At 35.5% G+C, this 112,673-nt stretch overlaps 2 protein-coding genes across 2 annotated transcripts; one reads left to right on the forward strand and one right to left on the reverse strand.

Moving 5' to 3' along the window:
* The first annotated feature begins 13,912 nt into the window (after nucleotides 1-13,912).
* Nucleotides 13,913-16,048, forward strand: LOC126969167 (histone-lysine N-methyltransferase, H3 lysine-79 specific-like). Its single transcript, XM_050814486.1, has 2 exons — nucleotides 13,913-14,186; nucleotides 15,417-16,048. Exons 1-2 carry the CDS (start codon nucleotides 13,913-13,915, stop codon nucleotides 16,025-16,027), a joined length of 885 nt encoding a protein of 294 aa, XP_050670443.1. The 3' UTR covers nucleotides 16,028-16,048.
* A 7,532-nt stretch (nucleotides 16,049-23,580) lies between these two features.
* Nucleotides 23,581-86,573, reverse strand: LOC126969198 (myosin-VIIa). Its single transcript, XM_050814516.1, has 14 exons — nucleotides 86,337-86,573; nucleotides 67,926-67,975; nucleotides 48,150-48,410; nucleotides 47,074-47,352; nucleotides 46,175-46,459; nucleotides 43,941-45,536; nucleotides 43,386-43,613; nucleotides 41,321-41,560; nucleotides 38,697-38,861; nucleotides 35,684-35,968; nucleotides 31,821-34,289; nucleotides 31,083-31,282; nucleotides 27,219-27,486; nucleotides 23,581-26,433 (listed from the first exon to the last, which is right to left on the reverse strand). Exons 2-14 carry the CDS (start codon nucleotides 67,941-67,943, stop codon nucleotides 26,227-26,229), a joined length of 6,501 nt encoding a protein of 2,166 aa, XP_050670473.1. The 5' UTR covers nucleotides 67,944-67,975; nucleotides 86,337-86,573; the 3' UTR covers nucleotides 23,581-26,226.
* Nucleotides 86,574-112,673: the final 26,100 nt, after the last annotated feature.

The following is a 112,673-nucleotide window of genomic DNA, read 5'->3' on the forward strand; positions in this document are numbered from 1 at the left end:
TTTTTTTTGTGCAATAAATGCTTTTTGGATGTTTACGCCATTACCCCTTATTTATAAGACCGTATCTCAAGATAGATGCAACATGAGCATGGTAAGCTGACAGTGTGGTACCTAAATCTGTAATATTTGTAAGCGCTTCAGGGCATAAACAAATTTATTTACTCTACCACAGACTTTATTTATGTGTGATGTCCATTTAAGTACATTGTTTAAAATAATACCTAAAAATGAAGTTTGCTTTTTTTCATCCATAATGACGTCATTAATATAGTCTATTTTTAAATTATTACGTAGAGCATTTGAAAGTGTCATATAGTTCGATTTAGTTAGATTTATTTTAAGATTATTCACACCAAGCCATTTGATCATTTTGTCAATATTATTTATAATGTCTGATAATAAAATATTTTATTATTTATAATGCCTATAATGTCATTGAAATAAAACAAAAATAGAATTGGCCCCAAGTTATTCCTTGAGGTACACCACACTGGTTAAATGTATATTCAAACCCGAATTCTGATAGTAGGCATTAAGGAATGTGTTCTTTAAGAGCGGTGATACGACAAAATATGGGATTTATTTAGCGGTAAACGCGAGAACTTAAGTCTTCTAGGGGTTAAATTGGACAAGGTTCATTTTACCCCATTCCGCGACCTTCTCAACAGAGGTCTCGATAGATGACAGAGGTTTTATATGTATTTCCTCCTCTCCCATTTAAAAAGAACACAGTTAGGAGGTGACGATAGCAAGGCAACGTATAAGCTATAGAGGGAAGTGTCCACGCATCATTTAAATTTATCTGTTATAAGTATATAATAGTTACAGACTTTATTTTACTTATAGATAGGTAAAAACATAAAAAGATGCGATAGTTGAAGTAATAATAGTTTATGGATTGAGTTCATGACTCTAGACGACACAAATGACATGACAACTACAATGATTGTCTCCAGTAATTGTTACTAAACACGCAACATAGAAAAACGAACGAAATGTGTAACACAAGTTGTGAATGAAAATGGAGAACCCACATCCTGCTTCATTCATTAATTGTAATCAAGAAATTATAACTAATGATTCAATATTCATTCAATGAGCTCTACGCTTTAAATAGCTAATCATAGTACGCCCTGCCCATGACAACAATTCATTGTCGTTCAGGATTCTAGGAAATTCCAAATTCTGAGCGGCACCGCAATTGCTCGTGTCAGCTTGTGACAAAAGATGTTAAATCAAATCAAAATCACTCGTGGTAAAGGAAATGACACTATAAGACACAATATAACGACACGATAATTCTTATGAATGTTAAAAGTTTTCTTTTTACATTTACCACTACTTCAGAAAATGTTGAGCTTTAATGAGCAGGAGTGGCAAGAAATGAAAGAACAATGTCTTTATTTGATAGATGAGTTGCAAGTAACCTATTTGTAACTTTACTTGCATATTGTGAAACAGAGCATTATTGGCCCATTCATTTCACTAGCTACGGTGTAAAGCGGCTTTAGTACACAGTTCAGTACAGTTTCACTGGGACCAACGTAATCTATTGTGATAACCACTGTGACTATAGCTCACTGCTAAGATTGATTCTTTTCATGAATCTTGTTATATCTAACGTATCTCAAGTCGTTGAAGAATTGGACTTCCTAGGCTACGTTTACGCATTAAAGGACCACATTCAGAGATGATGTGTAACGGGGTTGCACTATTACAGAATCTACACGCTCTGCAATCTCTGAGGCTTAAGATTGAGAGGTATTTGTTTAATCTGCAGTGCCCCGTTAGTATCCTTATTAAAAGGCATAAAAAGGCTGTATTGAACTTGTCATTATAATTGTCCCCGATGTCTGCAGCAACCTTCAATATGCAAACGGTACTTTTGTTGGTGATTTGGAAGTGTCTGCCTGGTGTTGACCTTACAAAGATGGCGGCGTATCTATTATGCTTACAAAATTATTACTTATCTCCTGATCTCCAACGATCAGTGACAGTTATATTATGTACCTGACAACTACCTCCGTAACCGAAATCATAATCTTTTTGCTGTTCCTTGTTTTGCACTGTTGCACGAATATGTCATCAATTCCGCGCATCCTTTCCATGTTAAATGCATTCGGTAGGTACACGTTACTATCCTAACTGCGATTTGTTCGAAGTTAGGTGGTGGTGTTTTATTATATATTTTTATAGATTTCTGTGAGAATTATGTTGTATATTAGTTTCATTTGCATGCATATCTTTAATTAGTGTTATTGGACTGAGACATTGTAAGATAATAAATAAAATTTAAAAGTCCCATTAAACATTCACAAATTTGCCAAATCTGCCACTTTGTAGTGCATCCAAAATATTAAACCATATTTTTTGTCTTAATAATTGTTTTAATAAAAATTGGAAACTCGGCGAGTTTCTTAGAAGTGTTTATTTTAACCATATTTAGAGGTACGTTGGCGTCCGCACGTTGCCAGCGCCAATTAACCTACAAACACCCGTACGCTGAAAATCATCACTAATACTTATGATATTTAAAGTAAACTATAAGAATTGCTTCGCAGCAGAAGCTATGAACACGTAAAAAGCATGTTAAATTGTTAGTTCCCACGAGCGAAGATGACATGTAGGAAAACTCGAGCAACGCTGAACTTTTCCCACACTCTGCATATTATCTAGCTCTGGCATATATCAAGCTGCCATACTGTAAGAACCGAGACAATGATTCAATTGTGTGCACACATCTTTCTCACAGCACCGCTAAGATACTATCGTAACAATTAATAAGACCGGGTAAATGACCACTCATCCTGATACCTCCTCAGCGTAGCCGGAGAAACCAGTGCTTCCCTGGGGCATAAAAATAGTAGGGAAGTCCCAGGCAAAGGGGTTTCGTAAGAGGCGACAAAGGGCATTTACCAGTGGGGGGTTTCTTTGCACAGGATGCCGGCTAGATTATGGGTACCACAACGGCAGCCGTGAAGCAGTAATGTGTAATCAATATAGTGTTACGGTTTGAAGGGTGCCATAGCTAGTGAAATTACTGGGCAAAAGAGACTTAACATTTTATGTCTCAAGTTGACGAGCACAGTTGTAGAGCCGCTAAGAATTTTTTAAGTATTTTAAAGAATCCTGAGCGGCACTGCATTGTAATGGGCAGGCGTATCAATTACCATTAGCTGAACGTCCTGCTCGTCTCGTCCGTTATTGTCATAAAAAAAAATCAAGCGCATGAAAATCAAATCCTGTAAGATGAAAAATCCCTTTGCAAATTGGTAAAACCTAATTTATACTATGATACGGCTGCGTTTCTTAATAGCAGGATATAAATTTCCAACAAAAAGATTGAAGTAATTACTTTCATAGAACCGTCATTATTGTTACCTTAGACGTCATCGCTAGATAATGTGTCATCAGTCATTCAGTAAATGTTTTAATTAGCTCGTTAGTAATTTAGAACGTATCTCGATTCCGCATTTAAAATATTCTGAATTCGTAAAAAAATTCGTTTCCTATTGGGGAAAAAAATAGAGGGGACAAACGATAGGATGGGAAAATGATTTGACAAAATCAAATCAAAATCAAACAACTAGTTCAGCCTAGACCCGTTTAGGGTTTGTCCAAAGGCCGATAGGAAAAACTAGCTTAACCTAGTCTGTACCAGCTTATCCTATCGCCTAAAGGATGAACTGATTTAGCCTTGGAAAAACAAGTTTGTCCTTAATGGGGTTTGGCCGCTAATGTAAGTGTAGGTTTATTAGGTGAAATATAATTATAATCATTTAGTATCAGTTGTAGCATAAGTTCAGAATATTATGTTGTGAATATTCATTCGTAAAATCTGTCGGAATAGCTTCCCGTGTTTAGGAATAGGCTTTTAAGAAACAAAAATAACATACCTACACCTTTCTAAAAGTGTAAGCCGTGTAAGTGTTTCTTTTTGTGTTGCAGAAGAATGAGGGCAGCGGTGATCACTTTCTCATATTAAGTGATCACTTATACCAGTACGATTCTTTCATAAAAAATATGAAGATGACAATTTTACTAAGCAGTTGACGATTTTCTCCACTATCAGAAAACTATTCCTACGTTTATGTATGTCATTATTATTAAACAGCCAATGACATGTGTATAAATTCAGTCAAGAGTATTTTTTAGTCTAGAAATGTCAACTATTATGTAAGTATTTAAATAAAATACATTTTAAAGGTTTAAAACGTGTGTAACTGTATTTTTACGTTAGGTTTTTGCGTAAAGGTTACATTTTTATTATTATTTAATCCGACTGAGCTTAAATACAGTTAAAAATACACGCGTTTTATTTAAATATGTATCACTCGAATTAATCAAATAAAATAGTAAATATTACATTAGTATGGTATAGTAAGTGAAATGAGAAGGTTTTATGTATATTCTTAATTAATCCAATTTACGTGCAAACAAATGATAATTATGCAAGTACACAATTATGATATTAATTACTATGAGTCATAATTTCAAACAATTGAAGAGAAAAACAGATTGAAAGACGAATAAAAAGTTTTAAGTGCTGAAGTTTCGAGAACAGACAACAGCGGTTATTGGTTCAAAATTCAAGTCGTGGGAATCAACAATAAAACACACAATATTTTGTGAGCAATCTTTTTTCACAATTGATCTTTCGTAACTAACTCTACAGTATTAACACATAACATTTATTTCAAATCAACTTTATATATGTACGTAACGTTAACGAAAAAGTATCTAATATAATTATGAATTGTGGATCATTGTCAATAGTAGGATTTATAATTACTTAATGAACGTGATGAAGACCACAATCCATTCGAAATAGTATGACTTAAACTTGAAAAGATCGGGCGCATGAAACTCAGCGGGCTTTTATATAAATTTCGTTACAATAGGTATATGTACCGGTACCCTGTATCCGAGCTTAGCCTAATGCAATATAAAAATGATCTAGTTTTATCACAGATTTATGTAAAAACAATTGTGTTCGTATAATCTTTACGATCGATTGAAATAAACCTTCTACAGTGTCTTGCTTATAATACATATAACTGGAAAGATTTTAGCCATAAAAAGGGAGTAATCATTTATTTTCTCAAAATTGATTCCTTTAGAATTCTTTTTGATGTCAGTTCAAACACTACCAGCGCTTCGGAAACAAATGGCGCACTGAGAGAGAATAAACGGTGAATGAAACTTTCCTAGCATTCTTTTATTGCGCTCTTTTAAATAAAATATACAATATTGTGCTGTCATTTTTATTGTTATAAAATAATCATAATCTAGTCCCAGGTTATCGGATCGCATAGATATTCAGCAACATTTAATATCGTACAATAAAATTTATTATTAAATAGCCTGGGTAGGTCGCTTTATTCCCAGTCTGGAGTATCATTAAGAAAAACATTAATGTTATAGTAACTTTGAAAATGTAAATCTTGATTTAAAAGAGTGGCAATGAATTTCTTGCTATTTCTTATCATTAGCTCAACCCTTTACGAAGTAGCGGTAGATTCAATAAGAAAAAATATTTTTTCTGACATTCATAAGTGTCGTTTCCGTGACTACATGAATAAAGTGATTTTGATTTGATTTGATATAAACTTTGCCACACAAACGTTTTTTAACAATTCGTTTGAATTTGGTAACACATTTGTTTTGTAAATTTGCCAATTGTGTGATAAACAAGTAATGTATGGAGATAGAAAATATTATTCAGCTTATGTTAAAATTCGCCGTATCAAGAAAATTATAACTTGTTTAAAGTCGCAGAATTTTAGTACTTGCCTACATATTATTAAGATAGAATGGAATAGCTTTTTCTAGACTACCTACTTGTGAATGTTTTGGTCGCATTTCTGAGTTAAAAAGGCAGGTTTTTTTAGAGGATGTGGCGATTCGATCTAAACGGCCCTGTCCGCTAACTACTATGCAGTTTCGCTTAGGATAATGCTAATCTAAACTTCTATTTATTTAGATTACGTTAGTAAACAAAATTGAAGTACCAAATTATCACATGCACTTCGTAAGAAATAGCAATGTTGTTCATTGGGGCAGACATTCAAATACTTTTTTCCTCCAAGTATTCATTATTAGAATAGTAACTTTTTCAAAGAGGTTATGAATTTTATAATATTGATTTCGGTTTTTAATCTTCTGGTAACCTATTTTAAATTTTAATTGACATTGGGCTGGACCGGAACTGTGTAATGTTAATTTAGATTTAGTTTACAGAAGATTATTTTTATAGCGAGGTGTGTTGTGCCGTGGCGTGTCTATGATTTTGGTGAAAAGATTTGGGCGTTTCCTACAAAATTAAATATTTCGAGGATATATGGTATACTTATAAATGGTATACGTATAAAAGGTATCAAAACTTGTAACTGGAATTGATGGTTAAAGGTTTAAAAATTTTCTATCAAAATGTTAGAGGAATAAGAACAAAAACTAATGACATATATCTTGCAGTACTGAATTCGGACTTTGATATTATAGTGTTCACAGAAACATGGCTTAACAGCGGAGTATTGAATAATGAGTTTATTGATGATAGATATAATGTGTTTCGTAGAGATCGTGAATCTAGCGAGTCATGCAAATTGGATGGAGGGGGAGTATTAATTGCTATTTCTAGAAAATATAAATGCTACAGGGTAGATTTGTGGGAATCTGATCATGAAGACCTCTGGGTTAATATGGTCCTAAAATCAATAACTATATCGATATGTGCAGTATATATACCTTCACCGCTTAAATATGGAACTATTGAAGGTTTCATAAAGAATGTAGAACATACTATTATAAATGACCAATTACAAGTGATAGTGCTTGGTGATTTCAATATTCCATCCATAAAATGGAGTTATGAAGATACTCACGGCACAAGAATGACCCCATCCAATAGTGGTCCTGTAGTTACAATTATCAATGATTTTATGGCACTAACAAGTCTATCACAGTATAACTGCATATGTAACGCATACGGTAAAATATTAGATCTTGTTTTCTGCAACTTTAATAATATAAAAATAGTACAAAGTGACTTTTCTGCTTGCTCTATAGATAAGTATCATCCGCCTCTTGAAATAAACTTTAAAATAGATGATAAAGAAGCTTTGCTGTCTCCTAATGTGATCATAAAATATAATTTTGGAAACGCTGATTATGAAGGCATCAATGACAATCTTGAGGGCCTTAATTGGTCGTCTCTTTTCAGTGAGTGTCAAACTGTAAATCATATGACAATTATATTTTATGCAGAGCTGCGTAAAATAATTGAAAAATGTGTGCCTAAGAAAAAAATTAAAAATAAAAGTTGTTATCCTGTTTGGTATTCAAAAAACTTAATTAAAATATTTGCTGAGAAGAATAAATATAGAAAACTGTACTTAAAATATTGTAATCCTATGGATGAAATTGAATTTATGTTATTACGAGAAAGGTGTGAAAAAATTATTAATTAAGATTATAAAAACTATTTAGAAAGGGTAGAACATAATATTAAATTAAATCCTAATTTTTTTCATTCTTACTTAAAACAAAAGCGTAATAATAAATGTGACTATCTTGCTGACATCTTGACTATGTGCTCATTCTATGTGACATTTAATGGTTACTCATTCACTGATGGCTTGGATATTTGCAATCAATTCGCAAATCACTTTTCAAATATGTACATAATGTCAGACAAAATATTAAAAAGAGTCTATCAATCTATTAATACAAATTCCATACATAGCTCACAATTAGGCAGTATCAACATAACAAAAATGGATGTTATAAAACTATTAAAAGGCCTTGATGTTAATAAAGGGCCCGGACCAGACGATATACCACCCATATTTGCTAAACGTTGTTCTGTTTTCCTAGCAGAACCGTTATTGCTAATATTTAACAAATCTTTGTGTGACGGTGAATTCCCAAGTATTTGGAAAAGAGCCAGGGTAGTTCCCGTATTCAAAAGTGGGGATCGAAAAGACATAGCAAAGTACAGACCAATATGTATTTTATCAATATTTTCTAAAGTTTTTGAAAAATTAATTTGTCCGCTACTAGCATGGTACATGAAACCAGCGATGTCAGAAAACCAGCACGGGTTCATTAAAAAAAGATCAACTATGTCTAATTTAGCCTTCTTTGTGGATGACGTAACAATGGCTCTGGATAATACAGCTCAAGTAGATTGTGTTTACGCGGACCTATCAAAGGCGTTTGATGTAGTTGATCACTATATTTTGTTAGAGAAACTCCGGAGATACGGTATCTGCAGGATTCTACTTAGCTGGTTTGAGTCGTACTTAACGAATCGCAAAATGAATGTGGTTTTAGGAGGATATCAGTCCCACACATTTGTTGCGACGTCAGGGCACCAAACTTGGGCCCTTGTTATTTGGAATATTCATAAACGATATTATTGAATGTTTCAAGTACTGTCAGTTCCAAATATATGCTGATGACCTAAAGATATACAGTAAGATTAATGACATATGCGATTCAATTCATATTCAAAGTGACTTGGACAGACTTTCTGATTGGTGCGATCTCAATAATTTAAAATTAAATCACTTGAAATGCAAAAGCATAACCTTCAGCAGAAAAATTAAAAATGTTGAGTTCGATTATAGTATCAAAAACAACATTTTAGAAAAAGTAAATCAAATAAAAGATCTTGGCGTGATCGTAGATTATAAATTAAGCTTTATACCTCATATTGACAATATAGTTAAAAATTCACTAAAATTGTTGGGATTCATAATCAGGAATACAAAGGCATTTAGAAAGTCTTCTACTAAACTAGCACTTTTTAATTCGCTTGTTCGAAGCAGACTTGAATACTGTTCTATTGCATGGAACCCATATTATCAAATACATAAAAATAGGGTAGAGAGAGTCCAGAAGAAGTTCTTACGGCACCTAGCATACAAGGATAAAATACATAAAAAGGGTAACACCTACACTGATCTTTTAAAATTTTATAAAGCGTCGTCACTGTCTGATCGCAGGGACTTAATTGATCTCTCTTTCCTAAAAAATGTTATAGATGGAGGGGTCGATTGCCCAAATCTGTTGAGTAGGGTTCAATTGGCGGTACCAAAGCGTAATGCTAGGTCACATGTTCTCAAAAAACTAACGTTCAGGCCTAGATTAACTAGATCGAACCTAGGCAGATCCGCCCCTTTGTATAGAATAGTTGTCACCTACAACAACTTGGTTAAAAGAGCTGGTATAGATATTTTTCAGCACTCTGCCCCATGTTTCAAAAAAGAAATTAAAAAAATTATGAAAGTACTGCAAGATGGTTAGTCATTGTTCGTAGTTATTGTTTTATTCTTTAGTTTTTTCTTGGTTATTAAGTAAGAACATAGTTATTTTATTGTTTTATCAGCCTTTTGCTTGTGGCTTTAATTTGTAAAAATTTTATCAAAAATTGTTTTCAAAAGTTTTAGTTTAACAAAGGATGTATATAATACTATTAAGCATGTTGAGTTAGCCTGTAAGTGGAGTATACAACATTATAAAAGAATTTTTATATGTATCTATAGATTAAGATAGTTGTATGCACGTTGGCTTCCTTATAAATAAATACTTACTATGGCTTTGGTTTGTAAAGGGCTTTAGTACAATTCAGTTCAGCCCTGTTTCACTGTGACCAATGTGATCTATTGTGATAGCCACTGTTTACTATACTACCACTGTGTACTACCTCACTGCTAAGATTGATTCTTTTATGAATCTTATTATATATTTTGCAGTGAGCCGTCATATATCAAGTATTTGAAGAATTGGACTTCCCAAAGAGATGCTACGTTTACGCATTAAAATAAGTGTCCTGGTTAGAATGCGTAAGTTTTTCCTAAGCCCTAGTGCCTCGTGCAAGAGGAACGACTAACTCACTTCGAGATTTAAGATGTAGGTAATAACTCTCATTAGCTCCGTAATATCACAAGCTTAGATCATATATACATACATCTTGATAGGCTGTGACAGTCAAAAATGAGGTTAACAGTTAACCTCTATTTTGAGCCATGCACGCACTAACACAATTCGAGAGTGCAAAACGTAGCCTGCTACGTACACTAAAGTAATAAAACTGGCCTGTTTTCATTGGTTGTCTAACAGCAAGTGGTTATATCTAAACGTATAAATTACCTATGGTACGGCGCCCTCAAAAACTGAAACAAATTGTGCTTGCACTACTCACAATGTATTTTGAGGGCTTTGAAGAGTACATTTCAGCATCAGTAGGTATATGTCTCCGGTTCTCGAAATTAATATAAACTCGAACAGCTACACTGAAAACCCGTGGGAGGATTATGGGTACCACAACGGCGCCTATTTCTGCAGTAAATCAGTAATGTTTAAACATTACTGTGTTTCGGTCTGAAGGGCACCGTAGCTAGTGAAATTATTGCGCAAATGAGACTTGACATCTTATGTCCCAAGGTGACGAGCGCAATTGTAGTGCCGCTCAGAAGTTATGGATTTTTAATAATCCTGAGCGGCACTTCATTGTAATGGGCAGGGGGTATAAATTACCATCAGCTAAACGTCCTGCTCGTCTCGTCCCTTATTTTTATTAAAAAAAAAGTAATTTTACTATACCTACGGTCTAGAGCCTATGCTTGTTCGAAAATGTAAAAAAATAACAGTTTCTTTAACCCTTACGGCCATTCCCAATATTCAGTCTATCTCTTACTTGAGATAAAAATCGTAACTATCGTTGACTTTTCAGTCCCAACTTATCGACGGTAATGAGTTACCGTCGATAAGTTGGGACTTATCCGTTATTGACACGAATCAATAGGACGACGTATACGTAGCTTACCAGCGATATAAAGTTTATATGGAAATTGCATTTCACGCGTCCCAATATAAGGCGATAAGAATGACTTATCGGGTATATTGGGAAAGCGTCAGATTATTGATAGCTAATTACTGACAGTAGAAGGTAGTAATTTATCTCTATCTTTAGAAAGTATATTGGAAACGGCCGTTAGTCTGTAGGAATTTCCACTTATGACCTGTAGAGTGCAAATAAAGTTTTAGTACGTAATAATCTGTAATTGAGGATTACTTTAATAGATGTAAAGATATTAATAGACAATAATTATAATGTTATAATAGCCGTTGATAATTACTGTCTACGTCCGGCTGAAGTACCAACGTCCGAGGAAGTCAATTTTACGTCAACTTCATCAGATCACAATTATCTGAGCTGTTGCTGTTGTTTTTGTAGAAAACGTTGATTAATGGTTATGATATGATCTATTATTTGATATGATATATATATCTCTATTCTGGAGAAGAGCTCTATTTATAACCCAGTTGCAAAAGAATCATTCAGAGCAAAATTTTAACTTACTGTTATACAAATGATTTAAGTTTTCTTTAGTGTTAGTTCCGCCAATATTTGTCTCGTGACAGATTTTGGCGAGACACGTGTCGAATTGTTAAAAGACAAATATTGGCGGAATTAACACTAAAGAAAACTTAAATCATTTGTATAATTATGGATTTTCGCAAAGTAACGCCTACTTCAATAAATTAACTTAACTGTTGCCTCTCACTAATCACTATATTCTCTATAATGCGATGCCATCAAAATAGGACTTGTAAAAAAAGCGATAATAAAAATATGACTAGTAAAAAAAACTCATAAGACAGTCAGTGGGCTTTAAGAAAATCCTGTATTCAAGAAGTAGAAGGTAACCGGAAAAGAAAAAAGTTGAATTATGTACTTACATATAAAGAAATGAGATGCCATCATAAACATTACTTGTGAAAAAAGGCAAGTCTCGCAATTCAGTTCTTCTAGCGTAAAAACTTGTGAGATACAATTACGAAATTCAAAAGAATTATTAAAAAACGTTTTTGTGGTAAAGGTTACCTACTAAATAACATAAATGACTTAATGATTTCCAATAACACAGATTGGGAATGGAACGATCGCCCAATGGCTTTTAAATAATAAATATAATATGATATTAGACAATATTTTTTTTTTTTTGAAAAAAAAACTAGCCCGCTGAGTTTCTTGCGCCCGTTCTTCTCAGGTATGAGGCATTCTTTTTCGAATGGATGCTAGTTTTTGACTTTCAATAAGTAATTTCATATTTTATTTAAAATAAAAATATTTGAATTTGATATGATTGTAAATCCTGACGATAGTAACTCCTAACAAAATTATTGTATTGTAGAATCTTGTGAATCTTTTAAAGGTGACTTTATACCTTTTGATTGTATCTATGTAAAATTAAAAGAACTTATTCCAGAATTATTCAAATGGTTGTGTTATCGTGAATGAATAGTGAATAATGAAATAGTGAAGACATTATGTACAAAATTCTTGATTAATTGATTAAAGCGGACTAAAAAGTGGAAAAAGATCCATCAGTGTATTTAGTTGGCAAATTGTTTTTATAGATACAATGTTTTAAATTAGTCTAGAATTGAATCACGAGCATAGCAAGTGATTCTAATATAGACTACTGAGGTAGTGAGTGATTTAAAGGTACGAGACAAAAAAAATTTACTCTCGTGTGAAACATACAACTTTTCAGCGAGAAAAGTGTTATAGTAAGAGAAACAATTAAGATAATAATTTTTTGTGACAATGAGATAATACGCTAGGCTAAAATGAGTTTCGGAACGCACCGGATCGCATTGTTTATTTTTTTAACGCGGAGTAATTCCCGTATGTATGGTCGTACGTGGGGTTCGAAATTTAAATTACTTTGCCTCACGCTCGCAGCAAAAAGCGTTTCTGCTGCGAGTTTTCACGTAGCGATAACGCCCTTTTCGTGCTGGAGGGGTGAAAATATATGAAACGTATAGAATTCATAAGCTATGAAATCTCTCAGTATAAATTCTCCGTCAACAATTATTAAAATTCTAAATGATGGAAGTTCAAGCCAAAATTGCAAAGAAATCGGTCACAAAATAGTTCTAAACACTGATATTCTTGATGTTAGATAAATGACTTCCTGCTGTTGGTTACAATGGAGGCATCATTATTCTGAGTCTCTAGAATAGAGCACTGACTCGTGGGAGAATCTCACGACTTTATTGCGGATATATATTTTTTGTTTGTTCATATTAACAGTTTTTGTGATAACCTGCTTTTACCTTAATTGGTGGTAAGTGTAATTTTGCTCATTGAAATTATTTATTCATGAATGCTGTGTAACGGTTATATCATGGATATTTCTTCTTCGATGGCGCTTATTTATGTAGGTAAAGTTTGTGAGGTTGTAGGGGGTACCTGTCATCAATAAAAGCCTCATTATTTGTGAATATCATAAGGCTATATTATAAACCCGAAAAATTAAGATTTTTCATGGTAGTCGGATTTGCAAATTAAGTCGGAGAAAATCTTAGGAAAGCTGCTTTAACGATGAGAGATATATAGTTATTTTGTATATTATTATTATATTATGCATGTGTCAGCATTGAAACACCAATATGGTAACACATGTAATGCGCACGAAGTCGCGGGTAACACTAGTGTATGATATTTTAAATGACGGGTATTTTTATGAAGAAACAATGATTTAATGCAAATCTTATTAGTTATAAATTGCAGATTTAGTATGTCGTTTAGGTATATGCATGGACTGTGCCCTGTGCTTCCCCGGGGCATAAAAAGAAAGGTAAGTGCCAGGCCCAAGGGTGTCCTAATGTCAGCCCTAGATGATCAATTATATTGCACAATATTTCGAATTGTGCAATATAATTGACCGATTAGGCTTAATATTGAAGATTACGCAATGATTGAACAAAAGTTTGAGCGAGTTTAATTTTTATTGTACCATATTTTTCCATTGCGTCGTGTAGGGTCAGTATTGCGCAATATTTTTAGTCTGTGATTCGTCGGCAAGGAGGACACACGCGCGCACGCTTCCCTAAAATGGCAGAAAAAGATAATACGAAAGTTAAGGAAAGAGAGTTTATCGTTGAATGTATCCAATTGTACAGAGAATTGTCGTCTTTGTGGAATGTCAAGAGCAAAGAATATTATGACCGTGATAAAAAAAAAGCTGATTACGAAACATTGTTGTCCGAATATAAAGAGATGTTTCCTGAGGCAAGCAAAGATGACGTGAAGAAGAAATTCAATTCTTTGAGAACCAACTACCGGAAGGAATTCAAGAAACACCTTCAGTCGATGAAATCCGGATCTGGTACAGACTACATATACCAACCTACTTTATGGTATTTTAATGAAATGTCTTTTTTATAAGTTCATGAAACCGCATCGGATTCACAGTCTAGTATGGATATTCAGTCTACTATACGTAGTCCGGGAGGAGAGAGTGAACATTCTAATTTGGACAATAATTATACACAGGTAAATATTTATTTATTTTATTTAAATAAATACATAAAGTTGTTTTACGAAACCATTTTCTCTTGCCAGGGAACTGCACCTTCGTTATTACAAAATTCATTGTATTCGTCCCGTGCTTGTTTTGCGATGTTCAGTGAATATTTTTTATTGATTTTTTCCAATTCTGTCAACTGAAATATTATTCCTGTGGTGATGGTAATGGTGAGTGTATTATTCCTGACTCGTTATCTTCACAAAACATGAATGATGAAGATAAGTAGGAACGGGATTTCGCCAAAAAATAGTGTAGATAACAACAAGCCAAAACAATTTTCCTAATTTTTGTAGGATCAAAAGGAAATGCTCTTTGAAATACTCCAAAACGAGTAGCTAGTATACCGAAAACACTTTCAACCATCCTTCTAGCACGCGATATCCGATAGTTATATATTCTTTTCTCTTTTGTTAATCCAGTTTGGCTATACGGTTTCAGTAAATTTTGAGACATTGGAAAGGCATCATCCCCAACAAAAAAGTATGGGAGCTTTCGGGAACTTCCAGGCAACAATGCAGGTGGATATTTAAAGTTTTATTTTTTAATTGCTGTCCAAATGTTGTATTCTGCAGCACACCTCCATCTGATACACGTCCATTAGTCCCTACGTCAACCATAATGAACTCGTAGTTAGCATTTACAACCGCCATCAACACAATACTGAATGTTTTTTTGTAGTTATAGTAGTATGATCCAGAACCAGGAGGTTTCTTTATTTCCACATGTTTCCCATCTATAGCACCGATAACATGAGGAGCATTCCACTGTTTCTCAAAATCCTTGGCAACTTTTTTCCATTTCTCGGCAGTTTGTGGTAGCTGAAAACAAAATAACAAATTGTTTATCTTTTTCAAGAAAATAGTTCAACCACTGAAGCTGATCAAGTACCAACTACATCCTATGCAGTTCCGAAGACAAAAGATAAAAAATTAAAGAGGAAATCTGATGATGAACTCATGCAACTTGCAGTTAACCGTCTTAGACAGAAGCCAGATAAATATGAAAATTGGGCTTTGTCTTGTGCTGCAGATTTAAAGAAAATGGTACCAACACAACAAATCTTTGCTAAAAGTGCTATTGCTGCTATTATCATGGAGGGACAATTATGTCTTTTACATCGCAATTCGGTTAAAATAAATAGTCCAACAGTAACAATAACTCCATCTCCGACATATACCAGATCCACGCCAACTCCAACAAATTACAACAGCACGCCATCGCCTCGCAATTCTGAAGTTCCACGTGAGGAGCTGCCACATTACCAACAGACAAATACTTCAACAGTACCAATAAATCCATCTCAGATATATGCTAGATCCACGCCAACTCCAACAAATTACAACAGCACGCCATCGCCTCGCAATTCTGAAGTTCCACGTGAGGAGCTGCCACATTACCAACAGACAAATACTTCAACAGTACCAATAAATCCATCTCAGATATATGCTAGATCCACGCCAACTCCAACAAATTACAACAGCACGCCATCGCCTCGCAATTCTGAACTTCCACGTGAGGAGCTGCCACATTACCAACAGAACATGTACTACTCCCAACAGGATATACAGCAGAACATGGACAATTCTCAACAGGAAAATTATGCTAAAGACATGTCGCAATATATAAAGCTAAATAAATAAATGTTTATTAAAAAATAAATAAATAAATAAATGAAAAGATGTCTTTATTTACCTTGATTAATTTCTTCAAAACATGTATTATGGCTTCGCAGGTTTCCATAATTATTAACGAAAGACTTTGTGGGGAAATAGCACTATGAAACTTCAAATCTTCTAGAGTATTCCCAGTAGCTAGATACCGTTATTGAAAGCCGTTGAAAAGGTGGTATTGCTTCCCTCATGTTTGTATTTTTTTTCTCAATTATTGGTGTGACCAATTCTAGTAGCACTTGAAACTGTTCCAAGTCCAGTCGCACAAAATTTTTGAAGTCTTTTTCCTCAGTTAACATCAAGTCTTTTAAGAGATTTTCGTGAGTGTATTTTGGCCTTTTCGTGTACAAATCTTTCGACCAACGACGTGTTCGTTTACGTTAACGCTCAGCCACAAGCAATAACACTATAGCTGCAGCTGCAGCTAAATCTTGTGTGGACATGTTGCTCGGGATCAAACTATTCTCCGACTGAACAAGAAAACATTGCACAATTTGCACAGTTCTTATTATTGTGCAATATAATTGACCGTTTGGATTCAAAACGCATTTCAATCTCATTGCACAATTAAATATATTGTACAATGTTATTGTAGGTCTAGGGGCCGCCTAAGAGGCGACTAAGGGCGTTTACCAGTGGGAGACTTTGCACAGGTTGCCGGCTAGATTATGGGTACCACAACGGCACCTTTTCCTGCCGTAAAGTAGTAATGTGTACGTATTATTGGTTCGGCGCCGTAGCTAGTATAATTACTGGGCAAAAGAGACTTAACATCTTATGTCTCAAGGTGACCAGCGCAATTGTTGTGCTGCTCAGAATATTTGAGTCTTTCAAGAATACTGAGTGGCACTGCATTGTAATGGGCAGGACGTATCAATTACTATGCTCGTCTCGTCCCGCATTGACATAAAAAATGATACTAACCAAAAAAGGATCAATGGTGCAATTGGTAGAAACCGTTGACTGAACACGGTGCCTCTCCGGGTCGAACCTCGCCCGCCACGTAGGTACCAAATAGTTTTCGAATTCATCTGTACGTTAAGGTCACCAACGCTATTATGATTCCTCTGAATTAACACATTCACTGCTAACCTCAGAAAGGGAAATCACTGCTGCGAGGCATTTCATAATTGTCTTACCGGTAGTGCGGACACACGACTAGCGCGCAATTTTTGGCATCTATTCTATTATATAGGATGCTCTATTCGCGTGTTCTTTTTTTTTTATGGAATAGGAGGACAAACGAGCGTACGGGTCACCTGTTGTTAAGTGATCACCGCCGCCCACAATCTCTTGCAAAACCATCACAGGAGCGTTGCTGGTCTTTAAGGAAGGTGTACGCGCTTTTTTTGAAGGTACCCATGTCGTATCGTCCCGGAAACACCGCTCAAGGAAGGGTCTAGTGTTAGAGGCAATTATTTTCTTTAACAAGAGAGTTTAAATCACGGTGATCACATACCATCAGGTGACCCACATTATGATCTTTTGTCCTTTCTTGAAAAATGGGTTGAGATTAGGTTTATTTTATTGGACTAATCAATTTAATTAAGTATGGATTATTAGGTTTCCGTAGCCAAATGTCATAAAACGATGCTTTATAGAGTCGTCATGACTGTCTGTCCATTTATGTCGCAGCCACTTTTTCCCCAAAACTATAAGAAGGATAATATACTTCACATTATCTCTAGACCTCGCTGGGTCGTAAACCCCCTCCCGTTTCCCTTTCACCCCCTCGCCCTAGTCCAGCGGAGCTATTCTCGTAATTTCAAAATCGTTGACGTTTAGTTTCGATCCTATCCAAGTTTTGCTCTAGATTGGTTTTATCCTATCATTTCCCTAGAACGTTAACTGGATCGGAGGCGCGCGTTAATGACATTTGAACGAGAGGCTCACTCGAAGTTACCAATATTTTTCTAAGAAAACTAAAATATTACTACTTACTGCTATTAAAAGGGTTATCTATGATCTATAATATGATGATGACTATGATGTCAAGCAAATAATATAGTTTTTCTTAAATCGTAACTTCATCACAATCCGAACAGATCCGTCAATTTGTGTTACAAGATTACGAAATTGAACTTTTTGACACAAGGTCGCTTCGATTGCAGATTGATTCATACCGTGGTGCATGTGATATTTTTGTGCTATCAAAAAATCCTTAATTTTTGATTGTATTGTTGACGCATTGAATTTTCTTGTTAATAGTTCTGTAGTTTCTGTTATTCTGTGTTGATATAATAGTACTGCTGAAAAATAAATACCTTTTTTCTTAACTCAGACTCTTTTAATGATTTTTTATTATAATAATAATCACAACGCAACACCTATACATCAATCTATGGTTAAATAAATGGTTGTTTATTTATTAATAATAATATCTTAGTGATGCTTGTTTTGCACACCGTACCAAAGCGACGATGTGACGTCATCGACGTCCGGGCCAAAGATAATTTAAACGGGTAGTAACACCTGTATATTCTCTTGATTGCCAATTCAGCTAACGCCAACAACAACAACGCCGCATCTCCACTGCATTTATGGTTCCTCTGTCGTCTTCTAGTGATTTTAAAACTGACTGATAGCACAGTTAACATCATAGACTAAGGCTGGGCTGCACCAACTAAGTTTCTAAGATTTTAAACTACGAGTTAAGAATGTGAATGTTAAAAATGTGTTGCACCATATTAAATTTTTAAATGACGTCACCTTCCAGTCTTTGCCGATTAACGACCGTTCTCAATATACTATCTACAGATAGAGATAATTTACTACCTTCTACTGTCAGTAATTAGCTGTCAATAATCTGAAGCTGTCCCAATATAATCGATAAGTTATTCTTATCGCCTTATATTGGGACGCGTGAATTGCAATTTCCATACAAACTTTATATCGCTGGTAGGTAAGCTATATGTCGTCCCATTGACAGACAGCGTGTACGGATAAGGTGAGTTACCTTCGATAAGTTTATTGGGACAGAAAAGTCAACGATAGTTACGATTTTTATCTCAAGTAAGAAATAGACTGAATATTGGGAATGGCGGTAAAGCAAATTGAAAATTTATTGAAGTAGGCGTTACTTTGCGGAAATCATTTGAATACGTAAAACTATTGTTTAAGGGCCGTTTTCAATAACCTATCTATCCTTAGTTTAACTTACTAGAGGTAGACAAATCTATCCTTTAACGCTTACTTACATTTCAATAACATTTTTATTTTTACATAATGTATTAGAATATCATTACTTTTATATAATCTACCTATTAGAATATTACAACTTATTTGTTTCATAATATGTATACTGGGTAATTTTGCCTTTAATAAAAACTTATTATTATTATAATATCGACATAAAGCATAGGACTATAACTATATTGGACATAACTATGGATAGATATCTTGTCATTAAACGGTGACAGCAATGTATCCGTAACTAGAGATACGTTATTGAATATGGCCGTAAGTTAATTAGCGACCTGTCAAAAGTTCAAATAAATATTCGATATTGACTTTATATTTCACTTTTTGACATTTAACTATGACAAGGAATATGATGGTGAAACACATTCCGCAGTCAAAGTTATGTTAAAGTCAGTGTTACTGTTAACGTTAAATTTGACTTAAACCCTACTTATAATAGCTAATATGATGCAACCCTTACAATATACTATCGTATAGATTACCTGGCAGCCCAATAACGGGTTACCAATTTTGATGTGTCAATGTGTGCGTAAACTAGTGGTTTAACATTCTAATACGAGTGTATGACAAGTGTGGCTGACTGTTAACGAGTTATTCATCAAAATCTGTTACAGTAGGAATAGATTCGCATTGCTTTTCTATTTTGATGTCTCCGTTAGAGATGTTCTTGTCTATTGCAGGTTTTTTGTCTATACGCTAGTACAAGGTGGGCCAAAAGAAATCACCCTGTTGAAAAATGCTCTCATTTTTGCAAATGGCCGCCAATGTCAAATCTGTTTTGACATTTATGGACTAGACATATGCAGAATACAAGTGAACAAGCCATGGAGCAGTACACTCCCCAAAAAAGCGGAATAGTTGTGTCTATTTTCTTGCGTATTAATTCGTCTGTGGTGTTGGCGCAGCGCGAATTCGTTTGGTTTTTTGAAGTCCCGTGTTTATTTGAACAAGCCAGATACCTACTCCAGCAGCGCTCAAGGACAATATTCGACACGAGTGCGCCGGCAACCCTCAAGGACAATATTCGACACGAGTGCGAGAATCTGGCGCCCAAAGTTATTGCTGAAGTGATGAAAAATGCCATGAAACGAGCCCGTATGGCAATTAATTGCGACGGCGCCCATTTGGCCGATATCATCTTCTCGAATTGACCAATACAATTCTAAAGGCTCAAATAAACATACAAAAACAGAATCGAAGTTTTTCATTTAGAAAAAAAAGAGCCAAACAAGCTCGGATGACTTCTTTTGGCCCACCCTGTATATTGTAAATCTATGTTCATAACAGTTATGTTAAAGTCAATCGGGTAAGATATAGCTGGTATAATACCTAAGTTTGTGTAACCTACTATCATGACATACTCTTGGCGTGAATGAAGAAATTTTTTTTTTTATGAAAATAAGGGACAAGACGAGCAGGACGTTCAGCATGGTAATTGATACGCCCTGTCCATGTTAAGTAAAGGAGCCTCCCACTGGTAAGATAAGGTAATCTCTAATATTAGATAATTTATGCGTCTAGATAGAGCCTCTTACTGCTGAAAATAGGCCAGGTTTATTACTTATCCACCAGTGGGAGCCTCCTTTGCACAGGAAGCCGGATTATGGGTACCACAACGGCGTCTATTTCTGCCGTGAAGCAGTGTGTAAGCATTACTGTGTTTCGTTCTGAAGGGTGCCGTAGCTACTGAAATTACTGGGCAAATGAGACTTAACATCTTATGTCTCAAGGTTACGAGCGCAATAATTGTATTGCCGCTCAGAATTATTGGGTTTTTCAAGAATCCTGAGCGGCACTGCATTGTAATGGGTAGGGCGTATCAATTACCATCAGCTGAACGTCCTGCTCGTCACGTCCCCTATTTTCATAAAAAAAAATTGGTGTGCGTGACAAGCTACATCTTACACTCGCCATTTGTAGACCACTTTGTGATAGTGTACCTGAATTGCTCAAAATTTAAGGTTAACGGTTAACCTCAATTTTTTTCGACGTTTTTACAGCTGTCACAGTCTATCTAGACGTGTAAAGGGTATACAGTGAATCCGCAAAATAAAATACCTGTTGTACCTAGGAGAGATTTTTTTAGATATCTATTTTAATTTATATTTGACGAACTGTACTCAAACCATTTTTGTATAATGTGAAAGGTCCATTATTTCAGTATTCTCCACCAAAAAAGCAAAAATGTATATTTCATACTTTACATATGTGTTTTAGATAATCATTAAAACGAAAAATAGGATTTATAGCCAAGGTACAACATACCCTATGTACCTAGGTAGGCTAGTACTAGGTGTACCTAGGACACATTGAGGAATTGGGGGAAAATAATGTAAAATATTACTATTCTTATCTAAAACCGTTTTATTCGTTTAAATAACATATTTAACAAAAAAAACTTACAAATTATGAACAAAAAGATATTCAAAGTTTCTTTTTTGTAAGGAGACAAAATCTTTTATATTTAATTAGGAATATTGTATTACGTGAATGTGAAAATATTCTGACCCAAGTAAAACATCTAAATGTATCCTGCCGACTGACCAATGTACAATTGATTGACAGTAACCGAGGTACATCACTACTCCAACTTCAACAAAACGGTGGATTTCAAATAATTTGTGGTTACTTATCTCGTAACTTTATGGTTGTTTTAATACTAGTTAAAGAAAAGAACCAATGGCGTGTAAATGTTCAGTGACTATTAAAAACGTTTAAAACTATCAGACTTCAAAGCACATTAAATAGTAGATTGTTAACCGAGGGTCGAAGGAATCAATTCCCGAGGTATTTAGACGCCCGAGCGCAGCGAGGTCGGCTATAGTCCGAGTAGGAATTGATACTTTTAATCGATTTAAACACTCTACTTTTCATTTTGAATATGAGGAAAATAAAACTAGTTGTTTATCTAAGCACAGATTAGTATCCCGAAAATTTATGTCGACTTTCAAATTTCAAATATGGAACTTACCGCGTAATTGTTGCGGCTTATTCGGCTCAAAGAAGTTTGCGCTAAGTTCACACTGGCTGTTTAGAAAGTCACATGGCCGCAGTATTTTTTTTCTAATTAGTTCTTTTTTACATAAAACTCTTCACAGCAGTTCTATTTTTAATGTTCATTCCGGCCCTTAGGTTGGAAGTAATTTGTATGAGTTTTTCCCTCTCTATGGAGGGAAACAGCATTTTCCACCCAATAATCAGATCAAAACAACATTACTTTCCGAGTATGAGAAATGAAAAATACTTACTTTATTCCCCAAAAAACTTTTTAACGTCGATAGCACCAAACACCGGCTTAGTGGCAGTAAGTGACTACTTTCACATTGAATAGTCAGAAGTGACGTACAGAATACACTAGAAAATAGAATTTAACATTGTGGGAATATTTGAAACCAGCCAAATGGCCTTTATACACATAGTGCTAAGGTTCCCCTACTTATATGTAAATAGTATTGTATCCAGGCCAAATTGGTAGTTCGTATGACTCGACACTTCTTGGTAGACTTGCTCAATACTTACAAAAATGTTATTTGTTTCCGAGTCATCATCATTCAGACAAACAAAAAAAAAATATAATTTTCTACTGCAAGTAACATTTATTAGTAACGCAGTGTTTTAGTTTAATACATAAATATAAAATAATTTAAAATATGAAAAGCTTATCCGAAGTGGTGTTCATTGGCTGCAATACAGTCCTTTAAACGTTGAGGCCAGCTATCGCAAGCAACGCACTCTTTCCTTGGGAAAATTCTGTACTGGCAATCGTTCGGATTGTTTTTGGGACTCCAAATTATCATGGCGTTTACAACAAGCCGTACTCTCTGAAACTGACCGTAAATCATAAAGGACTAAGATCGGGACTAGATGTCGGCCAGTCTTCAGCTCTGATGAAGTCCGAAACGTTCGTTTCCAACCAAGACTGCGTAGACCGAGCTTTATGACCCGGCGCCGAGTCACTTGAGTGACCATTCTTGTTTATTGCACATGGTCCTGTTAAGGGCCTTCACTACCCTCTCAAGAATGTTATCTTGATACACTTGTGCTGATGTTTTGATACCTTTTTCACAAAAGTATGCTTCATAGCTAATACCCCACCAAACCATCACTGCAATCGGATAGTGCCCACGTTGTACTCTGTAACTAATTGGGAAGCTTCCTTAGAGCTTTGAGCATAAACACGCCTATAGGAGAGCGGGAGCAGATGTTCCCGCTCTTTACCTCAGGCCCGACTGCATTCAACTCACGCGAAAACTGTATATTATTAGGATAAAATATATAACATAAGGATAGGTAGGTAGGTGTTAAAATGAAAAACAACGAAATGTGACTCTTGTTAACAACCACTCACAAAAGGCTTTACTTAAGCGAAACAGCGAACATTATAACATACTGTATACAGATTGACACATGGCATTACAAAACCGCTTTATACAGCTAAATATAATATATTATACAACTCATTAAGGCTATAGCAAACATTAAATACCCTTCTATCTTATACCATGATAACATAATTTAATCAGATTATTTGTTGCGAAGCAATACTACTTTCTAGCGGCGCTTTTATGGGCTGAAGAGTTTTTGGTTAATATGACACGTTTAAATATATCCCTTCAAGAATAATGCCGATAATAAGTTTTAATGCTCTGGATTACTCTTGGTAAGCTTAAAAACTTAATAAACAAAAAACATAGTTACCACAACAAAGAAATACGAAACCGTAAGCATGTATGTCGTGTACAAAATAACTATCATTCATCATTACGAAACTTTGATGCGTTTGTAGACAATGGCAATAAAGACAGAGTACTATAGAATTAAATAATAGATGGTTGTAAGAAAAAATGTTAATCGAAAGGATTCTACAAAATGACCCAGATTTGATATAAATATTGAAAATAGGTATATTTAATAAAATAAGTCTAAATTACGAGAACATGAATGACGCCACGTCGTTCTGAAGCGCGACGTCATAATCGGCAGCCCATTTTCGCGCGTAATCGAAAGTAGATTGATAAAAAATACAGTTGTTTGCGTTACAGCTTATCATGCTAAGAAATAAAGTTTTTTTTTGTATAAGTAACATTGCAGAGCAGATAATTCTGCCTTAGATTTACTGTTACATTCCGTATAATATTGTGAGTATGAACTTAATCACGAAGTTACATTTTTAATTAGCTTTATGTAATATAAGCTTTATATAAAAGTTAAGACTTAATTCATATGCCGTTCATTAACAAAAATATGCGTTTAAATTTGTTGCAAAGCCTATTGTCCTATAAGACGTAAAATACTATTATTATAAACAGGGCAAAGCTACGCTATATATAATAATAGTTTATGCATTACACAATTATTATTATTATAATTTGTATTTTATAACTAGATTAACATAAACGTATTTTGCTTAACAAAATCCACGTTACCATACTCTCTCATAACATGCTACACCTTAACCAAATAAATATATTTAAATATTAACAGATCTTGATTGCATATGTTAAGTAGGTATTTATATAAAAATACAAAATATTACTGTATTGAATTAATTATTAAGCGAATTGTAGTCTGATCCATTACTCTGAGAAACGTTTAAATTTTTTTTTATTCGTACTTGCGAACAGACTAAAGCCCGGGGCCTTACTGCCTTGTCGTTATTTTTATTTAATTTGGTATTTATTTTAAGTATTTTGTTTTACAAAACAGTCCAATCAAGTTATCTCATGTCATCTTTCATCAATTCCATTTTCCTTTTCTAATAATAAAAATAGAAATAAAAAAAGTTTTTGATCTTTTAAGATTTTTTTTTTTCAATTTTTCCCGCTTTGTCGGGCAACGGTCGTAGATCATATAGGCTCAACTGTATTTTATTATTAAATTTCAATTCCAGACATTGATGTTTTTAATTATTTTTTTATCATTCAAATTTAATCTTTAGGCCTATGGTTATTTCTAAATCTCTTCCAACTTTATTTACATTAAGATTGATTTAGATAGAAGCTATAGCTAATATAGAGCTATATATAATGGAGTTCCAAAATGATTAAAAATAATTCTAGTATTACTATTTTGGAGTTTTACTTTGGGTTTTATTGTTACTGAAATTATAAAGTTTAATTATATGATAATGTTATATAAAATTTAATTATATATTAGGAATTAATCATTACAAAAGGCATGAGTAAATTTCACTCCAATTTTTTTATTAATGTGCAATTTTTTCCAGTTGGGTACAGCAGGTACCTAGTACAGTGATCACCTAGTACGGGTCACCTGAGTGACATGACAAGGGATAACCTTCGCCCTTACTCTATAGAAACCAGGAATCACAGGAGTGTAATTATTTAATACAGGACGACATAGGATAACAACTATTGCACAATTTTGATATATATTTTAACTTTGTCCTAGTATTAATACATATCATTTTTGTAGTTGATTATATCTAGATACCTACAGGATACCTATAGATACGCCATTTGTTGATGAGACTTAAAAAATATTTTTAAATAATTCTTGGACGGACATGTTTGTAAATTTTATAAAAACATTAAAATTATTGTAGAAATATTGGTCCCCATTTCAAGCTACAGCTCAATCTATAACTTAGTAAAAATATGAATTCAAGTTTTCTGTTTTAATAATATTATATTGATCCCCTTTTTAAATACCCTATATTCTATAAATTTGTGTAATTAATTTAAAAACTTCTTGAGATATATCACTTAATAGTTTATCTGTAGCATCATCAATAATATTTATAAGCGGACTTTGATTTAAATATTGATCATAAACATAAACAATACAAAACCATACACGAAAATTTTAAGCTGTTGACTGTCATTGCCTATTTCTTTAGAAAAAAAAAACAACTTGAACGGGGGCCTTACTTTTTAAAAAGATATCCGTTCAAAGAGTTTTTATTTCAATCCGTGAATACAAGACAATATTACGTTAGGATTCCCGCCTCATTTAACGCGCATAGAACGTTGTTTGTTCATATTGGTGAGCATGAGCGATATGTAGGAGGTAAGTAAGTCGTCCATCTTGTATCCCAGGGAGGTCTCGCACAGGAGTTTGGAGCCTCGCACGAGGTTGCCTATCGTCATATGGAAGTAGGTGTTACCTGATGACCAGTTCGAGATCCTTGTGAACGGGTGTGTCACCAAGATATCCTGAAAATAAGTGAATAACTAATTATGTGATTCGTATTACTCATTTGTCATCATTGACGTACAATACCAACTAGACTTCCAATCGCCTATATGAAGGTCATCAAAAAATTTCCGAGCGGCGTTGTATAAAGTGTACGTTAACATATATAGATAACATTAAAACCTTCATTCTAATTAACACCTAATTTCGTAGCAGTAATGTTCAAAGTCTATTTGTATAAGCTCATTAGAAGTAGTAACACTACCGTCACGCGCGAGATGGACGCGAACACGAGGCAAGAACATTTTTTTTAGCAATCGAAACTAATAATTTAGCAAAACGATTAAAAATGTCGAGTTGTTTAGAAAATTTTGTTAATTTAAATACTTACCTGAAATACAACACAACATCTTTTTTAAGTTTGAATATGCTGTTATTTGGACAGTTTTTCACTGCACACTTTGTTATTGCGTGGCGCTATATTCAAAGCGCGGTCGAAACACAACTGAACGAAAACTCTACCTAATAGACGCGTAGGCCTCTGCCTAACTCTCTTTGTTAAATTTAGACAATTTTTGAGCGTGATTATGAGTCCAGTTGTGTATTGTACGTCAATTTTTGTCATAGTTTTAATTGATACATTTTATATGGAAGAGGAGGATAAACCAGATCCCCTGATGTTAAGTAATTTTTAGATCACTAACACAGAGGAATCATAGGAGCGTTGCTGGCCTTAATAGAAAGTTACGCGCTTTTTTTGAAGGTGATAGAGATTATTCTGCCTTGAAAAAAAAAGGAACCATACCTTCGATTGTGGATGAATCAGACTAACACCATGCTTATTTATGGCGATGAGCAACAACTCCGGATAATTGGGTTCCGTAGTCTGTTTTACTTCGAAGAACGCCGAGCCGAACGTGGGCCACCGGTATATAACCTTGAGGAAAGTGATCTTGGCATCTTCGGGGGTCATGCCCGCGTCTTGGTTATACGCGGCTACTATGGCGCGTTTCCAGTCGGCTGAACTTTGTAGCTTTATCAGGTCAGCTGGCACTAATTCACGGATCATTTGCCTGAAAACATTTTGAGAGTCGATTAGTTAAAGACTACCTGACTCCAATAGAATACCCGTATCAGCAGAATACCTGATACTCAAATTCAAATAGGATATCACTTATTGAAAGTCAAAAAGTACCTCTCAGACCTGAGAAGAACGGCTGCAAGAAACTCAGCGGATTTTTTTTTAATAAAAATATGGTTCCAATGTAAAATCGTACAATAAAATTTATTATTTAATAGCCTGAGGGCGGTCGCACCATTCCCAATCTGCGGTATCTTTACATTATTTCCACTTCTTTTCAGATGTGCTACAAGTAAGTAAATAAAGTTTTTGTCAATATATTCCTAACTCTTCCTAATTGGAAACGGTTACATATAGTCTTTTAGTGGTGATTCTGAAAATGTTCGTTAGGTAGGTACTTCTTTTATTTAACCCCAACATTTTTGAGGTGATGGTAAAAGATAAATTGTGTTGGTTTTAAATTGTTAGATATCTTCTTTAGACCTTTGATTTTCGTAAGGGCGGTTTTCCTGTCACGCGGAATTTCATCCGCGTGCGGTTCTGGTGAGCGTGTACCAGCACCCGAATCCTATTATTTATGCACGTGTTTCGTATCAGGCGTGACGCACGCACGCGGAGCGCGGATTGTTTGCGGGTGGGACATTTCCATGCGTGTGGGCAGGTGCGTTCGGAGTAAACGCATGTGGTTTAGTTCCGCACGCGGATGGAAATCTGTGTGACAGGAAAACCATCCTAACGTCAGCTAAACGCTAGTTGTCAAAGTCAACGTACTCATTGTAGTGTATGTGAGTGAAAGAGAAGGAAGTATTATGTCATCTTTAGCGCACATACGGTAGTGATACAGCCAGTCTAGTGAAACTCTCTGAGAAAAAAGCGATTCACTCGATTGCATGAAACGTGCAGTCATTGACAGATTGACAGATGACGGCTATAACCTTGTAAAAAACGGAGAGACCCAAATCCACTACGTTTTAAGCAACTGTTCGCTTTCAAACTTAGCCTGAGAATACTTCGTCGCCAATCGCTATACTGTAATCACTACTATTTCAAAACTTATGTCAAATCACAGCACGTTTCATACTAAATTAATTTTTTCTTTGAAAATTAAATTGGCGTTCCGTGCCAGTGCTCTCCCAACTGAGCTAACCGTTCGAGTAACGCATCGTCATAAAATATTGATCACTTTAAAATACATAACAAATTGTTTAATTTTAATTTACGTATTTTGTGAGCCTTACCTTTGCCCTAAGGCATTATGATGAACGTTGCAATAATGTATGCTGACGACCAATGATATTATTATGATACAATAGACCAATGATAGTATTATACAGATACAGGTTACCTAGACAACATTCGGTGTTTGTAAATGATACACAAACGCACACATGAATAATTTAACATTGCTATTGCACACTATATTACGATTACACGTCAAAGAAGGATAGGAAATGCAACTATCGCAAGTGAAAAAGAGATAAGTCTAATTTTCTAATTGCTTCGTATTTGCATAGCAAAAACACAGAATCATTCACCAGATATGACTTTTCCCCTTCACCGTGATTTATGCCTAAAATACGATTCATTCACGAGTTCATGTAATAAAAGTTATAAAGTAGTAAAACTACATTTAAATTAGGTAAATTAGGTGTTATTGATTTAAAAAAAAATATTGATTATAATATATAGCCATATTGATCATATAAATTATTTGTAGATAAAATAATAAAAAACATACAGTCATATCAAAACAAAACCGAAATGTATTAACAAAAAGGGTTCTATTTTTACAATTTTACTAACGACGGCTCCCAAAAAGTTTTAAGTTTACAATTATTATTTCTTGTATATTATATTATTTATGAATGTATTTTTGTTGTGGGTTTATTACAATAAGATAATGCGAGAAACAGAAAATGATCCATTGATTCTTCTGCAGTTAGCAAGGGATTTACCGAAAGGGCAGTGTTACTGAAAAAACTCCTACGCAAGCAGATAGCACTTACTGTCTAAGTCCGCTACCTACCCTAGAACTTGTTTTTGTATTTTGATAGTTCAGCTATACGCACTTGTTTATTAAAAAATATTAAATTTCGTCTTACATTCACTGCAACAACGCCTTTTTTACATCATTTCCTAAATTGACCTAAAATATACTACCTCGATCATCCCGCAGCAGACAGGGTAGTTGCGGTATATTCAGAGTATTATCGTATCGTTCCAAATGTGTCGTTGTCGATTCTGCGAGTAGACCTCCTGGTACGTGACATACATTCCAAGATTAAGTTCTAATAAAATATCAAATAGCCTGCTATTACTAATCTCATTCTATACCACCTTTATTATCTATACTATATAATATTATAAAGCTGCAGTGTTTGTTTGTTTGTTTGAACGCGCTAATCTCTGGTAGTACTGGTCCGATTTGAATGATTCTTTCAGTGTTGGGTAGTCCATTTATCGAGGAAGGCTATAGGCTATGTTTTTTTTTCAAAATTAGGGATCCGTAATAAAATTGCTATTTTGTAACACAAGGTGTAAAATCGAAAACCTATTTTTGCGTGCGCTGCAAAAACTATTGACAATAGAACAAAATGATGTACAGGCTATAATATAGGCAATATTTTATTACTTATAAAACTATCGCGTGAATTATACTTTATATGGTAAAACAACGTTTGCCGGGTCAGCTAGTAAGACATATCTTGTCCATGTCGCGCTGCAGTTGACATCATAATCTCTATCTTGCTCGAACCACCACGTTAATAATTCGAGATTTATTTGTAAATAACAAATAAAATCGTGATAAAATACAAAATACGACGTTATTTTATATACTTTCGTATGGTATGAAATACATTCACTCTTATATATCTTGCAAACATAGTTTTTACATTTTCTTAACACACAGGTTGGCATTTTAGATTATTATTGTCACGCCACGAAAACGTTCCGCTTAGCTCGCTGCTATTAGCCGACTAAATGAAATTACGACAATTGTCTGAATTTGTCTGCAACATTTTGCGCGCGCTAGTGCGATATCTACCTCTTTATTGTATAAAATATCATTGCTGACGACTGATAGTCAAACAGAGTCTAATCCTACGATATCAACAAGTGACATTTATTTGTTAAGTATTTATTGTGATTGTATATTTTTATAGGAGTACCGACGGGATTACAGTTGAATTGCAAAATTAACAAAAACTTCCAATAGAGGCAGAAAATTTAGAAAAACTAAAGTCAACATCAGCTTTAAATGATTTTTTAATAAATCTGTTTGCTGAAAAAAAGGCAAGGAGAGTCTATATCTAATTTGAATTATTTGTAAAAATTTTGGAAAAAGTGACAGAAAGATAATTATTATAATTGTTAATAAATATTTCTTTTAATTTTATGCAAATTTTTTTTTGTTTTGTGAGAAATCTTTACCCTTCATTAGGGCCCCCAAGCAAATTGTTATACGGGGCCCCGCAAAGGCACGCTACGCCACTGCGCATTACCTTCCTGCATTACATTAAAACGAACGCCTTACATGAAGTGAGCTATGTGCTCGTGCTGATACTAATTCAAATAAAAAATACTAACGGTATTGCTTGCAACTCCTGCTTGTTCTCTCCAAACCGAGCGCGGTAAGCCAGCGCGGCAAGCCGAGACGCTTCTTCTTTCCCGCAGCGGTGGTAGCCCCGTAGCAACTTTGGTAACTCCTGGTGGAAATGGAAGATCACGTCCGCAGCGCGATCCTTCCCCGGTACCGTGTTCGTCCATAGCTTCTTCATAAAGAACACCTAAAGAGATTAAGAGATTAAATTGATCAATTTGAAAAAAATGCGCAGATATGAAAAATATAGGTACCTACATACAAATTTTATTTCAAAAATTTTACATGGTGCCAGCCTAGAAACAAATAAGTAAGTTCTCGAAACTAAGCGCTACATCTGCAATAATTTAAGAATATTTTAACTAATCATGTCGTTGAAATATCTTTTTAAAAGTAAATCAATTCGATTTATAAGACCTGAGAAGAACGGACGCAAGAAACTCAGCGCCCTTTTATTCTTAATTTAATTACAATATACCTATATATATCGTAGAATAAAATTTATAATTAAATAGCCTGGGTTTTTTTCTTTTTGATACTGTTTTCATTTTTGGTGCTTTGTATATTTTTAGATATGGAACCTTATGGTCTCAAAGTCTTGTTTTTCATAGTCATTATATTCAATTTATGGTGCAAAACTTTTATTCTTTGCAATTTACCAGTCTTATAATGTTTTAAGTTTACTATTCATATCAATTAAAGAAAGTAAACAATAATGTCCTTACCTGGTATGTGAACTGAGGAGTAATTCCATCCCGTGTCGGTCTTGCCTTCTTTATCCAGTCCGTCAAATGTCTCACGAAATCGAAGAAAAAGTCACCTTCTGGAACTGATATAACTTTGTCCGCGATCTTAACAAACAAACTAAACCCTTCACTAGATCTAAGATTCAATCTCTGCGCTATATTTTGGCAGAAATCTTTCGCTCTTGTAGATGAATCTACTTCGAAAGCCTCGTCAGTATCATCAGGGAAATAAACCTTGTGGAATATCTGAGTTGTTTTATGCTGGATAGCTTCCACTTCTACTTGATGTGGAGGGTACTTTCTCTGACCGTTCCTCAATGTCTTTTGAAGCCGTTGAAGTGAGTCTTGAGCGATTGGATATCTTCTAGTTCTTAGGAACAAAGTTAATTCTCGCAAAAGCCCTTGGCTGCAGGCAAACAAGCCCGTTGCTAACCACATCAATTCCCATCCTCTTTCTTCTGACATTCTGTTTCTATTTTCCGTTAACTGCTTCATTATTTGACAGTATATTTCATCGCGAAGTATTTCGTGTTTGAGAGGTCCATCAAATATATGATCTGTGTACTCGTTGCCGATTCTTGGACGCTTGGAAGGTAGATCTCCCATGTATTTGAGTATAGCAGTATAAGCAAAACATGCTTCTTCAGCAAGTTCTTCTTTGGCTTGTAGTTTCTTTAGTAAAGGTTGTTTGATAGGATCTCTTGAATGTCGCCACAATTCTTCAGCGCCACCTCTTTTAGCTGAAGACAGTGTTAATGTCTTGCTAGTGGTTCGTTTTGGTGGTAGCCTGAAGTGATCTAGCGCATATTCTAATAGTGTGTGAGGCTTATCTCTCGCGTCTGTTCCGTTGAATGTACTAGTGGGAGCTCGTCGACCATGTTGGGCACCTTCTTGGCAGAATAATAATAATATATCAGGTGGAGGTTTCGTTAAAGCAGGCAGTACATATACAGTTTCAGCAGGGAAGTCACCTCTATCCATTGTTCTTTCACAGCGGCCAATACACCAACCGTTATTTAATACCGATTCTCCTGTACTATCCTCCTCTAATATTATTAGGTCTCCCTTTTGAAACGTAAGGAAACTAGACCCTTCACCAGGCGCTTTGTAGTCTTGTAGAGCTATAACGAATTTTGATCTCTTCTTCAGGCCCTCCAAGAAATAAACAACTAAATCGCGAATATCTTCTGCGTTTGGACTTTGGAAAGTAAATTCCTCGCCGCGCACTGTAGATAAACTAAACGTTTGCGTAAACACTTTATTGGTTTTCTGACTTGACACTGTAGTGATTTCTGGAAAAGACAACTCGAGCAGTACTTGCTCCTGGTCGTCAACAACATACACACCTGTCCAATTAACAGCAATAATAACATCATTTTTAGGTAAGTTTGGTCCAGAATTTCTGTACGCTTCATAGAATCTAGAGAACAGCAAAGGCCATTTGAACTTAGCATAACTCACCACGTCTTCTTTAACTCTATATGCAGGAACTTTCTCTTTAACATAGTAACTTTTTTTGTACGCTTGAACTACTAGAGCACTCCATCGGTCAACAGCCTTATCAACCCCAGTCAAACAATAATCTGGAATGTAATTTGGCAAAAGGGTGTACAGACGTTCATTGTTCATATCCTGGTTATACTCAATGTAATATTGTTGCGCCGCGATCATTGCTAAGTCTTCCTCTTTGTCACATCTGTATTCACCAAACTTCACGCCTCTAACAACTTGTTGATAAATAAGATTAGTGGCAACTTGATCTTCAGTAGGATCGTGCCAAGGTGCGAATATTTCTTTTCTAAAGAATAATCTCCATGGAGCGTTTCGCTCTTGAGCTCCCTGTTCTTTGGCATACTGTTCACACTGCGATATCGCATCCATTACATGATCACCGCCACTTCCAAGAGAACTAACTTTATCAAAGAGCGCAATGTATAAGGAGAAACCGAATTGGTCTCTTAATCCAATTTTGTCCGACAATTGATTGCACAATTCCCTAGCAGTTGTGGCAGAGTCTGCCAGTAAAGTTTTGGTGTTACCATCCATAAAAGTAATTGGTAACATTATGGGTTTTTTTGATTTTGTTGCTTGCAATTCTAACCATGACGGCGGCTGATTTCTTGTGCCATTATTAAATGTTCTTTTTAAACGGTCTTCACAGTATGGAGCGTAACCAGGTGGTCCTTCTCTTATGAAGGCTCTGAGGTAGTTGACGAATTTTTCACTTGGGGCAAAACAGCCAACGCAGAGTGATAATAATATCCATCCACGAGCATGTGATGATTTCGATGGATTGTTGGTCAGCTGTTTACAAATTTGGCAATATATCTCATCTCTTAGTTCAGCTCGAAGAATGCCATGACCGATAATGAAGTGAAGCTTTTCTAAGTTAGAAGTTGGTCTGGACTCCAACCATGACTGATAACTGTCTGCTGTGTATTCTTCATCCTGCAAATTATATTATTATTATTATAACATATTTGTATGGAGCCAATACCATTACGATATATTTATTTATTTCATCCAATGTATACAATAATAAATAACAACATACATAATAATACACATAACAATACGCTCAAGTCATCACAGATCAGCTTAATTCTTGGGTGTTGCATAGAGATGTGGGTTCTCTCTGTATCTTCTACCTAATTTATTATGGGGTGTTCTCAGAAGATTTGTTAGGGTAAACACTAGCAGCCGAATTCCACCACCGGACATTACGTCAAATGCTAAATACCAGCCGCGTCACGTTGACGTCTGGCATACTACAACCGCGCGTTTTCGAGAATCATCTTGTCTCGCACAGCCACATTGTGGAATCAATTACCGGCTGCAGTTTTCCCGAATCAATACGATTAAGGGACCTTCAAGTTTAGAGCATACCCCCACCTTAAAGCCCAGCTACGCATCTCTTGGTTCCTGCTGTTGCGGATGTTCATGGGCGGTTGCCTCACTGCCTTTCATCACGTGAGCCTCTTGCCCGTTTGCACCCATAATAATAGATAATAGACACTAGATATTGCCTCCATCCATTACGTAATATCCGCCACTTCCAAGAGATCTAACCTAATCAAAGAGGGCAATGTATAGGGAAAACCCGAATTGGCCTAGTAATCCAATTGTATGCATGAGTAGTAGAGGGCGAATTACCAAACCCTTCCTGATACTCTTAGTATAGTAGTTCATGATTAATTTACGTTTGAAAATGAAACCGATATAGACGAGGAGATATATCTTCACATAACTTTAGTAATCCGTGAGACAGATGTTCCAAATAACGTTGAAATATCGGGGAAACTCAAAATCATGGTAATATCTCGTTGGATCTGCTAATACGGATTATGCCTTTAATCCTTAATCTAAGGATGGAGGAGGAGGAAGGAGGAGGATTGGTCTCCGTTGCGCTCCTACTAAATACCGTACTATCTAAGAACATAGCTTTTTCATTACGGCAACTTAATAATGTAGTGTGTATTGGTTATTTGTAAAGATGCTTGTGTGAGGGGCATATTGACACTCAATGGCATCTATCAAATTTAGTAACTTATACACGCTCCGTGTTATTGTGATGTTACATTGAAATTGATGAAATAAAAAATACTTACTGTTGATATGTGATCACAGCGTCTTTCTTATTTCCAGTAGTATTATTTTTACAAAGTTTTACTACGTTACCCGGCATTTTAGTTTCAATTATTAGCAAAGTTCGAGTACGCCCACTTTTGCAGTATTAGTTTCCGCACTTTGCGATTTCGCCTGCTGTGTCTAGTTGGATCGGATTCTGACAAATTCAAATCTAAATCTGACACATAATTTAATAACAAAATATAATTATTTACCTGCAATTTCCGCCTTACATCTTCACCCAGCTTGTTCTTCCTCTTCAATGTCAACGAGACCAGCTTATGTCTGATAGATCTCGGCTTTTGTTTGTTAAGATAGGCATCAGGGTCGACACCCATCATCTGTGCCTCTTGAAACTCTTTAGACCTTATGAAATTCCTCCCCAGTGTTGCTGTCACTTTTGACATCACTGACGTGTTATCTCGGTCCATTGTGTGATATCTAGGTTCTGCCAAATCGCCTGTGAATCTCAAGATTGTCATCCACAGCGCTTGGGCGGCCTGAAAGATAACAATCGAAATGTTATTCAGTCCATTATGTATCTGATAGTTGCAACCAATGAGGTTCTATACATATAAAATCAGAATCAAATCAAAATAACTTTATTCATGTAGGTCACGGAAATGACACTTATGAATGTCAAAAAAATTTTTTTCTTATTGAATCTACCGCTACTTAGTAAAGGGTTGAGCTAATGACCAGAAGTAGCAAGAAATTCATTGCCACTCTTTTATATCAATATTTACATTTCCATCGATTTACAAATCATTTCAATTACAATATAATATGTAAAATGGTGTAATAAACATACTCAAACGTCAAATAGTCAATGCCTTACACGAGTAAGTCAAAAAAGTAAATGTAAATTAAGCCAAAAGGAATTGAGTACAGCAGCTGCATCATCCACACACACCGTATATATATATTATTTATAATCGCTTATAAAATGCTCACAGAATACCTTTATTTACTTACGGTGTGTGTGTATTTACGGATGATGCCGCTACTGTATATATATATATATATATATGTGTGTGTGACGATCAAGACGTTCAGCTGATGGTAATTTATACATCCTGCACCATAATTGTGCTCGTCACCTTGGGACATAAGATGTTTAGTCTTATTTGGCCATTATTATCATTATTAAGCTTCGACTGCTATATCTTCTTATCCATACATTGCCGCATTTACTCCAGTTGTTTAAAATATTCTTCGTCAAAAATCAGCAATGTACAACATTTGTTGAGTTTAAATAACGTAATAATATGTTGAATTTAGAACAGGAGTCGGACGACAGTGAAGCAACAGTGCTCGTCATTGGTTGCAACAATAATAATTTATCAATTTTAACCGCATTAGTATATATGTACATAATTGGGAATAATTTCCTTGTTTAATAAGTTGAATTTTATTGAAACTAGCTTTTGCCTCCGACGTTTTCCGCGTGGACGCGTTAAAGCACCAAAAATACTATGCCTTCATCTAGCGTGATAAAATGTAGCTTTTATGTTATACCGATCTCTTACTAATATTCATGCAAATTTAGAATAAAATCTATTCAGTCATAAACAATTTGTTATATTTTCTAAAGTGATCACTATCACTTCTTGGATAGTAACAAATTATTTAGATTTATTCTTTCATTCTATCTAAACAATTCGTTGTTTTCTTTAAAAAAAGAAATAATTTAGATTTTTTCATTAAAAAAAAATAACAAATTGTTTATATTAATTAAAAGAGCAAGTCAAATTTCCTAATATGTAATTATTATGGTTGAGCAGATCCTGTAGATGGAGCCACAAATTGAGAGTTGAACAAGACATACCAAGATTTATCAACGATACGTCACTCGAACGGTTGGCTCGGTGGAAGAGCGCTCGCACGGAACTCGAAAGGTTGCGGGTTCAAGTACCGCATCGGTCATAAATTTTGTTTTCAAATTAAATGTGGCTATTCAGTCATTTTTGCGTTTTGCCTGGATATACACACAGACAAACTTCCATAAAGTATCTTTTTCGATTGGGTAATTTTTGAATAATATTCTGCAAATATTCTTTTTAATAAGAATTTTAATTAATGTATAGTTTTTACTTGATTACCATTTTATTAAATGTATACGTAAAATTATCATTTCGGATTTGCTCGGACAAACAGACAAAAATTCTATAAAATACTTTTTTGGATTCGGTATTGATTGCACAGCAAATATTCCATAAAACATTATTCTATGTACAATTTAAAAGTATTTTCATGTGAATATCGACCAAAGTGACGGTAATAGCTTGAGATTAAAAAAAAAAACAAACTTACAAAGAAGATTTATATAATGATACTAATTTAAAGATCTGCAGTAGACAACATTAAACAGTTTCGTCGAACAATTACGGCCTTACAAATAAACTTGGCATACATTTATACGTGATAAGAAACCAAGAATATGCAAATTGTTGTCAATACAATGATAAATTCTGAAGTTTTCCGAATGTCAGGCAGCCTTGCAAATAAACGCGGGAAAAGTTATACGTCCGAATAAACCAATCATAAGCAAAATGACTTTCTATCAACATTTTTTTTTATTTATTTATTTTATTCTGCCAACAAGGTACTAAGATAAACACAGTATAATACAAAAACAATAACATTCATATGGTAAGTGATGCCTCAATTATAGGCGAAAATGACATGCTATTCAATTAAATTAAGCCACAAAATAAAATAACAACTATAATCTATTATATATCTACGAATACAATCTTAATATAAATTTACACAAAATATTATCGAAAAATAACGATTGAGGTCATCCCTCCCTTGAAAGAACCGTTTTAATATATTTTTTAAATTTATGTAAGTTGTGATCAAATATGTCAACTTCATCGTGATGACTTTTATATTCCCTGGTAATTCTATTCAAGGGAGGAAAATAGCCTAAATTATATCCTGCATAATTACAGAGAAATGGATTATATTTCTTACACGCTCTCGGTTGAGTTTTTGGAACAGCGAGGTTTAGTTTCGATATAAGATGAGGAGAATCAATAATATTATGTAGTAATTTACATATAATCTTGGTTTATTCCCAGGTATAACGTTGTCATTTTTATTTATAAGGCCGTATTGGTTCAAACTACTTATTCAATGCAAATAAAATGGATGGTCTAGTAGCCAAATTGTATGTAGGTACATTTATTTTAATGACTTTATTTAAGACCATGATGTACGTACCAACTGATCGCCCTGAGTGTGTAAGGGTAAAAGTGGATGCTTTAGTGGCTTCCTGGAATATTGGTGAGTCACATTTCCTTGGAAGTATGTTGCAGCAAACTTCTGGAACTTAAATTCAGACAAGTCCTCTTCATCTTCAGACGTGGTTTGCATCGGTGTGACCATCTTAAACAAAAGAGTTGTATTAGTGGATTGATATATTTAGGGGGGCAAAAAAAAAATAATGTTAGTGGCAATTTTTAAGAAATGTTTTTGTCTGAGGGGTGGTTCTCTAATGAGCTATATTAAATTGTAATATTTTTGGAATGGGCTGTATATTAATTAGGAGCTAATTTAGCTCAGATCCACACTATATTCGCTTCTAATCTCAACAACCCCTTTTTATTTCATACAACGTTAACGTACAAAAATTCTACACACTGGAATATAGCTATCAGCGCACTGACAGGAGTATGGAAATAGGAATATATAAGGAAACTCCACGCCAGCGGACTGATCTTTTCAAGGTCCACAAAAACACTTAACACAGCAGGCCTGTTAAATTCCACGGAATCTCACACAATTTTTAATGTTTTAAGTTAGAATCACACTATATTTTAAGGTTTTACACAAGGATCAGCGGGATTAATTAGGATATGTATCGCGTCACAAAAGGGCGGCCATTAAGGTTCTGACAGACACCAAACACAGGTGTCTAAATTAACGGATAGCGACGTACCCGCGTACTAATTGTCAGAAAAAAGGAGGGGGAATGGAACAAGGAAAATGAAAAAGGCGATACATAGATAGCCTAATTCGCTCTGCGGTCACTGTGCTCGCGCGGCGCCTCAAATTGGCGCGAATTTGAACGAAACTCAACAATTAGTATATCACTCTCACTATATAATTGATGTTGTTTACAAGTAAAAGGGGTGCATCCTTTGGGTTTTGAAATGTAATTGTTTTTATTACTCTCAAGAAAAATATTTTTCTACTCCTATTTCGTAATTTACTCAATACCATAATATATAAAACTATTCATTCCTACAGTTCGGTCAATTGTACTATAATGATAAATTTTTCAAGTGTTTGTAATGATCACTAAAATTATTGTTTTTGTGGAAGATTAATGCCGTAAGCTTCACATTTTAAAAAGCGCACTGTCCTGCGCAATGTCGATATCGGCCATTGCGCATGCGCGGTAGAAGCGCCCACCATTCGCGCCCATTTTGTATTTATTTCATAGTTGCAGAAAACCTTTTAAATACCACACGGCTTCGCCCCATGACACTTACTAGCACTCATGTTGCAATATCACTAAATACTTGACAGTGGCATTACTAGCAACATTACTACCTATATCTTTAAATTATGTAATAGGTATCATGGACTTGCTATGTACTAACGTACAGACAAACAAAGCGTGCGAGGGAGTAGGACATTACTAACGGAGATACAGGAAGACAGAAAAGGAAAGACAATCTATTGTTTGTGCACCCGATTTTGATTCACACATAAATCTGTAAGTATTTATAACCCTGTCTTCCTGTACCCAAAAAAGCTAATACTTAAACATCTGGGGACCACAGACTGATGAGTTTAATGAGTCACGCCTTCAAGATACTGCTGAAGATATTGCAAAACAGAATTTATAAAACATTAGAGGAATACAGTTTGGATTAAAAAACGGCCTTGGAACAAGAGAAGCACTTGTGATTGTGTGTGTGATACAGGTATATCCAGAAATGCTTAGAATTTCTGTAATTTCATTGACTTCGAAAAGGCATTCGACAATGTAAGGCACGAACAGTTGATTAACATTCTGAACAGTGTGGACCTGGATGGCGAAAACAAGAAACTATTTCCAAGACCTTTATTGGAATCAATCAGCTCATATCAAACTAGGAACAAACTATTCTGCTGATCTGAAAATTTCTAAGGGTTTACTGCAAGGATGCATTTTGTCTCCACTTCTCTTTAATCAGAGATTATTTTTAAAGAAGCCTTTGATTGGATGGAATCAGGTATCAAAATAAATGGTAATGTCATAAATAACCTACGATTTGCAGATGACACAGCACTGCTGACATACACAAAGAAGGATCAGTATCTACTCGAACACCTTAGTGAAAAAGTGGAACAGTATGGCTTAAAACTAAATATATCCAAAAGGGAAGTTATGATGGTCAATTAAAGCTTCGCTGATGAAGTGTTAAGTTCTTTCCATATAGTTGTACGGTGTGAGGGGTAGACGTTGAACCAGAATACCATCAACAAACTTAATACTTGGTGTTTGGTATACTTCACGGACTTTGTAAAACTAAATTTGTCCAGTAACCATGTTATGCCATGCAGATGTTATGTAATTTAAGGTCACTGGTATTAACTGTAGGTCATTTATGTGTCTAGATATGACTGTGACAGCTGTGAAAACCTTTTGAGGTTGACAGTTTTAGTTCAGACACTATTTTGAGCAATGCACGCACACTAACACAAAGTGACATACAAATCGCGTGTGTAAGACGTAGCTTGACACGCACACTCAAATAATAAACCTGGCCTGTTTTCATCAGTTGTCTAGCAGCAAGAGGCTCTATATAGAAATATAAATTATCTACGGTGTAAATGATGAAATTAATTATTACCTCTTGTTGATCAGCCCTCTGTTGGGGCAGGTCACTAAACACAGAGGTATCTTTAGGCGCTGGTGCTTCACTGCTGGAGTCCGGCAAGAAATCAAACATGGCTTCAACTAGTTTGCTGTCATCGACTGGCTCGTCTTGTTTCCGAGCAGCCTCCTGCAGGAGCGTTCTCTTCGCTTCCAACTGACGCTTCTCTTCCAGAGCCAATTCTGCCTCCCGCCGTTCTAATTCATACATTCGTTCCTGAAAACAAATATAATTTCATTAAAAACCAAAATTCTTGTTTGATAGGTCACAACGATGTCTTGATTTTGGAAAACAACCACTAACATATACATATAAGAATAAAAATTGCGCAAAAATATTGAGGTATACGTGCTCTGTTTAATTTTATGATTCCACCTCTCAGCTAACGAACACACGCAATACTGCAGACTTATAACACACGAGAAATAAATTGACAATGATAATAAATGCACATGATTTAGATAAGTGAAAGTTATTGCATTATACTTGCCCACTTGTCTTTCCTTAACTGTCTCCAGCTGGTAGACTGTCGCCTAGTTATTTTGTGCGTGCACGACATATTAATCGATATGAGAGATTTCTGACTGATGTATACACTAATGTTGCGATGTATTTCAACTGAACGATAGTTAACGAACCGTAGCTCGGGTCGTTGTTGTACAACACTGAATTTAAATCAATCAGTCAATAGATATGTGCATAAAAACTAGCAAATGTAATGTAAGCTTGGGTATAAAGAATATTATGAAACCTTAAGTGTGCACTTAAGTAATAAATAGTGAGGGTTATGCACAGAGTCACTAAGCGGCTATAGCAATTGTGTCTGATGTAATTGTACAATTCGGTTTAAAAAAAATATAATATGATGTCTATAATTATATTATTACATCTTATGTTTCAAATAGATGAGCGCAATGGCGATTCCGCTCCATTTTTAGGTTCAATCAAGGATCCTCAGTCACACTTCCTTGTGCAGGCAATTTTTTTTTTGGAAATTCAAAATTAAATAAAAATAAAAATTTATTTAATTTGCATTTTAGTAAGTAGAATTTGAAGGACATCTCTTTTAAGTTCGCAGAACCCGCGTTAGAGAAGATCGCTCTTTCCGACGGATAAGAATGCTTACAATATATTCAACAAAAATATAAATATTTAAATAAACTAATCTTAAGCATTAAACAAACTAATTAAAAATTGCTTCAATATTTACTATACACATATATATTTGAAGGTGGTTTCAGTTTGCGTGACTCGCATTAAACTTGTTAACAATATACCTTCATGCTAACACTTGTTATCGTCTCAAGAATGTACGACCACTGTGACTATGAACTAAGATAATTTGTAGTTTTTTGAATATTTATCTAACAGGAAAACGGTCATAGTACAAAATTTTGTTTTTTTTGTTCCAAAATCAAATTACAGAAAGCGAAATTAAATTATCTATTTATATGTATAACATACTATACTATAATTACTACAAATATGTATATAATTTTTTTTTAACTGAAAAGGTAATTATATTTTATGTACTCAGTATGTGTGTCTGTGTGCCTGTATGTGTGTGTGTGTTTGTTTGTATCTGCTTAATCAAGTATTAACATGTTCACTTTTAGAATAACTTCCATGTGTCATCATCTCTGTATTTTTATTTCTCTGTATTTGACCTGATGGACCGAACTATTTTTAATAGACCGTGTATGTTAAAATGAGCTAAATCTACTTGCAAATGTTGTATTTGTTGGTATTGAAATTTTGTATGAACGGCTATCTAGGAGGTTTTAATAGTTAGGTAAATTCAAGACTTCTTTATGCATACTTGTCATAACACCCAAGATAAATATAACTCGGACAGAAACTTGATACATAAGACATAAGTCTCATTTACCCAGTAATTTCACTAGCTACGGCGCCCTTCAGACTAAAACACAATAATGCTTAATGTTGAAAAACATTACTGCTTCACGGCAGAAAAAGGCGCCGTTGTCAAAATTTTGGGGCCTTAACGAAATTTGGATAGATTTTTGGCTTGAAATCTTACCCTATAATTCTGTTCGGCGATCTCCTTAGCCCGTGAGTTGCCCTGATGCTGAAGTCGCTGCTCCTCCTGTCTGCGGAGACGTAACGCCTCGCTGTGCGCCAGTGCCTCCTGCCTCATCCGACGGTACCTCCTCATGGCGATCAGTCTTCTCGCGTGACTTTGTATCTTCACGATCGCCCACATCTTGTGCCCATATGACCGACGCACCAAGTAGCCGCGAGCTGCCGCCTATACAAAACAAACAGGTTCATGAAAACATTTAAAGGTAACCGATATCACGCAGTTAATAATTACTCAGCGTGAAATTTATACATAAATAGCTGCTGCTCGCTTTTGATAATATCCATAAAAAGTTAGTATTACATCTATTCAGTAATTTTTGCGTTTTGCCCGGCCATACCAATATCAAGTACCTTTGTGGATTCGGCATCGTATGAAGCACACAGAGCAAGTTTTCTTTAAAAAAATATTCAATGTCTTTTTTACGATTTTGTTACAAGTATAGACAAAATTGGAACTTGTTGTAAATGATAAAATAAAATCGGATGATCTTACCTGCAGCGACACGATATGCCCTCTGAGATGTCTAAACCTATGGGCCAGTACTCTGGCTCGTATTAATGCCTGCAGCCTCGCATATCCAACCTTCATTTTATTGTATCGTATTCTCTGCAATTTCCCTCGCCAATGCCGCTGAATCAAGATCGCTGCAGCACGCATTTTCAGGAACCGTCTCCGATAAACCCAACCACGAATTGACCTCTGCAATATCAATATCTTTCGTGTCAATACTCTGTCTCTTTCTTGCTCGAGGAACAAATCATGGGCATCCTTTAAAAATACTTTGGTATGGCCTAGCTGATAATCAGATTTACCGAGCACCGTTGCGCAAATCTTGGAAGTTGCACTACGACAATCGGTTTTATGAGCCGGTGGAATACCAGAGATTAAGAACCGATATCGCTCAACGAATTCACGGAAGCTGTGTCTGATCGGATAACCCGCTCGTCTTATCCTGATCGTTTCCATCATACCGGAATACCTTAACTGACGACAACATAAGCCTCGATCGAACATCATTGGTTTTTTAAACTCATTCGGTTTGATACACCGTATAAAAAATGGCTGACAAGTACCCAATGTTCTCATTAATAAATCTAAGGACTTTTTAAACTGTGTCGAAAGAGTTGGCGTTCTTTTCCTTGTCTCTGATCCCATTGTGATATCGTTTTGGAAAATTTGCTGAAGAAATTTATTGGTTGATATATGAATGAGCTGAAGTAGATCTGCACTAAACGTGTCACGGTTCTTTTCTAAAAAGCCCCTCGTGTCGTAAAACACTATTCCAGCAAAGTGGTTAAGTCCAAAACTTGTATTTATATCTGATTTCGGTTTGAGATAGTTCCTGTGTAAACCGTGTGTTTTATGCAACTTAGCTAACATCGTTTGGTCAGTGCCTTTCGGAAACTTAGATTCCTCATCAATCAAAGCCATAATATTTAACTGCTTTAGTGCAATCAAATCTAATGCGTCTTGATTGTCTACAAATTCTATGTGTTGCCAATTGATTCCCTCGTGATTATATTCCTCTTGTTCTAACTTAAATATGTGTCGAACAAAAAATTGTTGAAGGTTTTCATTTGCGAAATTGATACAGAACTGTTCAAAACTATTGTGGTCGAAGTTTTCGAAGCCAAATATATCTAGTACTCCAATAGCAGTACGTGTAGTTGCTTTCGGTTTGTATATTGCTGCGTTGATTTTTCTAACTATTGTTACGAATAGTCGTCCATATATTCCTTTCACAAACGCATCCCTTATATCTACTGATTGTTCTCTGCTTAGTGTCGATACAACAGTTTCTCCAGATGCAAATAAAGTTTTTCTAGTTAGAGCATCGATGAGTGATTGTACAGGCACACCTAGTAAATTTGCAACTCTCCTAACATTTGCTTGTTCTATTATTTCAGTCGCGTCTAGATTATCTACAACAGTAGCTTCATATTTAATGTTACCGCAGTGTAACACAGCAGCTAATAACTTAAGTATTTCCCATATTTCTGGTTCTGTAAATAAAAGAACTTTCATTGCAGAACGGATGTCTGCAAACTCCGCTGCATCATCTCTACCTTCACAGCTAAAGTTTCCTCCCTGAAAGACAGAAAAATGTTATAAGACACAATTATTATTAGTATTCATATACGATCAGACTATTTTAAGACATACTTATTTTAAATATAATAAGTATATGAAATGAAAATTATTAAACAATTTATTTCTTACAATTGAGTAATTTAATTAAGCAACTAATTAATTATATTTGCTCAAAGTTTTACTTTATTGTTTGCGTTCTGGTTTAAAATATTATAAAATTACTAGCTGACCCAGCAAACGTTGTATTGCCGATATTAAAATCGCGATACAAAAGTAACTGTTGATCGTAGATGGGTGAAAATTTGAAGTTGTGTGTATTTTTTAATGCTGACTCATAATCAAACAAATTTAAAAAAAGATGTAAAAAAAATTAAAAAAAAATCGTTTGGACCATCCTTAACATATAGGGGGATGAAAAATAGATGTTGTCCGATTTTCAGACCTACCCAATTCACTCAAAATTTCATGAGAATCGGTCAAGTCGTTTCGGAGGAGTTCAATGTTTAACACCATGACACGAGAATTTTATATATTAGATTATTACAAATTGAAAATTCAATGAATTCAGTGAATTTATAACCAGACCTAACAAAATTGAAGGTTTAAAATCGAAAGATTACGAGAAGTGTACTCACTGCAGATAAATATCTGTATTCTGATGGATCTCCCAGCTCAAGTTTCTTTTTCTCTTCCCTGGAGAGGCCAGCTAGCAAGCAGTAGAATATGTGGTAATTTCTCTCTTCAGGGCCTTGGAATACGATCCTTGATTTTTCTAATAAATATTGTTCTATTTTGGCTCCTTCTATGACACCGTTACTGTTAAAGTGGATGTCAATATATTTTCCGAATCTGGATGAGTTGTCATTTCTAACAGTCTTCGCATTTCCAAATGCTTCGAGGATAGGATTCGCTTCTAAAATCTGGAAGAATTAGTTTTAAAAAATTATATTGCAAGTCATATCGTTCAATTAATGTTCTCTAGTTTTGGATTTCTTTGCCGTTTTGCATTAAATACAAAACCTTTTGTTTAATTTTTCCTTTAATCTAAATCAACAGCTATTTAACTTATTTACCTAGTTTTTTCCGATTTTAAGCATAAAGAAGGCTCGGATGTGTTTGCAATGCATGTCAAAAACAAAGGTCTTTTTTACCTTTTTTTTTTATTATGAAAATAAGGGAAGAGACGAACAGTGCCGCTCAGGATTCTTGAAAAACCCCAAAAATTCTGAGCGGCACTACAATCGCGCTCGTCACCTTGAGACATAAGATGTTAAGTCTAATTTGCCCAATAATTTCACTAGCTACGGCGCCCTTCAGATCGAAACACAGTAATGCTTACACATTACTGCTTCACGGCAGAAATAGGCGCCGTTGTGGTACCCATAATCTAGCCGGCATTCTGTGCAAAGGAGCCTCCCACAGGTAAAAAAAACGCACTCCATCATATTGTTATAACTACATCTTAGGGACAATTAGTTAAGTGATAGTTAGAAATAAAAGCATCTCGGATAGAAGATACCAATATTCCTCATACCTGTTGCTCTATCCATGAGTGTTTTCCACTTATAGCTGCCAGATACTGCAATATCAGCTTCGTGGACTCCGTCTTCCCCGCTCCAGATTCCCCACTGATCACAATACATTGGTCTTGTCCAAATCTCCGCATGTGTGCGTAAGCATTGTCTCCAATGGCAAATATGTGTGGCGGCAGCTCTCCAATCTTCCTCTCTTTGTATAGCTTTATTTGGTCTGCCGTGTATATAGGTAGAATTTGATATGGATTGACTGCGACTAAAATTGAGCCTGTGTATGTCTGGAATTAATTGACAATATATTAATGTAATTTATGGAAGAGAGGACAAACGAGTGTACGGGTCATCTGCCGTTAAGTGATCACCGCCACCCACATTCTATTGCAACTCCAGAGGAATCGCAAGAGCCTTGAACAAAAAAAGTGTACGCACTTTGTTTTAAGGTACCCATGTCGTATGTTCATGGAAACACCGCAGAAAGAAGCTCATTCCACAGCTTGACGAAGAGGAGCGCACGTGTAAGAATTTCTTGAAAACCGCACTGTGGAGAAACGCCAATCATCCAGATGGTGGTGATGATATCCTAACCTGTGGCATGTCGTGCGAAGATGGAATTTGGCGGCAGGAGTCAGGCCAATAGCTCTTCGGAACCCTCACGCACAATGTTTGCCATCTGGATATGGATTAAGGGAAATTCTAGCTACCTACAAATGTTTACTATCATCAGGTTTATCCACGAGCACCGATGCAACTTAGGGAACTTCAAGAAAAGAGCATACTCCCACCTTAAAGACCGGCAACGCATCTCTTGACGACTGGTTTTGTGGATGTCCTTGGGCAGTCTCACCACTCCCCATCACGTGAGCCTCTTGCGTGTGTGCCTCCTCTTAATAAAAACAAGTGATCTGGTCGGAAAACTCTCGTCGCCGACCACGCTTTTGGTGAAAAAATCCATCATACAATGAGGGTCTTTTTCAATTACTAAAGAAAAATAAGCGGAGATCTTTGGGGGAGGCTTTTGTCCAGCAGTGGGCGTCTTCTGACTCATATGATGATGATGAAAGAAAAATAAACTCACATAAATTAGATTATCATTGTAACGGATGAGGAGGTTCCTCAGGATGCCAGCTTCGTGCAGATCACCGAGGGATATCATATCCTCGACGCCGTGCACCGACGTGGCGTGCATGGCCTTGATCCGTCGCTCCGGTGGCAGCCATTGCTCCTGACCGTCGTCGTCTTTGACCCTTATGCGACGACCCTCGGCAGCCAGCACCCTGGCCCCAATCGCTACATCGAATTCCCGACCTGATACCGGCTCGATCCATATGTAATCTCCCTGAAACGAACATATGTAGGTGTAAAATTTGGCCATTCCTGGTTTTTTATAGAAATAAACAGGATAAAGTGGAACTGAGCTGGGCATGCACACAGACTGATGGGCACAGGTTGTCACACATTGGGTGCCTCAAAGATGACGAGGAAGACCCCGAAAACAATGGCGTGACGATTTGGATGCCTATAATAAGAACCAACTAGTGGTCGAGATTTTTCATGATTTCCCATTCAAAGTTCACAACACAGTCCCATATCTACAGTTCACAGTTCTATACCTGGTCAAATTTCAATGAAATCCATTCAGCCGTTTTGGCATGATTGACGTACAAACTTTCACATATAAGTATAATGTTACAAGAGCTGACCCGGCAAATATTGTTTTGCAATACTAATTAATTACCCCGCGCCCGCTCATTGTATGAATTGTTAAATGTAATGAAATGTTATTGACTGAAGTATTTTTAAGTAAAAATATAGATTCTGAATAAGTATTCACCAACATATAATCAGAAACACGAATCAAGGTATAAGTATTATTCGGATCGGTTCAATAGTTTTCGCAGTATAACCGAACGAGAAAAACGATTCTATATTAATTATTAGTAGGTATAGATAGATTATGAAAATCGAAAGTCGTATATTTTTTTGAAAATTCATTCCTTCATATTTTTTAACGCTAAGCCATATAACGCCGAATACCGTTGCGGAAAATCTTGGCACTCTGAGAGAGAAAAAAAAAGAAATATAATAAATAAAACTAAGAAAATTACCTCAAATAAAGTTTCCAAATCCATCACACATTATGGACATAATTAATTTTAATCATAAAATAATATTGACATTACTTCATACAAGCACTATGTAAAATGAATCTTTATATTGTGATACCGCTCAATGTATTTGATAAGTTATCACTTGACCTAAGCATGGCTCGATCATTTATTCAAATCTATTCATATCAAACATGAACTTACTGACACATTTATGTCGATCGTGCACCATTTTAAATTTGTAAGAACGAAAGAAAAATATTTATTTATACAAACACACAAATAACTAAATTATAGCAATTTTAAAAAAGTGTGGTGTTAAAAAAGGAGCTCTTAGCATGTGTTCCAACACAAATATGTAGCAATGCTGATCTTCTGTGACCCCCGCGTGAACATGACCTTAAGGGCGACACCTCGCTTGAATTAAATTATTAGGTACTAGACTAACAACTACTAAACTTCAAAATAAGAACTACATTAATATATTAAAATAACTTGGTTGATTGTCTCCTCTTATATTAGAATAACTTGCCCGTTTGCCCCCCTTAAAATAAAATAACTTGCCCGTTTGTCCCCCTTAAAATAAAATAACTTGCCCGTTTGCCCCCCTTAAAATAACATAACTTGCCCGTTGGCCCCCCTTATAAATAAAATAACATACTCGTTTTCCCCCTCCTTTACTCAAATAACTTGCCCGTTTGTCCCCTCTAGTATAAAAAGTAGTGTCAATACGTAATTCATTATCAAGTGTCACTCTATTTATAACTTCATAATTTTATGATTAAACTTGTAAAATAAAACAGAATTTTGACGACGTCGTGACATCAGCAACTTTGCAGGTGTCGTCTGTATGCAATCGCACCTTTTGATTGGGGATTAAAAAAAAACAAAAATGACACTTATGTGTCAAATGCTTTACCACCACTCCGGAAAAGTTGACCTTTAATGAGAAGAAGTGGCGTGAAACTCAAATTCACAAAAAAAACTCAATTTCAAATTTTAATACTAAAAGTTCTGAGTTTTCACTTTTATCGGCAGTCTCTGCAACTGCTAATTTTATATCAGTCAAACTGATATAAAAAAAAATTAACAAAAAAAACAACCGACTTCAAAAACACTATTCCAAAACAATAGAAATAATATTCACTAAAAAGTATAAAAATAATTGTGTATCATTATACAATCTAATTCTAGTTACGATTATTGTTATTTTTGGAATCGGGTGTCCTTCCGCCGCGACCCGCTCTCGCCTCTCGCCTCCTCACGTCTCAAGCACATCTGACCTATAACTTGGATGACACCGACTCCAAAAATTACAATAATCGTAACTAGAATTTGACGTTTATTATACGTATGTATAGCAAATTTAAAACTTTTATGGTTTTCTCATGGATGCCATTGTCAGATCTGGGTCAAATTACAATTTGACCACAATGGGAAGTACCAGCTTTCAAATAAAAAAAGAATTATCAAAATCGTTTCACCCAGTCGAAAGCTTTGAGGTCACAAACATAAAAAAAACATACCGATGAATTGAGAACTTCCTGCTTTTTTGAAGTCGGTTAAAAATACTATCTATAATTTCAGTCCGGATTTTATGTAATCATTCAGTTACCAGTACAAAGAAAACTTACTGTGAGGTCGTATTATTTTCCGATCTCTTAAGTTATTCAACGTAGCCCAATCTTATTTTTTGGTAATTAAAACGATTGGTGGACATATTAATTGGCAACCGGTTGAAGAGTATTGTCATTACTGATTCAACTTTCTAAACGTGTCCACAATTTCATTTTGGTGTGCGGTGGAAAGTGATTCGTATTCAAAGTGTCCTACTCATATCTATGCCAGTATCAAGTTCGGTTAGAACACATTTATTCTTATAAAATTCAGCATATAATCAATTTCATATAAATATTACATAAAAGTACAAAACATCAAAAATGCATCGGGTTCTTTGGGGTCAGCCTAGCGAAACTCTTTAAGAAAAAGGCGAATCACTCCATTGTAAGAAACGTGCTTTCATTGATAGATTGACAGATGGCGGCTATAATCTTGAAAAAAACGGAGGTAGCCGAAATCCACTACGTTTTTAGCAACTGTTCGCTTTCAAAGTTAGCCGGATTTTACTTCGATGCATGTACTAAACAATTTGTTATGTTTTTAAAGTGATAATCCTCATTTCTGGGATAAATTACATATTTAAAACTGAAAACAAAATTTTATGAACGATGCGGGACTCGAATCCGCGACACCTCGCGTTCCGACGCCGTTCGCGGCCCAGAAAGGCAAAGGATTGATGGACATAGTGTTGGAGGCGAATGTTAAGAATACCTTGGATGGCGAAACGGACCATTGCATCGATCATGACCCAGCTTAACCGAATAAAGACTCGCTTGTCTATGCAGACAACGTATTCTTTCATATTTTAGCCACACTTTGTGTGCAGAGAAAACGCACAAAAACTTAGAAAAAAATAATTGTGGTTGGAAATACGGAAGGGAAATATCGCGATATATGCGATCGCGCTGTCGGTCTCCAAAATGTTGGGCCGAACAAAATAAACTCATCATCCAAATTCTTCACGATTGTAAGAGACGCGCTGGACAGAAAACCGTGCAGGCAGATCATCCGCTGAAGATGCAACTCTAATGCTGACCAAGATCTTCAGATATCCACAGACGGAATGCACAAAGAGAGAGAGCCCCCTAGTGATTTCCTTATTTCCAAGGTTGAAGGATTATTTGAAAGAAAAGAGATTTAAAGATCATACAGTTGTATTCGTTACAATACAGAAATTTTAGAAGATGATTTTGATAGCTAAAATTGAAAAACAAAATTTACCGGCACTATAAGCATTTTTCTTACCAGTGGGAGGCTCCTTTGCACAGGATGCCGGCTAGATTATGGGTACCACAACGGCGGCTATTTCTACCGTGAAGCAGTAATGTGTAAGCATTACTGTGTCTCTATCTGAACTGCGCCATAGCTAGAGTGAAATTACTGTGCAAATAAGACTTAACATCTTGGGAATGTAGTGACCGCCCTCAGGCTATTAATTAATAAGTTTAATTGTACAATATTACTTTGTAATCATATTTATTTGATGAAAAAAAAGCCCGCTGAGTTTGTTGCGCCCATTCTTCTCAGGTCTGAGGCATTTTGGAATGGGTGGTAGTTTTTTGACTTTCAATAAGTGATGTCACATCCTATTTTGAATAAAAATATTTGAATTTGAATATGTCACAAGGTGACGAGGGCAGTTGTAGTGCCATTCAGAATTTTTGGGGTTCTTCAATCCCCTGAATCCTGAGTGGCACTGCATTGTAATGGGCAGGGCGTATCAATTACCATCAGCTGAACGTGCTGCTCGTCTTGTTCTTTATTTTCATCAATAAAAAAAAAGCATTCTCACATTTCAAATATAAAATAAAGTCACGTATGTCTGAAACATGTTGGAGATTTCAATTGCATCATAATTACGGCAGTTAGTAATTATTATGAATGTGTGATAAGTGACTTAATTATCATGAACGTGATCAAATACCTACACGTATTGGCAGCGGGAGATTAAACAACGAATTAAAACTCTTATGCATTTATCCAGATCTGTCCGAACATTATTATATTTTTGGTAGATAGAAAAAAATATAGATAGACACCTTATTGTGTACCATACAAAGTAGAAATATAATAATGATGAAAAATCTTATTATTTTATAATATATAGTAGCCGACCGATAGACGTTCTGTTCATAAAAAAAGCTTGCGGGTGGAATTTCGTAAAATATTTCGTTTTTTTCGTAAAGAATTTCGTATAGATCTGGAAACACCACAAATCAAATCAAAAAATGATCCCAAAATTCGTTCTCTGCACCCTCGAAAACCTCGGATTCGATATCCATATTGTTCAAATCATAATTAGCGCGGCGGCCATCTTGGAATTAAAAAATGATTCCATATTCGTTCCCTGCACCCTCCAGAACCTCGGATACGATATCCATAAGGTTGAAATAATAATTTTGCGCGGCGGCCTTCTCACATTTGCCGTCTTGTATTTTTAAAAACAAAACCTGCGCGATGCAAGGCTAGTAGGGAACATGTTCAACTTACTAGCGGCCGCGCGCTAAATCTGCACGATCGATACAAGGCTAGTAGGGAAGCCCGAGGGTAAGAAATACTCTTTCTCAATCGGTGTCAATCGCTCTCTCCCTTGAACAAAAACCTCCCCCTCGTCTTGAATAAAGACGTCCCGCATTTTCGTGACGCTCTATTGCGTTTCATTCGTAAAAAAATCACCCTCATTTTTGGTTTGACTTAAGTACCTACCTACTGTAATCTATAAAGACTATATATAAGTAAGAGAGATCAACGATCAAATAAAAAAGACCATATTAAAATAGGCCTTCCATTGCGTGTACATTCCTACAGTTCTGCCTACAAAATGACTGAGAGTGTACGTCGTGTGCGTTAAGGCGACACTAAATGCCAGCGACCTTGAGCGATATGAGTTCACGGCTGCCGGCCCGCAATCTATGTAACAAAGCCAACATTTTCAAAATTCTTGGGTGGAAATCAGTTTATATGCTTACAATCCCCGTTATTCACTACTAATCTAAATAAATGAACACTAAGTACAAGCTATAAGAATAACTTTTCTGAGAGAAGTACCAAAAAAATGCGTCACGCCATGCCAAAAAACTTGTTTAACTTCAAAGAAAAGTGGTAGTTCAAAAAGGCTCCGCAGTGTTAACTATAACCAACAAGCATTAGCAAATAAGACTTAAGGATATGTGTAACAGGATTAAGTAGTGTTTATAGCTCGAAATGCTATACTTTCACCACAAAACTTGTCTAAAAACACCATGTTTGCGTGTTTTCTGCTTACTCTTCGCCTTAATCCACTGTGAAATATCTGCCACAGACATTTTGCGCGCAGACTCGATAGCACAAAAAGTGTGTCAAATGCGATAGGCCTATTTTTAAAGGAGCTACTATGCCATAGAAACACATTTACACAGATAGACATGTTAATCTTGTAACAAACCCTCCCCTTTTAATTAATTAAAAGTATATACTCTCTTTTATAACGTTTATATAAGATATAAGTCAATTAATATACAAATGAAATTTGTTACCAAAATTTATGAACTATGCGGGATTCGAACTCGCGACCTCTCGGGTTCCGTCCAAGCGCTCTTACCAATGAGCAAACCATTCGAGTGACGCATGGTTCGTAAATCTTAGTATGTCTTGTTCAACTCTCAGGTTGTGGCTCCATCTACAATATCTACTTTACAGTCGATAACCTGCTCAACAACCCCAATAATTGCATTTTAGGAAATTGATTTGAGATGTCGCTCTTGCAAATCTAAACAATTTGTTATTTATAAAGTGATAACCCTCACTATTGGAATTCATTATACAAATTAAAATTGTAACCGAAATTTATGAACGATGCGGGGAGCGCTTTTAAGAACTGAACCAACCGTTCGAGTGACGACGTAAGGTTCGTAAATCTTTATATGTGTCTTTCAACTTTCAGGTTGTGGCCCCACCTACATAAGTCAAATAACTGTTTAACAATATTTTCACACCTTTAATAATATCATGTGTTAACGGCATGTGGCAACTTACAGCCAAACAAGAGGAAGCAACATAAACGCCAATCAAAAAATTATCTCAACGAAATAATAACCGTACAATAATCTATTGTGGGCTTTTCAATCCATCTCATTAGCTGTCTGAACATGACTGGACAGAGAATGCGATCGTCGAGGAGGGTTAACGACCGACAGGTGCTAGTTTAAAAAATTGCCGGAATGTGTTGCCAAACGCATGGATCGTAGACCGCTGCAATGTTTTACCGGTGTTGGTTTTAATGCGGGCTATTAAACCGGCGATAAGGACTTAATTTCGTCACAGACGTAAGACCTAGTTAAAATACAATAACCTGGCCACCGTTCCAAATAATACTTAATCACTTTCTAATAATTAATTATGTAATTTCTAGAATTTTCTTAATTAGATTTTGATGTGGTAATGTTTACATTCTTACTGAAAATGTCGAACTAGGAGACAGAGTCTTGAGATATTCCCAAATATATATAAAAAGTCAAATAGGTTCAATTGGAATTTAAAACAATTACCGGCTGCGGTTTTTCCGAACCAATTTGACTTAGAGCACACTCCCAACTTAAAGACCGCCAACACATCCTGGTGTTGCGTATATATTTTTTTTTATGATAATAAGGGACGAGACGAGGAGGACGTTCAGCTGATGGTAATTGATACGCCATGCCCATAACAATGCAGTGCCGCTCAGGATTCTCAAAAAACCCAAAAATTCTGAGTGGCACTACAATTGCGCTGGTCACATTGAGACATAAGATGTTAAGCCTCATTTGCCCAGTAATTTCACTAGCTATGGCGCCCTTCAGACTGAAACACAGTAATGCTTACACATTACTGCTTCACGGCAGAAATAGGCGCCGTTGTGGTACCCATAATCTAGCCGGCTTCCTGTGCAAATGAGCCTCCCACTTGTAATCCATAGGTGTTTGCCACTTCTCATCACGTGGGTGTATTGCCTGTTTGCCCTCCTCAATATAAACCCGCTATTACGTTCAAACTTAAAAAAATAATGACACATGCTCGAATTATTACCAGGATAAATATTCAATTCAAACGCTCAGTAAAAGTAAATAGGTACATGTTAGTCAGATTTCATGAATGGTTAATGGAATATTCAAAGCTCTGACTAAATGTATGTTTCAAGAGTTAAGACAAGTCAAGTCAAATAATCTAATTCAATTAAGCTTAAATTAAGCGCTTCTGAATCGTCACTTTAAATATTTCATTTAAATTACTTAATGTGCTATATGTTCGGAAAAAGTAGAGCTCGTGAGAAGAAACTCAACGGCCACTCTTTTCAATCAATAGAGTATTTTATAATAGCTGTAATATACAAAACAAATTAGTTTGTAAAGTGCTGTATCCAAACTATGAGTCGTGTTTAAAGTTAAAAGCGTTTAAAATATCAAATAGGTATTTCATAAAAAGTAATAAAGAATAAACTGTATAAATATAAATTATCCTATATTGGATGCATCTACTTGTAGAAGTTGAATTCATTGTTTGTGTAAGGATGCTTCGTGAACATGATGGTTGTGATTACTGTAATAATTAGTAATCGCATCCAACAAATTAACTATAACAGGTCAACCTGGCAACACAAGAAGAACCTGTTCACGAGTTGACGCATGGAGCAGGCATCGTCCTTTCGCACATATTTGACCCAAGGAAACGACCCGGCATAGTGAGTATGACAAACTGTGTTTAACGTGAACATTATTTTACGGCCGTTTTCAATAACCTATCTATCCTTAGTTTAACTTACTAAAGGTAGACAAATCTATCCTTTTTCACGCAATTGTTTCGCTGGTTTAGAGGCCCCAAGTTTCCCTATCGTATCAACACTAACGTTTGTATTATTTGAGAGACCCAATTTACCAACCAACACGTTTAGCGAAACGTTAATCAAACAAGCACTGAACATTGTTCTAATTTACTTTATCAACTTTTTAGAACTATTTAAAACAATCATACCTACTAACTGACGCGGCAAACTTTGTTTTGGCATATAACTTAAGTACCCCACGTCCGCTTATTGTATGAATTGTCATAATGTGATATATATAACTGATTTTATATATTAAAAACTTGTCATTAAATATCATTAAGTTATTTTTATACAATTAGAGAGAAATTAATTACAAGAGGCTTGGTAGCTGAAGTATAATTGTTCCAGCGGCTTCCTGTAACGACCCTGATGATGACCAGTGGATAGAAGTTGCAAGGAAAAGTCGTCGACAGGCTTCGTTATGCGGTACTGCCGGTCCAGCTAGTACAAATCTCAAAGCAGTGGAGCCTCGTAAATACATGCACTTGTGGAACATGGAGTCGTGTGTTGAAGATGTAAGAGAGTATCTTCGTCAGCTTTGCCCCACCGGTACTTGTACAGTACAGGAATTGAACCCAAGAGGAGATTATAAGTCCTACAAGATTGGTATACCTGTGGCAGCTTATGAGGTATGTTTTTCAGCTGAAGCCTGGCCCATAAACGCCAGAATTAAGGCTTGGGTTACCCACCAGAAGGCAACAATCAATGACGCTACCAAGGTTCCTGTTACTAGAGGCAAGAAACAGCCCTTTCGTTCAGCGTAGTCGTCATAAAACCGTTAAAATCTTCTATCAGAACGTCCGCGGTCTGAAAACGAAATTGCGTATGTGGCGGAATAATTTAGCAATGAATGATTGTGATATTGTAGCCGCTACGGAAACATTTCTTGATGCCTCTGTGGAGACTTCTGAGCTTGAATGTGCAAATTGGAGTATTCTACGCAGAGATAGAGACACGCCATGTGGTGGTGTGGCGCTTGCTGCCCGTTCCCCTGTCATATTGAGCAGATGCCATGAACTGGAGACCGACAATGGTGAGGATCTCTGGGCATCCTTTTCCCGGCATGGTCATCGGTTCTACGTTTGCGTTGTATACATTAAACCTAGTGCTAGAGACTGTGATTATATGGAGTGGTTTTGTAAGGTGGAGCACACAATTACTGTGTCAAAAGCACCAGTTCTAATATTAGGTGATCTCAATTTAAATAGTGCATCCGTAAATATTAATAATTATTATTGTTATTTTTTATCATATTGTAATCTGTCTGAGAACAACATTATCAAAAATATGTTTGGAGGTATGCTTGATGTAATTCTGGTTCGAGAGAGCGATGTGTGTGGAGGGGTGCGTGTTATAACTGCTGAAGGTATAGTTCTGCCCGACGCGTATCATCCACCATTAGAGATTGAAGTCAGGCTCGATACATGTCGCCGTTCAGATTTTCTTGAGCCATCTAATATAAATCCTTGCAGGGACTGGAATTTTAGTCGATGCGATTATGAGCTTTTTTCTGCATTAATCGAGGCAAATTCTTGGCGTACAGTTCTGGAGGCACATACTGTGAGAGATGCAACTGAAAATTTTTATAAATCCGTTTATAATATCTTTGACCAGTGCATGCCTAGGAAACGACGTAAAGAATGCCATAGTAAACGTTACCCCGTTTGGTTTACGTGTGATATTATCCGAGATATCAAGTGTAAGATGAAGTTGCATAGATTATGGAAATGTTCTTACTCACCAGAAATATACAGAAGATTGTCAGAACTTCGAGCAGATCTTAAAACCCGAATAGAGTCATCCTATTGCGACTATATTAAGTATATTGAAGTTAACATCAAAGCCAACCCTCGCGGTTTTTGGCGTCACGTTTCAAGCCTTCGCACCAAAGGTGGATTTGAACCTAGTGTGACTTTTGAGGGGCAAACTTTTTCAGGTGTTGCTGCTGCAGATGCTTTCGCCAACTTTTTTTCAAGCACATTTTTGCCAGATGTACCTGTACTCGATACAGATGAAGCTTATGGCTTCGATAGAACGTATGACAGCAATTATGTAAACATCTTTCATATTACACCTGATGATGTCATAGGTGGAATCAACAAGTTGAAGCAGAGCAGTTCCGTAGGACCGGATTGTATTCCTCCTTCAGTTCTAAAGGTGGCAAAAAAGAACTTTTGTATGCCTCTTTGTCATATTTTCAATCTTGCCCTGGAATCGGGAGAATATCGGTCCCAATGGAAGTTGTCGAGAGTTATCCCAGTACCGAAAAGCTCTGATAAATCGAAAGTTGAAGAGTACCGTCCTATTGCAGTGTTGTCTTCGCCCGCAAAGGTATTTGAAAGCATTATTCACAACTACATATACGCGCAAGTGGACAAATACATTTGTGGCGAGCAGCATGGTTTTAGACCGAAAAGATCTGTAGACACTAACTTGTTGTCACTAGTTGATTTTATCTCGGAAAAACTGGATCGTGGTTCTCAGGTTGACGTGCTCTACTTTGACTTCCAGAAAGCATTTGACAGGGTCAATAATGACATATTGTTACAAAAACTTAGCGCTATTGGCTTTGCACCGAGACTTCTCCAACTTATCGCAGACTACTTGCGTGACCGTCAACAATATGTCCGGCTTGGTCTGTTCGAATCCAATCATTACCACACGCGATCTGGGGTTAGTCAGGGATCGATACTGGGGCCTCTTCTGTTTCTTTTAATGATCTTCCAGATGTGCTTGGTAATTCTCGGTGTCTCCTGTATGCTGATGACCTGAAACTCTTCAAAGAAATCAAATCTGACTCAGATTGCATGGCACTCCAAAATGATGTGCAAGCTGTGTTCCAGTGGAGCTTGAGGAACCGTATGGCATTTAATACGTCCAAATGCTTTGCTTGTTTGATTATAAAATTGGTGGTGATTCGATATCTCAACCAGAAACTATCAAAGACCTGGGTGTCACATTCGATCGAAAATTAACCTTCCATGATCATATTACCACTCTGGCCAAGGAATCCTATAGAATTTTAGGCTTTGTTTTGAGGAATTCTGGGGATTTCACATCTGAACCAGTCATAAAGCTTTTATTCGGTGCTTTAGTGCGCAGCAAGCTAGAAACAGCTATGTGTGTGTGGAATCCGCATGAAAGTACTTATGTACTCCTTCTCGAAAAGGTGCAAAAAGCTTTTCTTAGGTACCTTTACAAACGTACGCATGGATACTACCCCTATATGTATCCCACAAAATTTCTTCTGGGTACATTAGGCTACAACACCCTCGAGGTTAGGCGAAAACGACAGCAGCTCACAGTTATGTGCAGAGTTCTCAGAGGTGATATAGATGCGCCGAGTTTGCATGTTGAGCTATGTAGAATCTTTGTACCGGACAATTACTGTTCGAGGCGCAAGCATAGATTGTTCTCAAGTCCGACACATCGTACTGTGGCTCGCACCAACTCACCTATACCGAGGTCTCTCTCTGCTCTCAACGCTCTTCTCGAAGCCAACCCTGCTTGTGATTTATTTGCGGATGGATGGCAGACGATTTTAACAGAGTGCTTGCGTTTTTGTGAGAGGAATGGATGAACGGTATTTGGATGTTAATAAATTGTTAGTTATTTACAGTAAACTTTGTATTTATTAACTATTATTTGTGTAATATGTCTAGTTTGTAATTAATTCTTACTTTAATATTGTAATTGGCTTACGCCGTTTTATTAAAGTATAAATAAATAAATAAATAATACAAATGGTCTAGTTGACCAGCTTACGTGAGGGTGTTGAATTTGCGTGAAGACGTGCGCGCGCGTTGTAAAATTTCTTGAAAATTATGACAAAACTGACGAGACCAGCAATACGTCTAGCTGATGGACGGTGACACGTCCTGCCCGTTATAATTCAGTGCCGGTCACGATTCTTGACTGAGGCCCGGTATGCACCAAAGAGGAGAGGAGAGGAGACGATAGGAGATAAGCCGCAAAGCTGTCAGGTTATTTCCACCAAAGCGGAGAGGAGATGTGAGCTGTGAGAGCTCGAAATCAGTCAAGTGATGTCTACGAAAGGAACACGTCATCACGCCCGCCTACAAGCATCTCCGCTCTGCCACGCAGCGTGGTCGCTCGACGCGGCACAAAATTCTATAGGAAAATGAGACATCTCCTCTCCTCTCTGCCTGATTCATTTCTACTGAAGCTAAGAGGAGAGGATATGTGGAAATTTATTGGTTATGACAATACATCTCCTCTCCTCTCCGCTCTAGTGGATACCGGGTCTAAAATTCTGAGCAGCATCTGACATAAGATGTTGAATCTCATTAAAGCAGTATCTTTAATAGTTACGGCGCCCTCCAAACTAAAACACAATAATCGCAGGTTCGAGTCCCGCATCGTTCATTAATTCTGTTTCGAAATTAATTTGTGTAATCAATCCCAGAAGTGAGGTTTATCACTTTAAAAAAAATAACAAATTGTAAACTTTAAGTAAATACGTTTTTTTTTATTGATATTTTTTTATGAAAATACGGGACAAGACGAGCAGGACGTTCAGCTTACGGTAATTGATACGGCCTGCCCATTACAATGCAGTGCCGCTCAGGATTCTTGAAACCCCCAAAAATTCTGAGCGGCACTAGAACTGCGCTCGTCACCTTGAGACAAGATGTTAAGTCTCATTTGCCCAGTAATTTCACTAGCTACGGCGCCCTTCAGACCGAAACACAGTAATGCTTACACATTACTGCTTCACGGCAGAAATAGGCGCCGTTGTGGTATCCATAATCTAGCCGGCATCCTCTGCAAACGAGCCTCCCACTGGTACCACGTATCTATCCCTACTCTGTTCTTGAAGTAATATTCTACTGAACAGCTACAATATAACATTTTAGTAGCAGAACAGTAAAACGTGGCACAAATATCAAATTCGGTTTTATTCTATGAAGAAAAAAGCAATTGTGTGGTTTTATGAAACCACGATGCAAGTGAAACCTTTTTTTCACATGGGTATTTATATCAGCATAGAAAAAAAACCAATTTATATATTATGCTTTTCATTTTCATAAAATAAAAAAACCTTTATCTAGTGTGTGGGGTTCAAACCTATTCTTCCACCCGAACGCAATTGCATCCAATATGAGAACTATAGGCGCCGCGCCGCCCGACCGTCACGCGGCATGCAACACACAAACAAAAAAGTTTGAGACGATATAATATAAGTTTCACTTTAAAAATTATTGCAAGCGTGTTTAATTTCTTGTTATAATATAATCAAAATGACATTAAGCTGTTTTAAAACAAGATGTGTCATTTTTGTTCTCGAGTTATTTATTTGGAAATACAGGGTGGACCAAAAGTCCGTTTACATTTCAATCGGTTGCCGCGTCTAGCAGCAGCGGCGGAGGGGAGTGGAAGGGTTACGCATTGCAAGAGCGGCCAATGGGAATTTAGTACCATGGCGTCGTTTAGCGGTAGTCAACGTGCATTTTGTGTACGCGAGTACTATCGAAACAACGATTCTGCGACCTTAGCTCAACGAAAGTTTTGCAATCATTACAAGATACGACACAAAAATCAAGCTCCATCAGGTGTGTTAATTAAAAAATGGGTGCTCAAGTTTGAGAAGACGAGTTCAACAATGTATTTACGTCGATCTGGCCGGCCTAGAACGTCAAGGGACCCCGAAAACGTGGAGCGAGTAAAATCGTCTGTTCGTGACCAACCTGGACTATCAACTCGAAAGCGGTCTGCTGTCCTTAACGTGCCAAGATAATGATGTATTAAACCGCATTCTCAAGAAAGATTTAAGTCTACATTCCTATAAAATCCAAATGGTGCAGGAATTAAGGCCTCAGGACCATGCCACTAGGTTGCAGTTTGCGAACGAAATGGTAGAGCGATTCACCAGTTTTACAAACATTTTTTTCTCAACAAGGCACACTTCCACCTAAATGGGCATGTTAATAGACAAAATTGTCTTTATTGGAGTGACACTATGTCATGGTGATCAAAAACCCCTGCATTCCAGCCAACCAACCCAGTAACTCTTGACGAATTAAAGGATCGTATTCGCACAGAAATCCAAAACATCTCAACAGAAACATGTAAAGCTGTCATCGAAAATTTCCGCTCTAGATTGCAGCAATGCCATAATAATGAAGCATTGCATATGGATGATGTGATTTTTAAGAAATAAATTCCCCATTTGTTTACTATCGAAAACAATAAACAATTTTGATCTACTGTAATTATTTTTTTTTTAATCATCATTCCAATTATAAACGAACTTTTGGTCCACCCTGTATTATAGAGAAACTAATGAGTTTTTACTAACATTACATAATTATTAGTCTTTTTTGCAGTCTTCCGCTGAGTCATTTGTTAATAAGAAGTCTTAAAATCATTAATGTTATCAAGGTGAGCGATGTAACCTTGAACTTTAAACCTAACAAGACTGTCCCAATTCCAAGCAATATGTTATTAGTAATATATATAAAATAACAATCGCGATTTTTTTTTATTGTAGCGCAAATAGGACGTTATAGATATTATTATTTCTATTTTATCGTAAGCTGTTTATGATTTTTAACTCAGATAATTTATACATCTAGATGAAGTCTTGCTGTTAGACAACGGATAAAAACAGGCCAGAAATATTAGTTTTGTGTGCGTGATCAGCTACGTCTTACACTCGCGATTTGTATGACACTTTGTGTTAGTGTGCGTGAATTGCACAAAATAAAGGTAGATTATATACGATAGATTTAGTTCTAAAGTTTTTTTGTTCTTAGATTTTTAGTTACAACATGTGATTTGAAAAAATAAAAAGTACAACAACTATCCGACGTTTTGTATCAGACACGATAATATTTTTTTTAAACTGTTAGTCTAACGGCCGTTCCCAATATTCAGTCTATCTCCGGTTGTGGCCTACTTGAGATCGTAACTTCCGTTGACTTTTCTGTCCCAATAAACTTATCGATGGTAACTCACCGTATAGGCTGTCTGTCAATGGAAGGACGTATAAATTACCAGCGATAGAAGTGTGTATGGAAATTGCAATTCACGCGTCACAATATAAGGCGATAAGAATGACTTTTTGGGTATAATGGGATAACTTCAGATTATTGATAGCTAATTACTGACAGTAGAAGGTAGTAATGTATCTCTATCTGTAGATATACTATATTCGGAACGGCCGTAAGATTATTTATACATACAAGATAGACTGTGACAGCTGTGAAAACGTCAGAAAAAATTGAAATTGACAGTTCTATTTTGAGAAGATTTTAAGCAATGCACGCACACTAACACAAAGTGACATACAATTCGCGAGTGTATGTCGTAGCTTGTCACGCACACTAACAGCCGTTTTCAATAACCTATCTACCCTTAGTTTAACTTACGGATACATTGCTGTCACCGTTTAATGACAAGATCATATCTATCCATAGTCATGTCCAATACAGTTATAGTCCAACGCTATCTGTCAATAGGTTATTAAAATGTAAGTAAGCGTAAAAGGGTAGATTTGTCTACGTTTAGTAAGTTAAACTAAGGATAGATAGGTTATTGAAAACGGCTGTAAATAAATAAGCCTGGCCTATTTTCATCGCTTCTCTAGCAGTAAGAGGCTTTGTCTAGACTTTCTATTCAATCAGAAAAAAAAAACGGTTACCGTTACTATTGCCGGCTTCCTGGTACAGTACCGCCTTCCTTATCCATCGTAGGAATGAAGAAGGTAAGAGTCAAGTTGGTAGTTATGGCCTGTGTAGCTGTGACAGGTTATTTACAACTTATGTGTTATTTATAAACGCGAAGCAAAGTTATTTATTACTTAACGTACATAACAATTATTTTTGCAATCTTAATCTAGGTTTTACATAAAGCCACAAAAGAATACATACATTTCAAATTATAAAATGAACCAGAATAGACTTAAAAAATACTAAAAAGATTACAAGAACGTGTGTGCGTGTGTATGTGTGTGTGTGTGTGTGTGTATGAGAGAAAGAAAGTTGGAGTGTGTGAGTACTGCGTTTTTATGCGTTACCTATTTTTTACGATGATGTTTTATTATTTCCGTTTATAACTCAATTTTTGATCAGTGAAATACATCAAACTCGGCGTACTGTTTATAATAATTTCAAATTTATAACTTTTTTTCTTTATCTTACCTTTGTCAATACAGAATAACATGACAGGGAGAAGTAATTCTAAACTTGGAGTTACTTTACATTGGGTTTATTAATAAGGCAGGTTGTATTTGTGGGCATTTCATAATTGGGTGTAGATGCTCACTTTTATTGCGTGCGTGGGTACAGATTACATTAAATTATCAGAGATTTTCGCGAGCTTGAATTAAATGAAAGAAGGTTAATGCGTTTTTGAAGTTATACTTCTTTTGGTGTACTTGGAAAAAATTATGAGTGAATTTAAACGCGAGCAGTGTACACCGACATATAAAATAACCGAATGAAGTTGGGTCTCTTAGATTATCATTGTAACTATTATCTTGGACTCTTATGTCTCTTACAATATCTTGGTAAGTATTATAAAGGCTATAGATCCATACATCTTGCCTATATATGCAGTGTTGCTCAGGATTCCTAAAAACCCTATATTTGAGACACAAGGTCTTAGGACTGAGTGACTTAGTTATTTCACTACCTACAATACAATTCATTATGTTATAGTCAAGCGTCACAGTTCACTATCATTCAATATCCATAAAGTTCCCATAAAAAAACATTTAACTGACAGATTTGGTGGCGTCTAACAATCCAACTCCACATTGTCCCAAATACCACAGTGTCTTAATACGAAGACGTTTTATCTGTGTAGGCTACCAGTGATGACTTACGGTACGCAGACGTGGCCGCTGACTATGGGTCTGATGGGAAAGCTCATTGTCGCTCAGAGGGCAATGGAGAGAACTATGGAAAATCCCTACATCGAACCAAAAATGAGGAGATGCGTAAGAGAACCGAGATCCCCATTATATTCCGGATTATTGCGAAAGGCAAGGTGGCAATAGGCAGGGCACATAGCTCGAAGGACAGATGGCCGTTGGAGCAGTGAAGTCGGTACTGGAAGACTCAGTGAAGGTCGGCCACAGGATTGACCGAAGATCGGATCGACATCACCGGTCGTAAATATTTTTTGGGTGTCCTTTGTCCAGGCAGACGTCTTTCAGATGAAGTGATGATTTTTTATTTATTTTTATTAAAACGGTTACAACACCAATTACATTACTGTTGCTAGATACTATTATGCGAGGACCCACAAAGTTACCCACAAACCAGCACCTCAACTCTGTTAGTAAATAGATCACAATCAGAACGGGCTTCTAGCTCCGGCTTACTTTAAGTAAGGTTTTTGCTTGGTCGAGAACCCGTCTGGTTTCTAGACTGATGATTTCTTTATGGTGTATGTGGATGATGCAGCTACTGTACTCAATAACTTTTGTAATTTTTTTATTTTTTTATTTTATTTATTTAGTTATGAACTACCAACAGAATTACATGTGATACATTAACATTAAACAAGTCTTAGGTGCTAGGGATACACATAATTATATTAATAGGCAGTTACAGCATGTACACAAATACAAGTCGTACAAAAAGTTAAAATTTATATAATAAGTAAAGGCTAAATAAAGTTATATGTAAAAGTTAAATTTATACAATGAAAGGTATATAAAAAATAAAAATACAATAATAAAGAAAAAAATATTCACAATTTTAATATCTACGATTCTGCAGCGGTAGATTGATATCTAGAGTGTCTTAATTAATTTATCTTTAAATTTTGTTATATTATCGCTGAACAGATCAATGGACTTGTCTCTACTAATTGTATTAATTTACATTTACTTTTTTGACTTACTCGTGTAAGACATTGACTATTTGACGTTTGAGTATGTTTGTTGCATCATTTTACATTTTACATATTATATTGTAATTTGAAATGATTTGTAAATCGATATACTTAAATGTAAATCTTGATATAAAAGAGTGGCAATGAGTTTCCTTGACCTACCTGAATAAACTGATTTTGATTTTATTTGATGTTTCCGAGGCAAACGAGATGAGATACGCCGTCAATTTTCAAATCTCAATTTCAATCTCTCTTTAACTTACTAGAGGTAGACAAATCTATCCTTTTACGCTTACTAACATTTCAATAACCTATCGACAGATAGCATTGGACTGTAACTGATATCATTACTATGTTGGACATAACTATGGATAGATAAGATCTCGTTATTAAACGGTGATAGCAATATATCCGAAACTAAAGATACGTTAATGAAAACGGCCGTAAGTGGCGTTAGTTACTATGATAAAATGAATTTCTAGGAGTAACCTTGGCAAGACCGTCTCGTAAGTAGAATATTCATTACATAAAACAATGTATTTATAACAGCAGTTTTAAATGTTATCCAAAAATCCGCTACATATTTTAAAGGACAATTTAAAAAAAATCACCACATATAAATGTCTCTTTTAGTTTTAATGTTCTATTGCCACGGACTAGTAAAAAACTAAGGACTCCGTGTCACCTTACATAGCAGTGTAGCACCAAAACAAGCCGATTATAGTGTAAATACATAGCCCCACGTGTGCGTGGGGCTATATCGGCCTGTTGTTGTGTAAGTGTGTGCACTTACACAACAACAGGCCGATAGGCGGCCATTATAATAATTGTCATCGTCTGTGACAGACCAGTTTGCGTCTCACTAAAATATTTTAAAAATACCGTCATGCGTTGTAAAAAAGTGTAAAAACGATACTATAAGTATTTGTGGCCATATATGATTATTTAAGGGAGAAAAAATTGTGTAACTAGTATCCGCCGTAACCGCACACGAACTAGCATAACGGTGCTTCACTTGCTAATATCACGGCGCGGAGTCCTCCTTTTTTTACTCGTCCGTGTCTATTTCATCATTTGTATTTGAAGTTATACTTCTTTACAGGCATAGGGTTCAAGCCCATACAGCCGTATTTATTATTTAATAATTAATTGTCAAAGCCATCTTTGCAAGATTTTTACAAAATTGTTCTTTCTAAAAACGTAGAATAGCACGAGAAATAAATAATTTTAATGATTTTTGCTTCGTTAGGCCAAATAAGTATAACTTCTTGCGTGCATACATAAGTATACACGCACTTTTTTTTCTTGTTTTACTATATTTTTTATTCTCATATCGATCATATCAAGAATAGGGATTAATATTGTTTACAACGTTAACTTCCTATTTAATAAATTAAACTAATTATGATACATGAATACTCACTCTGGTAACGATCACCATGATGTTGCCGACATGTGGTCAACACTTTTGATCTGAAATGATATAATAACATTATTTAAATTTATTAAAATTAAGTCTAATTAATCACAAAGTTTTGAATTAATGCTGATAGTTAATTAAGTCTACTTCATGTGTATGTAGAGACTGATTGTACAATACTTTTGTTTAAAATAATATAATTTTGCAATTGTAGGTATAAGAACGGCGTGTGCTATTTATCCATAACTTTAAACACATTTTAAAATAACTTAATAACAACTTGTCTTAAAACAGTGATATGTTTAGAGTTTTACCAAGACGTAAGACTGGTATACATATAAATGTTTAAAGAGATTTGTTAAGACGTAAGACTGGTAAGGATAAGATCCTTTTATGGCTGTATTAAGATGTAAGACTGGCAAGCATTAGGTCTTTTTAAAGCATTTGTTTCAAAACAGTAACATTTTAAGAGAGTTTTGTAAAGACGTAAGACTGGTAAGGATAAGGTCCTTTTATGGGATTTGTCTTAATATAGTGATATGTTTAGAGACATTTGTTAAGACGTAAGACTGTTAAGGATTAGGTCTTTTTAAAGCATTTGTTTCAAAACAGTAACATTTTTAGAGAGTTTTGTAAAGACGTAAGACTGGTAAGGATAAGGTCCTTTTATGGGATTTGTCTTAATATAGTGATATGTTTAGAGACATTTGTTAAGAGGTAAGACTGTTAAGGATTAGGTCTTTTTAAAGCATTTGTTTCAAAACAGTAACATTTTTAGAGAGTTTTGTTAAGACGTAAGACTGGTAAGGATAAGGCCCTTTTATAGCATTTGTCTTAATACAGTGACATGTTTAGAGTTTTTTTAATATAAGACTTCCAAGGATAAGGTCCCTTTATAGCGTTTGTCTTAAAGAAGTGACATGCTTAGAACGTGTTATTAACTTGTGTATTTCGTCAAACAATAGAAAATATGAGGCAAATAAGTCATATTACCAATATTTTTTATAAGCAAGGCTTAAAGAACTCGAAAGTGTAAAGTTTCTTGAATTTTATCGGTTTAAGAAAAAGTCAAATTAATTGTTACTGTAACGCGCTCTCTCAACACTCATTAAACACATATCGAACATTCTTTAGAAGAAATAAAATAAGAAACAGTACAGTGAGTACCATTGAGTGTATCTATGTTACAAGACATTTGTCAATGTCAATTACTTTGCAACTGCTGGCAACACGCATACCTCTCCGCTATTGAAATCATTTATCATTCCTATCATTGAAGACAATCATTACTTAACTTATATTTGTGATAAATATTTATAAATAACTATTTAGTTGTACCTATGATACTTTATACGACTAGCTAGACAGCCGATGAAAACAGGCCAGGTTTATTACTTTGGTGTGCGTGACAAGCTACGATTTGTATGTCACTTTGTGTAAGTGTGCGTGCATTGCACAATATAGGTTAACTGTCAACCACATTTTTTTCAACGTTTTCACAGCTGTCACAGTCTATCTAGTCGCAAAATTTATCTAAGAGCATTGATATTCTAAGAGTTAAGCCCCGTATTCATGGTAAACATAGCGGCGAGAATGTTGCTAGCAACTATGTTTAAATCAATGCAGGTTGTCCACATGCCAGTCTGGGTTAAAATGTTGCCCGAGGATTAGGATATTTAGGACTTGAGAAATTTCTTCGAATGCATCGTTCTTTTTGTTTCTATCTTTGTATTATTTTATAAAAGAATCCCATAATAATGGTTTTGATTGAAATAATTCTATTAGTTGTATTATTTTATCATTGCTCCACACTACTGCCATGTTATAAACTGTTACAAACACGTTCACACACGTCAACAATTGTCGCTAAACTGATGTTTACGCTTGTCGGGCGAGAGCTTGTCAAATGTCAACAAGACGCTATCAACTCTGCAACACGCAGTGTTGCCAGCAACATGCTGACAGCAATTCTACAACACGTTGATGCAACTTTGTTGCTAAACAAATGTTTACCATGAGTTTACCAATAATAGCAGAACGCGAATATATATAAAATATAATGATTTTGCTATAATTTTACACAATCTATAATAAAGTGCATTAATTTGGTTTTATTGAAAAAATAGGTAAGAAATAATTTCATGACACTTTGTGTTAGCGTGCGTGCATTGCTCAAAATAGATGTTAGTTCTAAATTCAATTTTTTTCGACGTTTTCACAGCTGTCATAGAAAGCCAAACAACCAGTTAAATTCTAATTAGACTTGAGCACCGATGCAGGAGCACCTTGAAGTTAATATAATCCTGAGGATGGCTCGTGTAGAGGCATCACGTGTCGAATTGTTTAAAGACAAATATTGGCGGAATTAACACTAAAGAAAACTCAAATCATTTGGATAATTATGGATTTCCGCAAAGTAACGCCTACTTCAATAAATTTACTTGTCAAATTGTCAGCGATATAGTCAACATTTTACATATTCTTGTTTTTTCTCAGACATTATACCAAGTTTATTTGTATGGCCGTAAGTCTATAGTTGGGATCAATGCGTGAACTTGAACTTGTAACCATGAAGCTATATTCACGTAACTGACAGCATGTAATGTAAATTGTAAAATGTTATTTACATTCGAATGTACAGTGTGTAGCAGAGTCTGTATTAGTAAAAGCGAAAGCAGAGAAAAAATAAAAGAAAGATGTTAAACCGAAGTAAATACACATAAGGTTATTGTGTGTTCCAGCAGCTGTAGACCGTCGAGTAACTACACTATTGTTTCGTGTGGGACTTTTGTTCATAAACACTGCAATCTTACTTGCGTTATGAACAATGCTTCAACTGATGCTTTTATTGGTTTTAATTTGATTTTGTGCGAACTTACTGCGTGATGAAATATTTAAGCCGTAGTTTTTTTTATTGGAAAAGGAGGACAAACGAGCGTACGGGTCACTGCCGCCCACATTCTCTTGCAAAACCAGAGGAAACACAGGAACGTTGCCGGCCTTTAAGGAAGGTGTACGCGCTTTTTTTTAAGGTACCTATATCGTATCGTCCCGTAAACACCGCACAAGGAAGCTCATTCCACAGCTTTGTAGTACGTGGAAGAAAGCTCCTTGAAAACCGCCACACATCCAGATGGTGGGGATGATATCCTAATTATAATATAGTATTTATTATATAGATTTATTCTAATAATAATCTAATATATAATAACAAGTGCTGACTTGGCATTCTTTTGTCATATAGTACCCAGCGCCTGCTGATTGTAGCAATTGTGACATGTAATAAAATGCCATTGAATGAATCACAGAACAGTTTAAAGAGATTAAATATTCTATGGAATGAATAATTTGTATTGAGAATATTAAAGGTATATCTAAGACAAACAATACAGGTTTCGGGTAAATTATCACAAACATATCCGAGAAACTTACATAGCCATTTAGTAAAATTTTTAGTACAAAATTGTAGACTTACTAAACTTCATAAGACCAGAAACAGATTTATAAAGAAACATCTCAATTAATAATTTCCCATTTTGAGCTTAAGAATCCATTTTCCGACCTTCTTTGCTTTTTATTCCGTCCAGTATAAAAAAATACTATTGTTAATAAGGATCGCAAAAACCTTAACCGATGAAAGAAGTAACAAATGAACGTATTTCTAAATAATCCAAACATTATCTGTTAATTTAGATTATGATTTGTAGTGTCTATGTCGTCTTTTCTTTTCTAACTTCTTCGAACTAGAATTCGATTTATTAATTAGATTGTATAAAATACACAATGCATATTATCTGTTGTTTTGGAAGAGTGTTTTTGAAGTCGGTTGTTTTTTTTCTTTAATTATATTTAATTTTTTGATTTTTAGTGAACTTGAAGTACCTACTCTAACTAACAATTTATCTAAATATGTGTAGATGTACTAAGCTTTTCAATGCAACAATGCACGTAAGCACTTTGCAATTTGATTACTGACAGTTAGAAATTCTGCCACAGATCGCACTCTTGCTGTTAGTCGTTAAAGAGTTCCATTGATCATCATATTCGACTACGACAATAACTTGACCATAACTACATTATGGTGGATGACTTAAGTATCCCACTAGCATGAAAAAGATTCGGCCGAGTATCGTTAATTTGCTCCTAAGTATTGAAGAGTTCCGTTATTTTGTCATGGATCTCATAATCAGAACCCAACCAAACTCCCACCAAACTATCTTTGAAGTATATCCTTTTCAATAAAAAAAGAATCATCGAAATGAGTTGGCGCGATATTGAGTTATTCGTAAATTTGTCGTCCACATACGTATAGCAAATTTAAGACTTTTATGGTTTTCTCATGGATGCCACTGTCAGATGTGCACTAAATTACAATGGGACCACACGGGAAGCACCAGCTTTCAAATAAAAAAAGAATTATCAAAATCGGTTCACCCAGTCGAAAGTTTTAAGGTAACAAACACTCCTTTTTTGAAGTCGGTTAAAAAGCAGTTCCCGTGGCTAAACCGTAATATGTAGATAAAGTGTTTCGCGGATTTTTCGTAGATATTTTAAAGTCCTATAAATTCTTAGTTTATTTTATAGTTCTATCTATAGCTATTTTCGCAGCGTTCACCAAGTAAACACTTGTTTGTAAAATATAAAATATTGTTAGCACATAGCCTATGGGTTAATCCAGGGTGTCAGATTCCTGCATACTTAATTTTATCAAAATTCGTCGAGCCGTTGCGTGAAGAATAAAAAACTTACACACTTACAAACTCGCCTTTATAATATTTGTGTGATTATATCTCACTCTAAAATTCCTCCTATGAATAATTCAGATTTGGTAGAGCAACTGGTCATAATATGTAAATTAGCCCTGTATCCTGAACTCTTGATGTAAGATGTCTCTGTACATAATTTGGGCCTCCTCTCACAGTTTCCATTGAACCCTGTCCAGCAAATCATCTCGAATTCGATCCAAATACGAGCTCATCATCCCACCATGAGCGCTGCCTGTAGCTGTACCTGTAAGTACTTCATTTATATCTGACAGATAGCCTAGAAGACGTCCACTTCTGGACAAAGGCCTTCCCCAAAGATCTGCACGACGATCGGTCCTGCCCTACCCTCACCCAACGTATTCCGGCGATCTTGAACAGATCGTCGGTCCATCTTGTGGGGGGCCTAACAACACTACATCTTCCGGTACGTGTTTGTCATTCGAGAACTTTACTGCACCAACAGTCATCTACCCGATGATATCCGATCGACCTATGTGCCTTGGTCACAGCCACTTCAGTTTCGCAATCATTTGCGCTTTGTCGGTCACTTTGGTTCTCCTACGGATCTCATTTCTGATTTGATCAGGGAAACTCCTAGCATCTGAGGGACCATATGCTTTCCCACCAGGTCCATAGTTAGCGACCACGTCTGCGTACCGTAAGTCATAACTGGCAACACACACTCTACAACAACAGTATAGATACGCTAATATATTCTTAGTCTATGGTTGTAACTTTTTTTTATTGTTAATCGCGAAGTGACAATAGCCGATGACAACGCCCCCTCAGGCGCGCCGGAACTAAACACCGGAAAGCCTTTAGAACGCGGGCCATTCATCTCGAGGGCTTTACGAGTCATTTGGCCTTATTTATACCGACACGAATACGTGCGCTCTCTGAATATAATTTCACTTTTGTTTGCCAGATTGGGTCGCGTAGATACAACGATCGCAACACTGCCATGTTATTTCTGTGTCAGTAATCTTTGGACAAATTTGGTCGCATTTGATGATTGGATTCGTTGCAAGTATCGGTTTTTCAACTTCAAAAGAGGAGTTTTTTTTTAATTCGAATATCGGTGTCTTAGATAATTTATACTTCTAGATAGAGCCTCTTGCTGCTAGCGTTTGTCTAGACAAACGATGAAAACAGGCCAGGTTTATTAGTTTTCGGCCGTTCCCAATATACTATCTACAGATAGAGATAAATTACTACCTTCTACTGTTAGTAATTAGCTGTCAATAATCTGAAGCTGTCCCAATATACCCGATAAGTCATTCTTATCGCCTTATATTGGGACGCGTGAGTTGCAATTTCCATACAAACTGCTATCGCTGGTAAGCTATACGTCGTCCCTTTGACAGACAGCGTGTACGGATAAGGTGAGTTACCGTCGATAAGTTTATTGGGACAGAAAAGTCACCGATAGTTACGATTTTTATCTCAAGTAAGAGAAAGACTGAATATTGGGAACGGCCGATAGTGTGCGTGACAGGCTACGTCTCACACTCGCGATATGTATGTTATTAGTATGTTAACTGTCAACCTCCATTTTTTGACGTTTTCGCAGCAGTCTCAGTCTACAAGATACCACGACCAGTGGGAGGCTCCTTTGCAGAGGATGCCTTACAATAAATTAGTGTATGGATGAAAAGAGCATGTAAAAGAGAACATCTTTAATGGAGATACAGCAAGATGGAAAAGGAAAGCGAATTTATTGTTGCTGAAACCGATTTTGATTGACAAATTCCAAATATTTTTATTCAAAATAATATTTTTTTATTAAATACACTTATTGAATGTCAAACACTACCATCTATTCGAAATAGTGTGCCTCAGAGCTGAGAAGAACGGGCGCAAGAAACTCAGATAAGTCATAAACAGTCAGCCACGCTGGGCATCAGCTCCTTAGTATTTTGATTAATGAACCACCAGGTAACATTCCTACACATTGCAAAATCAAAAATGGTCACTCATCGTCGCTTAACTGTCTCTTTTATGATATCAGGGACGAGACGAACAGGACGTTCAGCTGATGGTAATTAATACGCCCGGCCCATTACAATGAATTAACAGGATTCTTAAAAACCCAATAATTCTGAGCGGCATTACAATTGCGCTCGTCACCTTGAGACATAAGATGTTAAGATAAATCTCATTTGCCCAGTAATTTCACTAGCTACGGGGCCCTTCAGAATGAAACACAATAATGATTACACATTACTGCTTCACAGCAGAAAAAGGCGCCGTTATGGTACCCATAATCTAGCCGGCATTCTGTAAAATGGAGCCTCTTGCTGGTAGAGGAGCCAACCACTTGTACTGAGGGATACGACAAAGGGAGAATTTGTAGCGATAAACGCACAAACTTGTGTCTTTTTGGGGTTGAATATCGTCTACCCCATTCCGAGACTGGAAACCATAGCCTCGATTTCATACACAAGTTAATTCTGGTTCTCGTCAACGCTATCCAGGGACATGTTGGCTAGGCCGGCTTAAGAAGAATACTCTGTGCTGTCGTCTGCATAGCAATGAATTATGCTGATTTGCAGCATTCTCATTGATATGCATAAGAAACAGTGTAGGGGATAGTACCCAGCCTTGCGGGACACCAGTGTTTATGTGTTTTAAGTCGGAACATGTACCGTTGATAACAACCTCGATGCTTCGATCGGCCAAAAAGCTAGTGACCCATTGCACAACCTCTCGGGAAGCCCATAGTATGGCAATTTCGCTATGATTGCTTTATGCCACACCCGATCGAAGGCCTTCGCTATGTCCAAACTCACCGCCAACGCCTCTCTTACACCCATTTACGGGTGAAGCATGCTAGAAGATCACCAGCTTGCTTGCCATTAGATCACCAGCTAGTTTTAAGGATTTTGTATATACATCGTGTAACTGAAGTAAAATATATCTTCCACATATTCCTCACATTCTTCATACTACTCAAGCAGTTGTTTTATTTAATCTCCAAACGCTCAGTCTCTAAAAAAATAATGTAAAATTCTAATTAATGCATTTCATGTTGTGAGAGGGCAATAAAATATATTTTCACACTGTTATTAGCAATAATTATGCAAAGTTAATTAATGGTCATCTTAATATGTAAATCATTCGTTGTACTAATTTGTTCGCTTCTGAAAACAAAATCAAAGTATTTTAAGTAATACTGCCCAAATATATGATGAAATAAAATATTGATGTAACCAATAAATCCCATTATACAACTAATATTGATGTGCTTTGTCATTAGCACATTAAATACTTATACAGCATTTATATTCATTTACATTTAAAGTCTTCTATGTATATTTTCACCTGTTTAACATTTTAAGCTATTATAAATAATATTGGCGGGCAGATATAAAACTTAGCGATATCTACACTAACAATATTTAACCATAACATTTAAAATAATTATGGATATCCGCAAAAAAGCGTGTAATTCAATAAATTTACTAAAATTTTTTTTATGTCGCGTTCCCAAGATGTACATCATTTATATTGTAACCTTATCAAAATCAGTATCTTACAATAACTAATATTTTAACTAGCAATAACCGCTAATCAAATACGATTTTATTAGTTAACATTTTATAACGGACACAACTTTCTAAGACGTAACTATACCTCATACCACATAATTATCCATATTCAAAATAGCTGTTATTTAAATAAGTACATATTTTATAATAAATATGATCTCATTCAAACGAGTTTACTTTCGTAATGAGAAAGTATTTCGTACTCTGTGTCTCATGTTATCGGACAAGATCGCCGGAAAACTAAAGATTAAGAACGAAGGTTCTGTTTAAACACAAACTAAATACAATACTCAATAGTTATCCTAGTATAATAATGTTAAATTTAACGATTATCGTTTTCACCAATACCTAGTAAAGTTGGTAGACATTTTGTATACCTTTCATTGCCTTGTGCTTCCCCGGGGCGTAAAAAGAATATGGGAAGTCCCAGGCCCAAGGTAAGAGACGACTAATGGCTTTTTAGCAGTGGGAGATTCACGCTGCCGTCTTATGACGTCAGCACAATCGGGCCAGACTCGTCCGGGTTAATTACCACACTCACACAGAATACCGGCGTGAAGTAGCGGCCTAGTGCCGCTATGTTTCGCATAGGTTAGTGTCGAGGACCGGAGCCCATCCGCCCCCCCCCCTTCCTAAAATATGACAGCTGTCCTGAAAGATTTTATGAGATTACCCCTGAGGGTACCGGGTCTACTACGTTCGGAGATCCCTCCCCGAGCATTCTCGCTTGGGCTGCCCGTCGTATTCTGGGGAAAGCCCAGAACCGCACATGTCCGAGGACCAAACTGTAGGCGGCCGCGGCGGTGATAGTAGGTGTACTGTGAGTATCGTTTATGTGTAATTTGAATAAAAAATACGGGTTGCACTTCGGCAGTACCGGCAGAAGTGAAAACTAGAACATTAACGTTGTGCATTTTTTAATAATTTCGCCCGAATTGCTTTATTTATCAGTATAAAAGTACTAGCATTTATGTGGTTAAATACAATATTCATTTATTGCTCTATCGTACACAGAAATGACAATTTATATTGCATAAAAAATTTAACACTTACTTGAACTATTACAATTATTTTACATTAAAAAGTTTATCTCTCAAAAAATCTACTTTCATCCATAATTTCAACGACTCTTTCACTATCTTCATTACCAGTATCATCTTCGCCAATCTCGAAAACTGATACAATAGGTTTATGGTAGCTGAAGTCAGAAATAGAATAAAAATTGAAACAAAATAATATGTAACAAAGATTTTAGAAGTTTATATTATCGCCTTAGGGACAGTCTTCGCTAATGTAAAGCTTAGAAACCGAATAATAAAAAATATTTCACGGCTTCTCAGCCGTCGGTCCCTCGACCACGCGCTGTTTGGACTTCGCATTCAGAATGATTCAACCACTAATGAAATAGCCGAAGTTAGAATTAGTATAAATCTTTCATCCATAATTTCAGAAAGTAGGAACTAAAAGTTTACACTTCAAATATTTGAATTTATCATGGTTATAGGGTTTTAATATTTTTAGAGCATAGATATATTTACACTTTGTTACAACCATAGACTTACAATATAATATAGTATAGACAAACAGGAAGACGCTGCGTTAGTATGCCCCACACAAGATGTACCGACGAACTGGACAAGATCGACGGAATACGTTGGATGAGGGCAGCATAGGACCGACCGTCGTGGACATCCTTGGTGAACAAAGGCCTCCCGTTTGTCCAGCAGTGGGCGTCTTCCGGCTAATGATCGACAAACAAAACGTGCGATAGAGGAACATCGAAAAGGAAAGCGAAATTGTCACTGTAACCGTCTATTAATTTTGATTGACAAGTCGTAAACATTCAGCCACGCTTGGCTTTAGCCACCAGTGGGAATCTTTGCACAGGATGAAGAATAGATTATGAGTACTACAACGGCGCCTATTTCTGCCGTGAAGTAGTAATGTGTAGACATTATTGTGTTTCGGTCTGAAGGGCGCCTTGCCCAGTAATTTCACTTCAATTTTCAATTTTCTTCTTACGATACCCTTGGACTTCCCTATTATTTTTATGCCCCCAGGGGAAGTACAGGGCAAAAAAGGGTCTTACTGTGCTGGGCGGAAAGTCCTTCACTGACTTAAGAATTCTAATTCAGTATTTCAGGTTTTTCAATTTAGGTTCATTGTTCTATTATATATTTTTTTATTTCTGTATAAATAAATGTATTTTGAGTCAGTCAAGAAATTACTGGGCAAATGAGACTTAACATCTTATGTCTCAAGGTGATGAGCACAATTGTAGTACCGCTCAGAATTTTTGGATTTTTCAAGAATCCTGAGCAGCACTGCAATCTGCATTGTAATCAATTACCATCAGCTGAACGTCCTGTTCGTCTTGTCTCTTATTGTCATAAAAAAATAGCTCCAAAGTAGTTCGAAATTATAACTAGATAACCACAATTTAATAATATACACATTTAAAATTGAAATTTGTCACGCATTTTCGCGCTGTCATTTCGTCTCTACACTAGTCTATGGTTATAACTCAAGCACTTATCACTCATATGTAAGTCTGAGAATTATTATGTCAATATTTACCAATGACGAAGGTAGTCCGCGTTTTTCTTCATTAACTGAACACACTTTAGATCAATGAAATTATCGGGATCGAAGTTTTAGTTTGTTTCTGCAAATATTTCTAAAATTGCTATTATTTTAATATTTATATATGTATATTTATGTAATATTCTGAACAAGTAGAACCTAATTTCAAATTTTCATCTTTAAGACTAATATTATGGAACCTTTCATAAAACTAAATTTATTTTTTAACAATAGTAGTTACTCAATGGGTCACCTGGGGGCTGCTGAAAATCAGCGCTGTTTTGGTATTATTCCAATGCGGCATAATGCTGAGTCAGTTCCTTTTGATAACAATAACTGCTGCACAGTACTTTTAAATTAAGATAATCACTATAATATTATGCATACATTTGTTTTTTTTATCATTTGCATATTTTTATGATATAAGTTTTTAATTATTTTTTTTACCTCTAAATCTTTTTTAGTTGTATTATTCTGTGTGGTTTGTGTTTGTTGTTATTAAAGTTTTCATTCATTCATTCATAAATCTAATAATGTAATAGTAGTATACAAGCACTAATCCCATTTTAAATAAACCATTGAACAATTTTCAATAATTATAACAAGATGCATTTGTTACGAAGCCTTACAGGGGGAGTCAATGACACGTGGTCTATACTTACTTACTGACTCATTGGCTGCGGAACAATAAAGCCTACTTGAAATGCAGTAAGACTATTATGCAATAGTATATTAGCTGTTCAGGCATTTATGTACGAAATTAAAAGTCTTACTGTGTTATTTATAAACGTGAAGTAAAGTTATTTAAAGTATATGACAGAGAGAAGTAACTTTAAACATGGAATAACTTTACATTGCATTTATTAAAATGACAGAGTTTTAGCTTATAGCGCAAATAAGTTTAACTTAAATATGAAAAACGATTTTCAAATTCGAAAACAGCAATACTTTGGTATTCGCTGATAATATCTTCGAGAGGGCAACGACCCTATCCGTGACGCCGCCACAAGCAATCCTATATAAGCAAGCATGATTAGCCATGCCAAGGTTTTCCATGTTTCAAGATTATTTCTACATTTAATAGCGTTCTTTTATATTTTTTTAAACAATAATTTATATTATTTATTTCTAGAATGAGTATTAAAATCATTTATATTAACAAGACTACTGAGTTTCTTCTTATACATCCGAGCCTTACGTATATGCTTAAGCCGACTTTTCAATGAGATGTATGGTTAGTAAAAATATACAATATTTTTTAAATATTATTAATTGTCATTACCAGCATTTTCACAGATAATAAATAATATTGATAATACTGAAGCCAAAACCTGAGAGTTGAACAAGACTTACAAGATTTATCAACGATACTTGAACAGTTGGCTCAGTGGAAAGAGCGCTCGCACGGCCATAATTTTGTTTTCAAATTTAATTTGTGTAATGAATCCGACAAGTGGGGGTTATCACTTTAAAAAATAACAAATTATTTATAATACTGCTGACAACGTCATTGCCTACTGTTAAATACAACCTCCACAATGAAAGTGGCTGACATTAAGTTAGTGTGAATTTTCCGCTCTAACTATTTTGATACAAACGAAATTCGGTGACGTAAAGATTTTCTACACCGCTATGGTGAGCGCATATAAGCACGTGTTTGTAAAATCGAGTTCCGACCTGAGGTGTGGCGTTGGAGAGAAAGTAGTATCACACACCGATCAGGTATCGATGATTTGTATTCCTCTCGCCAGTTACAGCACCACGCCACATTTGGTTTTCACTTTCTTCACGAACTCAGGATCTTTTCGTATGACAATAAGGCACAAGACGTGAGGACGTTCAGCTGTTGGTAATTGATACACTCTGCTCATTACAATGCAGTGCCGTTGAAGATTCTTGAAGAACCCAAAAATTTTGAGTGGCACTAAGATGTTAAGTCTCATTTGTCCAGTAATTTCACTAGCTACGGCGCCCTTCAGACTGTAACATATTAATGCTTACACATTACTGCTTCACGGCAGATAAAAGCGCCACTCAAATGTAGACGGCATCCTGTTTAAATGCCCTAAGTTGCATCTTACGATACCCTTGGCCCTTTATCTTCCCTATTCTTTTTCTGCCCCTTGGGGAAGAACAGGGCAAAAAAGGATCTAACTGTGCTGGGCGGAAAGTTCTTCTCTGACTTAAGAATTCTAATTCAATATTTCAGGTTTTTAATTTTAGTTTCATTGTTCTAGTATATATATGTTTTTTATTTCTGTATAAATAAATGCATTTTGTCATTCAGTAATTATGTCGAGACGAGCGAGACAGCATCACTGCAAATCAATTCACTATAGTGATGTGTGTCATGGAAATGACACTTAACATAAAGTAATGTAAAAAGTTTTCTTTTTACATTTACAAAAACATCGGAAAAGGTTGAGTTTTAATGCGATGTGGCAAGAAACTCATTAGCACTCTTTTAAATAAACATTTACAACTTCATCGTTTTACAAATCGTTTCATTTACAATATATACACAGTGACCCTACCAGTGGAGGGCTCCTTTGCACAGGATGTCGGCTAGATTATGGGTATCACAGCGGCGCCTATTTCTGCCGTGAAGCAGTAATGTGTAAACATTATTGTGTATCGGTCTGAAGGTCTGAAATTACTGGGCAAATGAGACTTAACATCTTACGTCTCAAGGGGACGAGCGCAATTGTAGTGGCGCTCAGAATTTTTGGGTTTTTATAGAATCCTGAGCGGCACTGCATTGTAATAAGCAGGGCGTATCAATTACCATAAGCTGAACGTCCTGTTCGTTGATCTAGGTTGTAAAACCTGGGGGAGTTCTGTCTGGAACGATTTCACAGGCAAATTCTTGCTTAAATTTCCTCTAAGTACCTAGTTAAAATTTATGTTCCTACACTTTTAATAAATGTTTTAGGCATTAAGGGCTCAATGGATAAGTAAATAAGACATAAATGTAACTTCATTGTAGACATGCTACGTGTATAGCTTTGCCATGCTAGACAGACGGACGCCAATACAATACTTGTACTTATATAGGCTTATGTATGTTACGTTAAGTTTTTATTAAGGCGAAGAGTATGCAGAAAACACTCAAACATGGTGTTTTTTTAGACAAGTTTTGTGGTGAAAGTATAGCATTTGGAGCTATGAACACTACTTAATCCTGTTACACATATCCTTAACTCTTATTTGTAGGTTGCTAAAGCTTGCTGTTGGTTATAGTTAACACTGCCGAGCCTTTTTGAACTACCACTTTTCTTTGAAGTTAAACAAGTTTTTAGGCATGGCGTGACGCATTTTTTTGGTACTTCTCTCAGAAAAGTTATTCTTATAGCTTGTACTTTTTTGTGTAGGTTCATTTATTCAGATTAGTTGTGAATAACGAGGATTGTAAGCATATAAAATGTTTTCCACCCAAGAATTTTGAAAATATTGGCTTTGTTACATAGATAGCGGGCCGGCAGCCGTGAACTCATATCGCTCAAGGTCGCTGGCATTTAGTGTCGCCTTAATAGTATCAGCTAGATTTTAAAATAGATTTTTAGGGTTCCGTACCTTAAAATTTTAAAACGTATCCCTTATAGGATCACTTTGTTGTTTGTCAAGACCCTTTATCTCAGGAAAGTGTGGAGTTGAAATAAAAATGATATGCTCTCGAGTCTACAGTTTCTTGAAGTTGTGATAAAATCAATCTTCTATTTTAACGTGAAGAAAACATACGGCCGTTTTTTACCGCAAAACACGTATTGAAATTGAAATATTTTTATTCAAAATAATATAAACGAGTTACGAAGTATTTAAAAAAACTACTTGCTATATCTCGTTCAAACCAATTTTCGGTTAGAAACCTCAATATCATTTTTGAAGGTTTAGGTTTGGTGAAAAAAAATCTTTGAGTTTCAGTTCTAAGTATAGGGAACCCCCAAAATCTTTTGTTTTTGTGTGAAAATCTTAATGCGGTTCACAGAATAAAACTACTTACCGAGTTTCAACTTAACAGTTCGTATAATTTCGGAAAAAAGTGGCTGTGACATACGGACGGACAGACAGACATGGAAAATCTATAAGGGTTCCGTTTTTTGCCTTTTCGCTACGGAACCCTAAAAAGTAGTAGATGATTATTTTTACATAACTCATCAACTTGACGGTTTCTTAAGAGAATATAAGACGAGAATAGAAGGAGGTTTACTTGATACTCACGGTATATGATCTCCATAAAATTACATAAATACAAGAATAACTCGTTTAATTGTTATAATATAACATTGGCAAGTACCTATAGTTTTAATGTGTAATTTTTATTTTTTAAGGAGGTCGTTGAACTCCTTTGTATGACTTTCATGTTAACACAAATTGAGACTTATTTGTAATCACACTGTCAATACATATGTACTATTGCTATATTTTGCTGAAATTAAAGATTTTCTTTCGTAAAATAAAATCAAAAAATGATTTATATTCGTAAAAATTAATAAATTGATATAGAAACATGAATGTTTTTCTTATAGTATACTATTTCGACTTAAGTAATCCCAGCCTTTTGAGTCATCAATATAATCCGAATTTTTAACCGACTTCAAAAAAGGAGTGGGTTCTCAATTCGTCGGTATGTTTTTTTTATGTTTACTACTTCAAAACTTTCGACAGGTGAACTGATTTTGATAATTATTTTTTTATATAAGCCTCACTACACATACTGGCTTTTATACTTGTGTTAAACTTAGTGATTGACAATTCTCTAATACTATTTACTATATAGATATATGTATGTATTGTCCGCTATAAGAATGACTAATTTTGTGGAGGCGACTCGTATGGGACAAATTCTCTTTGATTGTATTCATGTTTACAGAAATTGTTTAACTTGAGAAAGGCTTTGGTTAGTACTAGTAAGTACTTTGGTTAGTAGTAGTAAGGAAAGATTATTTATTAATTTTGTTTATATACATTATTAGTATCATTATTTAATCCTGCACAAGTTACCGTTACTCGTTAGAGTGAGAGAGGAGGTCTGTCTACCGCTGTCGTATGTGAGAGAGAAAGGGAAGCCAGACAGACTGGCGCCGTAACGCGTTACGTTACTAAGCGGTTTACTATCCCATAAGAAATTATCACTTCAATAAATCAAAATATTTATTGAGTAATTATTTATAGTTTTATGATACAATTTTTTTTTTCAAAATATTTATAATCCCGATCGAATTTAATAAATATAATATAATTTGTGATCAAAAGTGGGCAGATACAAATAGTCCAGCCAAAGAGATTTTATGTTAAGTTTAAACATACTATATATAAGCGAAAAGACCGACTTATCATTAATTGACAATTTTTAAATATCATTCGGCAGAGTATTGTATAAACGTATTACTTATTGCTTGGATAATTAATACATCTAGATACAGTCTCTTGCTATTAGATAACCGATAAAACAAGCCAGAAATATTAGTTTAGTGTGCGTGACTAGCTACGTCTACACCCGCGATTTGTATGTCACTTTGTGTTAGTGTGCGCGAATTGCTGTAAATAGTTAGTTAGTTAGTTCTAAACCCAATTTCTTTCGAAGTTTTCATAATGTATCTAGACGTATAAATGACCTAAGACTTGTTGTATGAAGCCTAGTTCTCGGTACTTCAAGTTTTATTCTAATTTATTGAATTTAAATTGTGACGATCGCTATTTTTTGCCAATTTTTTTTTATGTACATACAAAATTACATCATGAAGAATCAATATGACCAATTATCGTTTACGGTGATAACTTTCTATGGGAATAGTGAAAAGCGCTTCCATTGTTCGCGCTGATGTGAAGGCCGCACATATTCCACCATTATCTCACCACGACACAACTCTATGTTTAACACGAGCATTGATTGTGGGTAATACAAGAATAACATCTGCGTTCACACAAAATACTACGAGATTGTAGTCAGAAAGTTACTGAATATTGATAGACTGGTATTATTTTATCGCGGTTTTCAAGGTCATTTACGAACTCTTTTATTTAATTAATCCTTTCTTTATTTTACGCGATGTTTCCATCGGTATGGTGGCCACTGCTTTCTCTAGAGTATTCAGAGACTGGTGTTGCGTAGAGACGTCGTTTTATTGTCTTCTATCGCATTTATCACGGGGAGTGTTCCGCTGTAGAGCTGTTTCACCTGATTCCTGCCGCCGAATTCCACCTTCGCACGACACGCCACAAATTAGGATATCATCACCACTATCTGGATGTGTAGTCTTCCACGTTGTGGTTTTCAAGGAGCTTTCTTCCACGTACTACAAAGCTGTGGAATGAGCTTCCTTGTGCGGTGTTTCCGGGACGATACGACAGTGGTACCTTTAAAAAAAGTACACCTTCCTTAAAAGCAAGCAACGCCCCTGTGATTCCTCTGGTGTTGCAACAGTAGCTCATTTGTCTTCCTTTTCAAAAAAAAAAGATTCAGTCTGAGATATATAGAGCTTACTTAATCTTTGCTCAGACTTTACTTACGTAAAACTTAGCCGATTGTGATAAAATGTGAACTTGATTTTTGCATTGGGATATCTTAGGTTCTTACTTTACCTACAGACTTTACTTACCTATAAGTTAGCTAGCAGCTAACTTATAGGTAAGTAAAGTCTGAGCTCTCTCTGGCTAAAAGACTAAGTTAAAGACTTAGTCTTTTACCCCCTACAACCTCACAAAGTTTACCTGTACATAATATTTGTATAGCTTATTTATAGATTACATTATAATATCCGTCAAGGTTTTTCTATACTTGCGGAAAATTAAACAACAGATAATACTCCAACTTAGGGGAAAATTTAATTCGGTTTGCATTATCTAGTTGCATGAAGTAAGACAGTTATCTATCTCACTGAAATAAAGCATTAATTGTAAAATTTAACCCACACATTCGATATAGATCCTTCATATTTTATCTAAATGTTAAACCATCAAAAATCTACCCACATTTAATAAATGTGATATTAAAAGTGTAGCGTGCTCCGCGATTGTGAATCGTACATCTCAATCATTAACGAATATTATTCCTTGTAAGATGTTCATTTAAAATTTATGTCATACTTATACCTACAACTCACGACATTGCGAAATTCTTAGCTAATTATCGTTTACTTCTTCCTTTATGTAGCACACGCATTAAACGAACAAGAGTGCATTCTTATAGGAAACCAAACATAATAAGAATTTGGATTACAACCTGTTAATTCTACGACTTTCTCAACGGTAAATACATTTCGTATTCCAACTAAATGAGATACAGCTTTCTATGGAAACTGTTGACTGAGCGGTAACATACACTAACTAACACCATTGGTGCTAAAATTGTCGAGTAAACATATCTACGTGGATTGCCATGTTACAATTTGGATCATATTATTGTGTTATCAAAGTATTCGAAGTTTAAATTCTGTAATATTATACAAGAGGCATAGTTTTAGTCACCTGATCCGTAGGTAAACAGAGGCAGGTTACAATGTCAACTAAAAATTTACCGTTAGATCCGCTGTTGTTCCTCTATTCTGCGGCACTTGAGCTCGTCATATCACAAACACTTGGTCACAACGAACACTTTAGTGATCACAGACACTAACCACTGGTCACAAAACCTTAGGCATCTCGCGATATTCGGTTATCAAAGCGGACACTTCAGACGGAACCACGAAACGCGACAAACCGTGATAGCTAACCTACCTGTATGGCTTGCGTGTCGAGTGTCGACTTGAACCCACCGGACCGGGGGCTCTGTTTTATCGACTTTCACCTGCGTAAGGTATAACATAACCTCAACTATAACTTAAAATACTTAAAATTAACGTGTTTATATATGAAACAAGACACATCAGTTTAAAAATTACGTTATATCTTTATAGATAGTCGGGTTATTTATTATTTACTTCTTAGAGCTCCAATATATATGGTTCTGTTTTATCAATTTAGACAGCGCCATCTAGGGAGTCATTACAAATATTTGTTTTGTTATGGTGAATGTTAACTTAAATAACCTACATATAGAAACTACTAAAAAGACAAAATTTCAAAATATTTCAGAATGCATTAAACTAATTATATAACAAATAATAACCGTTTAAAAGATTCACTAGTTATACTCACTTCAATATTCTAGCAATGCAATATTATTGAGCGTGATCCGTGAAAGCCTTCAATATAGGCTTTGATTGAAACGAGCAGTTCTCAAGTTTTCCAATAGATGGCAATGATTTAAAATAGTGATAAATGATCCATCATTATTTATTGATCATCTAAGGTATTCTATGACGTATATGGTTTAATTAGCATGCCACGCGGTCAATTAGATGCCATTAACATTACAAATTCGCATTTCGCAGGTTTATCCCAGATATGTATATTACAATTTTACATCCGTGTATAACATTAATTGTAACTTTTGTCGAATACAATTACTTATAACAATGGTATTAGTAATCAAAGTAATTTTTTTGCTTAAGGATTTACCCTAAACATAATAAATAAATTAACACTTTTTGTCCCAAAGTTACATTTAGTGACTTAGTTATTTAGTGTGAAATGACATAAATAAAAGTGGAGAATTAATAAGTAGTTAATGAAAAATCTTACACAAACTATTATCATTCGTAGTCGTAATTTATTCTATTTTTTTTCCGCATGACATAAAAAATGCCATCATCGTTGATTTCGTTAAATATTTTAGATGATACTCTTTTAAAAGTACAATATTGTACAAAGACTCGACTCGAGAGTTACTCGCGCCGTTTCTTCTCTTTCAGACCGCCATTTGTTTTCGAAGCGGTGGCAGTGTTTGAACTGACATCAAAAATAATTCTAAAGGAATCAATTCAGAGAAAATCAACGCCCTTAAAGGAGCGTGGGCCGGCTGCAGGGATTTATACTAAGAACAGAAATGCTACAAACATTTTTTGCAAACTTTTACGAAATTTCAATAGATATACTGACACTTATGAGTCATGCTATTTCATTTGGTGACCCATTTCAAAGTCAAAGTCAAATAAACTTTATTCAATTAGGCTTATATTAAGCACTTTCGAATCGTCACTATAAATATCTCCTTTCAATTACTGACTCTACCATATTTTCAGAAAAAGTAGAGTTCGTGAAAAGAACATACAAAAAACTCCACGGCCACTCTTTTCAATCAAAGGAGTATTTTACAATTGCTGCAATACAAAACAAATAAGTATGTTATCCCATCCCATAAAAACCCTTTAACTCCGAAATAAATATTCACCACTCCGTGTGGATTGATTAAGTATATGAAAAGCCATCAAAACCATAACTTGTAAAAATTTTTTAACAAAAAAACAACCGATTTCAAAAACACTATTCCAAAACAATAGATATAATATGCACTAAAAAGTATAAAAATAATTGCGATTTTTTTACACAATTTAATTAATAAATCTAATTCTAGATACGATTATAGTTATTGTAATTTTTGGAATCGGTGTCCTTCCGCCGCGACCCGCTCTCGCCTCTCGCCTCCTCACGACTCAAGCACATCTCACCTATAACTATGTATGTAGTTACAAACCTATCTTGGATGACACCGACTCCAAAAATTATAATAATCGTAACTAGAATTAGATTAATTAATTAGATTGTATAAAAATACGCAATTATTTTTATACTTTTTAGTGCACATTATATCTATTGTTTTGGAACAGTGTTTTTGAAGGCGGTTGTTTTCGTTAAATTTTTTTTTTAGATTTTTAATGAATTTAAAGTATACTAACCAACAATTTGTCTAAATATGTCTAGATATACAACATTTTTCAATGCAGCATTGAACGTAAGCGCTTAATTGAAGAGTTCCGTTACTTTGCCATGGATTCCGTAATCAGAATCTAACCAAGATATATTTGAAGTATATCCTTTCCAAAAAAAAAAGAATCATCGAAATCGGTTGGCGCGATATTGAGTTATTCGTAAATTAACCATCCACTTTACTATATGTATGTATAGCAAATTTAAGACTTTTATGGTTTTCTCATGAATGCCACTGTCAGATCTGGACCAAATTACAATGGGACCACACGAGAGGCACCAGCTTTCAAATAAAATAAGAATTATCAAAATCAGTGCACCCAGTCGAAAGTTTTGAGGTAACAAACATAAAAAAAATACCGACGAATTGAGAACCTCCCCCTTTTTTGAAGTCGAAGTTAAAAAACCAAGTCTCGCAACTTAGTTCTATACTAAGATAATATTAATTGATTTACCTCAAATAAGCTCGAATTTGACCGCGTGCAACGCAGAGCTGCTCGAATAGTCGGGGACCCAGTATTCTGTGAACGACTAGATCACTTGGCGTTGCGTAGGTCATCGCATCATTGTGTATCTTCTACCGCATGTATCAAGGGTTGTTCCTGTTGTTTAAGAGTGTTTGTGTAAGAGCTATTTGACCTGATTCCTGCCACCGAATTCCACCTTCGCACGAAACGCCATAAATTAGGATATCATCCGCAAACCTGCTGCGTATGGTTTTCAAGGAACTTTCTTATACGTACAACAAAGCTGTTAAAAGAGCTTCCGTGTGCGTGTGTCCTCAAAAAAAGCGCGTATGTAAAAGAATGTGGGTGGCGGTGATCACTTAACAACAGGAGACGCAAATGCTCTCTTTGTCCTCATCATAGGTACGGCAATTTTACTTTTAAGTGTTATTATTTTTTGTTGTATGTTGTATGTATGTATGTTGATGTTCATGTTCATGTTAATTTATTAGTTTACTGCGACTGTGACTTCCAAATTAAAGGATATTAAACAGTCAATGAAGTTTACGTGTATCTTATACATTTGATGTTAAAGAAGCTACGAACAATAATCGTTCGTAGGTTTGATCGTCTATGCGAATTTTTTACCAGTGGGACACTCCTTTGAACAGGATGCCGACCAAATTATGGGTACCCATAATCTACACCTGCATAGCTATTTCTTCCGGGAAGCAGTAATGTGTAAACATTATTGTGTTTCGGTCTGAAGGGCACCGTAGCTAGTGAAATTACTGGGCAAATGAGACTCAACATGAGATGTTAAGTCGCAATTGTAGTGCCGCTCAGAATTTTTGTGTTTTTCAAGAATCCTGAGTGGCACTGCATTGTAATGGGCAGGGCGTATCAATTACCATCGACTGAACGTCCTGGTCGTCTCGCCCCTTAATGTCATAAAAAAATTAACAGCTCATCGTATGTCTGTTATGGCATTTATACATTTTAAAAACTTTTTCTGTATACGTTGTCCCTTATATCCCTTATTTTCATGAAAAAAAAACATATCACTTCGCGCTTAACCTGTGTTACTTAGGGACCTGGGGCTGCACGCTCCGAGTACCATGCTACCATTCTCGTTCTATCGGCACCTTTACAGGTAAAATAGTAATTTTTGAAATAATTTATAGAAAAGTTTTTTGTTTTATTATATTATCAAATAATTATTAGGAATAAAGTAATAAAATAAAATTAAAAAAATAAAAATAAAGTTATTTATCAAATAATGTAAAGTTTTCGAAAAACTTATTATCAGACATTTTATCATTGCTAATAATGTGCCAGACATAGCTTTATTTTAAAATTTTATTTAAATCTAAATTAATTTGCCACGCATAAATTCCACGACGTACGAATTCCACTACCATCGCCGATTCAAAGTTGAAAAATCATGTGGAATTACTTTGATTGGTCCAAAAATTCTTGTCAAATTAATTTCAGAAAGAGTACTAAATTCTATGAATTAATTAAATAAAAAACTGTACATGTGTGTTCCATCATCACATAGTAGTTGACTCAGTTGTCCCAAATGGGCCAATTTGAGATTTTTTATTTCACACGAAAGGTTCTTTAAACACGTCTATAATCAGCGAATATAAAAAATATCTAATTGAAAAATAAAATCATCTAGTTTTTGAACAATCATTAAAAGAAGACACTGTCAGTCCATGCTGTCAAAATATATCTATGGCCCATACGATCTGAATTGCGCTAAAAAATCAATAACGTCGGTTTAAGGTACAAAAACGTCGGGTTAAATAGTAGTATTAATCGAAATGAAATTTCTTTATTCATTTAGGTACAATTAGTATAGTTATGCCACGGACTTTAAAAAAAAATAAGGACTCCGTGTCCGTGTGTATGTAAGGTACATAACAGTGTAGCACCAAAACAAGCCGATTAACGTGTAAATACATAGCCCCACGCACACACTTACACTACAACAGACCAATAGGCGGCCATTATGAGAATTGTCATCGTCTGTGACAGATTAGTTTGCGTCTCAATAAAATATTTTAACCCTAGAAAACTACTAGGGGTGCTGGAGCACCCCAGCAGTATTTGTTTTTCAAATTACTTTTTTTATTTTCAATGGACAGGTTTCTGCTCCCGTGTATTTAACTCTAGAGTCACCTGCTCCTGATTGGTCAGTAAAGCTCTGAAGAGAAGTGCACGTGTGTTGTGGGGTGCTCTATCACCCCAGTGTAGGAAAATCGTAAGTATTTTTTACAGTTTTACACTATGTTTTTATAATATTTAAGGCAGTGTTTTGAAGTTTTATTTGATGTTGAATCATGAAATAGTCTTACCATAATATGGATAAAAACATATTGGATAGGGAAACCGAAGATGAAGAGAATGAATAAAACGTCATAAATCGTTTGCGAATAGCTGAAGAATCTGACGATGAACCAGATGGGATTTTAGAAGATATTCGACTAGCTGGCGCGGACAACAATGATCTTTTTGATGCAGATAACAATATTGTTGCGGTTTCAAATTCGGATGTAAACGCAGAAAACGACGAATCTATTGATGATGACATAAATTTACAAGATTTATCTCGAAATTTGAGAAGGCCTTTAAATGGTGTGGGGATAAACTCCTGGATACTTTTCAAATGTTCGAAGTCAAATAATAAGTCAGAAATAAAATTTCACCGCACTATTTAAAAACATTGGGCTATGAACTCATCAACGAACATTTGGAAGAACGCCTGCAAAAGCCAACTTTGAGGAGGGATGTACGAGAAGTGGTTTCCGTAACCCTTAGAAAACCCATACAGGATCAAAGTCCAACTATTCGACAGCACACCCAGGGACGTTGTGGTTTCTGTCCGAGAAATAAAGACCGGAAGTCGAAGACCAAATGCAACAAGTGCAAAATTCCAATTTGCTTGGAGCACCAAGTCAAAGTATACCAAAAATGCTCAAATTAATTAGAATAGCTAGATTTTAAGGTTGATTTGTGATCTCAGTTCCTAATTAGTACTAATAAAAAAAAAAATTGAAGCCTGTTATTATTTAAAAAAAATATACCACATTAAACTTTGGGGTTCTCCAGCACCCCATGTAGTAAAATCAGTGTAAGGATCCAGGGTTAAAAATGCCATCGTGCGTTGTGAAAAAGTGTAAAAACGATACTATATAAGTATTTGTCGCCATTTATGATAATTTAAGGGAGAAAAAATTGTGTAACTAGTATCCCGCATACACACTAGCATAACGGTGCTTCGCTTGCTAATATCACGGCGCGGAGTCCTTCTTTTTTTACTCGTCCGTGAGTTATTCAAGTATTTTTTTATAACAATAAGAGACGAGACGAAGAGAGCGTTCAGCTGATGGTAAATGTACGCCCTGCCTATCAATAATTGACGACAATAGATATAATTGGATCAAATATTTTACCGAGCGTTCTATATGCTACAGATTACGAAAATTTTTTTAACTATGAAATGTTTGAGCTCCTCGAAGACGTGCCTTTGATTTTGTTTCATTGAAATAAGTTCCTAGTTGTTATGCGTTTTAAGAGAGCTAAGAAAAACGGTCATGTTTTTAAGATAATCTAAGCAAGCAAGCCAAGTTTCATAACGTTTTTTTTTGGCTTAGAGGAATTTTAGTGAAAAGTATCTAAAAAAAATAATTGATATAATATCATTTTTAAATTTGGACGGATAATTGTTGTTTTTTTTGGTTTAGAGGAAATTTAGTGAAAAGTATCTAAGAAAAAGTATTGAAATAATATCATTTTAAATTTGGACGGATAATTGTTGTTTGATTTTTATAAATCACAAGAAAACATTTGATTTAAATTGTTACTTCTTTTAAATACATTTTGAGAGTTGCAATTTTATTTTTTTTTTTTGAAAAAAGCTATAATTCACCTGCTAATGTGAATCCGCCGAATAAAAAACAAACCTGTATATTCCGGGAATTTATAATCCGTTTTCTTCATTAAAGTTTCCTTAATATGAAGCTTTAATTTATATAAAGAAAGCGCTGTTACATGATATTGGAGTTTATTATATTATTATTAATTAAATTAAAAATAATTAGTATAGAGTTGTATACATTTCCCAATGAATGAATAATTAGTTTTATAAATTCTGAAAGTTGGAACTGCAAGTCTTTTTCTACTGCTTATGTTTACCTTCTGTGATAATGACTATTCAAATTCAAATATTTTTATTCAAAATAGGATGTGACATAATTTATTGAAAGTCAAAAACTACCACCGATTCCAAAACTGCGAAGAACTGGGGCAGGAAACTCAGCGTGCTTCTGTTTTTTCGTAAAAATATGTTTATCATGTAATATCGTACAATAAAATTGATATTTAATTACCTGATTGCGGTCGCTCCAATCCCAATCTGTGGTATCATTAAGAAAGTCGTTTATGTTATAGTAACCTCTACCACACAAACATTTTTACAATTCTTTTGAATTTCGTAATCTTAGATAATTTATCCGTCTAGATAGAGTCTCTTGCTGTTAGACAACCGATAAAAACAGCCCAGGAATATTAGTTTAGTGGGCGTGACAAGCTACGTCTATCCCTCGCGATTTGTATGACACTGTTAGTGTGCGTGAATTGCTCAAAATAGAGATTAGTTCTAAACACTTTTTTCGACGTTTTCACAGCTGTCATAGTCTATCTAGACGTATGAAAGAGTTCGTAATACTTTTGAAAGACTTACTAACTCGATTTACCTGAATAGTAGGCATAATAAGTTTGTTTGAACCTGGTGTTAACATTATGGTTATGATGACAGTTTCTAGAAAATTCACTTATGAGCCCATGTACATACATAACATTATCAAGAATATATTGACAGGCACCAGTTAAGATGTTTATTTCTTTAAAATTACAGGCACTTTACTCTCGACTTAATCCTTTAAAAAGTATTCTGTTTAAATATTTGCATTTTCAACAAATCTTTTAAAATATGACATGAAACAGGATACGCTCAACATTTAAAGTTCCTTTCATATGCAAATGTTATTTGTATTACGTAGCGATTAACAAATTTTGCCGAAAAAACTCGTATTATTTCTGTCTACGTCGAAATAATAATGGAGGTCGTATGCAACGTAATTTTTCTTAACTGTTCACATAAATTTGGATTGTTGCCACACACGTGCCTACATTCACACTTATGAAGTGTAAGCTATTATTTATACCAAGGGCTCTCAAAGTTTACAGTCAACGGTCAATTTACAGGTTTATTTTATTTTATTAGAGAACCTTACAGCCACAAACACAAAACAGTTAAAACATGTTAATAGACATAAGGCCAACAAAAAGCTACCACATATGGATAAACAAAATTTATATCTAACGAAATTTTTTCAAAGTTTTACAATTAAGTTTATAAATAAAGTTTAATCTAGCGCCAAAATATAATTTTTACTAAGTGCACATCTAGTACTTTTTAATAAATCAATTTCAATATTCTCACTATTACACTAAATATTGCATAAGTTGGAGCTTCTAAATAAAAGCTACTTGATCGATACTGCGTTTGGTGGTAAGAGATATGAAGCAGAGGCGGTTTCCTAGGCGTTTTTTTAGTACTTTGTCTGTTATTGTGGGTCAATACTGCGAATGTTCATAGTATTTTTATGCTCTTAATGAGAACTAAACATGTTAGAGCAAATTATAATATACGCCCACACTCGGCCGGGGAAAAATTCAAGTTTATAACATTTTAACCCTTCCCTCACTATACACATATATATATATATGGATATAAAGTATGTTATAAAAAAAATTGCCGAATTTAAGAAAAATTGTGATTTGAATTCATTCAATTCAAGAAGCATTAGAATAAACTAGGGCGAAGGGCTCCTTCGTAGGTCTTGGTATTAAATTTAACAATAAAATACCAGACAGTATACTAGGACTCACCGAGCACAAATTATTAAGAAATATATTAAAGGCTCTTTGACGAAGAAGGCTTACTATAGTACAGTAGATTATATAGAGGATAGTGATGCTTGTTTATAAAATTAAATAATTTTATATTAAGAAGGCTAAGTTTTATATGATTTAAAAGATGGGCTGGGAGTTTCAGTTATCAGTTCTTCTCTCCATGTCAAAGCCCCTTTATATAATAAAGTTATAAAATAAGTTTTGTTGCAATATCTTATGTTATTGTCACTCGCTCTGAAATATAAAGATGACTATTTCTATTCTAGCTTATTCTAATAGGGCACAGTTATACGAAAGATAGATTAAGTAGAGCATTATTATTGACACAATATTAAATGTAATACATTCATTGTTTAATAGAAGGAAATAAAATACAATGACGCATGTTATCTCCTCACATTTTTCAACCCCTTAGATGAGGCTTTCCTTGACACTTAAGAAGATCAATGCCCATATTTTCGGCAGACCGTTTCGCACACTTTGGGAACCACTGATTTTTACATTGATGTTGTTGTATGATTAAAAGGTGTTATAGTTACGAGGCCACGTTAAAAAGAGACAAATTCGAATTCTAGATAGACTTACCAATTTTGGTCGTGAGGTAATAATTGACTACCTGTCAAAAAAGGGGCTTGCGTATCTATCGACTTTCGACAAGGCAAAATTAATTCAATGAGCGACGAATGATTGTTATAATGAGCGTGGAGCATTACCTACCAAGTACCACCAAGTGTATTCTACGCTTGTATCTAAAAAAATAACAGTACAGTTACGGTTGGGATCTGTACTCTCGAAATTATTGCAGAGTATGTTTACCTTGGACAAATAATTCAGTTAGGCAGCTCCAATTTAGAGGTCAAAGAGGTCATTGAATCCAACTCGGATGGACAGCGTTCGGGAAGCTCAGTTAAATATTCTCATACTAAATACGAAAATGTCTCATAATGAAGGTTTTTAACCAGTGTGTGTTTGCCAGTGATGACTTACGGTACGCAGACGTGGTGGCTATAAATATGGGCTTATGAGGAAGCTCATGGACGCTCAGAGGGCCATTGCCCTCCATTCTCCATTGAGAATACTATGCTCGGAGTTTCCCCGCGAGAAATCCGAAATGAGGAGATCCGTAGGAGAACCAAAGTTACCGACATAGCCCAAATGATTGCGGAATGGCCGTTGGGTCAGTAAAGTCCTCGAATGGCGGCAACGTACCGGAAGACGCAGTGATGGTATCACAAAATGGACCTATGATCTGGTCAAGAAAATTGGAATAGCTTGGATGAGGGCAGCACACGATTGCTGTGGAGATCTTGGGGGAGGTCTTTGTCAAGCATTGGACGTCTTTCGGCTGAAAATGATGAATCATGATTATCTTATCTTTATATATATAAAAGGGAATGTATAGAAAGAAAGAAAGAAAAAATGTTTATTGACGTCATTATACATTCTGATAATAGTTCTTAAAGTTATAATATTCTAATTATGATCTAATGACCCCAATGGGCCCCCAACTCAGCATAGCTGTTGTGGTTTCGAAAGAATCCACAACGATGGTCTTCCGTGGAAACCCAAAGAGCGCTACTAACGCGCAGTCCTATCACATGAAGGTGTACAAACTATTAATTCTCTATGAGCACAGACCACAAAAAATTGTGAAACTAGAATCTAAAATTAAAACTAAAGCAATTAATTCTTTCTTCCGAAACAATACAATTAAACTTGCCATTGCCACACAAAACAAACATTTTTTTTTAAATATTTTAAATTGATTTTTGGACATTTATGAGATATTCCTTGTATTTTAATTTAAATAGCCCTAACCTAACGCAGTTCCGTATGGGAGGCGGGATATTATTCCAACACTTCGTGGAAGCATATATTTATATGTTCCCTAATAACTCCTAAACTATTCGACCGATCTGAATGAAATCTTTTGTATAGATTCGCTGAAGCTCAATGAAGGTTTACATATATAATTTATATGGCAAAACAACGTTTGCCAGGTCAGCTAGTATAATATAATCAATTAATAAATAAAATGTAATTCTATGAATATTAATAAGTTTTACACCACTATTCCACTCGCGTACCTTATTTAATAAAATTAAAAAAAAATGTATATTGAATCATATGTATTAGAACTAGCCATATTTCGGCTTGTTTAGAAGTACTACAGATACTGCATTTCTAGTTCACACCAATGCGCGTCGATAAAGCATTTCGGGAGCGCTTCTTCTCCAACTTATATAACAACAATCACCTTTCAAGCGTCGGTCACGAAGATTGCAGAGCGTGTAGATTCTTTAATAGTTCAGATGAAACCCCATTTCACCTCTCAATGTGGTCCTCTGGGAAGTCCAATTCTTCACCCACTTGCCCTAAGTTAAGACTGAGGCACCTTTATTCGATGCACAATTTAAATTTGGTAGAAACTAATAGAGTTCGAATGATAGTAGTATTACTCAAGCCGGATCTCAAAAAATGACACCTTATAATAATAATTTCCTAAAACAATATCGTGATTATATAAATGACGGAATAATGAAGTAAAAATATTACATCCTGTTCAATTAATCAATCCGTACAGTCTAATAAATACATTAATATGATTTAATCTATAAATTATATTTATAACTGCGAATTACGTTTTTAATTGATGTCTAGAGAGACATTGTTGTATGACGTAGTCTACGTCACAATATAGAAAAAAAAGTGATTAGTTAAACTAATAAAAGTTGAACTATTTAATATTGAAACATGTTTAAAGGCATAAAGGCATTTATTTTCTCAAAATTGTTTACGTTAGAATTCTTTTTGATGTCATTTCTAATAACTACTAGATACTACTATCACAATCTAGTCCCAGGCTGTCCCATCATTTAGATATTCAGCAGTGGAGGAATAGGATTTACGACAGAGCCATTTTTTTATAAAACATTTAAACTTATTTATAGACAATGCCTGAACAGTGGCTGGGACCTTATTATAAGATAAGATAAACTATTATATATATTATATAAGATAAACACTTATATATATATTATAAATATTATATAAGTGTATACATTAAGCCTTAAAGCTATTATGTATCTTATGAAGCCTACTAGAATTAGTTACAAGCAATCCCTCATTTCTAGTGTTATAATTCGCTCTGTGAACGGCTGGATCACTTGGCGTTGCGTACAGACGTCGTTCATTGTGTGTCTTCTACCGCATTTATCACGGGGAGTGTTCCGAAGAGCTGTTCAACCTAATTCCTGCCGCCGAATTTCACCTTCGCACAACACGCCACAAGTTACGATATCATCCCCACCATCTGGATGTGTGGCGGTCCTCCACAGTGCGGTTTTCAAGGAGCTTTCTTCCTCGTACTACGAAGCTGTGGAATGAGCTTCCTTGTGCGGTGTTGCCGGGACGATACGACATGGATACCTTGAAGAAAAGCGCGTACACCTTCCTTAAAGGCCGGCAACGCTCTTGTGATTCCTCTGGTGTTGCAAGAGAATGTGGGCGGCGATGATCACTTAACACCAGGTGACCCGTACGCTCGTTTGTCCTCATATTCCATAAAAAAAAAGATAATATAAAATAGTTAGTTACAATTCTTGAATATGTACATTACAATTTTGTGTATATACATTACTAGTTAGTATCATTATTTAATCATATAAAAGTAACAATTGGTTAGAGTGAGACAGGAGGAGCCTGCCTACCGCTGCCGTATTCGTGAGAGAAAGTGAAGACAGACTGGCGTGGTAACGCGTTACGTTACTAAGCGGTTTACCCTCCCACGATAAATCTTAGATCATTTATACGTCTAGAGAGACTATGACAGCTGTGAAAACGTCGAAAAAAATTATGCTATAACTAACCTCTATTTTGAACATTTCTTGAACAGTGATACAGTGTCATACAAATCGCGAGTGTAAGAAGTAGCTTGTTACACACCTGAAACGAAAATTCCTGGCCTGGTTTTTATAGGTTGTCTAACAGTAAGAGACTCTATCTAGACGAATAAATTATCTCATCTTCAAAATTATATTAAATCATAATTCGTTCCAACCGTAAGAAACTTGTAACTTCTTCCGAGGTCTCTGTTGAAATATCAAAGTCAAATTCAAATGTTTTTATTCAAAACAGAATGTGACATCACTTATTAAAAGTCAAAAAAACTACCACCCATTCTAAAATGAATCAGGCCTGAGAAGAACGGGCGCAACAAACTCAGCGGGCTTTTTTTTTTCATCAAAAAATATATTTACAAAGTAACGTTGTACAATTAAACTTATTATTTAATAGCCTGAGGGTGGATATATATAATGACCTCGCAGAATTCCAAACAGATAGACAATAATAGATTGCTCATGGAGTTTCTCAAATAAATCTCAATAATTAGGATTGGTAACCACCAATGCATTCCACCTGGAAAGAATTGGAGACTAATATCGTGGAATAGTGCGAGACAAAGGAACTGCAAACATTTGTGGTTTTATTTAAGGAGATAATTATCGGATTATGTATGAGAGAGAAAACTGCAAACAGTGCATATAAGTGAACAGATATTTTATGTGTACTGTCCAGAAAAATTGCCACAATTGTCCAGGAGGGGGACATCGCAAATACAGTTAGTCCAATTGCTACAAAAATATCATGAATTTAAATTGTATCAAAATTTATTGACGATGCGGGAATCGAATCCACGCCTCTCGGGTTCCGTCCGAGCGGACCAACTGAGCCAACCGTCCGAATGACGCACCGATCGTAAATCTTGGTATGTCTTGTTCAACTCTCAGGTTGTGGCGAGGATCAGAAACCCGAGGCGCGGGTTCAAGATTTGGAACAAATTAAATTTGTGATAAATATTATGAATCACTAAAGTTGTATGTTTCGTTTAAAGAAGATTGTATAATATGTGGTATAGGTATGTACCTATATGAATCGTAGACGGATGTGAAAAGTTCACGCGTTAGCGTCGCGCTGTCTACTCAATATTTATAGCTGTGTTCAATGGCATTCAAAACTACTTCTGATGTGGTTACATTTGCATAATCGATACAGCTTCATTTAATAAACGAGGAATAAAATTTTGCTTGATCATGTGCTAATAAAAATAGGTATTTGAATATTATATATGGTAGAGGATTTTTATTTTAATGAGTAAGTTATCGGTCGTATCGTATCGTTTGAAAAGGTGTGCTTTTGTAAAACCATCATTACTGGGAAATGTACCAAGAATACTGGCAACATAACCGCGTTGGATATCTAGACCGATCCGTTGACCTGACCAGCTGCCAGCGCTTGGGTTTCCAGTATGGAATAAATATATTGAGGCGCATAGATTGTTATTTATACATTCTCTTTAGTTATCGACAGTCGAAGCAGCAGCCCCAGCACCAACTGAATTAAATTGGATGTAAGAAGGATCCAAATTGCCGACGCAACTCGCATCCTACACCAGTTTGATGTTTTTAAACTTTATATTTTTCAAATACTTCGTTTCTCTTTTTTTTTAAACTCCATGTTAATTTCACCCCAGGTCTTTCCAATAGTATTCGATTCTGGAATGACCACTCGTCGCTAAGTGTGAGGCGACCACATTTGCGTTCTAAAAAATCTCAAATCTAAAGCTTATCTTGAAATTGGATTAGATTTCAGTGTGTGTCATTCATACAATTTCATTCTTGGCATTTGGTTGCTGCTGGATCCGTGGTCTCATTGTTTTCATAGATCTGAGCGAGATTTTAATGAGCTAGTATATGCCTAGAATTCCGCAGCCGCTTTTGCTGGTCTTTGGTATTTGTAGTCGTTCACGTCTCAGCAGGATGTAGTTTTCCGACGGGTCTACTGGAGTATAATTATGCCTGTATCCCAAAGGGGTAGGCAGTGATTACGGACTTCAATTTGTCAGGCTTTTACTACTCGCATCAACATCTTCATGCCAGGTCTCTTTTTCTTGGGACTCCTGACCTTGGTATTCTTTTCTGTACATCCCAATTATCATAGATAGAACACAGTCGTATAATGTTATAACGCTTTTGGCGGTAAGCGATACAATTGGTTATTTTTGATAGCTTCATGGACGTCACACCTATATCCCCAACAAAAATTGGCTGAGGTGGACTTGTAATGTGTATTGTCGGTTTATTGACTTTGGTATGTGGATATTTTCAGTGCTTATAAAAGTCATGCTCGGAGTGTGAGGCCTTTGTTAGTATACGTTGGCGCCTTTAAATTCTTATACTTAAAGATGAGTCTAAACCCTACTTGAACCGCTAAGGAGCCTACACCTCATAAGTCAAATCTCAAATCGTGCGTGACGTGAGTTTTCAAAAGACGTACGTTTTGGGGGGCACAGTAAACTCCCCAATAAAGGTGCAATGGACAGAATATTTGAAAAAAAAACAATGCCATCAACGCCAGAATTCCCATGATTTGAGACTTTGGAACTTTCTTATTCATCTTGAATGTTTTTTTTTTTAGAATGGAATCGAAGAGGAGGACAAATGAGCATTCGGGTTATCTGGTGTTAAGTGATCATCGCCGCCCATATTCTCTTGCAACACCAGAGGACTCACAGAAGCGGCTCCGGCCTCTATGGAAGGTGTACGCGCTTTTTTTTAAGGGACTTATGTCGTATTATACCGGAAATCCTGCGCAAGGAAGCTCATTCCACAGCTTGGTTATACGTGGAAGAAAGTTCCTTGAGAACCTCACTGTGGAAGAACGCCACACATCCATATGGTGGGGATGATATCCTAAAAGTGGCGTGTCGTGCTAAGGTGGGATTAAGAGGCAGGAATCAGGAGAAACAGCTCTTCGGAACACTCCCCGTGATAAATGAGGTAGAAGACACATAATGAAGCAACATCTCTACGCAACGCCAAGTAATCCAGCCGTTCACAGAGCACTGAGTCCCCGCCAATTCGATGCTCTACGTTGCACGAGGTCAAATGGATCGAGCTGATACTGAGGTGCGCCAGACCAGAGATGACAGCAATACTCCATGTGTGGCCGGACCTGCGCTTTGTAGAGCGCTAGAATCTGGGCCGGCTTGAAGTATTACCGTGCTCTATTGATGACGCCCAGCTTCTTCGAAGCCAATTTGGCTTTGCCCTCCAGATGGCCACGTAATGTAGCCGTTCACAGTGCTTCAACAATTCGCATTGCATGCGGTCAAATGGTTCGAGCTGATATGACAGCAATATCCTATATGTAGCCGATATTGATATTGATCCATCAATTTCTATATCTGAGGTAACGAGTATGTGGAAAGAATCTTTGGAGAGCTCGACCGTGTAACAAACATGGATCCTTATGATTCACGTGATGTAAGATATCGCGGATGTTACGTTTTTGTTCACATTCCACGATACACGACCCAGCCATAATTACTGACGCTGTTCCGAGCTCATTGCTTTTCTCATCCGGGTCGCGGTAGTTTGATGAGCGATCAAGGTCAATAAGATTTTCGTATTTCTCTCAACAAAGCAAACAAAGACGATGCGATTATATTTGCCCAAGTAAATTTAGTAAGCGATGTATTATTTATTTATGTACTTTATTAGGACCAACATACAGTACCTCAATAACATATTACTATAACTATTATTATGAAATCAACTACATTTGCCATAGATAAAATATAGGGGAAACATAAACACGTTCATTTATATAAAACAATCAAATTTTTGTATTTGGTAACTATGTAAGAAAGCATTGTGCAGCGTGTGATTGCTGTGTTAAATAACATTTGATGTTATATTGCATTGTGTTATATGTGCATCAGTTATACTTCTAGATCTTAGATCCAGAAGGCAATATTATATTTACCAGTGAGAGGCTCCTTTGCTCCGGTTGTCGACAACGGCGCTTATTTCTGCCGTGAAGCAGTAATGTGTTAGCATTACTGTGTTTCGGTCTGAAGGCTTCGCCGTAGCTAGTGAAATTACTTGGCAAATGAGACTTAACATCTTATTTCTCAAGGTGACGAGCGAAATTGTAGTGCCGCTCAGAATTTTTGGGTTTTTCAAAACCATGTGCAGCACTGCATTGTAATGTGCAGGGCATAACAATTACCATCAGCTGAACATCCTGCTCGTCTCGTCCCTTACTGTCATAAAAAAAGCTCATCGTAAGACATGTGACAGTACAGCTTTTATACATTTTAAAAACTTTTTCTGTATACGTTGTTGGTACACTATGAATATACTTTTCATAAAAAGGGATTCTATATCGAGACTGCGTATTCAATCTGAGACCTTACTAACGTTTTATATAGATAAATATATTAAGTACTTGGCTTTATAAATTGCTTAGTCGATCTAATAACGAAACCATTTTGTTACAAACAGTATCAATATGAGTATTTAGGGTCTGTTTACAGTCCAGATGTACACCCAGATCTTTAACAATGTCTACTTTCTTCAAAACAGAAGTATTAAGTTTGTAACAATTGTTTGATTTGATGATGTTCTGGTAAAGACAATACGATCACATTTGTTTATGTTTTGTTAAAGTTAATTCAATTAATAATAGGTAGTAAGTCGATCAAGATCTTATCTTGAAAGCTGTCAATAATTTGGTTTATTAATATATTATTAATAACCAGGATAAACAGAAGCGGGCCCAGAATTGAGCCCTGGGGTACACATTCATATTTCTTAAATATTTTAGTAAAACTATTTTTGCATCTGCTTTAGATAAACTAAAAAGAGGATCACGTATTTAAATTGTTAAAAAAAATTTTTCATCTTATAACTATCTACTCACATTAATTTATTAAGACAATTAATTATTTAGACCAACGAACGACCTGAACGATTGTGTAGTGTACTACAACTACCAACCAGTAAATTTTGTTCAGTAAGTTTTGTGAATCATGTTAATGAGTATGATTTATGTAAAAAGAGTATTTAAGAGAAGTAAGCTTAGAAATTACTAGCTTCTGATTTATTCCTTTCTAGGTCATTTGGAACTGGACACGAGTTTTTATCTATAACAGGTCAATCAGTGATAAAAATGACGATTTTTGAACTTTATTAGGTAAATATAGTCGTTTAAGGTGTGCTTATGAAATCTGAAGCACATAAATATATTACAAATCTCAATAAATGAGCCTATTTTGACACATTGATATAGTTTATGAGTTATGAGAGGGGGTTAAAACTGGTTCCAAATGGTTCGTGTAACGTTGCTCGACAGTTCTGTTAGTTTGATCTTTGTTCAACATGCTACATAGTGTCTAAATGACAACGTATGGTTTGCTTTATAATATCTTTACTATTATATTTTTCGTTTCAAAATTTATGAGCTTTCCAAAGTCACTAATAAACAATCTGTCCTGATAGCATATCATGGGTTCGATGAATCCAACTTACGGCCGTTTTCAATAACCTATCTACCCTTAGTTTAACTTACGGATACATTGCTGTCACAGTTTAACGAGAAGATCTTATCTATCCATAGTTATGTCCAATATAGTTATAGTCCAATGCTATCTGTCAATAGGTTATTGAAATGTAAGTAAGCGTCAAAGGATAGATTTGTCTACGTCTAGTAAGTTACTAAAAACGGCCGTTACAGGCTATCACGGGCTACTATCCGTAATTCAACGACTACAGCTAATCGGGCGGCTAATCCTGCCATCCCAGGTCCTCAAGGTAGTGTATCTAACCTCTGATGTCACCCACGACCTCGGTGGGTGTCCTCGGTGACCCCAGGTGTGCTATCCAACTTAAGATACGGTATAATTTTCTGGAAAAACTCATGCGAAAAAGAGATTATTTTTAAATCCCAAAAGAGCTGCATTAGGGCAATATGTAGTCTTAAAAGAAATGGATAGTTGTAAACCATTCTTTAGTCAACTTAAAATTATTACTTTTACATCACTATATATTTATGAATTAGCATTATTTGTAAAAACTAACCATGATGATAACCAGCTTCTATGTTCTTTAAATGGCACCGAGAACCAAACTCACAGAATTTAATTTGACGTGTTTTAAAAAGATACTACCTATTTAATATACTACTATTCTATAAGACTTCTTTTCAGATACTTCAATCAATTGACATTCTAAAATATCGTTTACTTAATTTAATTACTTACTAACTAATGTTTTTACTAATAATTTGACATTTTATCATCCAAATTTAATAATTTAGATACCATATTACTGACATTGTGTAGGTACATTCATATTTCTTTGACAACTTGTTACTATTACATTCAAATTATTTGTACTTCACAGCATGCGGGCAAGGAATGGAGAACTTCTACTGTGATTGGTAACATCTTAGGTATACCCATGACTACGAATAAATGATGAAATGAAAAATGAAATAACTCCATTAAGCGCCTAATATTTTTATTCACAAGTTTCCTATTTTTGTATCTTATTTCCTAGCTTTCATAATGGATTGATTTTACAAAATAGAACAAACCTTATCGATAAATTCTAAGGGAAATAAACAACAGTTTCCAACAATGCCACTAAAACTTTTATATCCGCTTATAAACAATTTAGAAAGTAACAATATGGGACATTTATCACATAACATAATATTAATATCTTCACACTATTCAATGTCAACAAAACAATGAGCAATAAACCCTTGACTTTCATATGACCGAAGTCGTTCAGAGCCAATCAACCAGTTCTAACTGACCTACGGTTCCATTGACTTGTCATAAAAGTGATACACGACCAGTTCACTGGTCGCAACTACACTACAACACGTGTCGTGAGCTAAGGAACCTTGATCGTGGTAATGCGTTCATTAGAAATGGCAGCCACACTGCCACGCACGGGTGCCATGGGAGTGCCGTGTTTAAGCCCTATTAAACCGTTTCAACCTTCTCTGTATCGTTCCAATTTTAGTATAATATATACTGCCGAAGAGAAAACAACCACAGCAACCACAACACACAGCAAATTATAAGTCATCTTTCGAAGTGATACTTCTTTATCGACGTGTGAAAGATTTTATAGCAACGTCGTCACGATTTTCGGTTACGCGCCATGTTGTTCTTTTAACAAAGATCAGTATAATGTCGTAAAGAATAATATATCAGTTTGAAAGTGATAAAATAAATAATAATAATAATAATTCCTTAATTTCAGGCTACAAGGCCCATAAAATAAATACCTTATAGTCTAACATACATATTATATATAACTTAAATCCACGTCACATTTTCGCGGCGATGTGAGGCGCGGGTTCGCGATACTTGCGGAACACGACCCCCTTCGGCCACAGCTGCACGTCCAGGAAGGTCGATATATATTCTGTCGGGACGCAAACAACAAAAGAGTTGAAGTCTACTGCGTGACGCGTCACCAACTTTTCGACCCCCAATCGGAACCTTGTATTCTCCACCGAGTACTGAACAATGTCGGAGGCCTTGGTGGTGTGGTGAAAGCGAGAGACGTAGATATACGTCGCTGGGATTACGGGACGCAGGAGCTGGTTCTGTCCTAACGGTGCTGTGCCACATTGATTATGACTAGGAAACTAAAAAAACTAAAACTAAATAAAAATATTTTTTTTTGACTTACTCGTGTAAGACATTGACTATTTGACGTTTGAGTGTATTTGTTGCATCATTTTACATTTCACATATTATATTGTAATTGAAATGATCTGTAAATCTTGATATAAAAGAGTGGCAATGAGTTTCTTGCTACTTCTTCTCATTAGCTCAACCCTTTACGAAGTAGCGGTAGATTCTATAAGAAAAATATTTTATTTTTTTTGACATTCATAAGTGTCATTTTCGTGACCTACTTGAATAAACTGATTTTGATTTGATTTGATTTGAATTATTTGTACGCATGTCTATAATAATAAAATAGCTTTGATTTAATACGGAAAAACAATTCTTAAGCCTTGTCTATTCAATTTCTGTGAAGTTATAAATAGTAGAAAAATGATATGTCGTAAAGAAGTTTCCCTTCTTACCTGTGAACTCTGATTCACATATATTATATTTTGAAGTGAAAACTTCTTTAACATCGTTCTTATTATATTAAAAAGAGACACATAGATTCCTAAGATTTAACGTGGGAGAAAATGAGATACAGTGATTCTTATGGTCGTAGTTCTCTTTGTGCTTTTTTTTCTAAATACTAAATACGAGGGCCGGTGGAGTTGCAGTCTACCATGATTCGAATGACAGAGCCTGTGTTGGAACTCAATACACAACAACTGGAATCATTATCAGTTCAGCTTTCGAAACTGGGAGACATATATGCATGTCAAACCAAATTAAACTATCAAATCAAATCAAATCAAATCAAAATCAGTTTATTCACGTAGGTCACGGAAATGACACTTATGAATGTCAAAAAAAATATTTTTCTTATTGAATCTACCGCTATTTCGTAAAGGGTTGAGCTAATGAGAAGAAGTAGTAAGAAACTCATTGCCACTCTTTTATATCAAGATTTACATTTAAGTCGATTTACAAATCATTTCAAATTACAATATAATATGTAAAATGATGCAACAGACACACTCAAACGTCAAATAGTCAATGTCTTACACGAGTAAGCCAAAAAATCAAATGTAATTTAATACAAAAGTTAGTGAGTACAGTAGCTGCATCATCCACATACACCATAAATAAATAAAGGTATTCTGTGAGCATTTTATAAGCGATTATAAATAAATAAATATGTATATATCCATACATATATATATATACACAATAACTTTTAAGAATCTGAAACCGAGTCACCGGCAACAGGATCATCCTGCCACCACAAGAAGCGCCCGTTCACGAGCTATGTAAAAGTATCTTTGTATGCGTTTTTCTGCACCTTGAAAATGACCCGTTTTGATTTGATTTTTTCCGTCCCTTTTGATCGCCATTCCTTATTGAGGCGTAAGTAAACCGAGCCGTCTTTGAAGAGATTGATAGCGAGCAATGAAAAGAGGGTAATAAACTATAAAAAGATCTGAAAATGGTCCTGGTAGTCGTTCACTATGAGCTCGAAATTCTCCAGATGGATTTTAAAATTCATATGGTCCATGGTGATTACTAATTTCATTTGTCCAGTGGGAGGCTTCTTTGCACAGGGTGCCGGCTAAGTTAGGGGTACCACAATGACGCCTATTTCTACCGTGAAGCAGTAATGTGTAAACATTATTGTGTTTCGGTCTGAAGGGCGCTGTAGAAGTGAAATTACTGGGCAAACGAGACTGAACATTTTATGTCACTAGGACTAGGGTAATTGTAGTGCCGATCAGAATTTTGGTGATTTTCAAGAATCCTGAGCGGCACTGCATTTTAATGGGCTGGGCGTATCAATTACCTTCAGCTGAACGTCCTGCTCGTATCGTCCCTTATTTATTGTTACTATCTCCACTGCGTAGCTTTTTTTTAAATAGAGGCCGCGCCCGTCAGAAGCGAATCGAGGTTTCTAGTCAGTTTGAGCTCAACTTAGATCGATATTCCTGGCCGATATGATGATGCTTTGATTTGCTTACTATATACTAATTTACATCAATATCCGTCAAGCCACTTTAGAGTGAAACATTCAAATACGAAATTTATAGAATTTGTACGATTATATCATTTATATTTAAACTATCATAAACTGAGAAAAATATAAAGTTTGTTTTTCATACTAGTTATGCTTAATTATTCACCAATAATATCAATTAAGTAATTTACATGTACAACACCAATATCCTGGAGACCATTACTTACCAATTCAGTATTTTCCACATTTGGTATTTCCAACCAAATTATTGAATAATTTTATTTATTTAACGCTGTGTGTTTATCGTGAGCCTTTTTAGAACATTCCATTTGAGTAGATGCCAACCGTATAAGTTCCGTAAAGATTTATTTATAACTGAATACCAGCTAAAATTGTGGTTATAATACGGATGTGAGATTTTTTCCGACACTGATTTTTCCACGTTACGACGATCGGTTTTCTTTATTTACACATGACTCGTAAATGTTATTGGCTCTCAAAATATTCTGTTCTTAATAATTCACGAGCTTTCATAATAATAAGGCTCGGCTGCACAAATTAACTTAAGTTATATCAAACGACAAGTTGCACCATATGACAATTTTTAAATGATGTCATAAGTGACCTATCAAAAGTTTCAAATAAATATTCGATATTGACTTGGTATATCACTTTTTAACTTTATTTTGCCAAGGAATACGATGGTGCAACACATTCCGCAGTCTATGTCAAACTCGGCGTTACTGTTAACGTTAAATTTGACTTAAACCTTAACTATAATAGCTTATATGACGCAGCCCAACCTAATTCATACTGGCGGGAGCCAAACCTGTGTCCAAGTTGATAAAAACCGACCAAATGTATAATTTTGTAAAATTTTGCCATTCATGACATTTAAAGAGAATAGACCAACAAAACCATTCTCCTTGAGCCGATCACCCTTACCAGTTTGGTTCTATTTTTTTATTTTTGTATTTCTTGTTTTATCGGTAAGACGTTCAGCATACTCCTTTCCTCTAACAATTCTACAATTTGGTGTTAGCTAAGCTTTGTGGGATCCTATGCTCGACAACCGCATCTACGTTGGCATGGGAAGCTATAAGACAGAGGTACTAATTGTCCCTTAGAGGGGAAGAAAACAGAAACAAGACAGTGAAATTTTGGTACCCTGGAAATGTGAGATGAAATCATAAATAGCATACAAAAGATGGGATAAAGAGAATTTATAGATAGAAGTAAATAGTCTAGAAAAGCCCGACAGAGGATAATAGAAACAGACATAAGAGGCCTATGTCAAATTAAGACAAATAATATCAAATAAATTTTGTAAGTTAATAAAACTGAATAAATATTTATTCTATTATAATAATTAAATACTACATAATAATATTGATTGTTCTCTCTGTCCCAAAAAAACTTCTCAGGAAATTGAGTGTTCAGTTCATGATGAAGATTAGTGTGATATGAATTAATGATATCTTTCGATTTTATATTTGACAACACTTAAAAGTCTACCCATTGAAGGACAGATCCGCAAGTTACGGTATTGAGTTGTTGAACCTGTGCGCCCGAATTCCGTTTCCCCACTGAAAGTGCAACTGTTAGGTACATTGCCCGGTGGAAATGATTTTGTTAACAATGGCAGGAAATTCAATCGCTGAATAGATTTATTTATGAAAAAAGTGACGAGTCGATGACATTGCCGCTTAGGGTTCTTGAAAAATCAGTCTCTATTTCATTTCAAAACGCTGAAGTAGACAATATTATAGCTTATTATTTATTGGAACTTGCGGACACTACGGTCTACTTGGGTATCACGGTAGATAAAAAGCTTCAGTGGTCCGCATCCACATATTGCCCAACTAGCAGATAGACTCAGCTCTGCGGCATAAGCCGTTAGAAATATTAGAAAATACGAATGTTGCTAGATTAGTGTACTTCAGTTATTTTCACAGTATCATGACGTACGGTATTTTGCTGTGCAATTCTAAGCGGCACAAAAAGACATAAAATGTTAAGTCTCAACAGCCCAGTAATTTCACCAGCTGCGGCGCCCTTCAGACAATGGACCAGAAACACAGAAAATGCTTAAACACTTTTTGCCCTGGGGTTAACATAATAAAAATTACAAAATTTTTGAGGCCATTTTGCTTGAATTGCAGTAACAAAATATAACAAGTCAAGTCACATGACTCACCAACAATTTGTCAAGACGGAACTAGAACTACTTATAGCATTTAGCTTATTGACACTCAAATATAATGTTACGACATTAAGTCGCTGATACGATCTTAAAGATAGACCCCCCGGCGAACAGCTTGCCACCACAACAGATTCCGTACATACCATGTAGTATTTTGGCCTCTTAGATGTCAATTTAATGTCTATCACGCAAAAATTAACATTAATTTCCTATTTAACACAATAATGTACTCGGTCTATATTATAAAACATATAAATAAATTATAAGTTATGTTGTAATTGGTTCTTCCAAAATTCCTGAGGATCGTGTTACCAAAAGAATTTACTGCGTAGTATCTAGGATGTGAGATACAATTTAAACTTATTTATATTTTATTCATCCTTCGCGAACGAGATATTTAATCGCAATGTTCACCACGATTACAATAATTAATTATACTTCGCATGATTCACTGATTTTATCGATGCATTCCGTGATTACAATTTTACTTTTGCGGATTCTCGGAGATTCTACTACAATACTAGGTATTAGTGGGGAAATTATATTATTCTTCATCTCTGCGGTTATTTCCCACGACTAAATGACGAAATAATCATAATGATAACACGTTATATACAATCGCTGGCTTATCGGAAGTCCAAGCAGCCTTTCGAGCAATTAGCCTTGTTACATAACGAGTTAAAGGTCAAGGTCTATTTGAAATAACAATAAATATTATTGTCGAATGAGGATCTTCGTCAAGCGAGGCGTGTCTAGATTCCATAGATGGTGGCTGGATCCGGGCTGTAGATGTAACTACATAACATTTAATCCGAATGTCAAGGAACCCTGCAATATGTAATCTGTGTTATTAATAAACGCGAAATAAAGTTATTCCAAATTTAAATCATTTTTATCTTTATCTTCACTTTGTCACTACAGAATTACATGACAGGGAGAAGTAATTTTAAACTTGGAGTAACTTAACATTGCTTTTATTAATATTCAATTTTTATTGCAAGCTCGGCTTTGAACATGAAATATTTTGTATTCTTTTTAAAAAATGGCTCAACTTCTAGTGGTATGATTTATTGGACAATGCAGTCGTAATTTTCTTTATAATTGACATGTTGTGTTTCAATTAGGTAATCCACGCTTGGTGTCCACATCTTGGAGATTCAGTCTGAGATCTATGGAGGGTACTTAGACTTAACTCACGTAAACTTAGCTGAGTGTAGGTAAGCTTAGCATAAGGTTTTTTTTCGAGAGGAGGAAAATACATTTACGTATCGAAGAATGTCGGGCTCGGGTGTAAACACCCCCTACTGACTAAAAACCTCCTCTGTGCTGATAGCCCTAAAGGCTTTTACAACGAAGCCGGGCGGAGGCCCTGGAGGCCGAAAATGTAGCTCACAGGCGCGGGGCGTCTCGGAAGGAGTGCTTAGCATATAATTTGATTTCCTTTTTATAGTCATTTGACAGATAAAATTATAGTAGTTTCTTTGATAAACGCGAGTGTTGCACATTTAAATAAAACACTTTTAAAGGATTAAAACGCGCGTAACTACGTTTTTTACATTCGATTTTTGCGTAAAAGTCATTATCCAAATGATTTGAGTTTTCTCTACTGTTAATTTCGCCAATATTTGTCTTTAAACAATTCGACACGTGTTTCGCCTCTACACGAGGCATCCTCCGGACATGTTTAGACGCTAAAATCTGGCACGAGCTGAGTCTCAATAAAGTTACATAAATTTTTTTTTAGTTAACCCGACGTTTCCAGATCAAGTTTTCAGGACAGGTTTCAGTCCCTTTATCTCTTAACCCTTTGAAAGTATTTATTTGAAAGCCAAAATTATGCTGAGCTTAAGCTAAGACAGCTTAATGGAAAAGTCAAGTAAGTAAAGTCTGAGCAAAGTCTAATTCTTTCTTTAATTCTCAGCTTTAGTC

This window comes from Leptidea sinapis, chromosome 17 (genome assembly GCF_905404315.1).
Source record: "Leptidea sinapis chromosome 17, ilLepSina1.1, whole genome shotgun sequence".
Classification (NCBI taxonomy): Eukaryota; Metazoa; Arthropoda; class Insecta; order Lepidoptera; family Pieridae; genus Leptidea; species Leptidea sinapis.

Excerpts from the sequence above, each read along its gene's own strand:
- LOC126969167 (XM_050814486.1), top strand. The coding sequence starts at position 13,913 with ATGGCAGAAAAAGATAATACGAAAGTTAAGGAAAGAGAGTTTATCGTT. Across the intron at positions 14,187-15,416 it reads GTCGATGAAATCCGGATCTG|ATTTAAAGAAAATGGTACCA; the intron begins GTACAGACTACA and ends CTTGTGCTGCAG.
- LOC126969198 (XM_050814516.1), bottom strand. Across the intron at positions 46,460-47,073 it reads ACTCATGGATAGAGCAACAG|ATTTTAGAAGCGAATCCTAT; the intron begins GTATGAGGAATA and ends TAATTCTTCCAG. Across the intron at positions 31,283-31,820 it reads CTCCTCAGTTCACATACCAG|GTGTTCTTTATGAAGAAGCT; the intron begins GTAAGGACATTA and ends TAATCTCTTTAG.